This window comes from Antennarius striatus, chromosome 13, assembly GCF_040054535.1.
Source record: "Antennarius striatus isolate MH-2024 chromosome 13, ASM4005453v1, whole genome shotgun sequence".
Classification (NCBI taxonomy): Eukaryota; Metazoa; Chordata; class Actinopteri; order Lophiiformes; family Antennariidae; genus Antennarius; species Antennarius striatus.
In genome coordinates, this window is record NC_090788.1 from 8,071,595 (window position 1) to 8,178,587 (window position 106,993).

Below are 106,993 nucleotides of genomic sequence, written 5' to 3' on the forward strand. Positions count from 1 at the left end.
CTCAAGTAAGAAATATTGTAATCCCACTACTTTCACATGTTTTTAATATGTTGGATCACAACATATTTGCTTTAAATATTCATTTTTACTTATACTTTGTTTAATATGTCATATATGGAAAATGGAAATGTAAAAAGAAGACTTTAGAGAGTCATCGGCTAAGTGCTCTCAGACTCACACTTGCAATCTTCCTTAAAATCAAAGTAATCGTAGCCTCAATATTTAGACATAGCCAACAGCATGAAAATCAAAAGAGGCCATGAGCTAACTGACTCGGAAAATCCACATATTGTGTCCCTTTCCCTCATATTATCCACCAGATGAGGCATTTCATGCTTACAAAGGCCATCAGTTTGGGTCTAGATCACAGAGGATGCCGCTGTCTGGTTTTTGTTCATCATTATTGTCTTCATGGATCTGATGCTCCAGAATCAATAGCTGCTTAGAGCAAACTAGTGAGCAACAGACTGCTGAAGAAGCAGGTAAGAGTTTCAATTATTACTGGAGGACAGAGAAAAATACCAAATAAATGTTAAGGGGGAGAGGAGGGAGGTGGAGATGGGATCATTACCAGTGGATTAATGGCTCCTTGACTTGTGCTGCAAATCTCAGACTTTTACAGTCTGTAGTCTCATGGTGGAAAAAAAAAATCTCCCTCCATACCCGATGAGATCTCTGCGAATTTCTAGTGCCGAGGCATCCCAAAACTGTTATGACAGCAATTAAACTAATGAGAGATGAATGGGTGTGTGCGTAGGTGTTGGACTGTTTATTGCCAACAGGTCAAGAGTCTTGTTAAATTTAATATTGTTTTATTAGAAAGCTTTGAGTGCATGTCACGAACACAGTCTGACTTTTGCATGAAATGTTTTTGTTTTATTTTTTTCCGGGAATAAATCATCCTCCTGATGATTATTTCTAACAATACATTCACCTCCACTAGAAAGAAAGCATGGCGGTTAATTAATTATTTGTCATTTGAGAAAATAAGTTCAACAACTTTGTAACGTAGGATTAGTCAGCAAACTGACTTCAAAGGGACCGAGAACAAACCTCTGATGTGTTCATCGCAGATCATTGTATAATATGACGTGTGATCATCAGAGAATGAATCTGTTGTGATCTTGCTTTAGTTTTCCAAGACGGTGAAAAGCTTGGAGAACCACTTTTGCCACCTCTAAATTCAGTGGGAATTCTGTCGATCCACCAAGCATTCGATGGAAGAAATACCCGTCCTTTGGTAGACAGATAAATGTAATTTGTGTGAAATCTGGGGTAATTTGGCACATAATCTCATGTGGGACACAACAAAGATTCCAAAGTCAAGCTCAAGGTCATTTTTATATTGCACCAGGAACATTCAGTAATCCGATAATCCATTAACTGCATGATGTGTTTCTATGATTTAAATTCTAAATAATAAAAAGCAATCACATAAACTGGATAAAGGGAAATTTGATCTTTTAAAAAAAACACTAAACCTGTGCTAATAATCAAGTGAATAAACTGTGGTTACAGCCTAATGGAAGTTAGAAAGCTGATATTGTTTATGTTTTTTAAGTAGTTTTTTTTTTTTTTTTCCTTGTGGACGGGAAGAGCAATAGGCAATTCTGAACCACATCTTGTTGGGGTTTTTTTTGTTTTTTTGTTTTTTCATTCCATGTGTGTGTGTCTGTGTCTTTAGACAACACATACTCTTATCAATCTCTGCACAATAACAGAAAACAATTTGCTAATGTTTTGAAAATAGCTTTCCCTTCCCCTGCTGCAGCATTGAGAGATGTATGCACAATTTCATAAACACAATCAGTGCGCTGAATGGCGGCACTGATATTCTGGAGAAAAAAAAAATCTCATTATTGTTCCTGAGCTATGGAAAGCAGTCAATGGACCATATCACACAAAAATGTCCCCCTCCTCCTCCTCCTCATCCTCCTCCTCCTCCTCCTCCTCTTCCTCCTCCACCTCCACAGCAGCCCACCAGCACAAAAAGCTTAATTCCACCCAGAGGCAAACAATATGCAGCAGTTCACAGAATATTAGCGATGTCCAAAAAACAAACCAAACGTCTGCTTCCTTGTTCCTCAGGCCTGTCCTGATGCTCCGTTAGCCACGTGCTTCCACGATGCATTTGTTTTACGTGCTCTGAGGTACCAAACCATCATTACATCTGAATGATGTCAGCTATGATTTCAATAATTCAATGAATCAGGATCCCTTTTTGTGCAGAGCTGAAGAAAGGCCCTGACCCGCGTCTGCCTACCTGTATGGATTTCCCATCTTTAGCAACTCACTCCATCTTCCCCTCATACATGAAGAAGTGTCAAGAAGGTGGTCACAGAGGAGTGCGAGCACACGGGACGTGAGTGATCGGCGTGGTGGGATCAGACTGCGAGTGTGAGTAACTGGTGTTCATCATCAGACAGGCAGAAATCATGGGCTGCTCACAGATTTATGGACAGCTGTAGTGATGGATGATGTCACTCTGGTGCACAATCAGAGGACTTCAATTAGCTGCAGTAATGGCTCATGTATAAATCTCATCCTCGCTGTTTTACAGCTTTCATGGACCAGGAAGGGTTCATGGACCAGGATTCAGTTCAACTCCTGTTTCCAGCAACAACAACAACAAAAAAAAAGGAATTGGATGAAACTTTTCTGACATGCTTTCAAAATGTCCTTTTTTTTCTTTTGTGACCAAATACGTCCCAAATCTATGAATGTCTCCTTCAGCTGCAGTGTCTGAGGAAAATAATTAACAGAAAGTGTGCTTCAAATATAAATGCACAGCGTGAGCCTCACCCTGCTACGCCGTGATTCCTTTGTCTCCAAAACCTTCTGAGACCTTTGACCCTCCCGCCCTTACGCCTTCTCTCCGAGTACAACCCTGATGCTAACTGAAGTCTGCAAGGGTCCAGTGCTTCGTGGCTCTGGGTGGACATCGGAACTGGGCCTGCAGTATTTGTTCTTTGAACCGTGATGTACGTCAGATGGGTTACAAACTCTGGCAAGTGCTGAAGTCTGACATTTGATGATGTAAGGTTTATGGTGATCATCACAGATCACTAAATGTCAGGGACTGTCTGCTCTGAGCTGATATATTCATCCCAGAAAGCAGGAGATGCTCTTGGATGATACATCGCTGCCGGTTTCTGCACCTGTCAAGAATGAGCGGCATGCAAGGGATTCATCAAATGTGTGAGGGCCTTCAATATAAAACTGTTCCATAAAACACCTCCTGACCTGTGCAGCTGAGAAATGCCATGTATCATGGCTCTGTCAGCTCTGACTCACAAACCCGAACCAAAAGCAACAGAAGAATGAGACCACGCATTATTAAGCAACGCTGTACAAATACTAGTCATGATGGAATAGAAGCACAGGTAGAGAAACTGCTCACATTTGACGTTCGGTGCTGTTAAAGCAAAAACAAAATGTCTTTAATCATGTGGTCCACATTCAGATAGATTATTTTTTATTAGTAGTAGTACTGCAGTATGAAACTAGGGTATCCACATTATTTTAATGTAAGTTTCATGAAATGTCATCAAATTATAAATTGGAGCCTCTTACAGTTTGCCTAACTTTTTTCCTTTTTTTCTTGCTTGTATATTCTAACATAAGAAGTGGAGTATGGATTAAATTATGATATGCAATAAAAAGCATAATAACCCACTGTAATCCAGAGGCGTGTTATGCTTCAACCAGTTTATCTGACTGTTTTGTTGCCCCAAGAGAGAAGCGTGGCGTGACTTCTTCTCACACCCTTTTCAGATGTCTATCAGCTGTTAGCACCATGCTAACAACTGTAATTTCCTCTGTAAATTTCCCAAAAGACCTCATTTAGCGGTGCAGAACTTTTTCTTCTTTCCTACCACACTATTAATCTTGGAATCCCCCTGAGATTTATCTCAAGAGCTTGAGGATGAGGCCCGACCTCTAAGTTGGAGACCATTGAGATAAATTATCAATTTTTATCTAATTCCACCTCGAGCAACTGTAACAGTAAAATGCTCCATACACTCTGACACAGAATCACAATGGAAATAACAGTCGTTGGGAAAATGTTCTGCAAATCCATCATATTGTACTTTTATAATGTAATCTTTTTAATGCTCTGCTTGGAGTAATTTTGAATGATGGTGTTGATACTGGTACCTGGATATGAGTACTTCTTCCACAAATGATGGCTGCTACCAGCTCAGTAATGGATCCCTGCTATAGTCTAAGAGTCACATGCAGACCTCAGAGAGCCATGAATAATATTTGTGACGAATTGAGATGTAGGAAAGATCAATTTTTAACATCCATGAGATGTGATTTTTAATGACAGTTGAAAACAAAGTTTTGCTCAGTAATTGAAATAAGGAAATTATATTTAGTTTTAAAAAGCTTACATTAGTGTAACTTTTAAAGAGAACAAATTTGAAAATTTCCCCATTGTGGGACAGATAAAGAATTATTTTATCTTGTCTCTTATCTTAACTCCTGATAATTTAGGTTTCTGCTGCACATACAGTACTTATTGAGTGTTTTCTGGATTTTAGAAAAGACAGAAAGCCTAATGCTCATTTAAGTGATTGCAGTGACATTTTAATCTGGTACAGTTTGCTTCTTTAACCCTGTTAAGTTTGCTTCCCTTCCCGTCACCATATGGGTCACCATATGTCCCCCCTCTTCGAGTGGTCCTGCAGCGAAGTTCCATGTGTCATTCAGAAACACGTCTGCAGACCTGAGCCACTGAAACAAAGATCAAACCTTTTAGTGACCTTCCAGCGCATTGGACAATCTCTCTGAGCACCAGTGCACTAACCATTAAACCCCATGTGGCCCCCATGAAGTATAGAGTAATCGAGGAGGTAAAATTGAAGAGGTGGCAGCAAATACTGATTCAATTCCATTGACAGAATTTTATTTTTTTATTTTTTTAAGTGTGAGTTTATGGTGAAAATACGACCACCTGCAGTGTCAACAGCTTCCAGTATCACCTCAGTAATGACACAACTCACACATTCACACTATATATAATGTATTTCAGGTAGGTGGTTGTTAAAAATGAGCAATTCAGTTTCCAGTGTATCAGTATTTATTTTATTCTTTCATTTTATTTATTTGTTTTTGTTTGTTTATTTATTTATTTATTTATCTGTTGGATGTGTTGGACAAAGATACTTTCACTTTAGAGAGCTTGTGTTAAAATAAATGACTGTAGTTCAGAATTGGTCTTCAGTGAAATTACTTAGGGAATATGGACAGTTACTAATGGACCCCAGCAAATAAAGAAACATTACCTAATCCTATCACACTCACTTCGATATAATAAGTGTTAAGAATGATTTAAAACCACATATTTTAATTGATACTGAAATTCAGCTTTCATCTGAATACAGCAGATGAAAGCTGCAGCCACTCTGTTGATGTGTGTTAAACTCTTCCTCCACAAGAGAGCGTCTTTGGCCTTCGCTCCACTGGTGGGCCAGCAGCTCCACGTCACACTGGTCTCCTCACCAGTGACGTTGTCCTGCTCCAGCAGCCTGTCTGCACACAGAATGACTGTGAGCACATCTGTCACTGAGCAGGGACATTCCCCGACATATGCTGCGATTAAACCCACCCGCAAACAAACCTTATTCTGCATACTCAGCTGTTTTTGTTGGTAAATAACTGCTTTTTTAAATTTTAGAAATCTTGAATAGTTAAATTTGGTTGATTTAGGAGCTAGAAGTTGTTGAGGGCCACAAAAAAAATTCTCATCTCTGCTGTTGGTATTTTTTGACAACATGATTCATATAGTAGATGTTTTGTTTGAAGAACGCAGCCAAACCAAAAGGGCATTTAAATTATTGTTACGTACCATAACTTCTACTATTCTCAACCATCAGACACCACTGTTTGACATTTACAATAAATCATAAATACCAAAGCAAAATTACCAACAAGTGTACCAGAAAAAAGGTGATCAATCCTGTGTTAACTGGTAAGTTCTGGTGATTTATAAATACTGTATTGTATACTATTCTTATTCGTCAGGAAATAGTTTCCTGAGAAGTTACCAAGAAAAGAAATCTTGAAGTAAAAACCTAAAGTTAAGATTACAACATATTTCAATTGAATGTATAATAAATCAGTACTATAAGTGGCCAGTTTCCAAGTGTTTTAATAGATGCTACCAGATAACTATTCTAGTACTGGATGGTTCAACCTCTGCTGCTGTGAAAATCCTGATAGTATAAAAATATGTCCGACTACACCTTAAAATTTTTATCCTCATAAATGCATTAATTCTAATAAAACTATAGAACTGATATCAATGCACATGATTTCTTTTTTGGAGCAGATTTGCATCAAATAAAAGGATTTTTTCAGTTGTGGCAAGCTTTTAGAAAAAAAAGGATGTGTGGCCTAAAAGATGGTTTTATAACAGATTCTTAAAGAATCTCACTGTGCAGTTCATCAGTAGAAGTACTTGGTTATATTCCACTGCAGCTGCATTTTTTAATTATTTACACTAATGGCTTGAGACTCAGATTTCTTTCTCAGTAATTTGTGTTTACGATGGTGTGTTAAAAAATCAAACCATCAGTTAACAGTTTAGGATTTATCAGACAACAGGAAGGCTGAAGAAACAACACAATGACAAGTTGATGAAAATCTGACATTTTAATGGAAACTAAAATTGTGAACACTGGAGTCTTTTTTTTTATTATTATTGACTATTACATTGTTTGGAATTTGAGGGTTATCATCATGCTTTTTTTAAAAAAAAAAAAACATTGTAATGTGACACTTGTTAAATTCAAAACAAATTAAACGTTAGACTGCTCACTTAAAAACTGAAACGTTGATCGGTAAGACATTTGAGGGAAAAAAAATGCTAGTCCCTCTGAATTTAGGGGGAGGGCAAGTGATACAAATTAAAAAGAAAAAAAAACAAGCACAACCATCTGAGATGAGGAGACAAAAAGATGACTCAGCACATTTTACCTCTTCGAATGAAGAAACGCTGCCCTCATTTTCTTCACGTTCTACCTCTCAGGTGTCGTTCAGTTACACGATAAAAAGCCTCCTAAATTAAAACATTTCCACGAGAGGCCGAGACAGATGAAGAGGGGGGACAGTTTATTAAGTCGGGCACAAACAGAGTCCAGCATTTCCCATTACACACGACAGATTACTGGATGAAGAAGCAGCACTTTCGGTATTTGTTTTGTTAGTTGAGATTTCTCCTCTCGCGATGTCATAACCTCTCAGTGACATTCAGCTGCTACAGTAGTGATGTGTCTTTGCTAAAATAAAAAAACATACGAAAAAATCCAAACCTAGCGTGATGTCAGGAAGCTGGTTGTGACATCATAAACGTCCCCCGTGTGGGTGTGTATGTGTGTGTGTGTGTGTTGACCATGGAGTAGTTAAATATCTGAGTAGTGTACCTTTGGCGAAAGCAGATTCAGAGTTGTTGAACTGCATGTGAATACAGTACCTCACTCCCCCCGCGTCACTACAAATAAAGAAAAGTGAGAGGAGCTCTGAGACAGTCTAGTTCAATGCTAATCGCTCCATAGCAACTATTTAAAAAAATTAAATGAAGTAATTTGTAGAAAATCGGTTGGAAACCTTTAAATGTACTAATCCTGGTGCTATCGGGGGGATAGATCAGGATCTATATCAGCTATAATCAATAACCATCTAAAACATCTCGATTTTCTGCATCATTTGTCCTTAAGTCTCATCCTACTTGTGCATCTAGTTGAAGTAATTCATGAAACAAAAATTGAACGTTGTTTCTAGAACATATGTTAAAACATCAACTTGTTAAATCATTTCAAATTAATTATGTGCTCATTCTGACATCAACTCGACAGTGGAGCGCCACAAACACACAACCAGTGAGCGGTCGTCGCCCCATCCCATTCAGTCCCATTCTGGCTTTAGATCACACACTTCCAAAACAAAAGCCATGAATGTTTCAAACAGAGCCCACCGCCTTCAGGCGGGTGCATGTCCCTTTACCAAAGAACTGAGGATTAGCTGTGAGAAAACTTATAGACAGCGCTGCAAACGGTACAAAAACTAAGAAAATGGCACGGATATATGCTGGAAGCAGATTTTTAAACAATCAAAATTGCTGTTAAAAGTTTTTTTTATTTCCCACACAGGCACCTGAACATGAAACAATGGAAGGAGGAGGAGAATCTGAAATATAATTTGCATATAATAGGAAGAATTTTCTATGCACACATCCATGAAATGACGAGGCCCAACTGGCTGACAATCTAAAAGTCTGCGTCAGCATCTTTGAGGCGATCGCACATCCAGACGGGACAGAAGTAGAAGCTCAATGCGCCTCCAGCAAGTCACAAAAACCCTCCACCCTCGCAACTGATTAACCATCCACTCAGCTTCAAGAACCTTTTTTTTTTTTTTTTTTTTTGGTTTGCAGGCTACAGTGCTAATAGCTCCATCTGTATAAATGCATATTCAACGTTGCCTTTTCACTGTGCTAAGTGCTTGAAAAGGACGAGCCTCACGGTGGGAGAATGGACGTTCTCTCATTTCCCTGTCCAGAATCATCCCCTCAAAAAAAAAAATAAAAAGATTAAATACTGTTTTAAAAAAGGTCGTAAGACTACAGTAACATCACACACCACCACGTGAGCACCGTTTCAGATTTAGAAGTCTGCAGATGCCAGATTCCAGCCTGATCAATTTGATATTTCCACCACACGAAAACCTGATTAACTCACTTTATCTGAGGATTAACGGGCAAGCAAGAGAAATTAAATAAAGAGCTTTACCTTTATGACAGATTGTCAACATCCATAAGCACAGAAAACATTAAAGTCTAAATGCTAATGGGCAATATCTGCACAAATACCCCTTTGCGTCGTCGCAAGCCCCGTCCGACGGGCGCTCAGAGCTGACTATGGAAGTTGAATGTCAAGACAACCGGTTTGCAGATTTTTCCATGTCTGCACAGAAGTACAGGCACCAGTGCTGCCGAATGAAAACACACTGGAAAGCAGTGTGACTCGCCCCCCGCCCCTCCCGAAAAATAAAACATGTTTTAACAAACAGGAACAAAGTGGAAAACAATTTCTTTATGAGACCAAAATGATGAATGACAGCACCCTGCACGCCACGACAGCTTCTCCTCACCAGGAGTTATTTGGTGGTTTTGTCACAGCAAGTCACAATCTAGAATATTAATTCAACAATTCCAATTTGAGAAAATTACATGACAGGGGCCATTTGGCAAAACAAAACAAAAACAAAAAACAAAAAGAAAAAACAATATTGAACATAGTCATGGCTTTATCAACACTACCTGAGTTACTTTTAACAATTCTGTGTTAACTTTTATTTCTGAAGAATAACAGCCAGGAGCCATTCTTTATTTCTTGTCAGTACATATAGATCTCTCTACTAATTAAAAGATAAAAGTAATTAGTTTACATAAAGTGCTATTAATCCACACATCCAAATCATTTCTGCTAGAGAATAAAAATTGACAGTTCATCTGTTACACTAAACAAACCAATCCTGATTTGGAGATGGTGATGAAAGTGATGTCAACAGCTGGCCAGTTAGCGATTTTCTTTATTTCTTTCTTCTTTTTTGGGGGGGGAGGGGTCCCTAAAAATTATTCAGATTTTTCAAAATTATTTTTGTAAAAAAACAAAAAAAAAAACAGAAAGCAATCAATCTGTGCAGTGGTCTAAAAACTTTTTTAACCAGCATATTGGGGGCGATTCTTTTTGTAGCTCTACATAACCCATCCCACTCATTGCATGGATCCCACGGTGTTATTGCACATTACTTTGCAAATGTAAAATGTCATCCACAATAAAACATAATAGCATAACTCATCTTCACATTTCAACACAGTCTGACTAAGTGGCTTGTCGGGGGAAACCTAGATTATTATTGCAATTTTTGTTTTTACTATTATCTTTGTGTGGCGATGAAGAGTGACCCTGGACTCGTTCATTCCCACCAGTAAACATGCAGGAAATACAATGCCATAAGACTGAAAAGTGAAGACCCGATTGCTGAGCCAGACAACAAAAAACATACTTTGAAAAATGCAACACGTGTTCCTTTGACAAAAAAGGAATTGAACACTTTTTTTCTTTTTTTTTTACACCGACTGAAACGCAGGCAACATAATCTGAATGAGCATCCTGAGTCTTGCAGCTGAACAAATAGCACAAAACACAGAAGACATGATTGCCAGCGATGCTTCTTGCTTCAACAATTTGTCACTTAAGTCAACTCAGGCCCCACAAGCCAGCAGGTTCATGGATCTGGTTTGAACAGGAGACTGTACTGACCTCGAAGAACTGTATGAAATGTACGAAACGCTTCAAGATTAAAACGTGTTGCCTAACGGAAACATAAAATCTTAAGCACGGCGGGAGCAAAACATGAAGGGCTGGGGCTTTCCTTCGACTGGGGTACTTCTTTACCTGTGCTCTGAAGGGGGAAGGGGGGGAGCACTGCTGTGCACATTACACTCATGTTAGATCAGACAAAAACAGAATAAAAGAAAGCAAGCGTTTAATTTCTGGGCTCTGATGGTTTTTTTCCCTTAAAGAGAGGTTTGTCCCTTCCTGCTTTGGGCCCCTCGCCTGTGGGCTCCCCACTTAACTTAAAGTATAAAAGGACTCCGTATATATTCCACAACTTCAAGGCATTCTTTGTAAAGTGTGTTCTCCTGTCCTCCACGATTAATTCAAGCTTGCACGCAGATGTGTGTATGTATAACGTCTAACATATCTACAATGAACTCATTTTGAATGCGTGAACAAAGAAAACGACTGAGGCGTCCCAAAGTCACACCGACGGCTGCCTCGGTTCAAAGAGATAAAGGCTTAGGGAGGTGAAAGCCATGACGCCTTCCTTTGTTGAACTCCTGAACATCATCCTGGAGAGCCATGAGACAATCGATTACACGTCTCCAAAGTTGCAAGTGTCCACAGGTCGGCTCTTGATGTCCCTCCAGGGTGTGACCGTTTGTCTGATGCCCCCCCCTCCTGCAGAAGTCCCATTATTCCAGGAGTATTTTGTCATGCTTTACTATCAATGTTTTCACAGTTGTCACTTTGTCTGTTCAACAGGATTCCTGTTGTCCAAAGGTAGATAACTGCAGCACCCCAGGAGAGAAGACAGTAAGTACTGTAGACCATCTACCTCACTGATTAGGTCCATCCTTGGTCTCATCATACACTACCACTCTTTTTGGATCTACAAGAAGAAAGAACGGGGGGGGGGGGGGCATAGTGTTAGATTCCTCAAGAGAAGAATTTTTTTTTGTTTATTGCTAAATAAAAGACATCTTCCCTTAAGCCATCAACAAAATCATTATGGTATCAGATAGAAAGTGAACTTTCCCTCGGTGCTAAAAGCATATTGATGTCTCATTGTTTGATATTTAGCTACCATAGCCTAAAAAACTGATTGCATTGTGTTGATATCAACAGACTGTTTGGAATAATTGCTGTGCTTCTCTTGCCAGCTGGCAGGACTGCAGCACCAGAGAAGCACACGCCAGCAGTATGTCACAGTTAGTAATTTTAACAGTGTCTCTGCTGGTGATTACCTTGGGTTGCTTATGTTTCTAATGTTTCATTAGAAAACAAACAAGGCCCTTTGTTTTGCAAGGATTTAGTGTAATGTGGCGTTGGTCTGTTATATACAGCCATGTCTCCTGGAGAGGCACTAATGTTGCCTTTGTGCTCGGAAACATAAACCTCAACTAGAAAATGTCTTTTGTGGTAAGAAGTTAAACAAGCAGAGCAGGGCATTTGTTGTTGAACTAAAAGTCAATAGATGCTAATGAACATCTTTGCTAATAACTATTAAAAAAATATAATTACGCAGTCATCAACAACACCCTGTTACCACACAGAGGTCGACAAGTCAGTATGTAAAAGCAAAATAGTTAAGGAAGATTGAGATTCTGGCTGACAAAATCCTGGTGTGAATCCTCTGTGATGGGATGTTTTCTATATGCTACTCACAATTTAAGTGCAATGATAAAAATGTTCACAATTTTTTTGTCAATATTGTTGAGCAAATAAAAATGCTTTAAAGAAGTTAGAAAATTGAAAGAATTCCATTTACCTTGTTTTTGCAAGTTGAAAATGAATTCCATTTCTGTTGAAAGGGGAGGAAAAGCACATTATTCCAACATCTGCATCAACGGGAAACGCAATATTGACGTCTGTAACATGTATTCAATTCATAAAATGCATTGTAATCCTTTAGATTTACAGTAAAACTAAAAAATGTTTTTCATACGATCGCATCATTTTCTGTGGTGGCCATTAAAAGCATTTACATCTCCTAATTTCCTCTATATTAGTTTTCATTGTTAAGGGCCGACTGCCATCCCCTCGTGGGATTCAAAGTGCCATGAGAGTCACAGGAAATGATGCTGCACGCAAACCAGCATTAGGGTTTGCAATCTTATCTAGACATGATGACTGTTCACTTGTTCAAACCAAAGCTCTATCAGAGGAAATTTGTCACATTTTACATGATTGGCCAATCAGTTTTTATGGTGAATGTAGTGAAATTAACAGATTTATTCCTTTGTGCATGTTATGTCAACCAAGAAGAATGAGTTTTCATCCAACAGAAGTTTTTTTTTTTTTTTACAAAAGCGTCATTTAATACACACAACGATGAAGTTTGGCATCTAAAATATTAGTGCCGAGAAAACAGCACATGGCCGACTCTGGTATTCAGTGGTGTTTTTAAGAGCCAGGGATGTAGCTGTAGAAATGCTAAGCGCAGCCCCGGTTTGGGCTTGTTTACACCTGGAGCATCCAAGGGGGAAAAAAAAAAAGAGAAATGGGGACTAAACAGGCCATCTGATCCTTTTCTGCAAATGTCTTCCTCTACGTCTGCCAGGAAGATGGCAAGGCTCAGCGGACGAGCCATTTGATTTCACTTTGTTCAAACATGACAAACATTCTGAGCACAATTGAGGTTGCATACCAGCAAACTGACTCTACTTCAAAGTTGGAATCTCACTTTTGTCTATATTTTAAACATTCTATTGACCTTGGTGGTGTTTAAGACAATGCCATAGTGGATATGATGCCTATTTCAGGTACACTGTAAAAGCAGGATGGATACCAGCACTTGCTTATATTGCTTGTACTCTGTACTTGGCTACTAATTGCTGGTAACGTGCATGATTTGTTCATATTTAAGCCTCAATAGATTGTGAATACAGAAATGTATTTAGGATGACTGAAAAGTCAAACTCTAGGGTTGTTTTTGTCAGTGAGCTTCAGAAGCTCATGAACAATACCTCTTGGTTTACCCAGGTGCCTGTTTTTCCATGAAGTACAATATGAAACAATTTGCATGTTTGTTTAGATGTTTGTTTAGTGTTATAATTTTCTGTTGTGAAAGTGAAAGTTGTTAAATCAACCACGACATAAATCTGAAGGATTGCAGCCTGATCTAATACACAACACAAAATGACTTTAATAAATAGTGCAGGTTACCTTTAGTGTGATAAGTGACAGCAGCTTTAATGTCAAAGGAGCCCCAGCTACACCTTCTGCCAATGTCTTTAGAGTGGGCCTTTTCTTTAGATGAGCCAAACAATAAAGTGGTTAGCTGGCCCTGTGCGGGTTTAACACCATTGTCTTTGTTGGGGGCCGAAAGGGCAGAACCTGCACTCTTGCACTCGGCCTTTGTCTTTTCTTGACCGCATGACTGTAGTTTGTTCCCCTCCTCACTCATCACACAAGCAGGAGAACAAGCATTAGACACAACGCAAGGGACACAAGTCCTTTTCTCGATGTCTTGAGCCAAAGTACCTGGCTCCAAGAACGACGGGCTCACGTCAAAGCAGGGCTGTCCAGCCTTGGCTGCAACTCCCTGACTATTGCCTTGTGATGCGACAACAGGAGCCTCGTCCTCTGCTGGCACCTGGCCACCTCCTCCTCCTTCTTGCCCCAAATTGGGCTCGTTGATGAATGAAAGCCCCCACTGATTCTGGAAGATGTCTCCCAAGGTTTTCTGATTTGTCTGAGCAGCCGGTGGGTCAAGGTGACGAGCGCTGGGGAGCACAGGTTGCATATTTAAAGGGTAAATTAAGAGAGTACACTTTCTAAGCTGGTACGCTTCTCCATCTACAGGACTACTTGTAGAGCTACAGTTACTTTCCAGAGGAGAGGCTACATTCTCACCACCTGGATTAGATGGGGCTGGTGAAATACTACTAGCAGCAGGAGCGAAGAAGGTACCCACTGGACATCCATTTCCGTTTCCAGAAACGGGACCGTTGGTAAAGCTAGCTGAGGTGATAGTTTTCATAGCAGACATAGGGACCTGTGACAGTCTAACCGGAGGAGGAAGCGCCTCTCCTCCACCTTGAGCTACTTTGTTGAGGTTTTCTTTTACTTTACTTGCATAACTTATCTTGGGAACAATTTTAGCACTGCTATTGTCCACAGGAAATACTGGAGGGGGCTTAAACAAAGTCCATGAGTCCTCTTTTGAAGGTGAGGAAAGCTTGGCTTTGTGTCGCTCTTCAGTCTTTTTACCAGAGGTGCTGACTGTTTTGCCATCAGAATTTTTCCTCTGAGATTCCCCCGTTGAAGCCTCTGACACAACAACCCTTCTACCCGCTGACTGAGCTTCTACTTTATGGACGGCTCTAAAGCCATCCAGTTTTGAAGTCATTCCCTTCTCAGTCATCTCCAAATTAAAAGCCCCATGCTCCTGTGGAGAGTTGCCCTGTTGCATGTCTTTCTCCTTATCTTTAATCACATAATCGTTGTTCTTGGTGTTGTTACATCTGGCCTTGCGTCTCTTCGGAGTCGTATATCCACCTTCGGAGCCGCTACCATCATTGTCTTTGCTGGAATAGCCATTTGTAATTAAGCCACAGTTTACAATGCCATTCTGAACAAAAATAGAGTCTTTCTTATCCAAAGGTTGGCCCTCATGATGATTCCAATCCAGGGCCTTGTCAATTTTATAGTCAATATTCTTCTTATGGTCCAATCCTTTGCTGCTCAGTTTAGGAACAGTCGTGTACAGCTTCTGTGTTGACTTCTGCTTCACATTTGTATTACTTGTGAGTCTGTTACCATTGTTGGGGGGACGCGACATGCCAACAGTATCAGACGGATGTGAATTCTTCTCCCCCTCCTCCTCACTGATATTTACTTTTTTAATGCCTGAAAGAGGAAAAACAATCTGTAAAACACAAAACTTTACATAACAAAACACAACAAACATTTGTTCTATGACTACCAGCTAGCAGCTGTATAGAAGTTTACCAAAACTTTTAGCAGAAATTATATAAGTCAAGCAAAGAAACTACCAAATATTCAGTAAAGTACATCTCTCTCCCTGAAAAAAAATGGCTAATTCAAATTTAATAATTTTGACTTAAAATGGCACACTAGAATATTACAATCAAAATGACAGTTACTGCTATTTTTTTTAAAAAAGACTTGAGCTGCTATTTCCACATACCTAATATCACATACCTGTTTATATTCTACATATCTGTTAGTGTATTTTAGTGTTAGTTTTCTGTGTACAGCATTGAATCTGGTTTTTACTCTTTGCACTCTGCAATTCCTTTTTGTGCACCAATCCTGTCTTTTGTACCAATACTACTATATGTGCCTTCAATTGGACCTTGGGGAAAAAAAGTTTTTTAATTTACTGAATTGAATTTCCAGTGCAATCCTTGACAATGCACCATTATTGGACATTGATGACTTTTGTTGCTTTTCAAGCATCTTTACAGATAAATTCTTACATCTACAAACGGGAAACTGCCGCTGTACAACTTTTGATCAGACAGGATTTAAGTTCATATTGTGACCTGAGCTTGTTGATGACTGAATGCATAAATTATAGACATATTTCGAAACTTCTCCTTTACAATAATCAATTATATTAATTGAGAATATCTTCCCTGAAATCAAAAACTAGCTGTTGAAATGTATCCGAGCAGGAGTGGTTGCAGCATTCATGACATGCATTTCCTGCAGTCAGCTTCTCACACAGAAGCCTGAGAGCTGCTGTCAACGTGGGGCTTCCCACTAAATGGTGCTGCGTTCGGGTCTGTAGCACCTGCACACAGCCTCGCTTTAGGTTTCAAACGGAGGCAAACGTAACGTTTATGCTAACGGTATCTCTCACTTGCAAAAAAAAAGTGTATTTTCGAGCTGTCGTCATAAAGTTTGCGTGGCTTTTACACGCGGACTGGACAACATGCAACAGGCCTGTTAGGGCGCTAGCTAATGTCAACTAGCTAGCAAGCCCCCTGTGCACTGACATGCCGTCGCAAAAAAAATGGAAGACTGCGCTGCAACAAAAACATTTCTAAACAAGAAATAGTAGTAGACAAAATAAGATAACGGTTTGTAAGTAAAGGGAGGTGTCACTGTGGAGTAATTCTTAACTATCCAGTTATCTTTCACTGCACTAGCTCGCAGTAATATTCTAACATGGCCGACAGGAAATGGCAGCTCAGAACATTCCAGTGGAGCCGGCTCGTTTTCCTAAAGTGGACACAAGCATGCTGAAATGAATAAGACACAGTTTGAACGACTGTTGAATGCGACGACTCAGCATAGACGCTTATCATTAGATGTGCTTAACATGCATACTAACCAAGCGAGATTCCCTGGAATGGTTTAAGTGGCGTTTGTTACAGAAATCTGACAGAGAAGCCGGCGCACAAGGTCAATCCCCGATATGTCAAACACCACCAGCGACAACTGTCACGCAACGTCAGCCATACATTTAGCTAGCTCAATTAATAGCCGATTCCTTGTCCGACAGTTGTAAACTATCGCTCAGACTAGCCAAGCAACACAAAAGTCATAACGTTCTGAAATATTCTGTAAAATAACACGAAGTTTAGCTAAATATTCGTCCGCCAGGCTAAGCTTCCAATCACGGTGAAGTTAGAACTGGTTAGCAGAGGCTAGCTGACATTAGCTGAGTAAGGCTAGCTAAGCGTTAGCTCACTTTTCCGGATGGCCCAACCTGTTTTCTTCGTCTGCGTTTCCTGATGCTGGCGCTGGATGTGGCTTTGATCATTTTTTAGACAAGCTGTATGTTGAATAGAGTTCCTGTCCTCTCCGTGGTGATGGTACTGCCTGTCTTGAGCCCGATCTTTGGGCTGTTCCTCCATTGAGGTGCAGAATGTCGGACTCGCCCAGCAGCCACTGCGTTAGCTCACTGGGTAAGTACAGAGCAGTCCAATCACTGCCAGTGTAAAACGGAAGCTATTTGGAGCCTCTGTAAACGTCAGCAGCAAACGTCTAAAAATGGCCATGTTTTGGTGGTCAACTCCACAAAACACCACGATTAGTGTCTGGATTTAATTCTGCAGGGAATACCTTTCGAAACTTTTCTGATTTCGGAGGGTATTTGGAGTTTCACTTCTCCCGAAACAATGAATAAATAACGGACAGGTGCTAACCAAATCTTTTCTTAGCAGGCAGTGGCGGGGTGGGGTTTGCGCCCAAATCATAAGACCGGAGGCGCTGCCACGTCTCCAGCCAGTAGACACCTCCATGGAGGGTCCAGCCCGGCTGACATGCAGAGAAAACTTACTGCAAAGTTTATTTTAATTTTCTTCAACATAATGTAGAATTATAAAATGGAGACTGTTTCTATTTTTTTATGCATTTGTGTCAAAATGAGTTAAAAATGTATCCTAGAATCACAAATGTGCGCGCATAAATAAGTGATGTGTTGCATTTCCAGTGGAATATACTGTACAAGAAATAACTTTATCATAGTTGAACTCATGCATATTGTCTAGTGAGATATACTTTACATCTTCTGTAATGTTCAGTTTAAAATACCATTATAAATACCAAGATTCAAACTCATCCTGCCATCCATCAAAATAAAATATAAATTAATCTTGTACTCATTTAAATGTTTTATAGTTACTATACTATTAGGCATCTGTGTGTGTGGAATGGTTTTATGAATTTTATTTCTTATAGGTCTGCTGTCCTTTCATGCAATCAATATAATTTAAACAAAGTATCCCACAGTAAAGATGTCTATCAGAATAAGGATAACATTAGGTTTTGTACTCTGACACTAAGTAAGGGAAGAAAATCTTATTTAATGTATGGATTTGCCTCAATTCCTGGTCAAGCAAAGGGTAAGTGTGCTTGAAGGTGTTTGGAAAGATTGGAATCTCCAACTCATGTTAAACAATGGCCATAGAAAGGGTTGAAATGTGTCAGAAGGAAATGCTTGTAACCAAAGTGATGATCAGTAAAGTAAGAATATAGCATCAGTTATTGTATATATGTCAAAATTATGACAAAAATTGATTGATTTATTTTTTTTACTGTGTAATTCAAAAGCCTCAGACAATAATAGATCCTGATTGTGCACTCACTATAAAGAAAAGCCTGTGTAGAAGAATCGTCTGGCTAGTGTGGGCAAGTGTGTGATACTGCGTCCATCTGTGATGAGGCATTCTAGAGTGAACATCACCCTCTTGTGGCAAGATTTCTCACATTTTGAAAGTACAGTACATCATGGCGCTTGTTTTATATCAGGATGTATTTACCATATCTGAATATAATATGCTTTCTTTGGAAAATTGAATTTCAGCCCCTGTCTCTGGTATTGGTTAAGTTCTATTTAGCCCATTGGCTTGTTCTGATGAAAACAAGCCTAATGTAAGATAACAAATTATTAAATACAACATTGAGTCAAACTTTCCCCCATAATGATGGATGTTTTCTACTCAATAGCTGTTAAACCTTTGCAGTGCTTCTTAAAAGCATGTTTGTTATCAGACATAATTTTTCACATCTTGATGTACAACTAAATATCAAATATCCATTCTTTTGCTTTTATTTCCAGAAAGACTCCAGGTGTTTCACAGACTCATATTACTGCTGTGTGCAGCCCTGCTCATCTTACTTTAAATGCATGTGACATGTACATTTTTAAATGAAATATTAATATTGCAGCTGCATGTATGACAAGTTTTATTTTTAAAAAGGCACTATGTTTGTAGAGATGGACATAGTCTCCAGGCATGCCCTCACAGAAATGCTTATCCAGCTATACTCTGTTTTAGAAACCCACACAGCGTGGGGTGCTGCACAAGCCATGGGGGAAATTCAAGAGCCAGTTATTGTAGATTTGTTATTTTATATTTTTACCACTGAAAAAAAGAGCGAGGAGAATTATCTTTGCTATGGGCAGCATCGAGAAAGACAAATCTGGTGAGACCTAATTGACTGTATAGATGCTTCTGGCCTTAGAGATAGCTGCAGTTTGCTCATTAAAATATTACTAAAAGGCAAGTGCATGCATTTGGTTCAGATCCTGGCATGCTGTGAAACATTATCAATTTACATGCATATGTAAAAAAAAGTGTGAATCAGTATTTCAAATGAAAGTATTTATTTTGTATTGATCAACAAAGGGTTTTGGGGATATATTCATTTCTTAAGGAGAAAAAAGACAACATATTATTAATGTTTAACTCAGTTTGACTTTTTTAAACACTGATACAACAGCTATTGGGAAGGCCTTGGGGATACTTAGACTTTAAGCACTAATGTTATGATAACCGCTCCGTGGCCAAACAAGTTAATCTCTTAAAATTTTAATTAAACCTCTTTATTGAAACTATATATTTAATTTACGCCCATCTATCAATTTTCATGTGAAAGGAAACTAATTGGTATAACACACTAATCTCTACAGCTTGTTACTGTCTTATAATGATGTTTCCACTTTTAATTTACTCTTGTTGAAAGAATGAATATTGATAATGTTCCACTACGCAGGTTTGAAACTTAAATCTTGAACTCATAAATGTGATTGTTTAGGCATTAAATAACATCATTTAAAGTTTAGAAAAGAAATTAATTTAGGCGGTAGTCAAGATGGTAGACTTCAACATATATTTTAACTGATATCACCTAATAAAGAAGACATGAAATCTTAGATTCCTCAAGAAAAGATTTTCATTCTTGTATTTTATTTCTCTGTAAAACTATAGCTAAATTGGGAATCACCAAAGTCCCTTCTTGTTGTGATGAACTGCATCTTTTGTCTGTGATAAAACCTTTACTTCTGGATCATGTTGAGCATGACATCTGTGGATTTATTGTGTGAGGTTGTGTTGTGGTACAACACATGTGAACCTACACAAAGAACACATACTGACATCTCTCCAAAGTGTGAATTGCAATTCTTTGGATGTTTACTGTACACGTACTGTACACTGACATGTAATGCATAAAGCATCAATGCTGCTGAAAAGTGAATTTCTTTTGAGGTATTACATTTTTAATGAAACCAGAGGACTCCTTGTCATGGAGTTTCCCAGAGGAGCTGGACATGCAGTCAGAATGCATCTTGAATGCCTCAGCTGAGGACTCTCAGACCGTAAATGTTTCAGTGAAGAGAGCAGAATTAAAGGTATCCCGTGTCTCTCCGGTCCATTCCAGTCATTATGTTGTCACAGTGCAGCCAGGAGGTCCTCATGTCGTAGAACTTTGTAGGTAAGCCAGTAGAGGACATTAAACATGAGGAAACTCATCGGGAAAACGGCTCGAGAGATGGTGTCAATTCTTTTTGCCCGATCCACAAAGCGCCGGCGTATGTCATAGAACCCTAAACCAGGAGGTAAATCTGCAAAGACCGGTGCATCCATTTCCACCGCAGTCCCTCTGGACAGTGCCAGGCCAAAACTTTGGAAGAGTAAATCCTGCTGCGTCAGCTCTTCCTCCTGGGAGAGAAAGACACCACATTAAAAACAAAACATTGCTCAACCAATTTTCCTTCTTGATCCACGGATTGGTCCATACTAAAGTGATTGAGGTAATAGAACCTACCCTGGCACAGACGCTGCATTGCTGGGCTGCTGCGTTGTTGCCTGATATGTTGTTTCCTTTCACCTTACCATCACCACTTGCCTGCTGAGAAAAAAAAACACATTCATTCACATTGCAAGCAAAATACATTGAAAGGGAAGTTTGTATCCAAAATACAACTTGGATGTCCTGAATTTATATTTCAAAACTTGTACTTTAATAAGCAATCATCTCTTCTACAGCTGCTATTAAGTTTATATTAGTGCTGGCCTGGCCTGGTTTGTCTCCCCTGTTTTTCTTCTCATGAAATCCAAAGTGAGGCACAAATATGCCGGGAACATTCAGTCAGCAGTGGAGTAAGGTGATGGCTTGAATTAATTACAGGTCAGTGGCATCAGCATTTCCTGGCTGGAGAGCAACATGCAGCTGAGTCGTGTAGCCCATGCATAGCTGGATGCTGTGAATAGCAGGTGACAGCTGCCCCAGGGGCTCAGGGCGTGGGATGCACTCACAGCTCTCTGCCGCTGCTGCTCCCTGAGCTTCTTCCTCATTCTGAAGAACTCTTTGTGCTGGCGTGAAACAAAATTAACAGCCGCGTACTCTAGCAGCGCCGCAAACACAAAAAGGAGACACACCGCCATCCAGATGTCGATGGCTTTCACGTAGGACACCTGTGAAACCAGAATAGTCAAAGGTGAAATAATCAGATTTGAGGCAGTAGTTCATAAAATTATTTGAAAAGTAACCTTTAGCCTTTAGAAATGTAAAAGAGTGGAAGTAGCACCTATATAGTAGAAATGCCTTGAAAATGTAGTGCAGTATTTAAGTGGTTTCTTATTTCCCACCAGTTATGTCAATGATTGTACAATTATTGTCTATTAAAACTCAATAATCTCTGTTGTTTTTCAGGAGTGGAAATCTTTAGATTTACTCATTCACATTTTTTTTACTTGCAGCTACTCACTAAGTGTAAAAGAAATTACAGTCCTCATATGTGACACATTAATAAAACTAAATGTATTGCTGCAGTATATTAATATTTTATATTACTACATATTACAGCATTTTCCAACATAGAGTACAGCAGATCAAACTGTCTAACCTTTGGCAGAGATGCCCTGGAACCAGAGCTTTGTGTAGTCATGGTGAGGACTGTAGTGATTCCCAGTCCCACTCTGGCTGGAGCTGCATCCATGTTGATCCAGAAGGAGACCCAGGACAGGATGACGGTGAGCAGGCTCGGTATGTACATCTGGATCAGATAATAGCCCATTTGTCGCTCCAGGTAGAATTTGACCTCTATGCAGGTAAATTTACCTAACCACAGGAGCAGATACAGGTACAAACTGACAATCTTATTAGAAGTTGATGTGCAGTGTGTATCAAGGATGTTGGTTGCCAGGTCATCAGGTGCTATGTACCTGTGTTGTAGTACTTGGTACAATATCCCAGACCTTTCTCCTCCTTCAGCACAAACTGAGGAAGCATCAGATCATCTGCTACCTGCACCGCTCCAACATCAAGCCATTCAAAAATGAGATCGTTCATGGTGTAGCCGACTAGAAGGGAGGCAAAGAGGTGTGTATGCAATAAGTTCACGACAGAATTAGTACATAATGTCTTCAAGCCTGTGTTGAAAGACTAACTCACAACTCTCAAGCTGCATGGTGCAGGTCTGGCTGTCCATGGGGAAGTTCTTGAGATCCATGGGACAGGAAAGTACGAGTGTCAGTCTGAAAACCAGCGACGGCGTCAACATAATAGCATTGTTAGACTGTGAAAAATAACTTCAAATCCCTTTAGTGAATAAAAAATACCAAAGTACTCTCAACCCACAGCTGAAAATGTGAAAACATACACCAAAAAAGTCCAAAGCCAACCCCTTAAAAGTAATGGAAAGGATTTTATGGGGTCTGATTTATCATGTTTCTTTTTACCGAGTCCTGGACTCTTTATTTTACTGAGGATTAAATCAAGCATCTCACACAGAGAGCAGTGTCGCAGAGAGGAGGAAAATTAATGATCTTCATTTATCCAGGGGTTAGTAAGAAAGATATCAAATAAAGCCATAAATTCTAATTATGAGTAAAGAAGAATGAAAGATTTATGTTGGTAAGTGGTTAGCTGGCGGTGGTTAAGGGTTGCTCTAAATGTTCAGTAAGGAGCGAAGGAGTTTCATGAGTTCCTAGGAGAAGTTTTAGTGCTCTAATGAAAATTCCTACCATTATGCTACGATTCACTGCTGCTTTAGTGCCACGTTACTGACCTGATTCTGTTTTAGCCTGCAGTTATTGTTTAACATGAACTTGTACACAGTGGGTGCTGGACAGCACAATGACAACTCAACTGAACTGGAGTGAAACAAACATGCTGTTGGAGCCTAGAGGGACGATGTTAGGTTTAGAAGACAACACATTAAGGTAGAAGTTAATATTCAGTTGGCAATTTGAGAGACCATGGAAATGAATAAAGTCGAGGAAAAACAGGTCACCTGATGCTGTACAAGACATTTCCATTCTGGAATATCCTCAGCAGTTTGTTGTCTGTTGTGACCTCATGAAAGTTTGCTCCCTTTTCATTTGCAAAGAAGAGGTCAGGTTTCCAAATGGAGTCTAACATGGATGGATCCAGGTCTAGAGAATCATCTGGATACTCCTTGTATGCCAGTCGGGGGTCATTCCACTGCTGTCGCAGAAAAACATTGAGCCGATAGTCCTAGGATAGATTCATGATTAGAAATGAAAGTTATTTAAAGTAAAAGGAACAAAATATGCTTTACACTAACATGGAGCAGTGGATGGAATTTATGTTGCTGGGAGCCGCAGTAGGATTTTATACAGTTGTCAGATATTTTCAAAATAATCTATTAAAAACTATTGAATCATTTGAGTTTGTGAGGTTCCCATATGTGTAGGATTGTGTAACAATAAGAAACAAATAACCTCTGAAACTTAGTTAAGTGCTTTAACACAGAACCAATCATGCAAATCTAATTCTTGACCAATAAAATGACTTTGAACTGACACCTTAATGGTTTATAGGAGTAATTGTTATGGTCTTTCTCTTTTAAGTGACACATCTGTGATGCGTAAATACTCTGGAGTAAATTCTCTTACAGAACATTATTTTCAGCCTTATTTCCCCTGCTGCTGTGTCAGTCAGAAGTTTAATGGTGCAAGCAGCAGTGATGTGAGAAATCTACATATCTGTTTCATCTAAAGGAGAGCAGTTACACCCAGACCTAAAAGCTCAATGCTTGACTGAAGACTAGAACTGCCACTTAGCTACTATTTAAAGTTGAAATCTGTCACAAATAGAAAATGTCTTACTCTGTAAATATTAAGTTAGACCAACAAAGAACAGATTTTTTTTTAAAAACAGTTGTTCACATGTCTGTCTACTATGTCTTTCCTTGAGCCCTCTCAGAGTTATTAAGAGAATTCTCACCATTGTTGTTTCAGTGATGGATCCAAAGCTGTTGATGAAGATGTTGCAGGTAACGTTGACAGGAGGACCTGGTAGGAGCAGATTGTCACCACACATTACAGCGACACTTGTTTGTTAAACACCACTGATGATGTGTTCTGAGGAGACCTCAGAACATGAGGTAATGAAGGGGGCAAAATGAATGAGTGTCGAGTGTGTAAAACAACATCCTCTTGTTCTCTTTAAGGAGTGCCATGTTGTGTCCTAATAAATAGACTTGTCCCAGATAACCAGTGTGAAATTGTGTTGTCATTCCCAGCACACTTCCATTAGTGTAGTACGTCTGCCTACGACCAAAACTTTAAATATTTCAGGGTCTCTTTCCCTTTGAGAGAATAATTTATTGATTCTTCTTTGGTGACATTAGTATATACTGTATATAAATATATATAGATAGATATAGATAATCAACCAGGATGTATCCAGCATACACTGTCAAGAATATGGAGCAAGTATGAAATAAATATGAAATCCAACCCCAGAGACTGAGGGGGGAAGTGTGTCAGAGAGAATCTGCTGGCTTCACTCACAGCCAAAGATCAGGATCTAAAATAAGCCTGTGGGGCAACATATGACTGTAACAACACATTTCTGACAAAAAAAATCATCTAAGAGAGAAAAAAAAAGATTCCCTGAGGTTGTGGGTCAACATTAAAACAGCACAAGACATCACAAAAAAAGGCTTGAGTGTGAAAACGTTGCAGCCTGCAGCATTTCTCACTTCTAACCCACCCGTGAATGATTTGTGCAACTTAATTGTGCTGATTGTCGTACAAAATGAGCAGCGCCTTTTCTCACACCTGTCCTGGCAGAAGTCCTCTCACTGCACACTGTTCTGTTACCTTTGAAGTTGGGTCTGATGCGGGCGTCGTATCCAGATGTCCGTCCCATCAGTTTGTCCAGAAAGTCCGATGGAGAGGGGGGCTTGGCTGCCCTGCTGGGGAGTTTCATCTCCTTACAGAGCACAGACCTGCCAGGAGATGTGACACACAACTCTTATGGAATGGAAGTTTTTTCTCCTTTTGGTCTCTATAAAAATATTTCCATTCCCCTTGGGAAAAGTTAAATCCAATATACACTTAGGATCTATACGATTGAGGCATCAAAAGCATTTTTTTAAATCAAAGGTTTACTATACTGCATTCAAACTTAATACATTAAACTATGTTAAGTTAAACATTTTCCCTTTATGTAACTGTATTTTAAATACAAATTACAAAATATTTCATGCATCATATGTAGATAAGTCTCTCACAAACTAAATCTCATGTCATCAATGCATGCAGTCAAATCCTTTTGAATAGACTATTAAACATGCATTTACATCACAATCAGTCATTTAGATTTTTCTCTTGGAAATAAGTCCAGGGTGTCTGATATGCTAAAAGTTCAAATATGCAAATTTCCTCTTACTTGTCTTGAATGAAAATGAGAAATGAAGCCAACACCATAGACGAAGCGTGCAACAGCATTCTTTGTAAAAACACTGATGACCAAACCAATAAAAGAACTGAAAAAAAACATAGAAAGAAAAAAAAAAGCAGAGATGGGAGAACTTGTTGTTGCCTGTTCCAGCCAGGCTCCGTCGTCTGCTCTCAACTGAGCATCCCTCCCTTTTCTGCAGGTGTAAAACACAGGAAGCTGCTGCTGTATAATTCAAAATCCTCAGGAAGTTTTTTTTTTTTTCATTCCCGTGTTTGTGCGAATGGCTCCGACCTTTATCTCTTTTTTATGGTCATTTGCATGTTAAAGGAATTACAGCAAGAATATTTAAAGAGACAGCAGCATCTACAGAGACGCAGACAGAGTTGCTCTTCATGACATCATCAGTCTTGACAGAAACCTATTGAGTTCCAAAATAAATATTATTTAAAATCACGTACTGCTGACAAACCAAAAAACAAATTGTTAAAATAATTAAGCTGCCATGTTTTATTCTTTATGAGTAACTATACCCAACCTGACTATTACTATTCACAAAATTGAGAAATATTAATTTTCATTAGTCTTGTCCATTGTTTTTTATCTTTAGTTTTTATTTTACTGTATTAATCCTTGTAGGGAAATTATTAAATACATTACTCTTTAAAAAAAAACTTTAAAATAAATTTGAATATCTCCAATCTTCCACAGTCTCCTATCTTTTGTAGCCAGTTGTTATGAACTGTGGCTACAAAAGCCAGTTCTATCAGTAAAAAAGGCCCTTCTCATAAATGTCTATTTGAATTTACATGAAATTGTCTACAATTAGAAGAACCATATAAGTAATTATCAAGTTATGTATGTTTTTATGTAATTACATAAAAGGGAAATGAAATAAATGTGTTGGCTTCAAATTAAATCAAGTGTAAGACATATCTAAGTGTCAGTACACAGCTTGAGGAAATACTGTACAATATATTTAGCAGAGCTGTCCAACATTTCTGGTCTGATAATTTCCATCTTCAGTTTTGCCAGACAAATTGTAATATAAATGTGGAAAATCATGTTTATTCCTCCGTACAGAGTGGGAGGCAGTTCCGCCGTTTGCTCATGTAAAATTAATGTCAAAGAAAGCGATGGGCGTTATGGCTGCACGTGTTCGCCTCACACTTGAGAGGCTGCTCTGCACTTGGCTCTGAAGCCCAGTGTCAAAAAGGATAAGAAATGTGTGAGAATGCAAAACATGAGTGCATTCCTAATAACAGGAAGCGCACAGCAGGGAAAAAAGACAATGTTTCTGCATGATTGAACATTTTTACCTCCGGACAAGATAAGTAGGCCAAGCTTCATTTGAATGTTTTTGTTGGAGTGCACATTGGCTCTACTTAATTTGATTGTACTTCCATTCACTGCAAAACCTACTTGTCTGGTGCCCTTTATACAAGCCTGCTTGTTCCCATTTAAACTGATAAGTGCTTTTAGGTCTTTAATATCACCTTGCTTAATTTAAAAAGGTCCAATCACTTCATGCATGACTCCAGTGAAATTACTACACAGCACACATTGACAAAAATCCTTCGGGACAGATGAGCTCAACCACACAGACTTTAACAACCGTCACAGCTGCAGGCTAACGTATCTGCTATCAGCGCTATTCAAGGAGCAAAACTGAAAGTAATGGGATCACTTGATTTAAAAATAGCTTTTATTACAGCTTCTCTCAAGACAAGCTGCTCTGATCACACAGGAAAACAATAATGCTCAACATTTTTCAGCCTGCTGGGGAAAAGCAGACAATGACAAGATTTCACTTGGTTCCACTGTGAAAGATGTGGCGAATTCTTAGGAAAGGAAGGAAAAGAAGAAGCACAAAAGCAGATAGGAAACCAAATACTTGAGAGACATGACGTATTTTACATTAATTTTGAATTTCAATGCGATGTAAAAATTCACGACATGAAGTGTTGGCCCTCTCCCTCTTAATCCTCGTGGATGTTGAACAGCTTGGCCACTTCATTCAGATCTGCATGTTCCTCGCCGTCCTTGATAATCTACAACAAACACACACAGGCTGTTGAACACGTCCACGTCCACACTATAACAAGGACCAAGTGCTTTTCTTAAAGAGCGACGGTGCATACCTTCCTTGCGATGGGCATCCTGTTGAACACATTCCACAGGATGATCCCCACAACCACTTTGTCTCTCAGGTAGAAGATGACTCCTTTTCCATAATCGTCTTTGTGCTGCTCCACAGTGGGAGTAGAAGAAGAAGAAGAGGCCACTGGACTCGTGGCCGTGTCTTCGGTTTCACTTTCTGAACGGATCCCGGTCCCTGTGAGGCATTTCATTCAAGTAAGACCAAATCTGCAGTTTTCAAATTAATCATTGGGTTTGTGCTTTTCTACTGATGATAGTGCTCCTACCTGACTTCTCTGTAGCCGCTTTTGGTGTATCCTTCGAGGTGGCTTTGGCAAATACTCCTACTGTTGGTAGGCTGCTATCAACAATCCCAATCGCTTCATAGCCTACGTCTGGTCCCAGATCGCTCCTGCAATAAACCATTAAAGTAAAGAATATGACCGAAGCACTCAGGAAGCATTCTCTCTCTACTGATTGCAAATGAACTGCAAGAAACAATTCTAAAAATATGTTTGTTCATCTCCAACATTTTATGACTTGTGTATAAGTTCATGTAACTTCATCCTTTACACGCAGAAGCAGCCACCTGAACCCAACCTAAGAGGACACTTGTTAAACAATGTTTCTATGGACTTCATTGACGACCCCCCCCACCACCACCACCACTGCCTGATGAGCTGCAGGCTGTCTGATATCCTGAAGTAAGGTTGAAGTCAGCTGGCCTTAACAGGTTGCCTGCAGAGAGTCCGTATTGTACATTGAATGTGGCATCCTGCAAACATGATGTGGTGTGACTCACAACTATGGAGACTTTTGTTCCTGTTGAGCTGTTCTTCATAAAGAGGCTTTTAGTATGACAGGACTTACAGAGCAAACATCTACATTGACTTATTTTATGAGACTGCTTTAATAACCTACTTGACCACTGCTTCTGAATAACGACTCTTTCACTCATAGGAATATTAAATGTTATCTGAATAACCTATTGGCGTGTAAACTATGGTAGCTTTATTAATGGTTCTGTGTTTTTGAACTGCAGTGAACTTATGCTGTCAGCAGTTTCATATTTCCTCAGCTGCTAAGAGCCTGCAGTCTAGCGTTGCCTGGTTTGTTGAGGCTCCAACCTTCACTGTAGCAAAATTTTTAGAAAATCCATTTACAGTGGTTTTAAAAAAAGAGAAGACCTAAAAAGTCTCACTGTGTGACACAGCACTCTCTTGGAAATTCCTATCTTAATGTCCTCTAAAGGCATTTTAAATATTTCAGAACTTAATGGTATTTAAGACTTCAAAGCATTCATGCATGTTCAGCTGACTTCCAAAAGGATTAAATGTGAGTCATTTGCAAAATTGTACATGCTGCTCAACTTCTAGATGGGTTCAGGATCGTCTCATGGAACTGAGAACTGACTTCATAGCTTCCATTTATCAAGCTGTCTAAATCCATGGTCACTTAAAACCTTGAGTTAGCATCACTAACAGAAAATACTACTGATTACCCACCAGAACATAGACTGATGCCAGTAGGGTTTGTTGGCTCCCGTCATGTTCTCTCCTGCTAGTCTTCCGCTAACAACGGCGTGATCGTGGTGTTCCACTCGTCTGCGGCCCAACCTGATGTCATAAAAACAGGCAGCATCTCCTGCCTGAACACATACAGATGGATCAGTTTCTGCATTGTGATCTGAGTGTGCCTGAGACGGGCACACAGACTACAACAAGGCTGAAAAGGTTAAGGGTATATACGGGTTGGGGGATGCAGTTCACCTTGAGGTGGTGATAGTACTCAATTAAAATCATGGAAGTTCAGTTAGAGAAATGTCCTCCAGCAAAGGTCTATAACATAATGTTATGATTCAGTACCATATGTATTGCCTCGAAACATATGAGTTACACTGATTCTAAATTGCCCATGGGAGGAATGGACATTTTGAAGTCTGCAGTCAAGTTATTTCTCTGCTTGCCTCTGGACACGTCTCATTTAATGAATCAAAAAGCATCATTTATCAGAATGCATACATTAGATTGGTTCACTTCAGAAACTTAGTAACACTAACTTACCACCCATATATTGGACCTAGCTTGCAGCTCAGCATTGACCCGATAGCCACCAAAGTCCGAGTCCACCTCCATACCTGCTGACTTGGCAAGATCAACGTTGGGCTCCAGGCCAACAGCTGCAACAATGTGATCGGTTTTCACCTACAGGAAAAAGCACATCATCAGTAACTAACCAGATATTTAAGCCTACAATTTAACATTTGTGAAATCCTCGACTTACTAATCTGCCATCCTTCAGCTGGATTTGTAGCTTATCATCTTTGAAGGTCACAGATTTTACCAAAGCTTCCGAGACGACTTTTACACCCTCTACGAAACCAAAGCCAAAACATTTAATGAAGAAATGACCAAATAAACACGAGTCAAACAGGTCAGTCATGCAAGAGCAAACTAGACATTAACCTTTCTTGACTTTTTCTGTTGTCCAGTTGCTTAGATACTCTGGCAACACTTTTCCCATGTTGCCCTTCTCAGGGAACATCTGAATCACCTCCAGGTCAGACTCATTTGCTGAGGAAAAGAAAAAGAGAAAGAGGATGAGCAATCCACTGACAGATTAACCCCAGAGCCAAGCTATCTGTTCAACACGAGCATGAGAAGCCTCACTCCTCCTGCCCAGGGCACAAGCCAGTTCGCTGCCCATGAAGCCGCCTCCGATGATGGTGATGGACTTAACGTTTCTGGACACCTTATCCAACGACCGAAAGTCGTCAATCTGTGGAGAACAAAACATGTCAAAGTCACTCACGTTGTTTTGATTGTATATAACACTTTTACTACAAACATTAAAATGCTCTTGCATAGTTGAGTGACTATTCTTACTGCCAAACAGTCTTTAACACAAAACTTAAGAGAGGTCATAGTAGCACTATAAGGAGCACTAGGTTTACTGAATAATTCATCTTTATTTTATGCTGTTCATCAAAATCATTAAATATATGAGGCCATTACATAGTTTTTCAATGATTAAACTTCTATTCTAGATTAAGCCAACTGTTTAGATAATTACTGTTATTATGGAATCTACAGATTTTGTTGTTTTAAAACATTTCCTGAAACCTTTCCACATCTCTCACAGCCAAGATGTGACATTTTTAGAGCAATGGACAATCTGCTAGAAATTCTCATAAAACAAAAAGATTGTCGCCCCCTTGTGGCTAACCACTGACCTTACGGAATAAAGTTGTCCTGCTTGTCACCTCCTCTCCAGCTCGATCAATGACCTGCAGATTTCTTGGCACTCCACCTGAAAAAAACAGCTCAAATTAGCTTCCATCTGATTTAAACCTCATGTGGTGATGACTGCATTTTTTTGAAGGAAACGTACCTGTAGCAATTAAACATTTCCCATATGAAATCTCGGTATCATCATCAAGTTTTACTTTATTTCCTCTCACATCCATGTGAACCACCTAAAATGGATGAAACTATCTATTAGATCTTATTTAATATGGGCAGGGAGCAACCTCAACTCGGGTATGAATTTTACCCAAACAACTCTATCACATAGGTATGACTGTTAAAAGAAACATAACCAACCTTTTTATCAGTGAGAACAGCCACTCCCCCATTTTCAGCGCTATCCAAGTCTTCTGGACTAATGTAGAATGATGCCGGCTGAAAGTAGATACTGCAAAGATAAACATAAAACATATTACAATCATTTAATATTTTTCAAACAAAAAATAAAGCTTTTTATACATAGACAAGCCAAGTGTTCTCTTCAGGAGTATCTGACATTTCTTTAGTAAGAAAACAACATAACAGCACAAAAAATGGCAAAAGGTTTATTTTTCATCAGCAGCAGATGTTGTGAATACTGCCAGAGGGGAAGTCAATCAGGAAGTCAGTTAACATGAAAATCAGGTCCACACCAGAAAAACTGAACCAACAATTTTTCTTGTAGACGGGACGATTGTAATTGTACTTATCCACCTTGCGAGTCACAAGACACTAAATATATAATATATTAACCTATCAAACACAGTATCACTGACATCACTATTTATCATGTACTCAAGCAGAGACAGACGTTGAGCTAACAGAAAAAAAAAAACCTAGGGAATAACAAAAGCGCTATGATGGAATCTACATCACACCTTCTTTCCTTTCCATTCCACTGTTTGAAACGTAATGTTTCTGTCACACTGGGGTCATCAGAGAACCATAGTTCCTTGGAAAGAGGTGGCCTCATGTATGGAAGGTCTGTCTCCTCAGTCACTATCAGTACCTAGCAGCGAAAATTTTAAACAGGAATTAACATGGGTAGTGACAGCAGACACAGAGAAAACACTCACGTAAGAAGAAAAACAATTGAGGCAGAACACGGTAGTTAATGAGATGTGTGCAGACCTTTGCACCAGGGTCTCTGGCTCGAATAGATCGAGCAGCGGCGAAAGAGGCAGTACCTCCACCGATAAGAAGGTAGGGTGTGTGTGAAGGGACCTTGTGGGGGGCAGGTACAGTGTCAGCTCCTGTAGAGAGACACAAAAGCAAGAGAGAAATATAATCAGTGCTTGATCTCGGATGCTTAACTAAATATACCTGAAATGAGAATGAGGAAAAGACATTTTCATGTGACTTGAATCGATAGTCACCATAACAAGAACCCAGAAAATGTGATAAAAATCAACAGGAAGAAGCGCTGTAATAAGAAAATGTGTTAGACATAAATGGGAGAAAAGGTGTTTGTTAACATTAACATTATCAAAGTGGGAAGAAGTATCTGAGTCATGTTTGCCTGCGTCCCCACGATGCTGGAATGTAGTCTTACCACTCTTTGCCACAACTTCGAGCTCAGGCGATTCTGCTGCAAGGTTTTCTGCGGCTGCTTTAGGCTCTGTTAGCGTAGCCGGAGCATCGAAGTGTTAACACAAAATAACCCTCAGACATGGTAAACAGACATTTGTTTCCATGCACAGGCCTGACGGAGTACTTACCACTATCCACAATTGGTGCAGGGGACGGTTCAATTAGATCTGATGGGGGCAGCTTAGTTAGATCTGATGGAGGTGACACAGTTAGATTTGCTGGGGCTGATTCAATTAGATCTGCCTGGGGAGCCAGCTCAGTCAGATCTGATGGTGGAGGATCAGTTAGATCTGATGGTGGAGGCTCAGTCAGATCTGATGGTGGAGGCTCAGTCAGATCTGATGGTGGAGGGTCAGTCAGATCTGATGGTGGAGGGTCAGTCAGATCTGATGATAGAGGCTCAGTCAGATCTGATGGTGGAGGCTCAGTCAGATCTGATGGTGGAGGGTCAGTCAGATCTGATGGTGGAGGGTCAGTCAGATCTGATGGTGGAGGCCCAGTTAGATCTGATGATAGAGGCTCAGTCAGATCTGATGGTGGAGGGTCAGTCAGATCTGATGGTGCAGGCTCAGTTAGATCTGATGGTGCAGGCTCAGTTAGATCTGATGGTGCAGGCTCAGTTAGATCTGATGGTGCAGGCTCAGTTAGATCTGATGGTGCAGGCTCAGTTAGATCTGATGGTGCAGGCTCAGTTAGATCTGATGGTGCAGGCTCAGTTAGATCTGATGGTGCAGGCTCAGTTAGATCTGATGATAGAGGCTCAGTTAGATCTGATGATAGAGGCCCAGTTAGATCTGCCAGGGAAGGCTCAGATTGAGGTGATGGATCTAATAGTACTGTACATTAGCCAAGTTACGTTTAATCTTTCATTACTTAATTTTTCATACTGGAGAACCATGAAGAACCCAAGAAAATATGGTGAGAACATGCAAATTCTGCACCTAAAGGCCCCAAGTGGAATCGCACCAAGGACCTGTTTGTTTTGAGACAATAGCATCACCCACTGCACCACCATGTTGCCCACCAAGTTACATAAACTCAAATGTTCACTACAACTCAGTTGTGAAATCCATCCATTTCATTGTCATCTACTCCACCACCAGAAGAAATCTTCCAATATTTCCAACAGAATGAGCTAATTTGTTCATTTCCTCTTGAATCTTACCCCCTTCCTCCACTGCAGGTGCAGCAGGTGCTTCTGCTACCTCTTCTGGTGCCGATTCTACCACTGCTTCTGCTGCTGCTGAGGACAATCCATAAAGTGGGTTATGCTTTAAATCTTTATAATGTTAGTGAAGAGAAGGACGATGAGGAGCCATGCATTTCTTCAATTTTACCCTGCAAACATTCTACAGAACGTGCACATGGAACCAATCACAACTGAAAGCTGCCTGTTTTGTGGTTTTACAAAGATGCATTATGTGTTATTATATCAAAGAACATTACAATTCTGTTAAAATAATTATCAGTGCTATTAATTTTTAATGGCACATGTTCCGCCACACTGATGTTCAAAAGTACCAGTAGCTTCAAATTTTATTTTCAACACAAGGTGGATGTAAAATATGTAAATCCACATCGAAGGCCAGCTTCCAGTAATTAGAAAAGTTTAACAGTTTTAAAAAAAACCTTTAAAGTATGGTACCTCACCAGGACAAGGTTCCACAAAGTATACCACATTCACAGAAAAAGTTAGACAAAAGAGGTTAACATCTCAAACATATTTGTATAAAACACTACACTCCAAAGATTACACCATACAATTATTTAGTTCAAAATACAGGCGAGTCAGTGAGTGTCCAAGCTCGTACTAAAACTGTAAAAAAGTACTTTTTGTATCAGGTTAGACAATGCAACCAAAATCAAACCAAAAAGAATATACCAGGTGACACAGAAATACAAGGAAAAACATGCAAGACAGCAAAGAAAGTAAAGAAAGTTCAGGCAGTTAACTTCTCAGCTTCTACATAAAAGGCAACACATCATATATCCAGGGGCTTCTTGTATAAAATATGGACATATTCATAAAGTTTTACTTTTTACACATTAACATTGTGGGGAAATTATGAGCTAAGTATGTTTTTGCGGCATGCTTTATTTGCAACAACGTGATTTGACCTGTTGGTGTCGCCATTTTCTGCTCAATGTTTAGTACAGTAGTACCTCGAGATACGAGTTTAATCCTCTCTGTGACTGAACACAAAGTCAAACAACTTGTAAGCCAAACAAAGTTTCCCCATTTAAAATAACAAATAATTTTAATTCCAACTAGATTTTCACTCCTATGTCAAACAAAAATATGGACAACACGAGAGCTCGTATCTCAAATATCAAGCAGCTCATATCTCGAGGAACTACTGTATCTTTACAAAGTGTAATGGTGCTTATAATTAAACGCATTATATAATTTCTCTATTATCATTTGATAACAGCATACCACATATACAGGAAGCATATCTCTTTCATGCATAGAGGTAAGGAAAAAAAGCTGAAACCTGAGGGTGTTTCAGTTGTATCGCTGGGAGGCGTCGCTTCAGCATCAGAGGGAGCACTTGGCGTCTCTGGTTCAGGCTCTGCTGGGGGTTCCAGTTGGGGTTCTGCTGTGGGTTCTGCAGATGGTTCTGGCTCAGGGACAACTGAGAGAGAAATGCTGACATTAGTTTTGAAATGATTGATTTAAAAGGAAGTTGAACGTGTTTATAAAATGCATTACTAAAAAATGTAATAAAGAAAAAATGTAATAAAGAAAACCCCTACCATTATCTTAAATACAATTTTAAGCTGTTGTGTACGTTACAACAAAGTAAAAGCTAAACTATGTACCGAACACAGCTGATTTCAAGCCTGCTATTTTTTTCTTTAAATAATAATACATTAGTCTTGTTTGAACTTTATGTACAAGCACTTTTTATGTTCAAATATTTATGTACTTTCGAAGAGGTTAAGTCTTTTCTTTTCCTTTTCGGCTTTTCCCTTCAGGGGTCGCCACAGCAAATCAATTGCCTCCATCTAATCCTGTCTTCTGCATTATCTTCTCACACCAACTATCGAAGAGGTAAAGCTTGCTGTATAAATATTATCAACACAAAAATATCAGATTTTCTCACCTTCTGTCTCAATGGCTTCCACATCTACAAAAAAACAAAACAACAATATAACTAAAGGTAACTGAGATTCTTGACTGATGGTAAGTGATGCAGTTGCATACTGAAATGTTTTGGCTGCGATCATACACGAATATTTTTCATCATTAAAATGACTCACCAGGAGGCTCTGATTGGATTGGTGCAGATTCTTGTTTTACAATTCCTTTAGATGTTCTGGACTCAATTTCATCAATACGATCTTGATATCTTCGAGCATCTTCCTTGAGATGTCTGTATGACTGTAAATAAATACTCCATTATTACACAATATACATGCTGATTTTCAAGTGATGGCACAGATTTAACTATGCATACTCACCAAAATCCCCACAGTAATGGTGACTGCTCCAACCAGAGCGGCATACAGCTGGTTTTCCCTTCCACCCCCTCTTGGCCCGGTGGACATGTGAGCCGCAGGCGCACATGGTGGTATTCTGAAATTAGTTAATCCTGAAAACAATTTGACCCACAACAAATTCTTAGACTGCATTCTTTTTATTTCAGCACAACAACCTTTTACAAAGCACATACAAATAATACTAAGAGCAGACAATCAAAGGTCTGTGCACATGATTAAAACTGAACTCTTTCTGAATAAATGTTTTTATACATGGTGAACCATAGCTTATTCCTAAAACTACAAGCTGGACAGATAAACAGTCACTGGTTTCTGAGTCTCCATATGATGAAACTGCATCCAGCTACACTGAAATGACAGCTAAAAGAATAAATGAAATAAATGTCAAAATTCAAACTATACATAGACATGAGGATGGCATGTTGACATAATGAATGACCTTTGGTGTAAGCACATTACTCCAGTGTGTGACATCTCTACATTGCAGCATGTGCTTTGGATTGACACAGCAAAACGATTATGATGACGTGAATCACATAAAGGAAGCTCACACTACTATGCTTGAGGAATATCATGATGATCAATCTCTTTCCTGAACTACTGTATTTCCATCTCTTTTGGCTTGTCCCGTTAGGGGTCGCCACAGCATGTCATCTCTCTCCATGTCAGCCTGTGTTCTCCATCTTCCTCCTCGCTCACACCAGCTGCCCTCATGTCATCCCTCATGGATGCAGATCCACCTGCCTGCTTTCTGATCTTTGGTATCCCCATCCTCAACACAGTTTTATCAGTATACAGGTACTTAGGATAATAACCTCTGTCCTGAACTATCCCACTAACAACTCACCACTATCTCCTCATTTCGTAAATGAGCATGTTCGCAACTTATGGACAAAAAAGTTGGATGCGTTGCATTGAACGTAATATCCTTGACTTAACAAGATCACATAAGGGTGCAGTGATACAGAATGATATAAAAAGTCGGCCTGTTACCATGACAAACCCTGCTGGGTTACACAATACTGTACAGTGTAACTAACACCTGAATCCATAACTACCCTAGGAACATGTTGCAGCCTTGCTTTCCGGTCGGCTGCAGACAAGATTAGTGCAACATTAAATTAGCTAGTTATTAAAATGACTTCAGCTAATAAACATTAGCTCAATCAGCGTTAGCTTTGCAGTAGCCAAACGAAGGTCAGAATTCTGTCCCCAATATATGAAACGTTTACCATCTTATTTAACAATCCGTCACAATTTTATAAGATCATGTTTAAATTGAAGCCACTTAATAAGGAGACACTGAGTTCCTGCAAGGTTAACTTTCCTCTCACTGACCTGTTCGTCTCCCGTTATGCCGGCACACGTTTGACGACACTTTAGTGAGAGGTGCAAGTTTATTCCAAACAGATCTACATTTCAGCATCGTGACTCAGCTCCGCTGGGATGCTTCCTGGTTTACTAGCTGACTTTTCGGACAGGAACACCAGCTGGTCCGTGCAAAATTTAGTCGAACGACGGCCAGCTCCCACTGACAGCTAGCAGCGCACCGTGCTCACACACCAAGGCCAGAGACAGGTCATGCTTTTCAGGGGCATTATGGGTAATACCAAAGACTATATGATCGTGAAGATAAGTCACTACTAGGATCCTGTTTTTCGTAGACACACGGCGGGTACAGTTTTAAGGGATTAGAAATAGTTTTTGTTATGCTTTTTGCGTTGATGACTGGTTTAGTTTCTTAAATAAAGTGAGTAAAAATTATTTCTTTTACTGCTGCAAAATAAGCTCTGTTACAGTTTACAGCAGGTGTCCGTGATTTATCTTTCAAGACTCGCTGGCAAACCCAGTCACGTTAAATCTTGACGTTGGTAGAGATAAACTGTGACCACATTGGACTGCTGCCCTCCACGGTTTGTTTAACACGCTGATCGCTTATCTGAGTTGTGGAGAAAAAAAAATCTCCATAGTTATATCACGCAAACGTAGCCAAAAGTGGACGAAACAGAGAAGAAAAGGCCTCTGAAAGAAAAAAATCACGACATGTGATAATTCTTATAATATTAAATCCAATGCGAATTTAATGAATATGTATATAATTAAAAGAAACTCGCTATTGAGGCTTAAAAAGTGTTGATACGTTTAAAGACACTTTTAGTAAACCGTGGTGTAAATGTATGTGGATTTAGATTAGTAAATTAATGTATGTAGGGATAGTGTCATTTATGGACATAAACTTTGTGTTTTTCAATGAGTCATGGTTACTGAATGTGAAGTTAGCCCAGCAAATGTCCTGGAAACGTCATGAATTACTGTAAAATATTATGTCGCCCTCTAGTGATCAAAATGTGTATAGACGGAAATTTTATTTTATTCTTGTCACCACAAGGCAAAATACATTATGAAACAATTGTGCTGTCTCAAATGTAATGTTGTTATTATATATCTGAATTTAGCATATGTCTCAAGAGAAAAACAATAAAATGATGTTCCGGTCTGGTGTTAATTGATTCATTGGCAGGAAAAGGTATAAAGTAAATGTCTTCAGTGTTTGTTTAATTTTATGTCAGTTTTATTTCTTTTCTTTATTTTTTTTTTCTTTGTCTTTATTTTACTATAAGGTGGGGGAATTTTAAGTGGGTCTTTAGAGGACTGGAATATCTGGAAATCATGGCTTGGTAGATTTGACCCTGATGCTGCCAGTCATTACTATCATAATTCAAGAGATATAAGTCAAAGATAATATATCCACACTGTTACACTCACACAAATGAATGAATGATAATTTGTGTTGGAAATGTAAAGCAGAGATAGGAACCATTATGCACTGTATGTGGAAATGTGATTTGGTGATGCTGATTTGGGTCCCAGTTTTTGGTGGCTGGCTTGGGTCAACAATCCTGCATCATCAGATCTTTTTTTAATTAGGAGATAAATCTCAAATACCTAACATTAAAAAAAAAAAAATTCTGTTTTGATGACTGGTTTGGTTACAGCATCGAAAAATATTTTGAGACATTGGAAAACAATTGAAAGAATTCAACCGTCTTACTTGACTGCTTGTTGTGACATGTGTTTCCTCATATTAAGTCTTGTGATATCTGTGCCGGGGCAGACGGGGTGGGGGGGGGATGCGTTGTTTGGGTGTCATGTCTCATTGTTTGTCTGCTGTTGTCTTTCTTCTTTCTTTTTTCCTGTTTTCTTTTGTTTTTTGGGCATATGTTGTCTGGTGTTTATAGTGTGTGTGTGTGTGTGTGTGTGTGTGTGTGTGTGTGTGTGTGTGTGTGTGTGTGTGTGTGTGTGAATGCGCCTGTTAAAAAATTTGAATAATAGAAATATATATATATTCTATTATATAAATAACAGAAAAAAAGAAACATATAACAAAGATAAGCAACGCAGTTATGATCCATAATGAATTTGACCTACTGATCCCCAGAGGGAGAAGAGGGATTTATGACAGGGTACAAATGCACCCTGAGTTGGATGTGAACCTGTAACAGGTATCACTGTCTCAATGAACACATCTGCATCCTGGTGACTGAAACTCTGAACACCAAGCATGACATGGCCTGAATCATCATCGAGACTCTTATTTGCTGCAGAAGCTGCTTGTGACTAAAACGTCACACAATGACATGAAAATAAAAAGTTCATTATCACGTTAAAACACATGAATATACATTTACTTCTGCAACCTTTTTCACACCCGAAGCACAGAAAGAGGAACTGGTACATGATGGTTGGGATACCACTGGCATAATTAGTAATATTTCTGCTTCGAGGCCCAAATGAAAGTACACCGCAGAACTAATTTATTAGTAACACCAAGAGAGACAGCAGGTCAGTGTCTCGTCAATTCTTCATTGTTGAAACCACTGACAATTTCTGTAATGACTGGAAACCAACAGTTGGTCTCTCTGTTTTTGGTTTATTAAATATTGCATAAGCTTCAAGACAGGATTTTCAAACTGTGACTCAGCTGCTGCATGTCACAATTCAGTCCTCAAACCTGTCAAATTTCATACGTTCTTCTGAAGCCCCCCTCCTCAACTCCATCCTCTTGTCCTCAAGAACCTGAGAAAACAAACCCTTTCTGCTTCTCTCTTTCTCTCTCCCTCCCTCTCTCCCTCTCTCTCCCTCCCTCTGAGAGTGATCAATTTCTTGACTTCCTCCTTTTAGAGTGGCTATGCTGAATACCAGATCACAGGATATGCTTTGCAGTACTCTCAGTTTCACAGCAGCAGCAGCAGCAGCAGCAGCAGCAGCAGCAGACGTGAGGACGACACACTCCGCAGTCAAGATGAGTGCTGGGGATGTGGTCTGCACTGGCTGGCTCATTAAATCCCCCCCAGAGAAGAAACTAAAGAGATTTGTGAGTAGGAGTACGAGCCGGACGCTTGTTTCTGTCCTCTGGCAGCTGTAGGAATCCCAGGTTGCGCTGCTGAGCATTGTGTTTGCTTGTGTGCATGCGTTTGTGTAATGATGAGGGATGATGGGCTACAAACATGGTGTGGGTGAGCTATTATTGGGACTCCTTTATATCATCTTCCTTTCTTTTTCAAACACCTTTAGTGTTGTGAGAAGTGGATGCCCTTCAGAGCTGAGAAATGAGTGGATTCTGACAATAATACTGACTCAGAAACCGTAGATATGCTGATAAAGACGTGGAATTCACTCCTACAGCAAGTAGATTCAAACTGCCTACATGAACAGAAGACAGCCTTGACTGTTTTGTAGTCGTTGGGGTCATGTGATAACACTGGGCAGGCCACTTGCTTTGCTCTGTGTGTGTGATGAGTGTGTGTATTGTGAAACATGGGAAGTCATGTCAGAGGCAGTTACACTTCAGACTTTAGTGGCAAACAGAAATAGTGCAGCTCTATGATGACTGTTTGTGCTTCCTCTGCTCGACTGGAGGTGGAGCAGGAGGAGGAGGAGGAGGAGGACCATTTATCAACACCGGTGCGGGGAAAGGGTGGGTGGAGGTGTGCATGTGCATTGATGGGGTTCAGGGTGGGAGATAGAAACGTATTATAGCGTTTTGTAAATACTGTCAACAACAGCAAGTGTGCACAGTGTTGCTGACTGTCGGGACACACAGGAAAAGTCAGAATTGGAAAAACTAGTTGATGTTTTAAATTATGCAAATAGATGCTTAAGTAATTCTGCTCATGCTGGAACTTTAAGTAACTAAATATCAACAACATTTTAACCTATTCCTGCATGGTAAGCCTCTTTCACAGAAAACATATGACCTTAAAGGCTGTAAATGATAATATTAACAACTGCTGGATCTAATGTATCTGCTGCAATTGTAAAATCTTGATATCATGCATGCTGACTTACTGGAAACATAAATAGCTTGGAGCTATTGCTAATGTTTGTTGTAACATCTATTTACAAAATGAGACGTCAAAATGTCTGCTGTGACTTTATTGTGAAGTGAATATAAGCCACAGCTTGAGTGTGAAGGTTTAGCACCAGCCTTGGAGAAAACAATATCAGACAAGAGAACTCAAGGTCCACCTGCCAATATTTTCCAGAGATTTGAACCAAAGCTTCACAGTTGGGTCTCATAATAAGAGTCAAACTCTATCCGAGGAGGAAGGCCATGAGATGCTGATTTATTCTTTGAATTCTTTTTTCCTTTTTTCATCAAATCCTAGCCTGTTTTTCTTCCCTAGTCAAACATGTTCTTGTGTTAAATATACATGTTAGCCTCTGTACAAAGCTATGAGTGACAGAAAAAGTCATTGTGAGATTCTCTGTGTTGTTTACTATAAAAACAAATATATAGCACGGATCGCCTACTTCACCATTACTTCTATTAGGTCGACATACAAAACAGCTTTAGCTTAGCAGGACGTCAGCAAAACATCTATGGGCTCAAACTGCCAGCTGTCTAGTTACGGTTTCCTCTAAAATGCAGCAGGGTTACTGACAGTCAGTGCTGAGTGTCTAATCATTTCCTAGAGTAAACACTGACTTATGCAGGAGCAGATTGCCCACATGCAAAATGTTTTATCACCGCAAGACAGGTTTCACTCTGACAATGCACAAAAACAGCACAAACATCAAGTGTGAACTTGATATTGTCAACAACTCATGAAATAGATTGGATATATTAATGGAATCAACTCTTTGAGGTTAACTTTGAATCTTCTGTTCAGTTGGTACATGCTAAAAGAATTACAAATATGTGTTGGTAGTTTCACTTTTCAGTGATTAGAGGCGAAAAGCAGCGGCCGCCAAACTATATAAATATCTCTTGTGTCAGGCATTTTCTGCTAAATACAGTGAACTTCCTCTTCATTGTACTTCTGGGAAATTTGAGTAGAAGTTCCGCTTGCTGACCGTATCAAAAACAAAATATAGCTTTAAGTTGCTATGTTAGCTGCGAATAAGGGTTGTGATCCAGTTCCCATGACTGGTCATGACGAATAAAATGGTGGTGGAGAGGAAAAGGGAAGAGGTTACCAGAATCATGCACCCTCTCCATGACATCACAGTCAGAGGATTAAGCTTAAACTTAAATGAAACCTCATGATAAAATATTTTTTCCTTTGCCTCACAGGCATGGAGGAAACGTTGGTTTGTGCTTCGAAGAGGTCGCATGTGTGGTAATCCTGATGTGCTTGAGTACTATCAAAGCAGCAGCTCCAAGAAGCCCATTCGCGTCATTGACCTGAAAGAGTGTGAGGTGGAGATGCTGAACGGACAACTCAGGATAAAGAGAGACTTCCATGGGAAGCACCTCTTTGTGGTGAAGACCTCATCTCGTATTTTCTACCTAGTGGCCAAAACAGAAGAGGAGATGAACGGCTGGATCAGCAGCATCAGTCAGATTTGCCATATTGGGAGCCTGGAGGATGCAGGTAGAAACATAGATTTGATCCCATTCATGTTCAACTGTACACTTGAAATGTCTCTAATGCAACAACATGCCAGCCTCACTGAAAACAATTTAGACCGATTAGAAGTGGGTGATATTTTTTACCACTTGCAACTTCTGAATGAGGTCAAAACTACAGTAACTGTGGTTGTCAGATCAAAAGCGCCGCAACATTCAGACACAGTTTTGTGACACTTCAGGTGACCTTTGTGCTCCAATTTAAAATGGTTTTATTCATCTGCAAAAAGAAAAACCCTGCTGCTTTATCTGTGTATTAACTCACCTGTTCACATGGGTTTGTTCATTAATTAAAAATAATGTTCTGTTCCTTCATTTTGCACCTTTGTAAAATACATTGGTGTTATGTTTTGCACTGAGATCACTCAGGCAGAACCCTGAGCCTTGTCCATATCTAAGCCTTTATACACCACATTAGATAATATTTATCAGCTCATCACCTGTATGATGAAAAATAATGAATTCTCTCTGATATATCATATTATCATGTCGGGTTAGGGTTAGATTAGGGTCAGGGGTTATACTGGAGTGACCTCAGATCCCAGATGGTTAAAGAAGGGTCAAAATATATTTAAAGAAGTGAAGTCCAATCTGTTTGAATGATACCTCCTTTACGATGGTAAATGTTTCACAAGAAGAAGCAGAGACCTCTCACATGGGTCTGCAGAGAAAGCTTTCACTTGGGAGCCTTGGGTGAAGTGGAATGAGACACGTTTCCACACAAGACTGGAGAATACCTTAAAACAGAAGAGGAAACAGGGCTCACATGGGCTGCAGAAAGCCACCATTTCTCTAATCAGCTTCACGCCTCCTCTGTGTGTTATAAATGTGAGTACCACTCTGTGAGTTTGTGTATGGTTAATGCCCTGTATGTTGTCTACAGAGAGCTCAGAAGAAGGCTTCCCCCACACCCTAACCTCCGTTCAGCCATTACCTGACGGCTCAGACCAGACTTCTGTATCAAGCCAGCTAGACTCCAGCCATCCACTGGACTACCTTTATCTCTCACAGTGTGAGACAGGGAATGTAAGCAGCAGTGGGTATGTACAGCCTGAAAAACCTTTGAATGAATGAAATGACCTCAAAGGTTCATCTTAACTGATTCAATGTTTTTATATATATACATATTCGTAGACATGACAGCTTTTCAAACTCGGAGATCTCTTTGGAGCAGAAGTCATCAGACGATTCCTTCAAGGACATTGTCCCCTCGCCTCTTTACACGGACTCCTCTTCTCATACCAGCCCCAGCCCATCTCTCTTCCCCCAGGGAAGGTTGTCCAACACTCCATTGAGTGCTCCGTGCACCTTCATGGCCTTACCGTCACCTTCTTCCTCTCCACTGAGTCACTGTACAACAAACTTCTTCCAGTTTGACAAACTATACGCCTCCACATCATTCGATGCCACAAACGAGAGACTAACGCCTCCTCCGCTGCCGCCCAAACCTAATCATTCGTCAGAGCAGCTGAGTGACGATGGGGCCCTCAGCCTGAGGCCTCTTAGCGCTCGGCGCTTCTCCAGCCACACAGGGTTGTTTCCCCGGAGGACCTCTTTGTCGAGTCTCGATCATTTCAGAACACGTATGTCCTCATTGTAAATCAGACAGTATGGATGATATGACAACTGAAAATAGCTAATAAATCAGAGTAACGGCTCTGTTGAGATGTTAGCAGTCAAGATTGAAAACCAATGTCAATTTCCACTTTTTCTTTTTTTAGGAGATGCTGATGGTAGATCAATGAGCAACAGGAGACAGAGTCTTAATTTGGTAAGAGACAACTGGTAATCAACAACAGAATTTTGTTTTTTCTGAAATATCATTTCACGCTTTACCGCTATGAAACAAAGCACAAAGACAGGAAACGGAAATGTCTCTCAATTATGTGTCACTTGTTTGACATATTAAGCAGATTGTAAAGTCCTGTAAAGTGCTAACATTAGTTAACATTAACATGACTGAGCTAACTTGAGTTACCACGGTGCCGAAGAGACTCTATGATACAGATACAGCTACCTTGTTATCGTAGCTATGTTTGGATGCCAATCGCAGAGTTTGTCCCTTTATTTTATCCCAGCCTTTCTGCTAAGCTAATTGTGCCAATTTTAACAGAATGACAGTGTCTGATCAGGTGATGCTTTGCCTTTCAACAGCCTAGTTTGAATGCAATACGAATTGAGAGCTACCAGGATGAGTTGTATGTCCCCATGGGCTCCCCCTCACCCTCTGTTCCCGCCGGTGAATGTGACGGTTACATTCCTATGAGCCCAAGGACGTTCAGCTTCCTCAATACAAATTGCAGTCTTGAGTATTCCACGTCTCTCAGCCCGTTAATATGTCAACCCGGAGAATTTGCGCCACCTCCAATCCACCGCCATCTCAAGCCCCGACTGAGGAGAGGTGAGAGCTGCACTGGTTGTTCATTTCACATTTTTATGATGCCCATTAATGTGTTAGTCATTTGCATTGCTCTGCTGTGATCCAAAGCAGGAATCATGCAGATAAACAAACTATTTTTTATCCAGTTCTCTTCACAATGCCTGTGGAGGCTAGCATTTTCAATGCAGACAAGAGAGTCACATTAAATCCAGTAACTTTGTCCTTTCTTGCTTCACAGCTCGACCCCCACCGCTTGACTTGAGAGGCCTCTCAACAATCACAGAATGTCCCACTCATCTGCCTTTGACCAGAGCAATAACTGAAACACGGTGGGAGAAAAAAAACACACAACCCTTTAGCCACAAAGTCTCTCCTTCACTTGATTAGCATCAGAAAAATCTCTAAGGAACAGTCTCTAAATGTAATGGTGAAAGTAACAAGACCATGTTATTAAAGCCAAATCCTTATTTCTGTAAGGAGACGAGAGTCAAATTCACTGCAGACTTTTTCCACCTACATTTTGTGTCCTTTTCCGCTGATTGATATATAATTACATTATAATTCTATGTTTAAAAGCCAATGACAATGTAAGAAAACAGCAATCTTAGATGCCATCTATTGATTCTTTACACCAAATTGTCTCATATTTCTCAAACAGTAGTTGAGAGTAATAGTCATTTTTCTTCATTTGTGCTGGTTCTGGGACGATCATTAAGATTCAGTCTCAGTCAAATTAAGTAAGACTTTACCTGTAAATTATAACATGGTAAATCTTAATTTTCTTTGTTTATAAATGCACGTCCTCAAGGATAATATCCTGTTGCTCTGGTTGTCTTGGAAAAGGGCCATAGTGATACTGTGACATAAATTCCCCATTTTTTTGCTTTAAATTGACAGCTTTTCAGTAAATGGTTTCCCTCCTGAAGGACAAGACAATGGGGATGATACAAGAGATGAAGACACAAACTGCTCAGCACGGGTAAAACCTCGATTTCTGTGCAGTTTGCAATTTTATTTATGCTTATTGCAGATTGACTTAAGCTATAATTGTGATGATAATTCACTTCTTTATTTTCTATTTTCAATACATCCAAATGAGGTTAGGTTTTTCTCCCTACTCAATGATCATCAGTAATAGTCGATCATTGGAATGAACTCTGACTGTCGCACTAGAACTAGATTGGAACAAGACTGCACTTTATCCCAGAAATCTGTGGTCATTTTACTGATGCCACTATGTCTGGACAGATATACATTGCAACATAGTATAACAAGTCTGTTGTAATATTAGTGATGAAGGCAGATGTCCTGTATCACTGATGACTTTACAGTACACTTTTGTTGTAGCCAAAACATTTCCTGAAAAATGTCAGACCTTAGGTCTGCTTGATTTCGTTTACCAAAACACAGGACTATTATCTAACATTCTTGAATGAAATCTCCACGTATCCAAGAATGTGGGAGTGTATAATTCCCGTACATTTCTAAAATATCTTTCTCAGCAGTTAGGCTGGGGATTTTCCAGGGTGTGAGGATGTGTAACAGTAGATTCTTCATTGTAAGCGTGTATGACAGATTAACTTTCCCAGAAGAGGTTTTAATAAACACATTTTCCTCGAGAACTGTGGCTTCCTGTTTAGCTAAACTGTCTGAAAATCAGCTGCCTATTTATTATAATCAATGATAATTTCTATTAATCTTATTAATTTAATAGAACAATAATGATCCAGCAAGGTTTTCATCTATTTTCTTCTCTCTGACAGAAGTTAATGCATCAGTTCAGTCTCACCTTGGATGGGGTTGCTCCAACCAGAGTGACGAGATCCAACCTTGATTATTTGTCGCTGGATTTTAATTCTGCATCGCTGTCTCCTGTTCAGAAGGTACGATTTGATACGATAACTACAATGACTTGTGGAAAAAAATTAAATGACCAATTTTTCTGACTCAGAAGCTGCAGACACCTCTCCTATACCTGGACCATCTAAACATTTTTAAAGTTAGCTAGTTATTCTGGGAAAGTAAATCACTCTTGAAAATGAACAGTTTGTGTAAAACACGTCAGATTAATTATCACTGATTTATAAAAAGAGTTTGTTTTTAATTTACCTCAGCTTAACCAGCCCACACAAAAACAGGGTATAACAGTACAATCACTGCTATTAACTGCAATGCCCTTAACCGTTGCTATTCAAATGACCAGCTCAGCGCTCGCTCCAACGTTAACAAACAATGTCATCTTGTATCGTGAGCATTGCGAAATAATCACAATAACTTTGAGAACCTGTCTCGTGATATATCTGTTAATGAAATGTTTGATGCAAGAAACATTATTCAGTACAAAAAATCACATTCAAGGAGAAATATGTAGCACAATCAGAAGCATCAGTAGTTTAAATGCATTCGTGGAACATGTTGTTGCACAGGAAATGTCCAATATGCAATCTAATCAAGTTGGCTATGGAAACGTAACCACATGACATCACCACCTCAATCTCTCTCTCTTGACGTCTAGCAGAAGCCCTTCCTGTCTGACGAACACAGGGTGGATTACGTGCAGGTGGATGAGAAGAAGACTCAGGCACTGCAAAACACCAAAATGGAGTGGACAGATGTCCGTCAGTCAAAAACTTGAACAGAAAACATGTGATTAAAGATATCAGGGGCCTTGGTTTCATGAAGAGCAACAATAACACCAGAAATAAGGACATACAGTATACAAAGACCAAAAACTCTTTAAAAGCACTTTGAATGCAATAAATAAAACGACAGCAGTTACGTTTGTTGAGTAGAAACACAAAATTGCACTGTAAACTTTGAATTAATTCTCAGTAAAAATACGGTGTAAATAATGGATACATTATTTGTTGTGTTGCAATGATTCTAGCATCATATTGCTTCATTGTAAAAATCACTGTGAGACCTGCTGCAGATGTATGTATAGTAATTGTGAAAAATAGATTTTTTTAAATGACAGAATTAGTTTTTTTTCTCCTTCATAATATGTCATGAACCAAGATGGTCCGTTCGGATTTCTTTTAGTCTTACCTCCTCCTCTAGCTTTTATATTGAAAAAGTTTCTCACTTCAAGCACAAGAGATTCTGGAAACAAGTCATGGACACTGTTCACTGTACATTCCAAACACCTCATTTCTCCACGACACAAACAGAACAATGTCGTGTTTTCTGTCCAGTGCAGTGAAGATTGCAGGGATCGTTTCATTGGGAAGACCAAACAGAAACACCAGAAGCGTATGGCTCAACACAGGAGAGCTAATCCCTTAGGACTAGACCCAACAGTCCATCTGCACCTGGAAGACACAGGCCACTCCTTTGAGGACAGTCGTGTCCAGGTTCTACCCAGGGAAGACAGATGGTTTGAGACAGGAGTTAAAGAAGCTACTCCTGTGGAGAAACCAGCTATGAATAGAGAAGGAAGACATCATCTATCAGTCACCTACAACCAGAAACCACAACAGCCATTCACATGAGTGCAGCTCACCATAACAGCTCACATGAGGGTGTGAGGAACAATGACTCCCAATGTCTCGCTTGTGATTTTCTGCTCCAACAGGAGTATAAGTATCTGCACTCTTCACCAGTCAGTCAGAACTGAAGAAGCCTCTTGCATGAGAGGTGAAACACCTTCAACCAACTTTAAATCCAACTGATTTTTTTTGCTATTCTTGATTTAAATTGACCAGAGTGAATGACTGACAACCTACACAGACTACTTTCAGAGGTTATCTTTGTTTAATTTTTTTGCAACCGGTCTTAACCTGCCTTCTGTAAAATATTAAAACTCAACAATCAGCAAAGATTACACTCCCCACACACCACAAATATCCCTTACATGTCTTATTTTATTTATTGTTTTAGTTATTTATTTGATTACGTCTTTCATCTTATGTACATGTCTCTCCCAAGGGAACATTCATCTGTTTTTGCCGAAGCAAATGTATCTAAATTTTATATTGTAAGTAAACATAATAAAGATGTACAGTATTTCTTAATTCACAGATACCGGTTTGTTTTTCACATTACACCTTACATTTAAAATACTTCTTTGATAGTCCCATCTAATATCTCAACAAATATTACTTACCTTCATTAATGATACGATTTACATAGTAATAGGTTTATGGATAATTGGGTGTTACTGTGTTTCAAAATTGAAAAATGGGCATGCAGTATTTTATATTTGTCACATGCCGGCCCAGTAGGTGGCGGTAAGGCTCATAAAAAGTTGGTTCACGACCGACAACAAAATCCCAAAAAAGATGATGAAGAAGAACAAAGAACCTGATGACGTAGAAGAAGAAGTCGGGGAAAGGAAGTAATCATCCAGCATTTAAATGTTGGCTTACTGTGAACATCTCAAGTAAACGCGGCGTGCGTGACCTCACTACTCACGTTTATACAGCCCGTGTAATTAAATGGTCTGCTTATTTTGTACCATACTACTTTAACGTTCCCAGTGTTCGCAAGTGTCAAACTCAGACTAATATCCCCACAAACAGCAGGACATTGACGGGTGAGTAGATTGTCGTTGTTAGCGAGCAACCCAGCTAACGTTAGCTAATGGTAGCTGAAAACAAATGAGTCCGTAAATCTGCTCCGGGGCCGATCCGACTACAATCCACCTGCTGCAGCCCAAGTTCAAAGAACAAATTAGCCTCACCAGAAAACGTGAGCTGAGATGTGACGCCACCGGGTCGAGGAATTGACACGAGGTTTGGCATTTAGATGGTAAGTTTGTTTACTTTGTGGCTCATCGAAATGACCGCTCAGGTATGATTGTGCTGATATGGCATTTGGGTCGAAAAACACGGTGTTGATTCGTAACCGGTGCTACTTTCTCTGCTAAGACATTCAAATGAAGTCAATCTTGTCGCTGACTTTTTCACCTTCTTAACTATTGCGTTATGACCCAGCCTTTTTTTTTCTCAAATCGTCACATTTGCGACTTTACTTTGGATACGGTATTAAGTTAGATCGTATCTATTTGTTCTAGCAACAAAATAAGTTTCGATACACTTCTGCAAAACTGCTGAATTACTAAAATTTAGTTTGAGAGACACAAAGAGAATGAAGCCTAGTTGCAAACCATGCTTGGCACAAAGGATGTCATATGAAAGCCATGAAGCAATAAATACATAATGGCTTGTACAATAGGTGCAATTATTTATTATTATTAATAATAATAGGTAAAATGTGACTCACTTGTAAAAGCAAACAAAATACCTCTCGTGACAATGGAAGGAAAAGAAAGCCTGACCTGCTCCAACTCAAGTACTGGATAAGTTAAACAGACCAATGAATCTAGATTAAAAATCTTCTGTTTAAATTATATAAGTGTGGTCAGTTTTAAATTGAATTGATCACTGATTTTGGTCTCAATTTTCTCAACAGATGCCTCAGATCAAATGGAAAGTCAAACTCACTACAGCAATTTCATCAGCTGATTTTGATAGTTCAGCTACTATGCCTTCTTTTGGACTGCTCTAAATGTGGTAGCCATGGCTTCTCACAACGATGACAAGCAAGGTGACACCAAAGATTTATCCCCAGCTCCCAACGAGGTTTCCCAGAGTGGCCCTGATGACATCACAGAGGAGCTTCAGTCGGATACGATGAATCCTACAGTGAAACCTCAAAAACCTGGAAGGTTTAAGAGAACTGCTCTGACCTTTTTTGGGGTTCGTAAAAGTATCTGTATTTTGCCCAATTTTTTTGGAGGAAGGAGTAAAAGTCAGAACAAGTGCTCTTCTAAGAAAGGAATCACCAAGAGCAGAACACACGATGGGATAAGTAAGGTTATTCATGATGACAATCTGAGAAGTGGGTACACCACAGCTAGAGATTTTGAGTTTCACAGCCAAAGGGACTCGGTTGGAGAGCTCCACAGTAGCTGTCAAGATGAATGTAGTCACCCCACTGCTGACCAGAAGTCACAGGCTTTCACCCGGCAGAAAAGGGGATTGAGGGGTCTTTTTCACAGTTTGAAGTATCACAGAAACCATAAAAATGTTGGATTGGACAAACCTGAAATGATTGCAATGACTCCTCCTCAATTCATCAAGGAGGTGCCTGCCATCCAGGACAATACTCACCAGTTGGTCACAGAGTGCCTGGTATCTGAACCTGATGTGCCTGATTTTGCAAATGTTATAAGCGATATTTCCATGGGTTCTGAATGTATTGATGTGATTGCATTAGAGAAGCACGTCAAGCAAGACAGGCCAAAGTCTGAGCTTGATGATCACACTTGTAGTGATCAAATAGAGGATATGAAATTAGCTTCTTCCACTGACCATGAGGAGAGCTTTCAGAGACACAGTGAGCCTTGTCCAGAACTGCAGGTGACATTTGAACCAGCATTAAAGTCAGAAACACCAGCGGGCTCCACAGATCAGCTAAATTTTATGTTTGGAGACGTTGCATCATTAAAAAGCTTTGATTCACTCACTGGCTGTGGAGACATTATTGCGGATCAAGAGGACGACAGTATCACCGACAGCACAGTCTCTGGAGAGAGGAGCAGAAATGGAGGAAAGAGGGCATCATGTTATCTTACATACCAGGGTGGTGGTGAAGAAATGGCTTCACCTGAGGACTTGGGTGAGGAGTGTCTTCAAGATTTCTGGGGAAATAATGAGTCTGACGAAATGTGCCATACTTGCAACCAAGATCATTCAGATTTGACTGCTGACCTAACTTGTTCTCTTAATATGGGCTTGCAAAACAGTAGCAGCGCACAACAAGCCAGTGACATGGACACTTCTTCAATCGTTGACATTTTAACTCCTCAAAGTGAGCATCAGGAATCTGTTCCAAATAGTGATGAGGGTTACTATGATTCAACTACCCCAGGGCCAGAAGACGGACAAGAAAAATCCGTGAGACAAACAGCTGACCGATTGCCCAGGGACAGCTACAGCGGTGATGCACTGTATGAACTTTTTGCACCTGACGAGAGTCTCATTAGTCCACATTATGAAAACAAATCAAAACTGCCAGGTTCAAATCCATGTGATTATTTAAGTGATAAAGATGATATGACAGATTCTGCCTTTGTTCCAGACATGAATCGGTTACAGATAAGTGCTGAACTGTATAAAGTTCACAATTTTTTAGAGCGGCCAAGCACATGCAGTAAATCCCCTGAGTTGGATCAAAATGTGTCTGGCCATCAAGAAGTGGGCACAAATAAAAACTGTAATTTGAATTTAAAATCACAAGTATCAGTCAACAGGGATAATACAGACCCAGATGGATTTGAAGTAAAGGAAAATGAGCCTGCTGCCACCGAAAAACGACTAAAATCCTTGAATGTGGATCATGAAAAACCACACAGAACTTTATCGTTCGGAAACACATCTGACCCTGATTTTGAAATTTTTTGTGAACCCAAAGAGCAACATCTTGAGGAAAACAAGCCGGTGGCTTTACCATACAGAAATATAAATTCTCAGTCTACAGATTGTGGCAGTGATTTGGATGATGGACAAGTGTGTTTCTCTCAGGCACTTGTAGATTACACAAAACACTCCCAAATGCTGAGTAACTTGCAAAACAATGTGAATGATTTGGAGACTAACTCTGCCTTCACTCCAAATATGCAGGCCTTACCTACCATAGTGACATTTGACGTGGTAGATATGCATAATGAGGGTGAATATGATCAGCACATTCACATGGAACTGGAGGAGGACATTTCATCGCCCTTTCAGGAATTTGAAGAAAGCTATTTGCAGAAAGATGCTTTTGCTGAATGTGATTATCAAGTGTTAGACCTGTATGAACAGAATTTGATCAGTAATACATGGGCAGTTGCTAGTCTCCCACGGCACTTAGGCCTTACAAGAGTGACTCCGTCCATGTCTAATTCGTTGTCTCCAGACAGAAGAAGTAGGTCTCTGGACACAGAAGGCCTTGAGTTGAAAATGCCTGATACATACAGAGAGAACCGAGCTGCTATAATTTCTTCTTCTCAAGGTGAAAAGAACTCTGGGAGAGATTTGTCATCATATTACAAAAAGAATGTACTTGCATCAGAGGTTAGAGATGATAGTGGTAGTATGGCTTTATCTTGGCAAACAAGGTCAGAAATGGCTTTAAGCCTTTCCTTGGCGGATGACGAAATCACTGAAAAGCTACAGGGTCTCAGTCAAACCCAAGTAAAACACAAAACATTCTCTATTTCACCCGGCAGTGATTTTTCTAACAGTAAATCACAACATCCCAGCTGTAATGTATCAGACAGAGTGTCCCGTGATGTAGTTCCGCGGAATACAGAGCACTGCAAGAGGCAGCGTAACCTTCCTTTGCAATCGGATCCTTGTTCACCTCATAGCACCTTTGTTTTTCCTGGGATGACAGAGCAGGTATCCGATGATATTGACGAAGATATTTTTTGTAAAGATTTCACCAGTTTGCAATTGTATAATCAGCGCAGTAAGAGCAGACCAGCAGGTCCTGGGGATGGAAAAGCTCATTCTGCAAGTCCTGTACAGGTAGATGTGTCTAAAGAAGACATGGCCATCTGCAGTAAAACAAGAACATCCAGGGATGTGGCATCCTGCAACAAAAAATCTGATACAACCTTTGATTAATACAGTTTACTAAAAGCCACATTTGTCTTTGCCATCAGTGCTTTTATGTGAAATACTGAGGAGTAATTGTTGAGTAATTTGTACTTGCATAACTTATTCCTTAGAAAATCTGTTCCACACAATACAATATGAATAGATATCTGAAACCATGTGCCATCATGCTGAGTCAAGTGCAATGCTGTCTTATAGAGTGGTCAAAAGGGATTTTCTGTATTTGCACAGTACAGCCGTTTGCTTCATTAGGACATATCTCATTAAGCTATTGAGCTAGAATGTTTGGACCCATATGTAGCCTCAGCATCTTCATTTCAATAGTAATGCCATGTTTTGCTTATATGGTATTTATGAGCCTGGCTTTTATTGCACAGCTGAAATGAGTTAGACCAGTCGTTCTTTCCCTCTAGATATCTATATACTGTATATGCTTATGCTTTAAGTGCTGATTTATGTTTGTGGTAGCTACAGTAAGGTTTATATTCCTGTCATAAACTTTGTAGCTGTTACTATTTTTGTTTTGTTTTTTTGGTTCAGCAAACTTAAAACTAGTCGTATCTCAGATGGGGCACATCAAGGTGTTAATACAAACATTGATAGCTTCATGGGAAATGCTTGAAAAGACTGAATGGTTGCTGAAAGTTAAAAATGTTTAGCATGTTCATCACCACAAACATGACCAGCATAAGTAGGAAATGTTTAGATGGACCGTATCTTATTTTCAGCTGCTATTGAAATGAATTACACACTATAGATAGCCTCAGTAGTTTGTCTGTACAGCACATTTCACACAGCTACCTGTGTATGAAAGTGCTTAGCATAAGAGGAACCAAGTGAAAAAAGCTAGATGTACCTGATAAACCTAAATGTTGTGTGCTTCCCTCTGGCCTGACAAGGCATTTAGGCTTCACTGTGGGTATTGTGTGTGTGTGGTTTTTTTTTGTTTTTGTTTTTTTACTGCAACCATTGGCCCATAGAAACAAGATTATTTGAATTGTGTCCTCCATGCAATGCTATAGTCGTGCTGAATGAAGTGCTTTGATTTTTTTTTTAAAATTTGAAACAAGACAAATCAACAGGTATCTTCACTTGGTCTCATTTCATAGTGTTTTTAATATTTGATTAGTCAAAGGTGAACATCAACTTTTTCTTTTATAGTGTAATATTGAACAGATATAGAATTTGTATTTATATTCTTAAATATTTGAACACTGTAACATTGTATTCCGAGTGATTGTTACAATTTTGTTTTTTTGGAGTTTTGCTTTTTTTAAAAATCATTTTCCTTTTGCATCCATGTTACATAAGGTGAGGGAAATCTGTTACTGTTTTGTCAAAGTAGAACACTGCCTTACACTACAATAAACATGACAACAGTGATTTGTCTGAATTTCTATTCTTTTTTTGTTTTCTCATTTGTTGGCCATGAAGGTGAGGCAGTAGCTATATTTTAGCCCACCATCAGTGAGGCCAAACGCAGAGTTCAGGACTGAGTTTAGTTTTCTGCTTCAAAACAGTATTAAAAAAACCCCCCGTAATATTAACTACATGATTAGTTTGATCTGCAAGGTAAGTCTTTGATTTATTAACTAATCAGAAATGTATATTTGTTATTAATCAAATACAATAGGTAGAAGAATATGCATATATATTTGAGTTTATAATGTCAGTTCTAGGGCATCTGTGTGTCCTTTTTTTTTTTTTTTTATTAGCTTGTTTTGGAAACATTTGCAGAAGAATGTATTTTAAGTAGCCTGCATTGATGAAACATCTGACGAAACGGCGACAGTGAAGTTAAGGATGCTGTATAAGGATGCTGTGACCCTGTGTGTTCAGAGCTCGGGACTTGTTTCCCTCGCGTTAACTGGAAGCCCAGACCAAACTGCGACAGCGCCAATGGCAGCTAAACAGAACTGTTCCAGCCGAGGAGGATGACAGCAATAAGGTGAGATGAGCAGCGATAAAAGTCAACGATTTCAGTGGAATATGTGCACGCTATTTAAAGATTCGTGTTGTGCCGTTCTGGTTTCACATGTGTCTGAAATATTAAATGATCGTCAACTTTATGTCAAGTTACTACAGTATTCCAGTAAAAATGTTAGCACACGCTCAGCGGCTAAAGCTAACAAATGTTAGCAACCTGCCGTATAAGTTAGCCTGTGGAGCGAGTTGGATTTACTGCTGGCGACTAGAACTACCTAGCTTTGCTACCGTTAATCAAATAGACACCTGGTTTGTCGGAACAGACTCGCTGGTTAGCGTTAGCTTGCAGTAACAGTGTCCAAGTAGTCCGTGTTTATTTAAAATGCTATGTAAATGTAGGATGGTTAGTTAATGTAGTTAGCTAAATTGTTGACTCTTCATAAGTATCGCTTGACTAGCTTGCTATAATTTGCTAACCGTAACTCAGGGCCTGAGGGTGTCAGAACTGTTATCTGTGGTCAGATGAGCCCGTACAGGTGTAGCATCCATAGTCAGTAGCACCAATGCCTTTACGGTGGTAGAAAAATATTACTGTTAATGTGTTACACATTAATGTCCATCTTTATCTGTCAATCCATTCAACCTTCATTCAATTAATTTCGGCTAGCCGATGTTGCTCTTGCTCAAGATATCAAATTTGTCAGTTTTTTAATTGACATGTCAACAACTTAGATGACGCGTTCAATGAGATAAGTTTAAGTCAAAGTCATTTTTCAGATTGCGAGTTTTCCTGCAGAAATTGTAATCAGAAGGCAAGGAAATGATTTCATTTGATTGCAAATTCATGTGATTCACTTTCAAGTAAAGAAAAACCTGCTGAAAATAAGGATATGTCCTCATGTTTCTTCTTACTGTTAATATACGTCTACTGTGGGATATATTCTCCAGATTTTACAATGTTCTTTAACATACCCAAACTTCAAATCACGCAAGTGCTTGGATAAATCTGTAAAAATGAAGTTAGTGAACTTCCATATTTAGAGGTGTTGTGTGTGCTTGTCCTGGTCAGTATGATTAATTTATGTATTATTTATGTATTATGTATGTATTTACTCAATTGACATATAATGTATTTTTCATTCAGCTTGACTGTATGACTGAGTACATCATCCTTTTTCAGTTGAACATGAGCCATCCATTAAAACCATCTGTCCATGGATAAAGAACCAAATAGACACTAAAAAGGTTTCTTTTCAAAGTCTTAGTTACTGAAAAATATTTAATGTCACTGAGTCAACTTTTCTGTCATCTCCTAGTAATGTGGTAGTTTGAAATACTGAAACATATCACATACAGTCGTCATATGTAGGATTTTTCAAGCTTCGTTACAGTCACCCAATAAATATTTTGAAATAATCTTTGAAAATTCTGTCGGTCATAACAGTAGTTGCCGGAGGAGAGCATAGTTCTATCATCAGCATAACAGAAAATAAGATTGATGTGTTTTTCTTGGTTCCATTGTAAGTTGGTAATTGATTTAAACCAAATCTTGCTTGTATTGCATATAATGTAATATGAAAGTGAACTCTAATTTTCTTAAAGTTGTTAATTTGGTCATTTGATTTTTTCATTGGATAGGACAGCTGAGATGTGTCTAGAAGTGGAATGAGAGAGTGGCATACAGAAAAAGGCTCTGCGTGGAAATCAAAGTGTGCGGTGACAGATGATCAAGGTCATGCCTTTACCCCTGTGCTGTACCTTGAATTCTAAATATAATCATCTCTAATTATCAAGTGGTATATATGATGAAAGTAACCATAGCACATTTTTAAACTGATTTTTAGTGGTTACTATGGGGGGTCAGCAATTTAAAAGATGGCTTCAGGGCCCTGCTTCACTTGTTGCTATGAAACAGGACTACATGAGTCTGTGCGTGTGCAGAGTCTGTCTGCAGGCCTCACAAAGTCCAATCCTGTGAATCTGGAGGTGGAAAGGAAATGATTAGAAGAGTTCAGCGTGTATTGATGTGTCCATAAAATGTCTGGGAAAAGCAGATCAAATTTGATCTTGCTGTTGGGCTTAAACATCCTTATATTTAGAAATGTTCAAAACTATTTAATCCTTGGTTTTCCTTCTATCCTTACCAAGTTGTGATCAGTGATAAAATAGTTTGCACCACTGTTATTTGACGCTCACACAAAACTGACATTTAAAAGCCTGCTGTAATTGCTGTAGATTGACTTTCAAATTATTTTTCAATGTCTTCCATGAATATCAGTTTTGTATGTTAACCGGTGAGTGTTTCCGGTGTATTTCCTGGTATTTGCATAAATATTTTCCTGGTATTTGCATAAACATTATATGAAAAAATGTCAAAAGTCTAACCCTTAGGGAAATGTATATTCTGTCTTTTTAACCCACACATGGGTTGATGTGTCTTTCTTAGAGGTCAGTGATAGAGGTCTAAGTAATGTCATTAAACGACAATTCATGCTGCCTCAAGTTTTGGTGTATTGTTGGAGAATACCTATGAGTGTGCCCCTTTTATTGACTGCTTGAAGAGAGATGATGAGCTGTGTTTGTGTTAGTCGTGACTGGTAAAAAGGAGTTAGCTGATGACAAGGCTGTGTTGCTAAGCAACGCACATCATGGGCTGCGGCTCTCGAAGCTCGGAGCTTGCTGTATTCTACACTCTGCAAGTCTTGGTGAAAGTGCAGTGTAGTGTTTCTGTTCATTAATGCTCATGTAGTTAAGATGATTTGATTTTCATTTTGTGTGCATGTGCATCAAATGTGCTGCTGTGTCATGCTTATACTGTTGGCTTAACTGTAACATGAAGCAACATTTTGTTCTAATATGATTTTAGTTTGGTTCTGATAGTTGGTCAGGCTATTTGAATTGGCTGGAGGCACGGGGATAAACTGTTGAGCTCACATTGTCTCAGCTTATGCTAATTCATGCACTCATATGCACAAACCATGTGTGAATCTGCCTCAGATGGTGCTTGCCAGGTTTTCCTGTTCATGTTTCTTTAGTACAGTATGTGGTTTTATGCAGATAGACGGGGGTTTCGATTGTAAGATGAATTTTTCTGAATTAGTACATATTGAACCTACAGGCAGCAGGAAATCAGTGCCATCGTTGAATTCTTAAATCATGTACCCAGTCTTTTTGTGGAAATGTACCAAAATTAATTTGTATAATAAACAAATATATGAATGCAAAGGTTTTTTTATTGGTTATAGATATGACATGTATATATTCATGCTAAATTTAAAACTTTATCTTAAAAATCTTTTTTTGTCATAACATTGCATTGACAGATTTGCTAGCAAAGGTGGCAGGAACACAGAAATCCAAGTAGAAACCTGTTTACTTTTGATTTAGTTGTAAAAGCTACATTGTGTGACTGCAAGGAAAGTCACTAAATGAAATAATGTTCTTCAGAGTTTCAAGAGTATTATCTAAAATATTACAAGGTTTTAAGTTAAAGGACAGCCTTTACACCCTTTTAGATTCCACTATCAAAGACAAAAAAAAACAAGGAAAGCATTATGATTTGACTACAAGAGAGGTTATTCATCCTGTCAAAATATTGACGCAAGTCTGAACAGTTAATTAAGGATCAATAATTTCATCAATGAACAAACTGTTCCAATTAATAATTGTAGTACGGTTGGAGCGAGGCTAAATCTGTATTACTCATTGAAACTTTTTGTTGTGTATTCCTTCTCTTTCAGGATTTAATTGTTTGATTTTACCTACACACATCGGAGAGACTGTGCTGCTTTGGCTTTACACAAAGAGCCTGTAGCACAGCAGCACAGCATTGAGTATGATTCCCTTGTTGCTGTGAAGATGAGGAGGCACAGGGTTGAAATTTGAGGTGTCAAGACGAACGTGATGACAGTATGGTCATTGGTGGAGAGGCTTAAAATGGAAAGACGACCATGGAGGGAGGAGGACATTGACTCAAGGGAGGACCAGCATGACACTGACAATTCTGAGGATGGAAGCAGCTCAGAAAGCGACTCAGAAGATCAGCAATGCCAGAAGGTTCAGATAAACAACAGTTGTAAGAAGAAGGAGCCCCTGGGAGTTGCAAAGCCCCACCGGCAGCTCTGCCGCTCTCCATGCCTTGACCGCCCCAGTTTTTCCCAGAGTAGTACTGCGCAAGAGTTTCGTGAGGATGAGACCCGTGCAGGATCGGCGATCAAGGTCGCTAGTGACAGGGATTACCAGTCGAAAATGGATTTCGCTTTGAAGTTGGGCTATTCTGGAGAGCAGGTGGAAACGGTGCTCAACAAGTTGGGAGCTGCTGCTCTCATTAACGACATTCTTGCTGAGTTAGTACGGCTTGGAAACAAAGTAGAGCCTGAAGTCCAGCCTTGCAGCAGTGCAGCCATCACGTCAGCATCACGGCCCCCTTGTGTTAAAGAGACTGTTAGTCCGGAGGTGTCGGTAGAAGAGGACTCTGTGGATACTTTTGACAACCTCAGGCCTATAGTCATTGATGGCTCAAATGTGGCAATGAGGTATGACTGTAACAAAGACACCCACTCAAATGTAGTTGAACTGTGATTCATGCACTTTAAAATCTTTTGATTGCAATAGGTTGTCTCTTTCTTGAAATTTAAGTAGACTTTAAAACACTCTATTTTGTTCTCTAGCCATGGAAACAAAGAGGTCTTTTCTTGCCGTGGCATGCTGCTCGCTGTTGAATGGTTTTTGGAGAAGGGACATAAAGACATCACTGTGTTTGTCCCAGCCTGGAGGAAGGAACAGTCGAGGCCCGATGCCCTCATCACAGGTAGAAGAGCTTTCCTAAGTTATAGTGGTTGGCAAAATGTCCAATGTTCTGCAAGGTTTTGTCACATGGTCAGAATTTAAAATATTGTGATATTCCAAAATATGGAATTTCCAAGCAGAATGAACTGTTAAATTTGTTGTGGCCATTTTAATGTTTGCATATATTGCAATCTGCTTATTTTTTAGATCAAGAAATACTACGCAGGCTGGAAAAAGAAAAGATCCTGGTCTTCACCCCCTCTCGGAGAGTTCAAGGCAGGAGAGTGGTGTGCTATGATGATCGCTTCATAGTGAAGCTGGCTTATGATTCTGATGGAATTATTGTGTCGAATGACAACTACAGGGACTTGCAAAATGAGAAGCCAGAGTGGAAGAAGTTCATAGAAGAGCGTCTTCTTATGTACTCATTTGTCAATGACAAGTAAGAAGCCAGGATTTATTCTCACTGGGGTTGCAACGGTGCTGTTGGATTTTTATTGTATGATCATCTCTAAAAGATATATATCGGTACACAACATTTACACCATTATTAATAGTAGTCGTATTTTAATTTAATTAAAATTTTAATTGCTCAAATGTGTCCTTTTTGTAAGTAAATGAAATAAGACCGTTTTATCTCTGCCTTAAAAGTAAATTAGGAGAAAAAAATAAACCGAATATTTACAAAATGTTTATAAAGTGGGATTTTAACTTGAGATGCTTTTCATTGAACAATGCTAATGTCGCTGAGGGGGATACTTTGAACACACAATTAAATGGGTTTACATGGAAACTATCATTTTTCTGAAGCCATAATTTTTTTAAGAAGCCTTTTTTTTATAACACATAATAACGAACAAAAGAAGGAAATTTTACATGAGGAAATGTTTCTGTATTCACGTAAGTGTTTCTGGTACTACCATCACATTTTGTATACAGTAGTGATATACTGTGAAATCAGTAACAGCTGCAACCCTTTTTTTCCACAATAACTCCACTATTTAAAAGAATGTGCTAAAAATGTCCATACAGACATATATTGGTGGTGTTTTAAATTGGGGGAGCTTGAATGATTTGAAGGTTTTGTGACTTTTACATGGTACTTTGCTGGCTGTCAATAGTACTTGAATGGCCTTTAAATTAGCTTTGTGAGCTGTTCATCTTTTTAAATGTTTTGGGGAATTATTCTATTCATAGAAATTTGGAAGAAATTGTCAATACAAAAAAGTAAGATGACTCCCTCAATACAGCAGAAATTAATATTAATTTATTGAGGTAATAAATTAAAACGATTGAAATATTTTTTTTTAAATCTGTCTATTTAGTCAAAGTTAAAAAAAATGGAGGGATAACAGTTATGAATTCTGCTTTGTGGCAGACTATTCACAATGGAAGTAATTAAGTTGACCTTTAATGATGGAATATTTTGACTAGGTTTATGCCACCTGATGACCCACTGGGAAGACATGGCCCAAGCTTAGAAAATTTCCTCCGCAAACGTCCTGTTGTTCCAGAGCACAAAAAACAACCTTGCCCCTATGGTAAGTGCCTGAATGTCTTTTCAAAGCCTGAAAAATGTGGCGTTATTAGTAGCCCAATTTGAATGTTCAATTATCTTGACTTGGTTTAATCTTTCTTTAAACAAGGAAAGAAGTGTACATATGGACATAAGTGCAAGTACTATCATCCAGAGCGTGTCAACCAGCCGCAGCGGTCCGTAGCTGATGAACTACGCGCCTTTGCCAAATTGTCTGGCGTAAAGACAATGAGTGAGGGAGCTTTGGTTAAATGTGGTATCGGTCCAGTAACTGTGAAGGGAGATTCCAGCTCTGAGGCCAAACGCGTGACACCCAAACGTCAATCCGACCCCAGCATTCGCTCAGTGGCCTGTGAACCTTGTGAGGCACTCTCCGTTGCCAGGAAGTCTGAGACAAATTCAGTGCCTTCCCTTGTGTCTGCTCTCAGCGTGCCCACCATGCAGCCTCCCAAGAGCCACGCGGCTGGGGCCCTGAACACGCGATCAGCCAGCAGCCCAGTACCGGGTTCTTTACAGTTCTCACGCAGTTCTCTGGAGCACATGACCAGTGTACAGTACCCTCCTATTTTAGTCACCAATAGTCACGGCACCTCTGTCACATACAGTGAACAGTTCCCAAAATACGATTCGGTTAGCGACCATGGATATTATTCACTGCACAGTGATTTTTCAAATATGAGCATGAGCAGCATGCATAATGTCGACAGTTTCTGTAGCATGGAGCACGAGCATGGTGTGTATCAAAGAAATCCCAACCCATGCCCTGAGTCCTGCCTCAGCCATTCAAACAGCGACTCATTCTCTTCTTATGGGGACCTGTACCCAAGCTCTGTGGACAGTAGCTTAGAGGATAGCATGAAAGTGCAGCAGCAGCCTCCCACACAAAGTAGGATGCAAACGTTTTCCCATGGCCTTCGTCATGAGGCACTGACCAGGGTGCAGTGTTACGGACCCGAGGAACCCAAGCAGGGCCCCCGTAAGCAGCCTGGATCTCACCTCGCTCCGCATATCCAGCATGTTGCAGTGGGAGCCCGTTCCAGCTGTCCAGGAGACTATCCCTTATCACAGAGTGTCCTCCCACTATTGTCGTCACAACCCCCAAGGTCTCTCGGTATGACTCGTATGGACAGCATATCAGATTCGAGACTATATGATAGCAACCCAATGCGACAGAGGAGACCTCCGCTATGTCGTGAGCAGCATGCAAGCTGGGACCCCCTACCCTGTGGGAATGAGTCTTATGGATACCACTCTTATCCACTGAGCAACAGCCTGATGCCTTGTTGTGAGCGGGTGATGGTCAGGAGCATGCCAGAAAAGATGGAACAAATCTGGAGCTCACCGTGGGAGATGCCGTCCGCAGGCGAACACCAGGAGCGTCATGTCATCCCAGAGCACCAGTACCAAACCTATCGGAACCTTTGTAACATATTTCCTGCTTATGTAGTCCACTCAGTAATGGAGAAGAACCCTCATTTGACAGACCCGCAACAACTGGCAGCTGTCATTGTTACAAAACTGAGGTCATGCCACTGAGTCGTTCTTCTCAAACAATCAACAGGAATGGAATAAGGGAATTTTAACGCAAAGATAGGCACTCATTAAATGTTGCTATGTGCGCAACATCTGCCCTCAGGATTTTTTTTTTTTTTTTAATGTCACAGATGAAAAATCTCACTTTCACGGATTTTACATCATTTAGATGACATGGGAGAAATCAGCATGGAAGTTTGTGTGCTGAGTTTATCTCAAATTGTAAGATGTTTCACATGGAAGCTACATTTTTATATTAAGTGTTGTGTAGGTGATATATGATAACAATTTATGAGGAAACTGGTACATATCACATTCATACTGCCTGAACAAGAGCTGCATTAAGATCTTAGTACCACATCCATGATTACTAAAACTATTATTGTTACAAAAACAATAAATATATAAAGAATCATACATTTGATCCTGGAATGTCCCTGACGTGAGTTACGGATTTCTTATGCAATGAGAACATGTTGCTTCAAAAAAAAAAGAAAAATCATGATTAACCATGATTTATTCCTAATTTAGCCTACAAGTTTAAAAAGGAACCTTACTAGACTTGTTCAATGCAAACAAGATCGATCAACACATATATGGCAACACAGACAAAATAGGAAGTACAAACTATTATCAGACTGAAGAGTAGCTCATAGCTTTATGAAGATCTTGTTCAGGACCAGGGAATGTTTTATGAAAGGAATCCAAAGTGTTTCTGGTGCAGTGGAACTAAAAATAAAGTTGCTTAGGTCTGCTTCTGCTGTAAATAGTTCGTTTTGTGCTTTTTATTTTGAAGGTAAGTGAAAGGGAGGTAGACACATACCTCACAGCATGACCTATGACATTTAATGGCCTTATATCTGAATGACCTCACGCTTTAGTCATTGTCTAATTAGTTTCAAAATGTTATAGTTGAAGCCTCCTTTTTTCAAATGTAGAGCACTATCTCAGTATCGAAAGAGATATATTTTCTCAGCCTCACTTAACAAAGCTACTATTTTGGTAGAATTTGACAGTGCACAAAGGAAGCCAAAAAAGAGATTTGGCTTGGTTGAATGTGTGCGTATTTATGTATATATATAATCGCACAAAAGCCATTATTTCAAAGTCATTTATAAGCTGCTAAATAATGCCAAAAAAGACATAATTTATAGTGTCAGTATAATATATAACTTTACCTTTTAGTTCACAGAATCTATTGGATTATAGGATAAAATAACATCTGTGTTTGAAGAATTCACTATTGTGTACTATATAGTTACCTTTCTGATTTTACTAGATGCTCTGTCCAGTGTCTATTTATGTATTTGTCAGATTTGTTGTGCTGAAATATTCAAAGTATCTTTGTATCAAATAGTAGCTCTAATGGACTTCTTACAGTTGTCAGCTGAGCAGTTGTATTCAGGAGCAGGGTCATTCTGTTTCAACATGCACTTAATTGATCCAGTGATTTCCGGCACTGGAAGTGTCCCAACTCCTCATCCAGAAGTGAAAACTGGGGTTTCCTTTGTCTGTTTGCATCTTTAAGAAAAAAAACTAGATTTTTTCAATGGAATTTGGCTATTTACACACTTCAAAGGTGATTTGTTTTTGTTAATGCAAGTGTGTGTCACGGAGGCAGTGAAGGCATCACTACTATGTGCACAATGCCATATGATTGATATATGTGAGTATTAGTTGGGCCTGGTGTGTTTTCATAGACAAAGTTAAACCATTAAATATATGAGAATATTTCAGTGCATGTATGCGAGCTGTTCGGTTTCATGCCTTAACCTTATTTCTCAGATTTACCTGGTTTCTTATGTGCATGTGACCATAGTAAAGGATGTGATGGGGCTTGGGTGGGGACAAGTTGTAGAAATTTACTATTACAAGATGAAAACGGTGTCGACCAACACTGTGTTTGAAAAACAAGATCTGCAACGAGTTAAAAATTTATTGGACGTCACAACTGTCAGATGAAGAGATCAGAATCTGGTTGTCTGGGAGTGTGTTAAATATTATGATATGTAGATAAACGGTATGTATTAGGGTTCAATAATTGTATTAAAAAAATGCAGTAAATCCTAGAAAGCATGTTGGAAGATGAAATTCACAGTATGGATTTTAAGGGGAGGCTGAATTGCTCACATAGAAATGTACAGTACACATGCATGCAGCCAGTCTCCAGAGACCGTGGAAGGGTTTTGGCCGTGCCTTGCTGCACATTGCTCTCAGGATGCTTTCTGATTTTCACTTTTCAATCTTGTCCTGCCCAACACCAGTGGCTACTGGCAAGAGTATAGTATTGATATATTTTGTGAAAATCCTACATGTAACATGTAGTACCTTGAAATAACTTGTGTACAGTTGAAAAATGGGCATGGCATTGCAGAGCTTTATACTTTTTCTGTATGTACAGTATATCTTTGTTCGGCACCATGAGAGCTATAGAAAATTGAGCTAATAGAGTGTCCAGAAAGATGCAAGTTTTTCTTGAAAAAATAGGACAAAAAAGGGAGTTACTAATGGGTATTATCCTATATGTATTCTGATAGGTGATTAACTTGTGATTTTGCTTGGACCCTTAATTTTTTTATAGCACGCTGGGCCATAATGTTAATGTTTGACAATAATTGTGACCTAACCTATGAAACACATCAAAGGTCACCACATTCATGCTCCCTTTTGGATGGTGAATGCCTCAATTTTAGTTATTATTTGCCATTTCTTTACCTCCACCCTCAAGACAAAACACTACATGATACTGCCAACAATTGCAGAGAGTTTGTAACATTTAAAGCTTTCCCTAACGACGATGCGCCTTTAAAGGGACATTCCACTTATTTTAAGGATTGTAGTATGGCTCCTCTAGACTTTCTAATGGCTGAGCATGAAAAATGTCACAAGCTTGAGAAGAAGAGATTCCACTGGAACGGTTAATATCCGATTTTCTTTTGGATCAGGGGACAGTTTGTCTTTGTGGTGTTTTTATTTTTTTGTTAAGATGAAAAGTATTCTAAGAAATAATAAACAGGGAAGTGATCTCGAGCTCAGACATTGTGTAGAATGTTTAATATCAGATTATGGTTCATGATGGCAGAGATAAGACTGAGATAGATAGTTTTTAACCTAAGGGGTATTCTGCTTTGATTGGGTTAACTTTGTAAAACTAACTTTGTCTCATTGGTGGTGCTTCAGAATATACATATATGTATATTTATTAATAATGTTTGGGTACAACGGTGTTATAGTTACAAACAAAAACAAAACTTTTGAATGTGTTTTTCCCAAATGAATTTTGGGCTTTTCTGACATTGTTTTTTCATGAAAAAAGACAAGGCCGCTTAAGGCCAGCTGTCTGTTCATGAGAAGGTGAAAAAAAACTGCCTAAATGTTTCCTCATGCGAAACAATCAGATTGCAAGGCTGCTGTCAAGGTTGTTTCTGGCATTTGGCTGAAAGTTTGCGTGCCATAATTCCTCTCGATAAGTGTACTAAATTTAAGAGAATCGTATTCTCAGTACATCAAGACAGAAAGTTTCTGTGAGAACTGGCTCTAAAACTTTAAACTGACTCTGATACAGGGAGTTAAAACGTGTCCCCATGGTAGTGAGGTCTGTCTTTAACCTGAAGCCTGGACTCGTCATTGCCCTTTTAAACACACACCTAGGTGTGGAAAGCAATTACAGAACATAAAGTAGGCCACTACACACAAATGCCACAGTAAAAATTGTTAGTAGTCAATGTAGACATTTGTACTGATCGGTAGAATGATCCTGATAATGTCAGTAGGTTATAAACAGGTACATCACTGACAGTCATGATTTGTGTTCATGGACAGCTGATGCAGTTTACGACTGACATACACATAATTGAAACAGCATTAAATCAGCGTTACATCAGTTTAAAACTCAAGTACTAAAATGGTTTCACCTAATCGTCCATTTCTAATTACATTTTTTCTGCTGATTTTGCTCACAAGCTTGGCCTTACTGTTCCTGACACAGTGCCAGGTTTTCTCTGCATTTCTATAAAATGATCTCATAGACATTGTGGCTGAATGAGTGTTTAGACTGATTAACATTCAAAGGCCAAATGTTTTCATTTGTCCCTGGTCCTGAAACTGCTTCCAAAAAGATTCTACTTGGCTATGCAATCGACCACCTGTAGGTTAAAAATAAGAACCTCACTATCACGAAAAAAGAGTTTCAGTGGAATTAGGTGTTTTACTCCTTTTCTGAAAGGTTGCACTAAATGCCAGAATCATGGTTCACAGTCCCAGCCCTCTCTATCAAATAGTGCCGCAAACAGCTAAGCCACAAATGTCCAGAATTGACTTTTGCTTGTTGATACAAATTGTATCTATACCTTGAATGTAACAAAATATGAAATGTATAATATGAAAATAGTTTTATTTAAATAAAGTGGGAGGGGGGGTCAACGCGATAATGTTTGTGACACTGTGTGTCACTGGGAGTAGCCCGTTGGTATGTACTTATTATTACTGGGTACAGTAGTTAACTTACAGGGACATTTACGTGCTACGTAAAAGTGCACAATTACCCTGTGTACAGCAGTAAACATCATGTCCTCTCTGTAAATAGTCACATGTGTGTGAGTATATATAAAAGCGATCTGTAGATGTAATAGTTACTTCAGTTGTCCAAATTCTAACTGATGATTTGTGTGTCGTAACCTGTACACCTTGGTTAAGTGCATCAATTTTGTCTGATATAACTCTGCTTTATGCTACACTTAAATAGAAATTTCAGTATTTTGGGGATATGTTTGACTAATAAAAAATGCCAAAGTTAATCTTTGTTTAGCAGAATTTCTTGTGATTCTACACAGGGTTGTCAAGCAAATGAAGTGTGAAATGTTTCAGTGACAATTTCTTTTCAACATGATGTAAACTAAGACTAACTGAACACTAGATGGTAATCTGACGAGTGTTATGGTTTAAAGTTAAGAAAGAACTATGTTGGAGTAACTGGCTCAGTATGTGCCAATATTTACCCATATTTGTGTTCAATGCTCCTGGGAGACGGGTCTTTCTGAAACAGGAATGTACTGAAGTGAGTTAATGACGTGGACAAAGCAGACCTGTGTTCAACTGTGTTTCATTCTACTATGGAATTATTTACAGATTTTTATTTTTTACTTTTGGGCCTGTTTGCATACTTTAATTTGAAATGATAGTTTAGCTGGACATGTAGAGATTAGGCTAATGCTATTTGAAATTGTTAAAACTGATGTTGTTGATATAGTACAATGATAAGTTCATCACCGGTTAGTGGCTAAGATCCAGACCAAAGTGATTTTGGGTGTGAGCACGTTATGTTAATCCAAACACACTTAGGTAATCGTGAACTCATGTTTTGCTGTTTCTGTTGCAGTATAATTTAAAAATTGAATTACTGGTGTAAAAAATGTCATAACATGGCTGTACATATTATACGGTCTAATACTCAGGTTTAATTTCAATTATTTTAAACCACAGACTTGGTTGTAGTGTATTATTGAGACATGCAGTGGTCACATTTCTAAAGTAGTGTAGGTCTGCTGTTCAAGAACAGATTTATAATAATAAGCAACTTTTTTTTGTGTTGTGATTGGGGTGATAATCTTCAGCATTATAATTCACACTTACTGGAAAGCATTGCTTTCACAGACATTAAATATATATATAAAAATAGACTATTTGGGTCTCCGGGCTCAAACAAAATGTAAGTCTTAATGACAATGTGTTTTTCTCTATGAATAAAGCATTATTCTGTTCCAACTGTGTTTCTTTGTGTTTATTATACAAGAACTGGACAGGTTCACAAAGCAACAAACTAGTTCCCCTTTACTAGATTCAGTCTTTTTATTTAGCAACACTGAATTATTAGTACAAACATCAGACTTTGTTTTGGATGGTGACAAATAGGAGTGAGGCCAGACAGAAAGGAGTGAGATCATATCGTTCATTTCTTACTTGTGCAATGCCTTCAAACCAGCTGTGAAGACGGCAGCAGCACCTGGACTACAGGTTACACAGCACAGCACACTATCCACCAGTTAAATTATGTAACAGCTCAGCTACTACTCCATTTTATGTACATTTCCATTACAAACACTACAAGCAGTCTGTTTAATGCAGTACACATGTACTGCACATCATAGTGACATATAGACACCTGCAGCTTTTCTTTAATACTTGACAGATTTAAATTCAGAGTTAAGAACTCAAGTTACATGCTTTTGTGCTTGCTTCCCAGTCTGCTAGAGCTGTGTTAGGTAGCTTTGAGTAATATCAGTAGAAAGTTGTACATGCTCACCTTCTGTTAACATATTTAGGTTTTAAGAGCTTCTGCAGCCTTGATTTGGAGACAAAACAGCACTTAAGCCAGACTGCCATAAGTATCGATATGATTGCAATACAGAAATTTGAGATAAGTGATTTTCAGATGGCTCCTTACATTATCTTGACGCTCTTCAACAAAAATGTTTTTTGATATTAAAGCGAAAAGTGTTCTTGCACAAAACAGACAACAAATAATCCTCTGTAAAAATTTTGTCATTTTGTTAAATGTGCATTCTTCTTCTTCCTTTCAGCTTTTCCCTTCAGGGGTCGCCACAGCAAATCAATTACCTCCATCTAACCCTGTCCTCTGCATCCTCTTCTCTCACACCAACTATCTTCATGTCCTCTTTCACTACATCCATGAACCTCCTCTTTGGTCTTCCTCTAAGCCTCCTGCCTGGCAGTTCAAAACTCACCATCCTTCTACCAATATATTCACTATCTCTCCTCTGGACATGTCCAAACCATCTCAGTCTGGCCTCTCTGACTTTATCTCCAAAACCTCTAACATGTGCTGTCCCTCTGATGTACTCATTCCTGATCCTATCCTTCCTGGTCACTCCCAGAGAACCTCAGCATCTTCATCTCTGCTACCTCCAGCTCTGTCTCCTGTCTTTTCCTCAGTGACACTGTCTCTAGACCAAACAACATTGTTGGTCTCACCACAGTTTTGTACACCTTTCCTTTCATTTTAGCTGAAACTCTTCTATCACACATCACACCTGAAACATTTCTCCACCCGTTCCATCCTGCCTGTACACGCTTCTTCACCTCTTTTCCACACACTCCATTGCTCTGGATTGTTGAGCCCAAGTACTTAAAATCCTCCACCTTCTTGATCTATTCTCCCTGTAACCTCACTCTTCCACTTAGGTCCTTCTCATTCACACACATGTACACATGTGCATTCTCTTAATCTTTAAATAAAGACATTACTATAAATCATTGGAGCACTGCAATCTAAAATCCACAAACGTTGGGATTGGACATTAATATGATTATTAGACAGATCATACAGACTGGAATTAACTGCATTGAAAATACATGAGGATTTGATATGGTCCTATAAAATATTCTTTGTCCTGCTGAGAGGTTTTACCACCACAGGTCATGATATCATCAGCCTTTGCTTTGGAGAACTATGCACTGTCCTGTCTTTGAATTGCCTGCAGAGAGCAGTTCATTCAGTCAGGCCACACTGCAGGAGGTCATCCTGTTCTGGAAGTGCAGGGATGAGTCAACACAGAAAAGCAGTGACATCTCCGCACTGTGCTCAAACTGAAAATATTAAAACATCAGCTGGTCTCCAAGGATTCCTTCATGTAATTACTATCAGAGTTTAAACCTTGAAAGCTGCCATACTTTAATCTCCCACAAGTGTACGTTCATCTTGACACCATCCAGTTTTTTCATACATTTGGATTTGAAATTGTCATTTAAATATGTACCTACAACAAAAGGTTTTGCGAGGTCTTGCTCAGGGTTTTAGGTATGAATGCAGAAACCACACAATGTACACAAACTCAAAATTAAATACAGGATGCTAGACACCTGGTCACCTCAATGTCAATAAAACACTTTGGTTTTTGAGACAGAAATACAATTACAACAGGGCCGTCCGAGACTGCAACATCCCGCGACACCCCTTAATTCCAAATTTTACCCTGACCTACACATTTTTGTGGCTCTGGCTCCCTGAAAATGTTGCTTTTTTTGTGATTATATCTAATCAGGTTTCAGAGATTTGTACCTAAAAGGGTATAAAAGTGAAAACTTAATCTTGACTTAGTTTTTCAAAGTCAAGGTTGTGATCTAATTTGCATCCCCCTTGCCGCCCGAGTAATTTGCTTTTTCTTTCATCTGTCTGTCTGCACCGGTTGTGAAGATCTTAGGTGGACGGACGGACGAACACACAAACACTGACAATTAGAATACCGGTACATCACATTTTAGAAACGGGATGTCATAACCAAGAACGGTGGTTAGGAGAAGTTGAGAGAAAGTTTAATGCATAATCAGCTAGGGGGCGCAAGAATATGTGACTACAATAGATGGATTTGTAGAGAAATGGCGACAGGAGCGTCAGTGAATGACACAAATGCTCTGAATCGCGGAAGCAAATTCATTCTAGAGGAGGCAGAGACTGAGGATTCATAACTGAAATGAAAACACACATACTAATTCACGTTTGTGAAATAAGTGTCATCACAACACAATTTCTAATTCGTTTTCCTGAGAAAAAGGAAAAAATATGGTTTGATAACATAAATTATACAAAAAGCCTGAACCCCTCTGTCCTTGTTGTTTTTTTTTATACACACAATTGTAATTTTTTTTGGAATTATAAAACAAAGTTTTAAACAAATCAAATGTTTCATTTGGCTAGGGGACAGTCTGTCGAAATGTTTTTTTTATTTCAAATTAAAATCAACTGAATGAAATTATTTTGTTATCAATGGTAGCCCGTTTTTTTTCTTTCTTCCAATCTCAAGGGACACACGGGGAATTAATTACACATATTAAAGTATAACATTTAACTTTTGCAAACAACCTAATATAATCAATGATGATTATATAACACACAGTTAGTGTCAAACTTCACAGACCACTACAACAAGTCTGGCTCTCTTCTTCACTGTTAGAAATCAGTGCTCGTCTTGCTTGGTCTGCTTTCTGGGTATGTTTGGAACTTACAGGCCACCGTACATTTCTATATTCTTGTAAAAAAAAAAAAAACTCAAAAATTTCAAAAGGCTCCATTATTTTTATTTTTTATTTTTTTTAAAAAGGAAAAAAAGAAAAAAAGAAAATCCCAGTAGAATCTGCGTGTCTGCTGAGAGTCCTGCTGAATAATTCCTGCGACCCGCAGCAGCCATGATGATGCGGCCACGGCGGCGGGCGGAGCCAGCTAGCCCGAACTCTCTCTTTCAGTCTGTCTGGCTGCCGTCCTGTCATCGGCCTGGGTGTGGTTTCTGTAGTCCGGGGTACCGTTAGCAGGAAATCAAGCTCCAGTCCTTTTCACTTAAAGGCGAAACAAAGGGAAAAAGAAAAAAAAAAAAACACCCTTAGAAGATTTAGGTTGAAATCAGTTCTCCGCGTTCAAACTCACAGTACCGTTAGCTCCCTCGATACGGGAAGTTATCTGTTTGGCGCCGTTGTTCTGATGGGAGAAGTTTTCCTCTGGTCTCGCTAACTGAAGAACTTTTTTTGTACAGCCTCACCGAAAAAAAAGGGAAAGATGCCGAAGACGGTAAGCACGAAAAACTGCGCAAACATTACATGTAAAAGCTACCACCTTTATGTCTCTGCCTCTGTATTTATTTATGAAATTCATACTTGGAACTTATTGTTTGATATCGGTAGGTACCAGTAAAGTAACCTGACATATTGTTGGATAATAAAATCTGTATCATCGCCCCAATCATTCTGGGGCACTTTCCGTTAGGTATGTGCGCGTGCGCGTGCGCGCCGCCGCCTGTTTGTTGAATAAAAATTTGCGCCAATCAAGATCAGTCATTCAGGCTCGCGCTTTGTACGACCCTTTAGCGCTTCACCCCGAACTGCTCACCACTCGTGTGGTAACATTTACCGAGTCGTGTCCGACGGGAGCAGCCGCCGCCGCCGCTGCGTGGCCTCCGCGAGCAGCAGCCGAGGACAGGGCCTCTTTTTCAGTCAGGTCTAACAAGGAGGACCCGGACTGTCAGTCACACCAGCTGAGCCGCTGCTGCCCAAACGTGGAGCAAATGGACGCAAACCTAAAAACATGGAGGTGGCGTAAGAGGCGGCACCAGGCTCTCCAGTGCCAGTGATAAGAAAAGATTCTTCCACCGAGCTGCGTTATCAAATATAGAAACACACTGAGCTCCGTAGACCTGTGCGTGTGTGGAGCTTTTAACAAAAGCGATACGGACACACTCATTCTTTGTATTCACGCAGGGCTTTCCGGACAAAGATAAATGTTTTAGCTCATGCCTTCCAAACAGAAGCTCTTGGTTTGCTCCGATTATAAATTAACTTTCGAATCAGTTCAGTGCTATTTAGAATAAGGAATATTGAAATAGTTCAATGGATTCTCCTCGCTTGACTGGCGCTAAAAAGAACATGACGTTGCAGAACGAATCATTCATGACATGAGATGAGGATGACAAAACCATTCATTCTGTCTTCAGCATTGTTAGATTGATTTGTGCTTCTTATGATTTGTGGACTCATAACTTGTCTAATGTGCTCCAAAGTTGTTGTTTTTTGTGCTTTCAGCAATCAAAATAGTTAAGTTTATTCTAAATATTAATACATGTGTATTTATCACTGCTGACATGTAGCAAAAACTGATTTAAACTTTTGAACTTATTAGAAACAAATACAATAGTATTAGCGCTTGTTTCCGCGTTCTTCCTGTGGTATTGTTTTTGCCATGACTTCCTCAATTTTTTTTCCAATTCTCTACAAGCAGACACGTCACAGCATCCTGACATTTAAGTTGCATTTACTGCCTGGCCAAAAGGGATTACTCTTATAATAAAAGCATTCTTAAAGGGAACGTGGGGTAAATCATTGTGTGACTAGTAACATGGTGCTGTTCGGACAACCTATAATGATCTCTATCAATAAATTGGCTGGTTTATTTGTAAAAAAATCCTTAATTTTGAGTGCATTTTAATGCACAATCAGATGTACAGCAATGAAGATAAACATAAACATTTTTCATATCTCATATAATGTTCGCTATCCTCCATGAAGGATTTTAATTACTATACAAAGTCATGTCGAGTGGTTGAACACTCACTGTTAACCTCACCAAACTAGTAACACACCAATCAGTCATAGTCAAGAAACAACTGAGGGCCTCAAAAGGATCAGCTTACATTATGCACTAATACTATAGGAAGAGTGCAGGTGCATTGTAGTTACATAAGCCCTAATGTAATAAAGAATTAATAAATATATATAGATAACTGATAAATGCATCATCATTCATACATGTGAGCATTAACAATGATTCAAAGATGCAGTAAATACTTAAGATATTCAGATAATAATCAGATCAGACAAGTTATGTTTCCACAGGATCAGTGGTGGCCTTCGATGAATGATCAGTGATAGCAGTGACTTCAGATGAAGGCATGTGCCTGTGTTTTGTAGGCGATGCACGTGAAAAGACGATTCTTCATACATTTTTAGCAAAACCTGAGAAGCTCATGACCTATTCAGTAAAAGTTGTGTATCCAGTTACATCACATCTATAGCTAACCCAAGAAAAAGATCCACAGCTTTTAAATAAATTCACATAAATTTTGCTTTGTGTTTTCGTAAGTAACAAAATTAATCTTTGACAAAAACTCTAATTAGGGTGAAACACAACCTTTGATCTAATGATGGACCTCTCTTGGTAGTACTTTAGTTTTCCAAGGAAGTCGTGGTGTGACTCAAGGTTTCTGCACTTACATCAGTTCCTTTCTGGTAATTTCCTCGCCTGCAGCCTTATATGGACTTTCACATCATGGTCTAGCTGTTCTCCTCCCTGCTTCACCCTTGAGTGTTCCTCAGATGCCATGCTGCACTTCAGAATGCATTACAGCAGTATAACAAATTCAGGATGTAGCTCTTTGTTTGCTGTTATTTATAGTGCCAGTGGAGCTAAATTAGTTTCAGAATGATAATGATTCTGTGAAGTTTTTGTTTGCTTGTGTTTTATTATAAGCTTTACGAAGGAAACGCCCAGTGTAAATTACATTTGAAAGAGGCTTGATTATTCTCAAGTGCTAAAAAACAAAAGTAATAATCTGTTGGATTTTATAGCTACATTTTTGTTTCACATGTTGTTTAAAGAAAAGTGCTTTGTCCAGTCCAATGACTGATCCTCGTCATGCCTTACCAACAGTAAGAGTTCATGCACTTAATTTTCTACTTGCTGTAGGAATAATAGAACCATTTTTGTGTTAAAGCAAACAACTAACCTATTTACAGACCAGTTCATTATTTCCTTAATTTAGTGAAATGTTAATCACACTTTTTACGCATAAATGCAGAAGTAACAAAACAACTATTATTATGGGATCAAACTTGAGCATAACTTACCATTTCAGCCCATTTTGTAGAAATCATAGGACCAAGGACCAAACCTTTAACTAGTGTGGGTATGGAGGAATGGTAAATGGAAAGACTCAATGGTATGCAAGCACGGGATTAAAGGAGCCCGTCTTGCACATAGCAGAGCAGATTAGCAGTATGTAGAGGTAGGGGCGGAAAACAAATCACTATCAAAAACTTTGTTCGATGTTTTTTGTTTGGAGGCTGTGAGAAAGTCAAAGTTCTAAAAGTAAGTTGCTTATTCATATTCGTTTATACCTCTGTGATAAGTTTATTTGCCGTTTTGTCTTGTGCTCAAACATTTTCAATTTTAATTTTGTTGTACAGGAAGTGAAAACTCATTAGGGACATTAAAATATCATTACAGTAGGATGTTCTGATGACAATTTGTGTTAACTAGACATTATTGTTTTGGCTGCCACTACACTGAAAGGTTTTAGTACAGTGTTTAAGCCAGCTACTTTCAAACAACGAACATATTAACAGAATAGTATAAGCAAATCAGGTCTGTGCTTGTGAGTCATGATAATACTGGATTCTGCAGACAGTAGAGCTGCAGGTTTATATAAGGGTACTGCTTTTACTCTCGACCTGCTGATACTTTAGGCTCTTTGTTGACCGGATAATTCTAATTACTTGGGTTTAACGTTTATCACTAATGAGTAACTACTATTCTGACCAGCTATAATATCATCCAGTTTTAATCCGCCGGAAGGAAAAGTAATAACTACCACAAGCTATTCTGGATATTACAGATTGAATTATGCTGAACATGGAATTGGGGTCTGTAAAGCTGAGCTTGTTTTATTTGGAAAGCTCTGTGTTACGGCTTAACTTTTTGTGTGTGTTAGGTTTCCATATTTGTAGACTTTGCATAAAAAAACTAGCAGGAATAAAACATTCCATACTTGGTCTGTTGGAGGCTTTGAGCTGGAAAACATGGTGGCAGACATGGTTAACCAACAAATGTAGAGACTCAGAAAGGAAGTGAGAAATGAGCAAAAATCAAATCAGCCTTAATTAAGTGTGTCAGATTTCAGGGAGTGTAGTGCAAAGGAGTAGCAGCAGGTCAGGTGAACATGAACAGCAAACAGAAGATAATCAGAGTCGGTTGATAGGGCTGTAGAGGATGAAGCAGTGGTCGTCCACTATGGATATATTACCGTAGTACTAGTGTTAGTATTTTGTATGAAAAACAAAGAAAACTGCTTTAGTACTCATGTAAGATATAATATATTTCTTTATCAGTCACACAGTGGGCATTTGATTCTTTTTTTTAAAGTGATCGTGGGAAAACATCTCTAAGAGACCCTTGTGTGCACTGTCCCCTGTTCTAAGAAAAACCTCATCCTCTTCCTGTCACCCAGTCTTCTGTCTTCAGCTGTAAAGGATGTTCAGTGTCATGTCATGATGCATCCAGCACACAAATACTGGCTTAGATGTATAGAATAGTGATTATACTATTGTAAGAAATATGATGAAATTTTATGTAGTTGAATTAAGGTTATTCATGATTGTACTAAAAAGGAACTAAATTGTTTTGGCATGTGTCTCAAGTAGATATATGTTTTTGATGTCATTCTGATGAAACAAAGGTGTTAAATGTCACTAGCACTGTTCATAAGGCAAACCCACAGCTTGAGAGTTGCTGGTCTTGGTTCATGACCTGAAGTGACTGACGGAAAATGCTTACTCATTCTACAACCATTTGATGTTTGTTCGTAACTAAGTCTTGTTACTAACATCAAATCTTCTTGTGTCATATTTACTCCTTTACCAAACTGTGGATAATTGTTTCTATAAGACGACTGATGAAAATCAGTACTGAAATGAAATATCAGTAGAAGTCAATAAAGTTATTACAGCTCCCATACTCAGTCATCTAAAATGCAAGGATGCAATGTTTTTCTGTTGTGCCATTTTAATCACTTGGTGGTACGTATCTCCTTTGTGGTTAACAGACAGTTGAGATAACATGAATGTGGGAACATTAGTGGTAAATGCTGGAATAGAGATGTTCCCTTTAGCGGTTTGTGATGTTTGATGTGCTCCAGGTTCTACCTTATCTGTAAATATCAAACTATTAGAGTTTGCAAAAAAATGTATGTAAAAGATACAGTAGTCATTTCTGCAACATTCTACAGATAGAAATACCAATGTCTGTCAGATTTTACTCAGAATTCTCATCAAAATGTTCATTTTTTCCAGCATCAACTTTATATTTAACATGAATTAGCAAATGTTGGGATGTTAACATCTGAGAAGAATTGACATAAGGAATAAAGAGACAGCTTCCATTCCTGACTTGAGTTTCACCCTGGTTAGATTTCTTGTAGATTTTGTGCAGTAGCAGAGAGAATTTTATTATGTAAGAAAAGTTCATGGGGAAACAAAGTGTTACTTTGTGTTATCAGCTCTTGATGTTTAAGGGGGAAGTTATGAAGTGATGAGTTGGCTTTATACTAGTAGAATATGAGACCTTTACGAGATCAGTTTTAATAATAGGACACATCTGTTTGAGTAATGTTAAAGCAGATGAGAATAAAAAAACAAAAACCCCAAAGTAGCCATCAGTGAAGCAGATAATTCTTGTAGACAGGTTTACATGACATTCTAAAACAAACACTCAAATACAACTTTTGTGAAACTGTTTTTTTTTTTAGTTTCCAAAGCCTGTTCCATGTGAATTCTGAAGTACAGCTTTGGTGTGATAAAACAGTTCAGAACAGTCATGGAAACATGGCACATGGTCCTGAGAGGGGTGTTTTTGAGCATGTGCTAATAATAGTGTGTTGAGTGTTTTTGAATCCAAGCCATGAGAGACACACCCTGACTGGGCAGAAAATGTATGAGTTTAGTTCCTCTTTTTTGTGTGAAGCATTAGCAATTCTTACTCGGGAAATGAACTCGCTCGTAGCTCAACAGGGTGGCCAGCTGAGCTCTTTGCACTGCAGAATTTTTTTTTTTGTCAAAGTTGCTAATGAGTTTGAGAGTGGCACATCTCCATGTCTCTGCATCTGTTGAAGCTCATTGTCGGCCCAGACTGTAGATTTCACCATGACTGTATAAATGTTGGTGACGACAGGAAGAGGCAAGTGTCCTGGGCAGCCAAGGGAGTCCTGCTGACATAAATGGAAAAGAACGCAACTAATCATCCCTGCGACTGGGAAATAATGCATACCATTGTTGTCGGGGGTAGGTGTGGGCCTCAGCCAACACAGTTATTTCCCAGTAGCTATGCATGCTGCTGTTTTAGTCATCTGTAAATGAGAAATGTATGACTGTATGTCACTTGAAATGAGAAGAATATGAAATACAGTGTTGATTTATACTCTGAACATTCAGAATAAGGAGCGTCTCATATGCTAGATCTGCCAATAAGACCAAAAAACCCAAAGAGGACAAGCGTAAAAAGTCTGCTGTGGTTACTGCAGATATTGTAGCATGTTGTTTGATACAGTACATAGCAGGATGTAAGTGAGTCTCATGAGAGCTCAGTGCTTCAGCAGCGGGGGCCTCACAATGCCCGGCCACCAGAGGATGTGGTTACTTCCTGGAGATAAGTTCTGTATGGGGATTGTACCAGATTGGCACGTTTCTATTACACACGGCGGGAGATTTGAGAAACAAGCATGACGTTCCACGAATTTTATGTTTCGCAGAGTGTCATTTTTTTCTTGATGTGATCAGGGTTTTGCTGATTGTATACACTTGGCCTGATCACACTGGTTGTTCAGAGTGTGTACTGGAGTTTTTTTTTGCCACTGCTTGTGTGAAGGCCAGGTTCATTCAAAACCTTCCAAGCAGTTGAAATTGAATATTGTATATACTGTATATTTATGTCATCTTTTTTGTTGGAGAACTTTCTCAACTTTTACCATTAGAGGGCGCCATCTGGAAATGTCCAAACTGACCACCTTGATAAGGTCAATAATGAATAATAAATCTATCCTTGTAGATTGATTTTTGAATGATGTTTAATAAGTCAAATCAATTTAAATAAAAAAAAATCCTTAAGCTTCCCAAATTGATCTCTTCCATAGATTAGTGTGAGAGTCACCACAATGGATGCTGAACTGGAGTTTGCCATTCAGGCAAACACGACAGGAAAGCAACTCTTTGACCAGGTGAGAAACTTTGTGCTAAGTATGTGAAAATGTTCAGTAATATGACTCCTATGTCGACTAATTGAGTAAGAGAAGAACTGAGAAGTCTTCAAGTTCAAATTTATTTTGTGCTCTGGGAATTTATAATGAAAATTTTTCACACTGTAGTAAAACTTTTGTTTGGCTTAGGTTGTCAAGACGATTGGGCTGAGGGAGGTTTGGTACTTTGGATTGCAGTACCAAGATACAAAAGGTTTCTCTACGTGGCTCAAGCTCAATAAGAAGGTAAGTCTGGTGTTTTGCTTTTTCAAACAATGTTCGCCCCTCTTTGTTTAACTTGCACTACTCCATTGAACCAAAGTCAGTTAACAGCAGCTTGACCTATGTCCTTGGTCCTATGTCATGTTTTATTTTAGGTGACTGCCCAGGATGTGAGGAAGGAGAGTCCGCTGCTGTTTAAGTTCCGAGCCAAATTCTTCCCTGAGGATGTGTCAGAAGAGTTAATCCAGGATGCGACGCAGCGTCTGTTCTTCCTGCAGGTGAAAGAAGGAATCTTGAACGATGACATCTACTGCCCTCCGGAGACAGCAGTCCTTCTAGCCTCCTACGCAGTGCAGGCCAAGTATATTGATTATAACAAGGAAGTGCACACACCAGGCTATCTGTCCAGTGAACAGCTGCTCCCTCAGAGGTAAAAACAAACCCAAAAAAAAATTTTTATCAAGCAGTTCAATCTGCTTGTTAACATCATATTTATGTGTTTGAATGAGGCATTTTTCTCTGGATGACATCAAACTCTTGGATGATTCATGTTTCCAGAGTTCTGGACCAACACAAACTCAACAAAGACCAGTGGGAGGAGAGGATCCAAGTGTGGCATGAGGAGCACAAGGGGATGATGAGGTAACCTATAATCCAACACACTATTACACAAGAAAAACCCTTTACATTTCAGAGATTATTGATCTTAATTCATCCTGAATGAGACTATGTTGTCACTATCTTAAAAACTGGAGATTTTTTTTCCATATCTTTGTGTCGTCTTCACATACTGTTTAGGATCAGAAATAACCAGCATTCATTAAAATTTAAAATGAAAAAAGTGTACGTTGAGTCAGGCTGAGGGTACTTTGGGTTTTTTAAGTGTTTGTTTGCCCACAGAGAGGAATCCATGATGGAGTATCTGAAGATCGCTCAGGATCTGGAAATGTATGGAGTCAACTACTTCAATATCAAGAACAAGAAAGGAACCGAACTGTGGTTGGGCGTGGACGCTCTGGGCCTCAACATTTATGAACAGAATGACAAGTAAGGGATAGAACAACAAATGAATTAGTATAATAGCCATGAATGCACATGTTGATCATCATTGTAATTTATTTATGTTACTGAAACTAATGGTCAACGTACAATGAGTTTTTATTCTTGTGTTTTCTTCAACAGAATGACACCCAAAATTGGGTTTCCATGGAGTGAAATCAGGAATATTTCATTCAATGACAAGAAATTTGTCATTAAACCAATTGACAAGAAAGCACCGGTATGTTAACCCTAAATAATAAGTGTTCATAATTCCTCTGTATTAATGTACTCTTCATGTAAATTTCTCTAAATCTCTGCTTTGTCAGGACTTTGTATTCTATGCACCGAGGCTGCGTATCAACAAGCGTATTCTGGCTCTTTGTATGGGGAACCATGAGCTGTACATGCGACGGCGCAAACCTGACACCATCGAGGTGCAGCAGATGAAGGCTCAGGCTCGGGAGGAGAAGAACCACAAGAAGATGGAGAGGTAAGAGTCACAGGCTGTTTATATATACAATAGTCCCCTTGTTACTCGCGGTTAATGCATTCAAGGACCACCCGCGACAAACAAAATTCTGCAAATAAGAAAGGGATTACTGTACTGTAAATCTGTACCTGTCTATACATACACACTGATGACTAAACTGTCTGTTCCATCTACTTTAAAATGCTTCTATTAGAGCTCTGCTGCAGGATGAAAAGAGAAAAAGAGAAATTGCAGAGAAGGAAAAGGAAAAAATTGAAAGGGAAAAGGAAGAGTTGATGGAGAGATTAAAACAGATTGAAGAGCAGACGAAAAAAGCCCAGCAAGGTAGGTGACTAATCAAGGAAAGCCTGTTGTGGTGTAACGATTGCCTGACTTTGTGCTTATGTGTATGCTTGGCTGTGTCTGCAGAGCTGGAGGAGCAGACACTGAAGGCTCTGGAGTTGGAGCAGGAGAGGAAGAGGTCCCAGGAGGAGGCCGAACGCCTGGAGGTCGAGCTGAAGGGTGCTGAGGAATCCAAGATAGCGCTGCTGCAGCAGTCTGAAAATCAGATTAAGAACCAAGAACACCTGGTCAGTCCACAACAAGATGAAAGACGTTTGCGTTCTTGTGATTCACGCATCAATGTGAGGAGTCTCAAACTGACTGTCTTCCTTTTCAGGCCACTGAGCTGGCTGACCTGACTTCAAAGATTTCCCTCCTGGAGGATGCCAAGAAGAAGAAGGAAGAGGAGGCAGTGCAGTGGCAGCAGAAGGTATGGTCAGAGTTACTCCACCAATAGTTTTCCTCTGGTGATTGCACCAAATAAGTGGTGAGTTTCCCATGATTCTGTATGTTAATGAAGCGGAGTGACCCTGTATGTTCAGCACTCTGGAATGATTACTGGAAAGTCTCTTCTCTTCCTTTCGGCTTGTTCTGTAACTGGCCACTGCAACAAACTCATTTCTGATTCTATCCAACCTGGTCACTCCTAGAGAACCTCAACATCTTCATTTCCTCCACCTCCAGCTCGGCTTCCTGTCTTTTCATCGGTACTGTCTCTTGTCACATCAGACACCTGACACTTTCCTCCACCTGTTCCAGCCTGCTTGGATCTGTTTCTTCACCTCCTTACCACACTTACCATTACTCTGGACTGTTGACCCCAAGTAGTTAAAGTCCTCTACCTTTGCTATTTCTTCTCCACAGCAGCTCCTTCTGACCTTCTCTGTTCCTCTCCATCAACATCCTCAAGGAAAATATTGCATCTGTGTTCTTCCTAGGCACGAAACCACGTTGTTGCTCCCAAATACTCACTTCTAGCCTCTACTACTCATTTTTCAACTAGTTCCCATAATTCTGCATATCATCTTTGTTCTTAAAAATGGGTACAAACACGTTCTTCCTCCATTCCCCCATCTTCCCGCCTGCTAGAATCTTGCTTAAGAAACAGCCACATTCACGTCTCCTAGACACTTCCATACCTCTACAGGAATGTCCTCTGAACCGACTGTCTCCTCGTTCTCACAGACCACCTTGCGTCTTATTTAGGAAAAGCCATGTGTGCCAGCCCAGCCCCCACGTTTCTATGGGCAGCAGCGGTGACTCATGCTGCTTGAGGGATTTTTTTGCGTGGAGGAAATCCTGTTTAATTCTAATGCAGCATTATAATGTTCTGGCAGGACCGTACTAGCTGGTGGTTTCTGTGTTGTATATTTTTTGGCAGACATTCAGTCGGAATTCCTCGCATAGTTGCCTCTTATTCCTCTAAAACAAGCACACAGGTTTCTGCTGAATTTACTGTGATATTTAAATGTTCTACACATTTGATGTGTTTTTTTTAACAACAGCTAAGAAATACCTATGTAATAGAAAACATTCAACTTTAACTTAATTCCAAGCTTTTAGCATCTATAATAGGTTGATTGAAATTCATTTTTATTAACCTTGAATAATATGTTGAAAAGGCAGCAGAGTAGATTTTAATTGATGAGTCAATTCATCTGATTTCTCAACACCACCTTTAGTTTTGGCTTTTAGAGAAGTCTCTCAAAAACTACTGGATGGATTTCCAGGTGTTTCTTACGATTGATGAATTATTAGAATTCTAATGATCCCTGACTTTCTCTCTCCTGCCATATTAGTCCTTGCAAAATTTGGACATTCTTTGGCCTCATGTTTACTTTGTTTTTAGTGTTAACTAGCAAATAGCACATAAAGAGTACTGGATCGTCATAGGTAATGTTATTAGCATGTTAGCATAAAGATACATTGAGCGTGATGCCACATAGCTATTACATGACTGTAGCCTTGTGCCAGACAAAAAAGAAGTAATTAATAAAATATTTTATATCCTTTCCCTTGTAATAAATAATATCTGTTCATTAGATCACTTTCTGTTTAGCTTAAAGAGGCTTTAGTAGAAATGATGGTGGGCCTGAAGTCATTGGGCATCGTCTGTTCCCTCAGGCCACCATGGTGCAGGACGACCTGGAGAAGACCAAGGAGGAGCTCAAAAACAAAGTGATGGCGGCTCACGTTCAGGAGCCCATCAATGCAGAGAATGAGGACGACGAGAATGATGAGAGCAGCGCCGAGGCCAGCGCCGAGCTCACGGCCGCCGCGGCCTACAAGGACCGCAGCGAGGAGGAGCGAATGACTGAAGCTGAGAAGAACGAACGTTTGCAGAAGCATCTGCTCGTAAGTCCTCAATCAATACATCATTAGCTTATTGGCTGCCAAGGCTATGTAGTGATTGATCTCTTTTGCCGGACATTTATTGGTGTTTTCTCTTGGTTCTTGACCGATCGCAAGATCGGTAAAGAACGACACCGTGTTCGCTTGCGGTTGAGCAGTGATATACAAAAACACTGTTGCATCGCAACATGCTGCAACGTCTTTGTCTTCCTTTGATTCTCCATCCTCTGTTCCATTATTGGATCAGTCCTCATTGAACTAAATTCCTAAATTAGAAACCTGATTTTCACCCACCTTCCCCGTTTAAAAACTTAATTTATCTCTATAGAGATCACAGCCAGCCGGTGAGTTAAACACGACTCACACAACTTGATCATGATATTACAGTTATGGGATTTTAGTTCCTGATAACATGAAAGTGAGTTGTACTGTGATGACTGTGTTTCCAGGCTTTGAGCTCAGAGCTGGCCAACGCTCGAGATGAGACCAAGAAGACAGTCAACGACATGATCCACGCGGAGAACATGCGAGCAGGACGAGACAAGTACAAGACGCTCAGACAGATCCGGTCAGGAAACACCAAACAGCGCATTGATGAATTTGAATGCATGTGATGTCGGCACCCATCGGCTCTAAAGCCCAGACTGCTGGGCCATTCTGCCTGGACTGCAGTCCTGCCTTCTTTAAGCTGTTTCCTCTTTATCCAAAAAAATCTGATCCACACCCTGACATGGCTGTACGAGCGCAGCACTCTGTAATACGGATCTGGAAATCTCGATTTATCATTCCTAGCTTTGAATTTAGGCAAGTCACTGGTTGAAAAGGGATATACTGTATTTTATTTTTCCTCTAAAGGGTTTTATGTAGCACAATTACTCAAAGGCTCAAGCCTTGTTTCATGACACATTGAGGAAGCATTTTCAAAAATTTCTTTGTATGTTTTTAACTTTTTGGACCAGGATTTTAAAATGAAAGGGCTCAGAGACCAAACCCAGTTCTACTTGACATGGAGACTCACTGTATCTCTAATGCACACATTCAGTGCTTCTAGAAATCAACCTACATTTGTCAGACTGTATTTATCTGTTAATCCATTGAATGTAGTTTTAAGACCAAACGTACTGTAAATCTACATAAATTCTGATAAATTGACAGAGCAGTATTATTTTTTGTAAATTTGAGATTTATTCATTTTTATTTGACTGTAACTGTTACAAATTATGTAGTATTTACACCACACCCATCAAATGATATGAAGGATCTTTTTTTTAATTATTATTCAAATACCTACAATTGTCTTTGTTGCCACAAACCTTTAATGAGTGACTTGATATAGGTTGCAATGTAAACTTTGCTGGTATAGCTCCAACAAATACATTTTTCTTCTAAATCCGTGTAGATATATTATGGATTCCAAAAGAAAGAAATTAAAACGAACCAAATATCTTAGCATAATTTGAAACTAGAATACAACAAACTCTGGTGTCTGCAATGCATTTTAATGGCTGGTTTTTGCCACAATATTGAGAGAGAGTAAATAAATGTTTTTTGTCAGTTTCATGGATTTAATACAGAATTCAGTTTAAAAATTGATTTGAAGTTGATCGTGCTGTTATCGTAACAATAATAATAGAGAATTGTTTTGATAATCAATACAGAATAAGTTTTTTCATAGTAGACTAATGACCACACATCATGTTATTTGGTCAACTAATAGTCAGCTGTAAAGATAAAAGTTGTAATTTAATCTTAAAGGTTGTATCATGTGTTTTCTTCTCAGAGGAAATATTTTGTCTACAAAATCTTCGTAAAATTGATGCATAAATTAAGTAATTGAGTTAATCATGCACTGGAAAAACATTGCTCACCTTTATAACAAGTCAAAACAGACTTCCTGTCCTACATGGGTTCAATTTCCAAATGCATTTGCATTGCATTTTTGATATACTGTGTATTTAATTGAACTGTGCATCGTGTAATTTGGATTCTTTTTTTTCTTTCCTACTTTTTTTTTTAGAGTTGATGAAGTTGTGCATAGTGAAATATAGACACCATTTAGGATATTTTTGTATTATAAATTCTAGATCTAGAATCAAAAATATGAGAACAGCATTTTGGCTGCTGTGATAGAAAATTGATGGAACAAGCAACACCCCAATGCCTGTGAAAGGACCAACGAATAGACAGATACTGTTGGAAATCCTCCTCATGTTATGTTGCTAAAAGCAGGTAATATAGCAAGAATGGAAAGTATAAAACAGGCCAAACATGTTGAGCATAAAAATGAACATATCCTACATCCTAGTGCCATTAATCCAGACTACATTTCCACATAAAGGTTTGCTTGTTCATGCGTTATTTAGAAATTAGTGCGTTAAAGATGTATTTACACTATTTTACAAGTTCAAACAAATGTATTTTAGTGATAAATATTTCTTTTTACTTTTGATTTCCCTTGCTGTATGACCATTTGTATCAAGATGCATTTTTATATCCAGTATTCTTGCCCGTTGCTGCCTATAGTTCATGTATCTGCCATAAAAAATGCTGTTGTTACTATTTTGGATACCTTTCCATGCCTTTGACAATGCCTTTTATAATGCTGTACTGAATGTTCTTGACAGCCTTCTTTTAAAATTCAAGTACAATTTGAAAGTCAAGTCATCATGTGTGAAAGAATTGTGTCAAAAGATGCTAACTTGACGTTTTCTGTTTAAACAAAATAAGAATTAATATTGTTAATTGACAGATAGTGCCTTGGCCAGGTGTTTCATTTGATCTTCCTGTTCCAAGTCTTCCTTTCACCAATAAATAAAAATCAAATTAAAATATATTTGATTTTCCTGGAAGTTTATGCGTTTTGCACCCATCATCATAAGTACTTACAGCATTAGTGTGAAAACTGAAGTAGAGTGAAAATTGCTGTTGTAGTTGCAGTACAACGATTCGCCACATGGTGGCAGGCTGCACTGTAAAAACAGCATGAGAACATTTTTAAGTGACTCAGTTTTTCTGGATTCATTTACTTTTCTCAAGTCTATACCAACGAGTTCTCACAACAGTAAAAGAGAATTCACCAGCTGAGAAAACATGCTTGCTCAGAAAACTAAAAAAACCTACCAGGTACTATAAATAATGAAACTTTTGCAATTTTCCCCTGAACATATAAATTAAAACACGTTTCACTGAAATATTTTTTCCATCTTTTTGTTTTATTGAAATTCTACTCGAAGCTTTCGGAAGCCTGTTACTGACAGATAAGAAACCTGGAAATTTAAAACATATGAAGAGTGCCAAAGCAGACAGTTTCTGTCGTCTATATTTAAATAGGAGCATATCTCCATGTCCACCAGCTCATTCAATGTTACATTATTACTGTATGAAATGAGAAGAAAAGGAAACATTTTTCTTCAAGTATCTGCTACTGCTATTGAATATTGTACAACATTAATTCAAATAAACATAATGAACACTTCCTATTAATATAAGGTTGTCATTAGTATTAACAGCATTAGCAGCTTCTTCCACTACAGGAAATTCAGTTACTTCTTGATGAACAAATTAGTGAAAAATTAACAATCTCTTTCTCAACACCAAAGGAAGTTGACTTTTTTTCATCGCCTACTTCCACTATATTTGTGGTATTAGTGGCCAGAAAAGGGTGTTGAAATGGTTCACACTCCGAACTGCCATTTAGAGATAAGCTACCATTAGTCTTACTGGATGAAGAGTCACACTTCAGTGTTTCACAAATACTGAGCCACAGGATTACTGTAAATAGAAACCTTTCTCTGAGTTGTCAGATAGGAATGCTTCACTATAATTTAGATTTAAGGATTCAAGTCGTGTCTAATGTCTGAAAATCTTAATGTTTTTTACTGTACAAACAGGAACACAATCAAAACGGAAAACGTGTTTTCAACTTTTCAGACTTAATAAAATTCACTACATACATGCAGGTAACATGTATAATCTGTAATCAATCTATCTATCTATCTATCTATCTATCTATCTATCTATCTATCTATCTATCTATCTATCTATCTATCTATCTATCTATCTATCTATCTATCTATCTATCTATCTATCTATCTATCTATCTATCCATCCATCCATCCATCCATCCATCCATCCATCCATCCATCCATCCATCCATCCATCCATCCATCCATCCATCCATCCATCCATCCATCCACCCATCTGTGTAATTGCACATTAACTGCATTAACACACACACACACACACACACACACACACACACACACACACACACACACACACACACACACACACACACACACACACACACACACACACACACACACAGGATGTATGCTAATATAACATATAGCTTAAAGGTGACAGTTAAGTCCTCTGCTTGAAAAGTTGTGGATAACTTGATTCTGAATTAGAGAATTTTAAAAAAATTTGAAATGAAGACCCCATCTTCTTCAGTGGTTTGCTAGAATTTCAAAAAGGTTTTCAATTGTGAAACTCCACAAATACTTTATAAACTAAACAAAATGCACCCAATTTTCCATCAGCACGGGGAAGAGAAGGTAAAAACTGAATTTTCAATTTTATGTGAACTGTTCTTTTAAATTTTTATTGGTGTTGTTTTTTCCCTCAAGTTCTTGCTTTCCTCTCTGCGTGTGTGTTTATGTGAGTGTGTTTGGCATTTTACAAACTGGATGTCTGCTCCAGAACTACAACTCAAATTGACCCGGCATACCTGCCTGCTGCTCGATATCTTCACTGAGTTTATTCCTGCCTGTTCAGCTGTCATTTTTTTTGCCACAACCGACTCAGCCAAAGTTTTCTGAAATAAAAAATAGAAGTATTTCAATCCGACTTCAAATTCTGTGTTCCTCTTCTGGGTCCTGACAGTAATTATTCTTGTCCCAATGCCCCTATTCTCAGGTAACAACCTTCGATGAGGTCTACAGCCCATAACATTCTCTTACTCATGTTGTAAACATGTAAACAAGTAAATACATGTCATACAACATGGTCCTTGTTGGTTTTTAGGGAATGCTGGAAAACTATTTGGTTGCAACACTACAGAAATGTTTATGGATCTTAACATGGGGCAAATAAACAAAGGCTTTAATTTACTTTTAGGTGAACCTTCCCTTTGATATTTTAAGACTCATGAGCTATGTGATTGCCACATCCACAGACGCACAACTAAATAAGTCAAGATAAAACACTGGAACACAATGGAGGGTTAGCCCGGGGATGGAGCCTTTTCAGGACTCAAGTCAAGATGGTGACATACACTCAGGTCACTGGACCAAATATACATAGTGTACAGTAGTCGCTTCCCTTTTTGCCATGGTTGTCAGTGTCTGATGTGGAGCTCAGTTTCGGGCTCGCCATCCACTTACAGGCTCATCCCATCCTGTTTATCTACTTCATCCCTGCAGCCTTGAAGTTTCTTCCATTGCTTGCTGCATGGAAACGTCTGGATCTGTACGTGAAGGTGCTCAGCATCACATAGACAACTATGAAGTCTGCATTCCCTGCTGGTAGACGGTATATTCACTATTCGGTTACATTGTGTCTTAGGGAAGCTCAATATGCAGTGCAGTTGTAGCTACAGAGGGAAGTCCTGTGAGTGACTTATGGTGAGTTGGTCCAGAGTAACAGGAGGAAGTTACACAGCACAAGTTTGGTACATTTTGATCATTGCAAAAAACTGGGCAATGCTAACCAGTATGGCAATAAATTAAAACTGATAGTCATAACTCAAAGAAATGCAGGCGTTAAGAAAGGACGGAAAACTGTTTACACAATATGTCAGGACGTTTTTGGGTGTTTGTCTCAAACTACAATGATGGCCCACATCGGGAGCAGGTGGCAGTTCTTTCCTTTGACCTTGTTTTCAGGAGGACTGACAGACTATCCATCAGCAGTGCAGATTTAATACCGTTGTCTGTCCTTGAAGTAGGAAGCAGTAGATGATGGCCAGCAATGATTAATAGCTGGGGAAAGACATATACTCCTGACGCTGACATTAATAGAGATATCATTTCAATAATAATGTGATGCACAGCAATAAAGCAGCACACAAATTGATCTGATCATGTTAGAATCATTCTTAAGTGTAATCTCAAACCAAAAGGATATTAAGCATTTGATAATTAACGGATTAACTATATAATAACTACAAGTATGTGAATATGTTGTTAAAAAGTGAGAATGCATTCGTACCACAATAGGAGAGAAAAACTGTTGCATACGTCTAAGCAAACCATTATCTCTAAAGCTGGGAGCCATGAAGGGCTTTCAACAGCATTTCACAACTGTGACATGTTGACACTTTATTTCCACATATTTCCTGAGAGCTAGCTTTGCAGTTATCTTCCCTGTTTTGACTTCCTCTTTTGCAGTGTTTCAGCTCAATGGTCAAACACATTTTCTTGGGCACAGTGTCATCATTGCGTGCATAAATGTCTCTGGTGAGAGGAGCGTGGCACTCGGACTCATCCGCCTTGACATCAACAGAACATGCAGGTAACAGATTTCATTTTTGAAATATTGTGTACAGTAAATGTCATTTCAATAATTGATAATTCTGAGTAATGAATGAGTGCTATGTGTGTTCATTTATTCTACAGGGCCGTCTTTGGTTTTTGCCAGATCAGGCCCCCCACTTAGTGTATTTGACAAGCTGAGTTTGACACTCTGTATCCGTGAGTGTCAGTTTGTCAAATACCCCAAGTGAGGTGTCACTCGTCTACAGTTTTAACCCTTCCTGGATCACCCCGCAGACTGAGCATCAACTCCACAGGTTGATCTACCACTCTCACAATGCTTTCCTTGTGAAACTGGAGTAGAATGAACTTAAAGTGTTTATGTGAGAAGAAACACATGCTTAAATAGTCTATAAACTGTTGTAATGTCAATTATTTGGTCAGTTATATGCAAATTTCTGAAGTAATATACACAATAGGCTATATATGGTTTAGCATCCTTTAATATTTATAGAATGATAATGGTGCTTTATTGTTTTTTTGTTTATTTTTTTTTTATTTTAGGCTTGCAGCTCTGTCATTACACATCCAAGTCAAGGATGCGATGCATTTCTGTTTTCCAGACATTCATATTTGGCACAATTTTAGATTATTGTTAGGATTCAGTTGAAAAGAATTTCCAATCATGTGACAACAGATGTCCAAACAAGCATAGAGAATCTCCTAAATGTGACTAATTTTCAACAACCTAGGATGTAAAATGAGTGATAAAAAGTGTGATAAACATATCTTAACATGTTAAAATCGTTTTCGCATACGTGTCTCACCCAGTCTGTGGTTCAAGAATGATCAAGGGGTTGACCGGTCTGCACATCTGGAAACTTGAATCATGTCTTCCACTCAGTGTTTTTGCTGCATTGTTTTTCTTCACCCTGATCAACTGTTGTCTCCCTGCCAACATGCGGGACCAGATGTATTTTCTAGTTCACCAGCAAAAGTAAAACTTTAGCACAGTGGACGTACAGAGGCAAGACAGTAGTTCAATGAAATATACAAGCCTGAGGTTCACCCTCTGAACCTTTATGTGACATATTCTGTCAAATACATCATGTATAATAAAGGTCAGTGAGGTGTAATCATTACACGCCTGTCTGTCATCTCTGAAATGTTAAACTTTCTCTTACAGCTGTTAAAAGTGCCACGAATAGAAACTTATCATCTAACTGACTTCTCAAAAAAGGACACTTATCTGTCTGCCTTGCAGATCCTGTTCCTCTGGGTAGGAGTTGCATTGCTCGCGAATAATTTCTGCCGCGTGTCTGTTCAAATACCACTTGATGCATTTCCTGCTGCGGCTGTCTGACAACTCCTAACAACCACAACATTGTCACATAATGAGTGTTTAATGTCACAGAAGAGTTTTTATGAGCAGCAGTGAGCAGCATCTCCTACTAGTATTGATAACTATATTCATGTTTCCTTACATGAGGAGTCTTGAAAGACATGGGGTAAGTCATGTGTTCTCTTGCCAGGCTGCAGAAATAGAATCGTGTTGCATTCTCACTGCGGTTCACACATCAATCAAACATTTCACAACCTTTGGTATATGTGTGATAGGTATGCAGGAATTATTTATGTGGCAGATGCTCAGTTGTGTCTGATCTGCGGAAGAAGCAAATCTTGTTTTTTATTGTGTTCTAAGTACATTTGCAGCTGCTGGCTGATTTCATTTTATTTGGTTTCATTTAAGGTAGGTTACTTGATTTTTTTTTTTTTCAACAGTGTGGCAAAAAAAACTGTGTCGTGTTACTTTCTTGATAACATTTTTGAAGGTTGTCCAAATGTCAGCTTGTCCTGTATACTGTAAGGGAGCCTCGTCTGGCCTCCAAGGCTGTTGGAAATGTTCTTAAAATAACATAAATCTGGACTGAGACTTCAACACATGTTTTAAATCCATTTAGATAACTTTTCCCATGCAAAAGGATCCATTATGTTTTCATTCAGCTCCCCAACGATCATAACGTGGACATCGGCGATGGATGTTCTTCAAATTATTGAGCTGCACAGGTTGTACATTTGGCAATGTGGACTTTTGCTCTTGCCCAATTTTTATTTTACAGGGGGAACAAGCTTCCAGTAAAACTGCCAAATTTGTGTATTGTAGTACATAACTGTGTTATTTCACCCCTGATGGGAAGATGAAGAAAGACAAACCTGCAGTAGCGCCTGACATCAATGAGAGCTGCAGTAAAGTTATCACTCGACTGTCTTTCAGTGTTTTTTGATGGCTTCCAGGAGACAAATGAGGGCCAGATTAACACCAAACTGTTAAACATCAGTTGATGAGTGAGAAGAGAAGAGCATGCAGTGATTATTAAAGATGTATATATTACAAAAATGAGTGAGGAATGAATGGTAACGGATGAATTATTAATATTTTCTTCCTTAACAACTCATAATAAAAATGTAGATAAACAGATTCCAAAATTAGGAAACTAAAACTACATAATCTATAGTTTCTTGTTTAAAGCTGATGCCACATTTCTAATTTTCCTTCATCTCTAATTTTGCAGTTTTGTAATTCTGTCACCACTCACTGTTTGCCCAGTAAGTGGTGATAGAGTTCCATTCTTTCATTTGTTTCAGTCATTGGGCCAGCATTAACAATAAACCCAATACAAATCCAATGCATAGGCAACCTTTCAATACATTTATTGATTTAATATGCAAAGAGAACATCCAATAAATTACATTTATTTTTGATTGATAATGTCACAACACAGACTAAAAGATATTTTTATTCTGTGCTGTAGTACAATTTCAGCCGTCATTCTTTTTGTATTCCTTAAAATCGGGGGAAATTGTTTTGTTTTTCACCTGATATGTATTTCACACACATACAGGCTGGAGCGCATGCGCGTACACACACATGATGGTTTTTTTTTACCTTGTTCTTTAATTTATGCAGCACACAGAGAACAACAATGATCAAGCGGCCGAGAAAGAAATGAACAGATATTATCTGAAGCATCTGCAACAAGTTTCAAGTCCGTGCTCAGGATTATAAAGTAGAATGCACTTTTGATGCAGTTTATTAACAGTAAAAGCACATATTCTTTTCTAAATGTGTCCTAAAATCTCAAAAAGCAGCTGCGTGCTATTATTTGTAATATTTATAAGTCAAAGTTAAACAGTGAAAAGGTTCGTGGCAACAAGATGCTTCAGGTCATAATTGTTCTTTCTTTAAACCTCAATGCAGAGGTGAGGATATCAGTTTTAATATGTTCCTCAGAACACACTGAGAACAAGTAACATGAGAATCATTGGATGTTGTTTGGTTCCAAACATAACAAATGCTGCACTTTGGGCTTACATATGGGACCAATTTGAGATACTAGGGGGGGTGGAAAGTATTTGAACTAGTGGGCCTAATGGTTTGTAACTTTTCCGGCATGACATGAAGATGATTTTTGTTGTTTGTGAAACATTTTCAATACTGAATATAACTTCAAGTAACTGTAACTTACTCTAGTGTAAGTTTTTGATCATGTTTGAACTTTTACAAGAGATTTTTTACTTTAAAGACTGTATTTAATGCAATTTCTTTCTTTTTCACCCCATCCACTCCTATATTTATCAGTGAAATTCAAAATATTTGCTGCAATTTATGAACGCTAGAATTGATGGTGTTACTGATGTCTATGAAAGGTAAGAAGAGGATTGCCCCACCAAATGTACTTTTTGACCATAGTTGTTTGCAGTAGTTGCATTTTTTATTTCATGTTTTGTTTAAGAAAAGTCAAAAGTCAAAGTCAGCTTTATTATCAAGTGCACGATATATACTGTATATGCACGATATACAGCACAGATGAAATTGTAGTCCTCTCTGACCCACAGTAAACAGGCAGCACAACAGGCAGTACAACACAGACAGTACAATAGGCAGTACAACACAGGCAGGACAACACAGGCAGTACAACACAGACACAAGATGTTAAAGCTGCTGCATACATGGAACTATTGACTGTTCAAATACCTGATGACGGTGTGATCTCAAATTGACGTCTCCTGCAAGAAATTTTTGAAAGTGTGAAGCAGTTTGTGATGTATGAAGAGGCCAAAGACGTCATCACCATTTAGCAAGAAGTGAGCATGTAAGCAGCTTCTCTCATTCATTTTTGGAATCTGCTTCAAAGGGAGGCCGTGGAAGGAGTTGTTGAAGTCATCACTCTTGGTTTTTCTTATCAGCCACCATTCAAAAATAATTAACTGCACATAGTTGTAGATCAGTGTAAGCACTGGGGGAGGATCAGTCTCGTTCTCAGTGGTTAGTCTGTGCAGAATGATTGTGGTTTATGTTGATTGGATATCAAAGATCTCTGACGGGATCAATTACACTTTGAGGGTCGAACCACATTATATGGATAATATTTTGACACAAAGTTTGTGTACATGGACACAAATTCCCATAATGCTCTGCAGTTTACGGTCACAGTAAACAGTGCATGGATCCCACTTAAAGCAAAGCAATTTTTTTTTCTCCCAGACTGCATCGCGGTTTACAGCATGTCATTACATCAATATGACACCAGCTTTCATTTAAGATTACAAGTTTTATAGTGTGTCCTCTCTAGATACCATAATACCATTTTTACAGTCAGGTATATAGTATATATGCATACAGTATGTGTATATATAGCATATACAGTATATATGTATATGTATATGTATATGAATATATAAATATATATATATATATATATATATATATATATATATATACATATATATATATATATATATATATATATAATATATCAGATCAATGTAACTGCTTGAATATACAGACAGATTTTTTTTCTGCATATGACCTCCATCTACACTCAAATACAAAAAAGAGAACAAAAATAACCCAATTTATGACTCCCAGAAATATACTGTAAGCGTTCCATTCACTGGCTAATCACTACACGTGTAAATAAATTTTTAGATGTTTCCACTGAAAACAGCAGCCAGTTTCAGCCAGTAATAACACAAAGAGCCTCAAGCCGTAAAATCTCAGGTCAGACAGTTAAACAACACCCTGGAAATCATCATGAAACCAAAGAAGGCTGTGGATTCTCTGCAAGTTTACCATTTTGATTGGACTCAGTCCCACGATGGCACTGTTAGGACACTTTTATTTAGTATGATGCTACTATGAAAATATTTATTATAGCTTCTTTGAGGAGAGACTTTTAAATGTAACGAAATATTGTTTTTTAATGCTCTAGCAGAAATCCGTTTTCTGTTCCTTAACCATCACATTTCAGTGGGGTTATAAGAATGAAATCATCTGCTACATAGGTTGATGCTGCAGAAAAACAAACTACCTTAGCACTGCCTTTCCTACTCAGTGGTGCAGTGCGACCTTGTTCATTGTCGATGTTGCTCTCTAAATGTCACTTTGACTTGTGCTTGGAGGAGCCAAGCATCCTTTTGGAAGAGATTGTTAATTGAGGTAGAAAAATGGTTGAAGGAGGATTACTTGGTCCCAGTCTGCTACTAAAAAAGTAATTCAATGAAAACATTACTGAGCTCACATAATTACTTTTTCAATGACTGGATGAACATTATTATTATGTTCTGCTCATGCAATAATACTTAATTTAGAAAGAGTTTCTTGTTTGAGTAGATGATTTTGGCTGGTAAGGTATGTCTAACAGGTATAAATAATACAGAGAGAGGGAGAGAAGTGTTACATAAACAAAGTGGTATAGCAAACTCAAGATTTATGACTACAGTATTTTCCGCACTATAAGGCGCACCTAAAAGCAAGTAATTTTCTCAATTTCTTATAATCCGATGTGCCCTTATATATTAAAAAAGTTTTATAATAGACCATTGATTGAAGATGAGTTCTCAGATGCGTTTTATAATCCAGTGCGCTTTATAATCCAGTGCGTTTTATAATCCAGTGCGATTTGTGCATGATTTTTTTTTTTAAATGTGCCATTCGTTGACGGTCTGCCTTATAATCCAGTGCGCCTTGTAGTGCGGAAAATACTGTAATCTCTTTGGACTATTGCCACAGCTCCTTGTGATGTAGAATTCTTGGTCACATGGTCCAAAATTAAAGTATTTTTGCATTCTTAATGAAATACTGTAGTTTGGATTATGAGCTGCAGTAGTGAAAAGAAAATGCACTTAGAGAAGCAGCTGATCAGCATTATTTAGCTTTCTCATGACATGTTTTGGTGCTGTAGCCCTGTGAAAAAAGAAGGATACGCATGCTTTTAATTTATTAATCATAAAATTTTGGATGTGAACAGATGAGTGTGTAAAGTTTTGTGTTACAAGAAGAACTGAAATCAACGTGAAAAGAATTAAGATAGATGTCAGGTGATTTATTACCACTTTTTAATTTGTGCTTATGACACAGTCTGGGCAAAGCCTTCAAAAGTGATGGTGGACATAAATCTGTCATTTGAGGTAATCAAACTCTCGGTGGTTCTTCAACCAGTAAATTATCACACATGATGCAAAACATGATGTTTAGCTGGATAGGTCACTAAAAAACAAGGGCGCTACATCCAACAACCAGATGAATGAGTTCATTTGTCTGACGTAATCTGTACACTAGCTGTGCTGAGACTGTAGTTCATACTGGCAAGAAAGAAAAATGAAAATACAATGAAGACAAAATGCAAAAATAAACAAATGAAGACAGTCTGACATTGTTTGTTTCACACTGAATAGGGCCACGCACAACACTCAGTTCACCAAACTGATGCAAAGATGTAACAATTACATTATTTTAAAAAAGCTTTGCAAAGTGGATGAATAAACAGTAGAATCAAAAATTGGTAAACAAACAATGGACTGAAGAGGTTTGTACACCTTGAAACATTCATATCTGATTAAGTCATTGTTTAAAAGCGATAACGAGAGGAGGCGGGACTTAGCGAAGTTGGACCAATCAGCCATGTCCTGGATGTACACGCCCACAGACAGGAGTGGCAGACCGACAGGTAGGGGTTAATTGGGAACCTACAGAAAAGGATGGGATCGAGAAATGAATTTAAATGTAGGGGAAACAGTTTAAATGTGAATTTGTAGGCTACCATCACAAACAATAGTCAGCTCTGATTCAGTCCGGCTTCACTGTGCAGAGTGACTTGTAAAAAGACAGTTTTATGGACGAGAACTGGGATCATATGAAGTTTATAATCTCCGGATATTGACTTCAAAATTACTATGGTCGTTGTGTTTATTTATTTATAACTGATAATAATATTCCGTGTGACGGCTGTCCCTCCCTTCTCTGCCCTTCTCGAAAACGAGCTGCAGGTGGGTTCCGCCGAGTGGGCTGGTGCGATGGATCATTCTAGCAGCTGATTGGAGATTGAAAGCTCTCTGCGTCCACGTGACCAAGAGTCCATCTAGCTGATTGGAGAATGGGAGATTCAAACTCTAGTTAGCGCGTTCTGATTTGTGCTCTCAACCTCTCTTGCTAAGGCTGCTTGAAGTTGCCTTAGTACTTGTGTTAAGAGCGGTGTGTTTGATGGTGGGATGAATTTATGAGATTGTGGTGAGCCACAAGTTTTGATTTGATCACCTTTGTATATACTGTAAATGTTATTAAAAAATTTAGTTACAATTCCTCCTGTTTACCGACTTGGAAGTCAGGAGTCTTTATAAAAAAGGAATCACATAGCCCTGATCGACAGTTTGTACTGTTTCCAAAGAACGTTTTTAATTTAGTGAAGAGGATCTGAAGGATAATTATAAATTTAGACATAATGTTAGTAATGATGGAAAAATGAAAATAAATTTTGATTGTGTGTTTTGACTACTAGGTGATTTTTGTTGTGTTTCATATTTTTTGTTCACAACTAGACAATGTCAGAACAATCCGGTTACATTTCTAACAATTTTTGTCTTCAGAGAGACATTAATTAGATTTGAAATTTCTATATCCTCTAAAAAGCTTGTATCATTCCCCATTAGTTTGGTTAATAAATCGGATAAGTCATGAAGAAATCACTTAGCACCTACGCCACTGAAAGACACAAAAATAAACATCAGACATAATCTGACAATTGCTACATCAATTTCAGATGAACTTGCTGTTTTAAAGACAATAAAATTGATCCCAACCTACAGTGGTATGAAAAAGTTTGGGTACTCCTGATCATTGTCAAGATTTTCCTGTTCGGATCAGCAATTTCAGTTAAATACATCATATAGCATAGAAACACAGTGATGTTTGAGAAGTAAAATGAAGTTTATAGGATTAACAGAAAATGTGCAATAATTACTTAAACATAAGTAGGCAGGTGCATAAATTTGGGCACTACAACAGAAAAATTACATCAATAAAATTCAGGTCTGGGGACTGAGATGGCCATTCCAGAACATTGTAGTTGCTCCCCTGCATGAATGCCTTAGTAGAGTTTGAGCAGTGTGTAGGGTCGTTGTCGTGTTGAAGAATCCAGCCCGGTGAAACTTCAACTTGACTGATTCTTGAACATTATTAAGAATCTGCTGATACTGACTGGAATCCGTGTGACCTGTAACGTTAACAAGATTGTCAGTACCTGCACTGGACACACAGCCCTACAGCATGATGGAACCACTGCCAAATTTTACTAATGGGTGGCAAGTGTTTGTGTTGGAATGCTGTGTTGTTCTTCCACCATGCATATCGCCCTTGTTATGTCCAAATAACTCAATTTTACATTCATCAGTACACAGCACCTTATTCCAAAATGAAGCTGGCTTGTCCAAAGGTGCTTTAGCATACCTCAAGCGACTCTGTTTGTGGCATGTGGTAGAAGAGGCTTTCGCCGCATCACTCTCCTATGCAGCATCTCCATCCAAACTTTCTCATACCACTGTATTTCCTGAATTCCTCGACCATACATCACATTTTGTTTCACTGGACTTGTTTGCAGTTTTGCTGACAGAATTTTACCACCCAGTTGTCCAGCAAGACATTTTAGAGGAAAACAATCAAAATAAGCTGCAAAATTTCCAGGAGCTTATGAACAGAAACATTCTGAGTAAGCAGGAAAAGTTTATGTCACCATTGCGTGTTTTAGAGAAATAGAAGAGCAGAAGGGTTAGATCTATGACATGGAGAATATAGACAAAAAAATTTCATCCAATACAGCGGAGGAGTTTTTAATCCTTTTTTTTCTTTGTAAAATGGCAGAAACATGTGCACATTGAGAAAGAACTGATCTGAAATAAAGTTGACTTAGTGGAATGACATTAAAGTACGGCTTCCTTTTACACGGAATAGAAGCCATAACTCTGTGGCCTTTAACTAGTTAATAAGGGTGTTTGTTGGTTCAAACTCACATAACCTTTAAAACGGCACTCCTGTACTGCATCCCACCAGATTCCTTGAGACGTCTATTAGAAGGATTATGTAATTTTGAAAAAATGCTTTTTATGTTTTTATTTTCACTGCATCCATCCATCCATCCATCCATCCATCCATCCATCCATCCATCTATCCATCCATCCACATAATCCACAAGTGATGTACTAACTCATTATATCAATGAGCCCTCAAACTGTCAAAGTAACAGGCTTGGTGATGACAATAACTCTCATACCATATACTTCTTCTTTTCCTTTCGGCTTTTCCCTTCAGGGGTCGCCACAGCGAATCAATTTCCTCCATCTAGCCCTGTCCTTTGAATCCTCTTCTCTCACACCAACTACCTTCATGTCTTCCCTCATTACATCCATAAACCTCCTCTTTGGTCTTCCTCTAGGCCTCCTGCCTGGCAGTTCAAAACTCAGCATCCTTCTACCAATATATTCACTATCTCTCCTCTGGACATGTCCACACCATCTCAGTCTGGCCTCTCTGACTTTATCTCCAAAACCTCTAACATGTGCTGTCCCTCTGATATACTCATTCCTGATCCTATCCTTCCTGGTCACTCCCAGAGAGAACCTCAGCATCTTCATCTCTGCTACCTCTAGCTCTGTCTCCTGTCTTTTCTTCAGTGACACTGTCTCTAGACCAAACAACATCGCTGGTCTCACCACAGTTTTGTACACCTTTCCCTTCATTTTAGCTGAAACTCTTCTATCACACATGACACCTGACACTTTCCTCCACCCGTTCCATCCTGCCTGTACACGCTTCTTCACATCTTTTCCACACTCTCCATTGCTCTGGACTGTTGAGCCTAAGTACTTAAAATCCTCCACCTTCTTGATCTATTCTCCCTCTAACCTCACTATTCCACTTGGGTCCCTCTCATTCACACACATGTACTCTGTCTTACTGCGGCTAACCTTCATTCCTCTCCTTTCCAGGACAAACCTCCACCTCTCTAGCTTCTCCTCCACCTGTTCCCTGCTCTCACTGCAAACATCATAGTCCATGGAGATTCCTGTCTAACCTTGTCTGTCAGCCTGTCCATCACCATAGTGAACAAGAAGGGGCTCAGAGCTGATCCCTGATGCAGTCCCACCTCCACCTTGAACTCCTCTGTCACACCTACAGCACACCTCACCACTGTCTTACAGTCCTCATACATGTCCTGCACTGCTCTAACATACTTCTCTGCCACTCCAGACTTCCTCACACAATACCACAGTTCCTCTGTGGGCACCCTGTCATAAGCTTTCTCCAGATCTACAAAAACACAATGCAGCTCCCTCTGGCCTTCTCTGTACTTCTCTATCAACATCCTCAAAGCAAATACTGCATCTGTAGTACTCTTTTTTGACATGAAACCATACTGCTGCTCACAAATGTTCACTTCTGCCCTTAGTCTAGCTTCCACTACTCTCTCCCATAACTTCATTGTATGGCTCATCAGCTTTATTCCTCTGTAGTTGCCACAACTCTGCACATCTCCCTTGTTCTTGAAAATGGGCACCAGCACACTTCTCCTCCATTCCTCAGGCATCTTCTCACTATCTAACATCCTGTTGAACAACCCAGTCAGAAACTCTACTGCCACCTCTCCTAGACACTTCCATACCTCTACAGGTATATCATCAGGGCCGACTGCCTTTCCACTCTTCATCTTCTTCAATGCCCTCCTCACTTCATCCTGACTAATCTTTGCTACATCCTGGTCCACAACAGTCACCTCTTCTAGTCTTTGTTCCCTCTCATTTTCCACGTTCATCAACTCTTCAAAGTAGTCTTTCCATCTTCCCATCACACTACTGACACCTGTCAATAGACTTCCAACCCTATCCTTAATCACCCTAACCTGCTGCACGTCCTTCCCATCTCTATCTCTCTGTCTTGCCAACCGGTATAGATCAGTCTCTCCCTCCTTACTGTCCAACCTAGCATACAAGTCATCATAAGCTTCTTGCTTGGCCTTTGCTACCTCTACCTTCACCTTACGCTGCATCTCCCGGTACTCCTGTCTACTCTCCTCAGTCCTCTCAGTGTCCCACTTCTTCTTAGCTAACCTCTTTCTCTGTATACACTCCTGTACCTCCTCATTCCACCACCAAGTCTCCTTATCTACTTTCCTTCCAGATGACACACCAAGTACTCTCTTACCTGTCTCCCTGATCACATTAGCCGTAGTTGTCCAGTTATCTGGAAGCACCTCCTGACCACCCAGAGCCTGTCTTAACTTCCTCCTGAAAGTCATGCAACACTCTTCCTTTTTCAGCTTCCACCATTTCGTCTTCTGCTCTGCCTTTGCCCTCTTGATCTTCCTCACCACCAGAGTCATCCTACACACCACCATCCTATGCTGTTTGGCTACACTCTCACCTACCACTACTTTGCAATCACTGATCTCTTTCCGGTTACACCGTCTACACAAGATGTAGTCTACCTGTGTGCTCCTACCGCCACTCTTATAGGTCACTCTATGTTCCTGCCTCTTCTGGAAGAAAGTATTCACTACAGCCATTCCCATCCTTTTTGCAAAGTCAACTACCATCTGTCCTTTTGCATTTCTCTCCTGGATACCAAACCTGCCCATCACCTCCTCATCACCTCTGTTTCCTGCACCAATATGTCCATTAAAGTCTGCTCCAATGACAACTCTCTCACTTCTAGGCATGCTCTGCATCACTTCATCAAAGTCCGACCAGAATTTCTCCTTCTCCTCCAGCTCACATCCTACCTGTGGAGCATACCCGCTAACAACATTGAACATCACACCTTCTATTTCTAGCTTCAGGCTCATCACTCTATCCGACACTCTTTTTACCTCCAGGACATTCCTAACAAACTCCTCCTTCAAGATAACTCCTACTCCATTTCTCTTCCAATCTATACCATGATAGAACAACTTGAACCCTGCTCCTAAACGTCTAGCCTTGCTACCTTTCCACCTGGTCTCCTGTACACACAGTATGTCTACCTTCCTTCTCTGCATCATGTCAACCAACTCTCTACCTTTTCCTGTCATAGTTCCAACATTCAACGTCCCTACTCTTAGTCCTATACTCTTGGTGTTCCTCTTCTCTTTCTTTGAGCGAACGCACTTTCCTCCTCTCCTTCTTTGACCAACAGTAATACAATTTCCACCGGCGCCCTGTAGGTCAACAGCGCCGATGGCGGTCGTTGTTAACCCGGGCCTCGACCGATCCGGTATGGAAGTCATAGGTTTGATTCGCATCTTTCATTTGGCAAAAGTTTTACGCCGGATGCCCTTCCTGACGCAACCCTCTGTATTTATCCGGGCTTGTGACTGGCACAATAAGACACTGGCTTGTGTCCTCTTGCGGCTACATTAGTTCTGTCATTGGTTAATCCCTTGAAATTTAAACGTTTGACAATGCCTTCAACAGAGCAGCAGTGGAAACTTAATTATAAAAGTTAAACTTTGACAACAAAGTGTGAAGAATCATTTCGTCAGATTTAATTTTCAAAGTTTTACTTGACAATGTTTCTGTTTTTTTATTGCAAAGTTATTTGAAAAAGCCATTTTCAACCACATTAATAATTTCGTGAATAAAAGCAACATTTTGGAAACAATTCGGTCGGGCTTCTGGGAGAACCACCAATGGAAACAGCCTTTGACAAATCCAACACTAATTAGTTCCCGTTCTGACTCTTTTGGATGTAAGTGGTCCATTTGACACCACTGAGCACGCAGTCCGTTTGGAACAGGGTTGGGTTTCTATAAAATCTTCTTTTCCTTTCGGCTTTTCCCTTCAGGGGTCGCCACAGCGAATCAGTTGCCTCCATGTAACCCCGTCTTCTGAATAAGATAGAAAGACGAGGGAGAAGGCCAGTGTAAGACCATAGATCAAAGCTAGTGTTTTAATCTATGACAGTAGGTCAGAGCAGTAGCTTTGATCTTTGACCTATACAAGTAGGTCAGGGTAAAATTTTGAATTCAGGGGTGTCGCGGGATGTTCCAGTCTGTGACTGCCTTGGTTCAAGTTCTTATTCTTTTTCTTATTCAACTGCTAGGTTAGCTCACTACTCTTTCCAAATAGTTTCCCCTTTACTAGTTACCACACAGCCCTCCCTATTCGGTTATTCTGTTTTTATATCCATCCACTTGAAGGGCTGGATTTTGTTCTAGCGGGAGCGAGCACTATGAAGGCCATGAATGACTGCCAGACAGAAACGTCCAAGATAAGAACGCAGACTGCAACATTTAACACCTGCGCTTTGTAGGAAACTTTTTCCAGATTGTCTAAGTCACTTTAAATAGGACTCTGACAGTCATAAAATTCATTTTAAAGAATTTAACACAAGTTGAACATGTTGTGCTCAATTAATTTGAATTATTATGCTTCAAGAATAAAGGGGAAAATTGTATTCCAGTGCAGTTACATCACATTGAACCATTTATATATGCTTTAACATAAATCTTGCAGGCTCTACATTTAAAAGAAAAAAACAAAACAAAACAACATGCATTTGGGATGAACTGACATTGTCAGCTTACTGTCACAGTGACTTTTTCTTATTGAAGGTAGAAGGATAGGAACCTAACATTACCCTCACTCTCAGACTGAAAAAGGTGGAGATAAAGGAGTGTGTGGGAGAGCAGAGAAGAAAAAGCAAGGTTTCTGAAAGGCAAAATGCCAAGGCTGGGACCTTAGACCCCGTTCCTCTGAAAAAGTGGGAAAATCTGAGTAAATAAAAAATTCAAGGCTACAAATGAACCTTAGACAGCTCTAGTCTTGAATGTGAGAATGTACTTGCACAATGGGCACAGTTTAAAATGAGAGGTACAATAAACATTAACATGTATCTTATAGAGGCATGATGTTTTCAGCTAAATATCTTTTTTCAAGTTGAAAGTCAAATTCTTCCAGATTTCAGGGCCACCCTGATCATCCTATCGGTTTACCCCAAATATTGTCCCTCCCTTGTTTTTGATGTTCGACACAAACATTTAACGCCTCCCTTTTATTTTATTGATAATATCAGGGCCTGAATGGGCTCTGAGTACATGTACCTCTGTTTTGTTTCCACAAATATACTGTTTTTCAGGACTGCTGCTTCTTGGTGAGTCTAAGAACCAAGCTGTGGACATCCAAACCAAACATAATTTTGGAAGGCAGTTGTTCTCTGCCTATGAGGTTGCCACGTGTCACTGAGCAAAGACAGAGTTAACTCATCCCTAAAAAAGTACTGCTAATAATATCCCTGTCAAAATTAATCAAAACGGAAAAAGCAAAATATGGGTTGGAACATCCAATCATCCATCCATTTTGTTCCGCTGTATCTGCTGCAGCGGGTCACAGGGAGCTGGAGCCTATCCCAGCTGGCATAGAGTGAGAGGCGGGGGACACTCCGGGCACGATGCCATTGCGCCGCGGAGCCACACACAATGACAGACAACCAAGCACACACACACTCACTCACGCCTACGGGCAGTTTGAGACTGGCCAATTAACCTGAAGCACAAGCTTTTGGAGGTGGGAGGAAGCCGGAGAACCCGGAGAGGACCCACGCAGACACGGGGTGAACATGCAAACTCTGCACAGAGTGGGACTCGAACCCGGAACCGCCGTGTTGAAGTACCTGCTCCATTAGTAGATACCAATAGATACTAGTGAAAGCATGCGTCTTGCCAAGCAGTCGCCAAACACTTAGATCACATAATATAGGTAATATGGGTGCCCTGCTGGGCAATGGTGAAGTCATTTTTTCTGGTCCAGGTCAGACAAATGAAACAGTAATTAAAGCATTCAAAAGAGCCTGCCAAACAATTGAAGAACCGGTTTCATGTTCTTGAGGAATATTGTTTGAATGCTTCCTTTTACTTTCAGTTTGTGCTAACAGGATAACACAAGGAGTAATTCAAGACAGGATGGAAAAAAAAAAGAAAAAAAACTGTAAGGGCTGGGCATGTGACAGGGAGGGGGATTCTACTTTAATTAGGTATTTCAACATAGTTTTCTGAACAACAACACTCAAATTCATGGATTACCGGGAAAAGTGGAAAAGTTGAGGGATCTTTTCTGAAAGGAGGAACTGTGGAATTTTGGAATTGGCCTGAATTGAAAGACGGATGCATAATATTTTAGTAACTTCTTTCAACAGTGCAAGAACCTTGAGGCCCAAAATTTTATGGTCAGATTTACGTAGTATTTTTATCAGAAAA

The 106,993-nt window shown here is 39.2% G+C and overlaps 7 protein-coding genes and 1 long non-coding RNA gene across 27 annotated transcripts; 5 read left to right on the plus strand and 3 right to left on the minus strand.

Moving 5' to 3' along the window:
• Positions 1-6,647: 6,647 nt before the first annotated feature.
• nufip2 (nuclear FMR1 interacting protein 2) lies at positions 6,648-17,264 on the minus strand. Of its 3 annotated transcripts, none has more exons than XM_068331098.1 (4): positions 17,038-17,262; positions 13,521-15,206; positions 12,124-12,156; positions 6,648-11,244 (listed from the first exon to the last, which is right to left on the minus strand). In XM_068331098.1, the coding sequence occupies exons 1-4, from the start codon at positions 17,183-17,185 to the stop codon at positions 11,192-11,194; spliced, it is 1,920 nt and encodes a 639-aa protein (XP_068187199.1). In that variant the 5' UTR covers positions 17,186-17,262; the 3' UTR covers positions 6,648-11,191. The 3 variants fall into 3 exon arrangements, 2 of the variants coding, with proteins under 2 accessions (XP_068187199.1, XP_068187198.1); XM_068331097.1 differs by having other exon boundaries at positions 17,020-17,262; XR_011037822.1 differs by lacking the exon at positions 6,648-11,244 and having other exon boundaries at positions 13,521-13,756; positions 13,839-15,206; positions 17,020-17,264.
• A 2,308-nt stretch (positions 17,265-19,572) lies between these two features.
• glra4b (glycine receptor, alpha 4b) lies at positions 19,573-25,307 on the minus strand. 2 transcript variants are annotated; one of them, XM_068331100.1, is made up of 9 exons: positions 25,190-25,307; positions 24,309-24,376; positions 23,353-23,576; positions 22,512-22,594; positions 22,283-22,420; positions 21,964-22,178; positions 21,374-21,532; positions 20,883-20,963; positions 19,573-20,776 (listed from the first exon to the last, which is right to left on the minus strand). In XM_068331100.1, the coding sequence occupies exons 1-9, from the start codon at positions 25,296-25,298 to the stop codon at positions 20,507-20,509; spliced, it is 1,347 nt and encodes a 448-aa protein (XP_068187201.1). In that variant the 5' UTR covers positions 25,299-25,307; the 3' UTR covers positions 19,573-20,506. The 2 variants fall into 2 exon arrangements, with proteins under 2 accessions (XP_068187201.1, XP_068187200.1); XM_068331099.1 differs by having other exon boundaries at positions 20,883-20,966.
• Positions 21,972-24,450, plus strand: LOC137606058 (uncharacterized). Its single transcript, XR_011037823.1, has 3 exons — positions 21,972-22,103; positions 22,332-22,439; positions 24,323-24,450. It is a non-coding gene; the product is annotated as an uncharacterized lncRNA (long non-coding RNA).
• Positions 25,308-27,456: 2,149 nt separating the features above from the next.
• aifm1 (apoptosis inducing factor mitochondrion associated 1) lies at positions 27,457-37,867 on the minus strand. 14 transcript variants are annotated; one of them, XM_068331866.1, is made up of 21 exons: positions 37,625-37,867; positions 36,248-36,378; positions 36,047-36,167; positions 35,890-35,913; positions 35,278-35,418; positions 33,948-34,022; positions 32,911-33,264; positions 32,745-32,810; positions 32,324-32,445; positions 32,071-32,201; positions 31,511-31,601; positions 31,299-31,383; positions 31,141-31,217; positions 30,578-30,686; positions 30,374-30,481; positions 30,192-30,280; positions 29,972-30,112; positions 29,414-29,556; positions 28,196-28,320; positions 27,911-28,104; positions 27,457-27,820 (listed from the first exon to the last, which is right to left on the minus strand). In XM_068331866.1, the coding sequence occupies exons 1-21, from the start codon at positions 37,710-37,712 to the stop codon at positions 27,749-27,751; spliced, it is 2,487 nt and encodes an 828-aa protein (XP_068187967.1). In that variant the 5' UTR covers positions 37,713-37,867; the 3' UTR covers positions 27,457-27,748. The 14 variants fall into 14 exon arrangements, with proteins under 14 accessions (XP_068187967.1, XP_068187964.1, XP_068187961.1 ...); XM_068331863.1 differs by having other exon boundaries at positions 32,911-33,288; XM_068331860.1 differs by having other exon boundaries at positions 32,911-33,336.
• A 2,652-nt stretch (positions 37,868-40,519) lies between these two features.
• On the plus strand, positions 40,520-49,592 carry gab3 (GRB2 associated binding protein 3). 4 transcript variants are annotated; one of them, XM_068332147.1, is made up of 11 exons: positions 40,520-40,661; positions 42,864-42,984; positions 43,084-43,164; positions 44,083-44,239; positions 44,334-44,782; positions 44,921-44,970; positions 45,354-45,600; positions 45,818-45,908; positions 46,477-46,558; positions 47,343-47,462; positions 48,098-49,592. In XM_068332147.1, the coding sequence occupies exons 1-11, from the start codon at positions 40,590-40,592 to the stop codon at positions 48,212-48,214; spliced, it is 1,587 nt and encodes a 528-aa protein (XP_068188248.1). In that variant the 5' UTR covers positions 40,520-40,589; the 3' UTR covers positions 48,215-49,592. The 4 variants fall into 4 exon arrangements, with proteins under 4 accessions (XP_068188248.1, XP_068188245.1, XP_068188246.1 ...); XM_068332144.1 differs by having other exon boundaries at positions 42,864-43,164; XM_068332145.1 differs by having other exon boundaries at positions 42,864-43,164; positions 47,346-47,462.
• A 324-nt stretch (positions 49,593-49,916) lies between these two features.
• amer1 (APC membrane recruitment protein 1) lies at positions 49,917-55,550 on the plus strand. Its single transcript, XM_068331338.1, has 2 exons — positions 49,917-50,328; positions 50,992-55,550. Exon 2 carries the CDS (start codon positions 51,099-51,101, stop codon positions 54,192-54,194), a length of 3,096 nt encoding a protein of 1,031 aa, XP_068187439.1. The 5' UTR covers positions 49,917-50,328; positions 50,992-51,098; the 3' UTR covers positions 54,195-55,550.
• Positions 55,551-55,987: 437 nt separating this feature from the next.
• Positions 55,988-64,980, plus strand: zc3h12b (zinc finger CCCH-type containing 12B). The gene is made up of 6 exons (XM_068331525.1): positions 55,988-56,133; positions 59,852-60,646; positions 60,782-60,921; positions 61,107-61,341; positions 62,334-62,440; positions 62,546-64,980. Exons 2-6 carry the CDS (start codon positions 60,015-60,017, stop codon positions 63,970-63,972), a joined length of 2,541 nt encoding a protein of 846 aa, XP_068187626.1. The 5' UTR covers positions 55,988-56,133; positions 59,852-60,014; the 3' UTR covers positions 63,973-64,980.
• Positions 64,981-73,311: 8,331 nt separating this feature from the next.
• On the plus strand, positions 73,312-87,790 carry msna (moesin a). The gene is made up of 13 exons (XM_068330398.1): positions 73,312-73,546; positions 80,430-80,513; positions 80,682-80,777; positions 80,909-81,183; positions 81,312-81,395; positions 81,654-81,800; positions 81,936-82,032; positions 82,121-82,284; positions 82,478-82,608; positions 82,693-82,853; positions 82,943-83,035; positions 84,730-84,960; positions 85,407-87,790. The coding sequence occupies exons 1-13, from the start codon at positions 73,535-73,537 to the stop codon at positions 85,569-85,571; spliced, it is 1,740 nt and encodes a 579-aa protein (XP_068186499.1). The 5' UTR covers positions 73,312-73,534; the 3' UTR covers positions 85,572-87,790.
• The last annotated feature ends 19,203 nt before the right edge of the window (positions 87,791-106,993 follow it).

Excerpts from the sequence above, each read along its gene's own strand:
- nufip2 (XM_068331097.1), bottom strand. The coding sequence starts at position 17,185 with ATGGAGGAACAGCCCAAAGATCGGGCTCAAGACAGGCAGTACCATCAC. Across the intron at positions 12,157-13,520 it reads TGTCACTTATCACACTAAAG|AAATGGAATTCATTTTCAAC; the intron begins GTAACCTGCACT and ends CCCTTTCAACAG. Across the intron at positions 11,245-12,123 it reads TTTCAACTTGCAAAAACAAG|ATCCAAAAAGAGTGGTAGTG; the intron begins GTAAATGGAATT and ends TTCTTCTTGTAG.
- glra4b (XM_068331099.1), bottom strand. The coding sequence starts at position 25,298 with ATGAAACTCCCCAGCAGGGCAGCCAAGCCCCCCTCTCCATCGGACTTT. Across the intron at positions 23,577-24,308 it reads CCATCACTGAAACAACAATG|GACTATCGGCTCAATGTTTT; the intron begins GTGAGAATTCTC and ends AATCTATCCTAG. Across the intron at positions 21,533-21,963 it reads CCAGGGCATCTCTGCCAAAG|GTGTCCTACGTGAAAGCCAT; the intron begins GTTAGACAGTTT and ends CTGGTTTCACAG.
- aifm1 (XM_068331857.1), bottom strand. The coding sequence starts at position 37,712 with ATGCTGAAATGTAGATCTGTTTGGAATAAACTTGCACCTCTCACTAAA. Across the intron at positions 32,202-32,323 it reads CCAGAGACCCTGGTGCAAAG|GTACTGATAGTGACTGAGGA; the intron begins GTCTGCACACAT and ends TTTCGCTGCTAG. Across the intron at positions 30,281-30,373 it reads AACAGAAAAAGTCAAGAAAG|AGGGTGTAAAAGTCGTCTCG; the intron begins GTTAATGTCTAG and ends TTGGTTTCGTAG.
- gab3 (XM_068332144.1), top strand. The coding sequence starts at position 40,590 with ATGAGTGCTGGGGATGTGGTCTGCACTGGCTGGCTCATTAAATCCCCC. Across the intron at positions 40,662-42,863 it reads AGAAGAAACTAAAGAGATTT|GCATGGAGGAAACGTTGGTT; the intron begins GTGAGTAGGAGT and ends TTTGCCTCACAG. Across the intron at positions 47,463-48,097 it reads CGCTGTCTCCTGTTCAGAAG|AAGCCCTTCCTGTCTGACGA; the intron begins GTACGATTTGAT and ends GACGTCTAGCAG.
- amer1 (XM_068331338.1), top strand. The coding sequence starts at position 51,099 with ATGGCTTCTCACAACGATGACAAGCAAGGTGACACCAAAGATTTATCC.
- zc3h12b (XM_068331525.1), top strand. The coding sequence starts at position 60,015 with ATGACAGTATGGTCATTGGTGGAGAGGCTTAAAATGGAAAGACGACCA. Across the intron at positions 60,647-60,781 it reads GGCTCAAATGTGGCAATGAG|CCATGGAAACAAAGAGGTCT; the intron begins GTATGACTGTAA and ends TTTGTTCTCTAG. Across the intron at positions 61,342-62,333 it reads TACTCATTTGTCAATGACAA|GTTTATGCCACCTGATGACC; the intron begins GTAAGAAGCCAG and ends TATTTTGACTAG.
- msna (XM_068330398.1), top strand. Across the intron at positions 81,396-81,653 it reads GAGCACAAGGGGATGATGAG|AGAGGAATCCATGATGGAGT; the intron begins GTAACCTATAAT and ends GTTTGCCCACAG. Across the intron at positions 82,609-82,692 it reads GACGAAAAAAGCCCAGCAAG|AGCTGGAGGAGCAGACACTG; the intron begins GTAGGTGACTAA and ends CTGTGTCTGCAG.